The sequence below is a fragment of the Salvelinus sp. IW2-2015 genome, linkage group LG7 (assembly GCF_002910315.2).
Source record: "Salvelinus sp. IW2-2015 linkage group LG7, ASM291031v2, whole genome shotgun sequence".
In the NCBI taxonomy this organism is placed as follows: Eukaryota; Metazoa; Chordata; class Actinopteri; order Salmoniformes; family Salmonidae; genus Salvelinus; species Salvelinus sp. IW2-2015.
Window position 1 is genome coordinate 7,565,983 of NC_036847.1, and position 134,620 is coordinate 7,700,602.

General features: G+C 42.7%; 7 protein-coding genes and 1 long non-coding RNA gene across 13 annotated transcripts; 5 read left to right on the forward strand and 3 right to left on the reverse strand.

Moving 5' to 3' along the window:
• The first annotated feature begins 1,142 nt into the window (after nt 1-1,142).
• On the forward strand, nt 1,143-33,512 carry LOC111966298 (intermediate filament family orphan 2). Of its 4 annotated transcripts, none has more exons than XM_023990814.3 (10): nt 1,143-2,323; nt 15,138-15,198; nt 16,812-16,910; nt 17,037-17,081; nt 28,160-28,345; nt 28,503-28,666; nt 29,221-29,410; nt 30,833-30,931; nt 31,188-31,324; nt 31,491-33,512. In XM_023990814.3, the coding sequence occupies exons 1-10, from the start codon at nt 1,788-1,790 to the stop codon at nt 31,594-31,596; spliced, it is 1,623 nt and encodes a 540-aa protein (XP_023846582.1). In that variant the 5' UTR covers nt 1,143-1,787; the 3' UTR covers nt 31,597-33,512. The 4 variants fall into 4 exon arrangements, with proteins under 4 accessions (XP_023846582.1, XP_023846584.1, XP_023846583.1 ...); XM_023990815.3 differs by having other exon boundaries at nt 1,147-2,323; nt 29,254-29,410; XM_023990816.3 differs by lacking the exon at nt 17,037-17,081 and having other exon boundaries at nt 1,146-2,323.
• On the reverse strand, nt 21,201-22,518 carry LOC139028002 (uncharacterized). The gene is made up of 2 exons (XR_011480135.1): nt 21,504-22,518; nt 21,201-21,387 (listed from the first exon to the last, which is right to left on the reverse strand). It is a non-coding gene; the product is annotated as an uncharacterized lncRNA (long non-coding RNA).
• A 14,217-nt stretch (nt 33,513-47,729) lies between the features above and the next one.
• timm8b (translocase of inner mitochondrial membrane 8 homolog B (yeast)) lies at nt 47,730-49,486 on the forward strand. Its single transcript, XM_023990819.2, has 2 exons — nt 47,730-47,939; nt 48,757-49,486. The coding sequence occupies exons 1-2, from the start codon at nt 47,835-47,837 to the stop codon at nt 48,925-48,927; spliced, it is 276 nt and encodes a 91-aa protein (XP_023846587.1). The 5' UTR covers nt 47,730-47,834; the 3' UTR covers nt 48,928-49,486.
• A 331-nt stretch (nt 49,487-49,817) lies between these two features.
• On the forward strand, nt 49,818-52,161 carry gig2o (grass carp reovirus (GCRV)-induced gene 2o). Its single transcript, XM_023990823.2, has 2 exons — nt 49,818-51,172; nt 51,302-52,161. The coding sequence occupies exon 2, from the start codon at nt 51,311-51,313 to the stop codon at nt 51,947-51,949; it is 639 nt and encodes a 212-aa protein (XP_023846591.1). The 5' UTR covers nt 49,818-51,172; nt 51,302-51,310; the 3' UTR covers nt 51,950-52,161.
• A 97-nt stretch (nt 52,162-52,258) lies between these two features.
• Nucleotides 52,259-88,251, forward strand: snx19a (sorting nexin 19a). 3 transcript variants are annotated; one of them, XM_023990820.3, is made up of 15 exons: nt 52,259-53,056; nt 57,500-57,609; nt 64,871-64,956; nt 65,104-66,513; nt 66,681-66,899; nt 71,336-71,474; nt 71,713-71,813; nt 71,922-72,041; nt 72,244-72,350; nt 72,783-72,879; nt 73,043-73,208; nt 73,623-73,746; nt 86,658-86,842; nt 87,341-87,428; nt 87,603-88,251. In XM_023990820.3, the coding sequence occupies exons 4-15, from the start codon at nt 65,122-65,124 to the stop codon at nt 87,730-87,732; spliced, it is 2,868 nt and encodes a 955-aa protein (XP_023846588.1). In that variant the 5' UTR covers nt 52,259-53,056; nt 57,500-57,609; nt 64,871-64,956; nt 65,104-65,121; the 3' UTR covers nt 87,733-88,251. The 3 variants fall into 3 exon arrangements, with proteins under 3 accessions (XP_023846588.1, XP_023846589.1, XP_023846590.1); XM_023990821.3 differs by having other exon boundaries at nt 64,871-64,952; XM_023990822.2 differs by lacking the exons at nt 87,341-87,428; nt 87,603-88,251 and adding an exon at nt 87,152-87,332.
• A 16,071-nt stretch (nt 88,252-104,322) lies between these two features.
• Nucleotides 104,323-109,297, forward strand: tas1r1 (taste receptor, type 1, member 1). The gene is made up of 6 exons (XM_023991855.2): nt 104,323-104,495; nt 104,672-104,975; nt 105,505-106,260; nt 106,448-106,669; nt 106,847-106,970; nt 107,726-109,297. Exons 1-6 carry the CDS (start codon nt 104,326-104,328, stop codon nt 108,649-108,651), a joined length of 2,502 nt encoding a protein of 833 aa, XP_023847623.1. The 5' UTR covers nt 104,323-104,325; the 3' UTR covers nt 108,652-109,297.
• A 1,238-nt stretch (nt 109,298-110,535) lies between these two features.
• On the reverse strand, nt 110,536-111,833 carry LOC111966302 (transcription factor HES-5-like). Its single transcript, XM_023990824.2, has 2 exons — nt 111,713-111,833; nt 110,536-111,585 (listed from the first exon to the last, which is right to left on the reverse strand). The coding sequence occupies exons 1-2, from the start codon at nt 111,773-111,775 to the stop codon at nt 111,130-111,132; spliced, it is 519 nt and encodes a 172-aa protein (XP_023846592.1). The 5' UTR covers nt 111,776-111,833; the 3' UTR covers nt 110,536-111,129.
• An 11,690-nt stretch (nt 111,834-123,523) lies between these two features.
• Nucleotides 123,524-124,257, reverse strand: LOC111966303 (transcription factor HES-5). Its single transcript, XM_023990826.2, has 2 exons — nt 124,140-124,257; nt 123,524-124,029 (listed from the first exon to the last, which is right to left on the reverse strand). The coding sequence occupies exons 1-2, from the start codon at nt 124,197-124,199 to the stop codon at nt 123,607-123,609; spliced, it is 483 nt and encodes a 160-aa protein (XP_023846594.1). The 5' UTR covers nt 124,200-124,257; the 3' UTR covers nt 123,524-123,606.
• Between the last annotated feature and the right edge of the window lie 10,363 nt (nt 124,258-134,620).

Sequence of the window (134,620 nt, forward strand, 5' to 3'; positions counted from 1 at the left end):
GCATGACACACAGACATGCACACTCCTACTGCAGGTCTAATAGTGCCTATAACTGATTAGCTAATGTTCCTGTCCAAAGGTCTTCACAAGTTCAGGCCGATGTTGCCTTCACACGACCAGATATGGCCCWGACCAGTCACATCTTGTTGGTCTACCTTGCCTCATCRACATGGATTCTGCTTATGTTTGGTTTTTTACATGTCTAATATTTAAACTTATATCGATTCTTCTTTCTACTTCAAAGAGAACAGTATAGGTACTGAAAATCACCAGATGACTGGAAATTCTCTAACAGCGGCAAGTAACTACAGTTGGTGGTTACCTAGCTAATTTTCATAAGCACTTTCATAAGCACCACAGATATTTTACCTACCCAAAATAGCTTGTTAGCAGCTAGAAAACAGGACTTACCTTATTACACGACTCCAGTGACGTCTCTCGCTTACAGAGGTCGGGAAATTATAAAATACACGTGTGCTCATTAGAATAGTGGTTACAATCCGGTACATAGCACTGAACCATACCTGCTTCTGATCGACGGAGATGCCTAAGGTTAACTAGTTAGCTACAAAGGCCAGGGTCATGCAAAAAGTTATAGTAATTTAAAAATGCTAAGATAGGTAACTTGAAAAATGCTAAACGAGAAATACACAATATAAATTATTTAAACGAGAAACTACAAAAACGCTATAATATCTACTAGTTATTCTACTTGCTAGGTTACTTTCTACTTGTCGATGAGAGTTTGCATGGAGAAATGTGGACTTTTTTCCTACCCTGCAACACTGCCTTGAGTTATGATGTCAAAGCTTACAGAGGATGTGTAGTTCTGTATGATAGCCACATTAGCGGCTAATTATCATTTCATTTCAGGGGGTAAATACAGGCAAATATATTGATAAAAGTGAGAGATTTACACTGTTCTCAAAACATCACGCCAGGGTAAGCCTACATGAAAGACAGACCTTATTTGAAGTGGTTTTAAAATCCCCTATGGGAAAAATGAATGGTGGAAAAACAATTGGAAACATTTCCGTGTTTGACTGCTAGCCTAGGTTTTATGTATATTATGACTCATACTGTGGTACTCTACTGAAATACTGTAGAATTCCATTAATTCTTATGGAGGACTGCACTTTTTGGGAAGTGCCAATATGGACGACTGGTGTCTTCAGAGCCTCTCACTTACCAATACATCAGCAATCCAGGATGTATCAGGGGAGATTGTAGAAGAGAGTGTGGGGCGTAGCGGCGGAGAGGGTGTTTTCGTTTGGCTGTAACATGATACCAGTAACGGGAACACAGCTATGGGACAGTAGACATATCCTTGATTTCATGCATTTCGGCGGTAACGCTATCTGGCTCACTGCTAGGACGACTATCAAAAAAGGATGGGTGGCGCAGAATAAATGAATGAAGGCGAATGATTTTGGAAAAACTAGCAGCAATTGACAGAGAAGTTGCGCAGGCTACATAGCCCAGGGCTATCATAATAGCCTCGTAAACCGTTTTGCACGGAGATGCATTCACGTCAACAGCATCATGAAGAAGGTGACATATGGCGTTTATGTTTGTGTTGTGTCTACGTTCCTACATTGTCTTAGATAACACAGTGACACGGCGTTCACAGCAAGATTTGTAGCCGCATAAGATCATTTCAAAGAATCACTTCATCGCGGATCTCAGTTTGGAGGATTGGCCTATTTTTACGGTAGGGCGGGGGTGAAAAATCCAGTAGTACGCTAGTTGAAGTGACCCGTCAGAATACCGGGAACATTTTCAGTTGAATGTATCGCCCATTTAACTCAAACAAAATGATGAATTCGATGGTCTTTGCTGAGGCTTTGTCATCTTCGGGTGCCGCTAGGTTTCCAGTAGGACCGCCAGCCTCTGGTGCTAGGGTGTCTAGTGCCCTACGGAACGATTTGGGTTCCAACATTCATGCCTTGAAAACCCTTAACCTGCGATTTCGATGTTTCCTAGCTAAAGTTCATGAATTGGAGCGTAGAAACAAGTTGTTAGAAAATCAACTACAGGAAGCTTTAGAGCAATCCCGCTACAGAGCCTACTTTAGCCGAGAACAAGCCACCCAAACGGGAAATGTGGACTTTTTTCTGGCTCGGCCACGGGTACCCGGTACGATATGGAGCTTTACCCAAACAAGGAGGTTTGGGGACCGAATCGAGACTTTCCACAGCCCCGGGGTGTCATGGATGCAGCCGGATGGTGTTGGAGTTCAAGTCGACACCGTCACCCCTGAACTGCGAGCCCTTTACAATGTGTTGGCTAAAGTCAAAAGAGATAGAGATGAGTACAGAAGAAAGTAAGTGATGTCACTTTCTTTTAGCACTTTAAATTGTTAAATTGTCAATCAAGCCATTGTCCACGTGTCTGATATTTTGTTTTTACTTAGACTATTTCACAGGTTGTTGAGAAACTTGTTGAACTTGGTTACAAGTTGTTGACAAGGTGTCGCTTACGTTATTACATGTACATAGCAATAGACCTTCGGTTCAGAGGTTTGAGCTTCTTGGTGTAATGCCTTAGTCTTTGGCTGATGGTCCCAGGTTCAACTGTTTTTGAATAGATTTTTTATTGAACCTTTATTTAACTAGGCAAGTCGGTTAAGAACAAATTCTGGTTGGGCTACTCCCTGATATGCTACATTAGTGTCAGAAGTGGGATGGCAATGTTGGTAAGCAATGTAAGCATGCCTCATTGTTATGAGGCGAACGGGTTTTGTAATAGTGATAATAGTCCTCTCAGAAATTAGACTGGTAGTTAAACGTACAACACGTCGAACTTCGTTAAGAGGTTTGAGCCCCGTGGTATACTGGCTGCGGTGTTGGTCTGACAGTTAGAACACAATCCCTAAACCCTGAATTCACTATGTGCACCAAATAATAGCATTCCTATTGTTTACCCCACTACTATGCAATTACAATGCAATTACACAATTACTATGGTACATGTTAACACAATGTCTTAACTAGTGTAATTACAATGTGATTACACAAGTCTGAATGTCAGTTAGTACCTCAAAAGGTTGACTCTGTATCTTCTACCCGTGCCATATTTTGTATATATATATTTTTTTTAACATCAGCAAGTGTACAAAATGTTTGTCATAAGGAAAGACTGAAAAATATTGTAATTAGGTAAGAAAGTGTGTGTGTGTGTGTGTGGGGGGGGTACCCAAATATACACTGTTCTAGAGGAACTATAGTGTGCCTTATCAGTTTTCACAGTTAATCCTAAGGAAATTTAACAGCTAACATTCTCATCTCTGAGGAATTCCGTCCTCATTGTGAGAGGTACCTCCCATTATAATCAGAGGATGTGAGTCATGCTATTTTTACGCTTGAAAAGTTGAGGAATGCTTCTTTAACAGTATGAGGCAGTTTGCCTTGAGGATGTTACCCATTTGTTCTTGTCTGGACTGGGAATGAAAAGGCAGCATGCCATCAGACACTCGTCAGCTCAAAAACTCACCCGACCACCCACCCAAAACACACTCCTCTCTCTCTCTCTCTCTCTCTCTTCTCTCGCTCTCTCTCTCTCTCTCTTCTCTCTCTCTCTCTCTCTCTCTCTCTCTCTCTCTCTCTCTCTCTCTCTCTCTCTCTCTCTCTCTCTCTCTCTCTCTCTCTCTCTCTCTCTCTCTCTCTCTCTCTCTCTCTCTCTTCTCTCTCTCTCTCTCTCTCTCTCTCTCTCTCTCTCTCGTGCTCCCTATCTCGTGCTCCCTCTCTCAAGGGATTTGTGGGTTCGATTACAGGCTCAAAATACCCAGAAACAAAGAACTTTCTTCTGAAATTCGTCAGTCTATTCTTGTTTGGAGAAATTAAGGTTATTCCATGCGAGAAATTGCCAACAAACGGAAGATATCGTACAACGCTGTGTACTTCTCCCTTCACAGAACAGCACAAACTGTCTCTAACCAGAATAGAAAGAGGAGTGGGAGACCCCGGTGCACAACTTAAATAATGCAAAAACACATTGTTGGAGAAGAACGTAAAAGTGCAATATGTGCCATGTAAAGAAGCTAACATTTAAGTTCCTTGCTCAGAACATGAGAACATATGAAAGCTGGTGGTTCCTTTTAACATGAGTCTTCAATATTCCCAGTTAAGAAGTTTTAGGTTGTAGTTATTATCGGAATTATAGGACTATTTCTCTCTATACCATTTGTATTTCATATACCTTTGACTATTGGATGTTCTTATAGGCACTATAGTATTTCCAGCCTAATCTCGGGAGTTGATAGGCTTGAAGTCATAAACAGTGCTGTGCTTCAAGCATTGTGAAGAGCTGCTGGCAAACGCAGGAAAGTGCTGTTTGAATGAATGCTTATGAGCGAGCTGCTGCCTACCACCGCTCAGTCAGACTGCTCTATCAAATATCAAAGCATAGACTTAATTATAATATAATAAACACACAGAAATACGAGCCTTAGGTCATTAATATGGTCAAATCCGGAAACTATCCTTTCGGAAACAAAACTTTTATTCTTTCAGTGAAATACGGAACCGTTCCCTACTTTATCGAACGGGTGGCAACTCTAAGTCTAAATATTGCTGTTACATTGCACAACCTTCAATGTTATGTGATAATTATGTAAAATTCTGGCAAATTAATTACTGTCTTTGTTTGGAAGAAATGGTCTTCACACCGTTCGCAACGAGCCAGGCGGCCCAAACTGCTGCATATGCCCCGGCGCTTCTGTTAAATCATCACCCGTTTGGCGAAGTAGGCTGTGATTCGATGATAAATTAGCAGGCACCGCATTYATTATATGCAACGCAGGACAAGCTAGTTAAACTAGTAATATCATCAACCATGTGTAGTTAACTAGTGATTATGTAAAGATTGATTGTTTTTTATAAGATAAGTTTAATGCTAGCTAGCAACTTACCTTGGCTCCTTGCTGCACTCGCGTAACAGGTGGTCAGCCTGCCACGCAGTCTCCTCGTGGATTGCAATGTAATCGGCCATAATCGGCATCCAAAAATGCAGATTACCGATTGTTATGAAAACTTGAAATCGGCCCCAATTAATCGGCCATGCCGGTCGACCTCTAATGTCGTTCGACCTCTGTCTACGCTGTATTTCTGATKAATTTGATGTTATTTTAAATGGCATTTCTAAGTGACCCCAAACTTTTGAACGGGAGTGTAGGTTCAGATCTGCCGGTGTTTAGTTCATTCTAATGTCGTGATTACAGGTCTTTGTCTTTCACTCTCATACAGGTTTAGTCGCAGGTCATTTCACTCCACACTGACCGATGCTTCCTCTGATAGGTCTGGAATAATACAGTAGGTCAAAGGAGTAGAAGTATCTCATTGCCTCTCTGCTGGGCTCAAGTGCTCCTTGCCCTGTCATTCTCCAGTGGAATGCATTCTCAGTGTTATTTATCCCTGGGTCGGAATTCCAGTGCCAATGTCACTCACATGTTTTTATTCATAATAGAGGCCATTTATTAAAGCATTAAGGACACACACACATAAACACACTGAGGTGTATTAATCAGATATAATGAAAGAGGGGTCTCTTGTTTCCCCTCTCTGTGCCGCTGATGACTCAAAGCTAATTGACCAATGGGTGTTCATGGTCGATTTCTCTCAAAGTGCCCGTCAATAGGAATAACCAGGATACAGGTCCTATTTATAAACCTGGATTGTGGAATACTAGCTGTTATGCAATTCATGGGCATTCATCAATGTAGTTTCTGACGTAACTGTATGGGCTAACAAACCATTGGCATATGACGTGCCAAACTGAACATGGCGGTGTGGCTCAGTTGGTAGAGCATGGTGTTTGCAATGCCAGGTTCACGGTTTCAATTCCCATTGGACTCAACAATACCAAAATGTATGCACACACTACTGTAAGGTGATTTGGATAAAAATATCTGCTAAATGGCCTATATTTGGGCTTCATTTGTGTTTGAAGGTTTGGAGCCATATGTCCTTCAGAGTTGTGGTGTGTTCCACTCATTAACTTTGAGAAGCTTTAACAGGGGCCCATTGTTTCAACAAACAGAGAAGCCTGTGTTTTAAAAATACAGAGTGCTGAGAGAATGAGCTGACTTGGATGACAAAGTGTTATTGTGAGTGCAACCAATTAGYTTTATTTGACAAAGAGGGCATTGGAGTGGCATTGTTGACCTGTGAACAGTGAATTTCAGGTTCAAAGTGCAAACACGATTTTGTTTGGACACTTGATGTTGTACCCTTGAAATGTTTTTTGTTGTTGTTGTTGTTTGAAGCCTGTTGATATTCATTAGGATTAAAATGGGCTCGATACTTTCAAGCAACTGAATTGGAATGTTCAGGTAGTACCGCCCACCACGATAGTGGTGCGAGGGTGAGCTGTTTGTTCACCTGCACCCGCCTGCAATTGCTAATAACCAATCCATAACCACCCAACTATATGGATAAAGTGAAAACCTGAGGCCCGCACCCGACCCTAACCCGCTAATATACAACATGCGCTGTAGGCTATAGTCAGAGACGGCAGAATGATTTTGGACAGGGTGTACAGGATTCTTTTGTTGCCTAATTTAGAATTTTTTCTGTTTATAATTTCTGACATTTTGGTAGGGCATTTGTTAGTCAACATGTCTATAATTAGACACAGTTGAAGTCGGAAATTTACATACACTTAGGTTGGAGTCATTAAAACTCGTTTTCAACCACTCCACACATTTCTTGTTAACAAACTATAGTTTTGGCAAGTCGGTTAGGACATCTACTTTGGGCATGACACAAGTCATTTTTCCAACAATTGTTTTCAGTTTTTGGATGTGTACCTGTGGATGTATTTCAAGGCCTACCTTCAAACTCAGTGCCTCTTTGCTTGACATCATGAGAAAATCAAAAGAAATTAGCCAAGACCCCAGAAAAAAGAATTGTAGACCTCCACAAGTCTGGTTCATCCTTGAGAGCAATTTCCAAAGGCCTGAAGGTACCACGTTCATCTGTACAAACAATAGTACGCAAGTATAAACACCATGGCACCACGCAGCCGTCATACCGCTCAGGAAGGAGAAGCGTTCTTTCTCCTAGAGATGAACGTAGTTTGGTGCGAAAAGTGCAAATCAATCTCAGAACAACAGCAAAGGACCCTGTGAAGATGCTGGAGGAAACAGGTACAAAAGTATCTATATCCACAGTAAAATGAGTCCTATATCGACATAATCTGAAAGGCAGCTCAGCAAGGAAGAAGACACTGCTCCAAAACTGCCATAAAAAAGCCAGACTACGGTTTGCAACTGCAAATGGGGACAAAGATCGTACTTTTTGGAGAAATGTCCTCTGGTCTGATGAAACAAAAACAGAACTGTTTGGCCATAATGACCATCGTTATGTTTGGAAGAAAAAGGGGGAGGCTTGCAAGCCGAAGAACACCATCCCAAACGTGAAGCACGGGGGTGGCAGCATCATGTTGTGTGGGTGCTTTGCTGCAGCAGGGACTGGTGCACTTCACAAAATAGATGGCTTCATGAGGCAGGAAAATTATGTGGATATTTTGAAGCAACATCTCAAGACATCAGTCAGGAAGTTAAAGCTTGGTCGCAAATGGGTCTTCCAAATGGACAATGACCCCAAGCATACTTCCAAAGTGGTGAGTCAAAATGGCTTAAGGACAACAAAGTCAAGGTATTGAAGTGGCCATCACAAAGCCCTGACCTCAATCCTATAGATATTTGTTGGCAGAACTGAAAAAGGGTGTGCGAGCAAGGAGGTCTACAAACCTGACTCAGTTACACCAGCTCTGTCAGGAGTAATGTGCCAAAATTCACCCAARTTATTGTGGGAAGCTTGTGGAAGGCTACCCGAAACATTTGACCCAAGTTAAACAATTTAAAGGCAATGCTACCAAATTCTCATTGAGTGTAAACTGACCCACTGGGAATGTGATGAAAGAAATAAAAGCTGGAATTAATCACTCTACTATTATTCTGACATTTCACATTCTAAAAATAAAGTGGTGATCCTAACTGACCTAAAACAGGGAATTTGTACTAGGATTAAATGTCAAGAATTGTGGGGGATTTTTTTTTTTTGGCTAAGGTGTATGTAAACTTCCGACTTCAACTGTACATGCAGCTTCTCTTCTGTCATTATATGTTGCCCTAGATGACTAAATAAACCCTTACTCACCAGAATAACGTCACAAATCGATAGAATGAATGCTTAAATCTACAGTAGTTGACATCTGTAGTTTTTTTCTGTAATCTCTGCTTCTTTCGAGGATTATAGACGTTTTAGGGACCAGGGATTAAATGTAACAGTACAAAAGCGGGAAAGATTTTCTATGCAAAATTCCCAAATGACATCAGTTTGACCACTTGTAAGGAAATAGAAAGCTATGAAAAAGACCCTTGTTTCTGGTAAGATTTCAGTTCAGTTTGGATGCATGTTTTATGTGGTTAAAATACTATCAGCTTTTATTATGCTGATAAAGAAAGCACCTCTACAGATGGTATCTAATTGCACATTGGCATTCTCTCAAGATGCTGAGATAAATAACTCCTACTTCTCCAATCCTGTTCCTGAGTCAACATTTTGCCTACATTTGGTGTATCATTTTACCTCAAGAAATTCTTAATTATTAAGGAGTACATATTAAGGCTATGCGAGAGGTTATAGACCTGCAGTCAGTGTCCAGATTTAAGTTTCCATTTAACCCAMCCAAACACTAGGTTACAGTCCCGTTGACGTGCCATGGGCTTATTTGAAGTCCCCGTCTRGCAACTGTCAAATTTGTAAAGRGCCTCACAATCATCACACATAACATAACACTGCTATCATCTTCATTTACCACTTCACCAAATCTTTCGCAAACTTTACTTTTCTGGCCCTCCCTTCTCTTTATTTTAAACTCTCCATTTCACAGCTTTACTCTTATTGAATTWAACACCGYCATTGACTTTTTTGTCTCCGTGGGTTGACGTTAACTTTTTRTGCCTGTTCCCAAATGCATTTTGCGATTGGCGTGTAGGCTATTTAGTTAGGTCCTAAAGTTTAGCCTAAAATAATGGGGGTAAAACCTCTATGTAGCCTATAGATATAAATTGCACCAGAATTAGACATTTATCAATTTGTTTTAAGGTATTGTTTTCTCTTTATTCAACGCGCCCTTCATCCACCGCGGATATAATCAAATATGACCTTGTGGACATCGACACCACTCTGATCTGACCATGCCTGGCGTATGCCAGTGTGTTGCTGATGGGCTGCACAAAGAAGCAGCAAGCCACACTGGATAGGGTACAGAAAAGGTTATAGAAAAGAGCAAGCAAGATAATAACAAAAAACTGAGACATCCCATTGACCCTTCCACAGGCACAGCAGTAAGATTGGTCACTGACATGCACCAACCTGACCACCCTCTCTCTACATGATCTCCTACCACAGAGAAGGGGAGACAGCGCTGGCAGAGTCCTCCGCAACCAGAACCAACTGTCCAGCATCAAAGCAAGAACAAATAGACTGAAAAATTCGTCCATAGCCACTGACAGACTTTTTAATAACCAAATGGACTTTTCAACTGTAATTGGTTAGGACCTTTTCAATTGAATGTAGTATCCTGTGTATTTTAAGCATTTAACTAAATGTAACTGCATTCTGCATAATTCAGTCTCGTCGACTGCAAGCATGAATGAAATAAATAAAAATCAGGGTTATGAGTCAACCCGCGCATCACTAGAACACAACCCTGATCAAGGACCACATAACTAAAGTAAAAAATAATAAAAAGTAACACAATACAATAACAATAACGAGGCTATATACAGGGGGTACCGGTACTGAGTCATTGTGCGTGGGTACAGGTTTGTCAAGTTAATTTGTACATGTAGGTAGGGGTGAAGTGACTATGCATAGATAATAAACAGTGAGTGGCAGCAGTGTACAAAACAAATGGAAGGGGGGGTGTCAATGTAAATAGTCCGGTGGCCATTTGATTCATTGTTCAGCAGTCTTATGACTTGGGGGTAGAAGTGGTTTTAAGGAGCCTTTTGGTCCAAGACTTAGCGCTCCGGTACCACTTGCCGTACGGTAGCAGAGAAAACAGTCTATGACTTGGGTGACTGGAGTCTCTGACAATTTTTGGGGATTTCCTTTGACACCGCCTAGTATATAGGTCCTGGATGACAGGAAGCTTGGCCCCAGTGATGTACTGGGCCATACGCACTACCCTCTGTAGCGCCTCACGGTCAGATGCCAAGTAGTTGCCATACCAGGCGGTGATGCAACCGGTCAGGATGCTCTCGATGGTGCAGCTGTAGAACTTTTAGAGGATCTGGGGACCCATGCCAAATCTTTTCAGTCTCCTGAGGGGGAAAATGTGTTGTCGTGCCCTCTTCACGACTGTCTTGGTGTGTCTGGCAGCTGGCGTCTGGGTTTCCCTTTGTAGTCCGTAATAGTTTTCAAGCCCTGCCACATGCAACAAGTGTCAGAGCCGTTGTAGTAGGATTCAATCTTAATCCTGTATTGACACTTTGCTTGTTTGATGGTTTGTCTGAGGGCATAGCGGGATTTCTTTAAAGCGTCCGGATTACTGTCCCGCTCCTTGAAAGCGGCAGCTTTAGCCTTTAGCTCAATGTGGATGTTTCCTTTAATCTATGGCTTCTGGTTGGGATATGTACGTACGGTCACTGTGTGGGGACGATGTCGTCAATGTACTTATTGATGAAGCAGAGGACTGAGGTGGTGCACTCCTCAATGCCATTGGATGAATCCCGGAACATATTCCAGTCTGTGCTAGCAAAACAGTCCTGTAGCGTAGCATCCGCGTCATCTGACCACTTCCGTATTGAGCAAGTCACTGGTACTTCCTGCTATAGTTTTTGATTGTAAGCAGGAATCAGGAGGATATAATTATGGTCAGATTTGCCAAATAGAGGGCGAGGGAGAGCTTTGTATGCGTCTCTGTGTGTGGAGTAAATGTGGTCTAGAGTTTTCTTCCCTCTGGTTGCACATGTGACATGCTGGTAGAAATTAGGTTAAATGGATTTAAGTTTGCCTGCATTAAAATCCCCGGCCACTAGGAGCGCTGCTTCTGGATGAACCTTATAGAGTTGGTTGAGTGCGCTCTTACTGGCAGCATCGGTTTGTGGTGGTAAATAGACGGCAACGAATAATATAGATGAGAACTTTCTTGGTAGATAGTGTGGTCTACAGCTTATCATAAGCTACTCTACCTCAGGTGAGCAATACCTCGAGACTTCTTTAATATTAGACATTGCGTACCAGCTGTTATTGTCAAATAGACACACACCCCCACCCCTCGTCTTACCAGATTCTCTGTCCTGCCGGTGCATGGAAAATCCCGCCAGGTCTATATTATCCGTGTCGTTGTTCAGCCACAACTCAGGGAAACATAAGATATTACAGTGCAAACTATCTGATGACTGCCTCCTCTAAATACATCCCATATTCTTCCAAAAAGGCGTAGCCTATATTTTATTTGTTGAAATTGTCAGAGTGGCTCGAAATATTACAGATTGTTCTTAAGAGTGACCAATATTCTAACCCTCAGCACATGCCCCATCCTCATCCAGTGGATGGTGATATTAGGGATGGATGTGTTGTTTTGTTAATGTTACGGGAGTCTAGCCAGCACTGCGTCCTGGCTCCCGGCACAAGGACCTGCCTCCTAATGGGATTGGTGTCTGACTGTGTAACCACCCCGCTCCCCTCCCCACCCCAGGCCATCCTGCAGAGCGAGATGGAGGCTGCACTTCTTAATTCAACCCTTTGAGTCTTTGTGAGTCATCAAATATAGATGTGTCAGGAATTTACCATCTGTGGAATGCTTGATATCACGTTCCATGTACTTTGAAAATGAATGTTTCTGATTGTCATATACTGTATATCAGCTAAGCTTATGCAGGCCCTTTAAACTTTTTGAACTACAGTTTTGACCTAGCTAGTTTACTGAGTGGGTGGCAGTAGTTAAACAATATGATAACACACATTCAAAAAAAGTCCCCTACACCAAAGGCAACGTTGCAGATAAAAAATAAGACGATTTGCTTAATTTTGTGGTTTCAGTAACATTTTTCTTTGAAGATTATTCACTACCTGATCAACAACAATGAACATCTCATTCCAAAATGATGGACATTAATATGGAGTTGGTTTGCTTTGCTGCTACAACAGCCTCCACTCTTCTGGGAAGTTTTTCCACTAGATGTTGGAACATTGCTGTGGGGACTTGCTTCCATTCAGCCACAAGAGCAATAGTGAGGTCGGGCAATTAGACCTGGTTCACGGTCGGCGTTCCAATTCATTCCAAAGGTGTTTGATGGAGTTGAGGTCAGGGCTCTATGCAAGTCAAGTTATTCCACACCGATCTCGACAAACCATCTCTGTATAGACCTCGCTTTTTGCACGGGAGCATTGTCATGCTGAAACAGGAAAGGGACTTCACCAAACTGTTGCCACAAAGTTGGAAGCACAGAATCGTCTAGAATGTCATTATATGCTATAGCGTTAAGATTTCCCTTCACTGAAACTAAGGGGCCTAGCCCGAACCATGAAACACGGCCCCAGACCATTATTCCTTCTCCACCAAACTTTACAGTTGGCACTATGCGGTCGGGCAGGTAGTGTTCTCCTGGCATCCGCCAAACCCAGATTCGTCCGTCGGACTGCCAGAGGGTGAAGTGTGATTTACCACTCCAGCCGACGCTTAGCATTGCGCATGGTGATTTTAGGCTTGTGTGCGGCTGCTCGACCATGGAAACCCATTTCATAATGCTCCCGACGAACAGTTCTTGTGAAGACGTTGCTTCCAGAGGCAGTTTGGAACTCGGTAGGGAGTGTTCAGCACTCGGTGGTCCTGTTCTGTGAGCTTGTGTGGCCTACCACTTCGCGGCTGAGCCGTTGTTGCTCGTAGATGTTTCCGCTTCACAATAACAGCACTTACAGTTGACCGGGGCAGCTCTGGCAGGGCAGAAATTTGACAAACTGACTTGTTGGAAAGGTGGACAAGTTGAAAGTCACTGAGCTCTTCTATAAAGCCATTCTATTGCCAATGTTTTTGTTTATGGAGATTGCATGGGTGTGTGCTCGATTTTATACACCTGTCAGCAACAGGTGTGACTGAAATATCCAAATCCAATAAGTTGAAGGGGGGTCCACATAATTTTGTATATATAGTGTATATAAAACGGTACCATTGAAGTCAAATGGCCTTTGTTAAATAAACTAGCGTGGTGGCCGTGTAGCTCAGGCGGTAGGGCATGGAGCTTGCAACGCCAGGGTAGGTTTGATTCCTGCTAGGGCCACCCAGACATAAAATGTATGCACGCATGACTGTAAGCTTTGGAAAAAAGTGTGTGCTAAATGGCATATATAAGTAGTATAAGCAAGCAGATCCATGTTGACACYTTAAAAACAGCCTTGGTGTTTTTGGATGAGCTACAGAATATCCTACACATTTTGCCTCAAGGTTTTTTAATTTTGTTCACAAGCATGGGGAACCACAGAGGTGAATCTCAGTCACAGTTTGACTGTTTATTTACAGAGTCAACAGCTCTCTCTCCACGGATCTGCTCTCCAGAAGAACAAGGACTTCTTCAACTGATAAAAGTCTGTGTACAAAGGAGACAAGCCTACTGATCTAGAATTATGGCTTGGCCATAGAGTAGCCTAACGGTGTAAATGGCAGAAAAAGAGAGAGAGAGAGACAATCTGAAATGCATGTTAGGCCCAAACAACGCACTCATGTAACTGAATCAAGTGGCGATTCTTGGCTATCCCTGAGTAGTTAGCATATGTGGCAGTGGCAGCCTATGTTAGTCATATCTCAGCTATCTTTTCACGCATCGCTTACCTACCACACACAGGCACACGAATCAATGTATTCTCTTAAATTACCCCGTCTCCTGATTCTTCAAAGTGATAGGGGGCCATTGAGTGCATAGTGTTGACTGTGAGATCATGCTCTTTTCCTTGTCCACTTTGTAGTGTTCCCCGAAAGAGAGCCGCCGTTTCCTGTTTGTCCGAGTACACAAGGATAATTGTCTCTGTGACAACCCTATGAAGGCGTTACGTTGAAATACTTGACACACTTCAATGACGCGCTAAAGAAGGATGACGGCAAGTGACGTCTATGACAACCATATTGACAATAGGCCTTTTGATGATACAGTGAAATAAAGTGTTTGAGAACATTGAGCGGTTGACGTTGTAACTGAGCAAAATAAAGTACGGCTATCTTGTCTTACGACCCGCCCCTTTGGACTTTTATTCTCCCCGTCGCTGTAAGTAATGTTTGCCCACAGGATGGTAAAAAAGTTACAGCAAAGAGAACAGTCCAATGTTATTTGCTTAGTAACCTTCCAGTGTGATCTCTCTCTCTCTCTCTCAGTCTACATAAGCTGCTGTCATCGCTGTCCGTACAAGGCTTATTGCACTGTTTTTAAAAGCAGATGTACATAGCAGACCAGAGCCGACATCAACATCACAAGCGCAAACGAAACAAGTTACCTCATTGGTACCTTTTGATGTATGCCTGATACAGTGTAATAATTCATAATGACTTGAGCATTTGTCTAAAGTTGGTCACATTGTTTCCGTGACTCGGTGAGAAGAAGGTCAAAGGTACAGTAGGCGTCAACCACGCCTGTGTGAACGAGGAACCTTGCCAGAGACCTGAAACTCCCAGAGCTAATGCCTAGGTTTTAGCTCATCAAGCTAACACGGTCTTGTGTTGCGCTGGAGACCTGAGTTRGAACCCAGTCATTCCACATGGTCGGTTGAGCCTCAGCCAAGGCGACTCCATTGAACAGCAAGACTAGACAGAGGAAAGCACAGTGTTTACTACATAGCAACAAAGCTGTGGACAGTTACAGACTTCGCTGACATTGTATCACTGTCCTCCATGCATTTAGTGGACAACAGAGAACAAAGGAAATGGCTGAATGAGTAGGAAAGACTTTCTGGCTTCCAGGTTGATGATTTCACATGGTTAGTTGATTGCTTGCGCTACTAAGGTGATTGTGAGTAAACAGGCTACAGGGGTGTCTGCTCAAGTGATCTGTGTTAGGATTTATACAGGGCTGACCCTGGGACTGCACTGACCAAACCGTGTGTGTGTGTGATGTGTGTGTGTGTGATGTGTTCCAGATGGGAGGAGGAGCTGTCTAAGCGCCAGCAGCTGGAGGCCGTGGTGGAGACACTACAGGAGGTGAGAGCTCGCCATTTTAAATCATCACACCTGTACCATACTCCCTCTTCTAGCTCACCGCATCCCAATACTCCTCCTGAAGTATCCAGGCATGGGCAAGAGGGAGTTTTCAACATGTTTCTTAGAATGGTCATTTTCCTTTTAAATCCAAAGTTCAAATGTCATTGGCCATTAAAGCTAGAATCCTTAGTTGRTATTWGTATACACAGGGTACAAAACATTAAGAYCACCTTCCTAARATTGAGTTGCACCCCCCTTTGGCCTCAGAACAGCCTCAATTCGTCGGGGCATGGACTCTGCAAAGCGTTCCATACTTTCTTTGTCTTTCCAATTCACCCTCTGAATGYCATACATTATTATAATCTATTTCTCAATTGTCTCAAGGCTTAAAGATCCTTATTTAACCTGTCTCCTCTCCTTCATCTACACTGATTGAATTGGATTTAACAAGTGACATCAATAAGGGATCATAGCTTTCACCTGGATTCACCTGGTCAGTCTATGTCATGGAAAGAGCAGYTGTTCATAATGTTTGGTACACTCAGTGTATCCTCATTGATTCTTGAGGAATATAACTTATAAATGCCTCATGAGCCTAGATCGTACCCCATCAGAACCCCAAATATAAGCTTGTTTTACTCTGTTGTAAACAATAGAAATATAAACAAAGACTGTATAGCCTCAAAACATAACATCTGTCATTTTGATTTCGTGGGTGGTCAGTTCTTACATCCATAGCTCTATGTATGAATGGTCTCTACCTATGAGTGGTTATATTTCTCTAGGCCCATCCCTCAGCTTTTTACCAAAACAGAGGCAGGGTGACCGCTTTGGTATTGTTTTAATAAAGGATTCTAGCTTTAATTAAGGGACAATCCATGAAGGCAAGTGAATAAGTGCACACTTCAGGAGAAAAATACAGATTCTTGGGATGCAGGCTCAGCCTCTGTGTCATGTTTGTGTGTATTTTGCATGATTGCCAGTAAGCTCCCTATTCAGCAGTTGTGATAACATATCTCCGGATGCCTCTGACGTACTGTAATGTGCTCTGTGTCTGTATTCTACAGAACAGAATGGCAAAGTTCATGATAGAAAACAGATATGGGTGGGGACTTCACATGCTTTAGTCCCCCTGTGTATATGTTAGTCAGTGGGAACAGTGGTGTGTTAATGTGTTTTCAAACCCCCCCAAAGACCGAGATCACATTACCCCCCCAAAAAACTGCCAAGAGCACTGACTCTCCCCGACTAGCTATGCCTCAACTGTTTCCTGCTAGCTGCATTCCAGATTACTTTTATTGGAGCTCTTGGCCCTAACCCAAGACTCAATCCACTTTGGAATGTTGTTGTTGTGATGCATCAAATGAGTGGATTGTAGAGTAATTAAAGGACTTTTCGAACATGTTATGCAGACTTTTTCTTCAGAAAGGGATACTCTAATAATAGGAGTTGAACTCACGTTTTTTGTAAGGTGTTTTAGGACACATTTTCAAAACACATCCCTTCCGCATGGTTATTCGTAAATGTGTGTAAATTGTATTGAGCCGTGGTATGTCAGTAGATTAGTTGTAGAGTGTGATGTGGCTGTCTGTTCCACGGTCTGCCCTCTCCAGAGTGCCCAGGAGTCTGAAGTGGTTCAGGMGGAGCTCACTGAGAAGGTGGAGAGACTCAAGACAGAGCTGGTGGTCTTCAAGAGCCTCATGACTGACAATGTAAGTATGACACTCAGGCTTTCTTCAACAGTTCCTTATTCTCCCGGTATTTACACAGAAATGTCATGGTGAAAGGTTAAGTAAATAGTAATCACTTAGTAGTTTTGTGTGCTCCATTTAAACTAGAAACACCCAACCAACTTTCAATTGTGRGGACTGGTTCAACTTACTGTAAGTTGCAAAGCTTTTTGACACTATTTATACTTTGTTTTTAAAATCACACCCATTTATTACCACCCGCCCAACGTAAATCTATTCATCCATCCACCCACCTCTTCTGCAACTGATGCATGCTACCACTCTCTCCTGTCGGTGATATGTACAGCCTGGCAGTCAGAATGCTCACCACACATTTTTGTCATACCACACATGGACACTCTCCCTTGAACCCTGAGGCTAAGACATTCCTTTGGAATTGGTTAGAGCCAAGTTAGCTGCACAGGCAGGCAGACGAACGGATGAGCGGCCGGGCGTGGCAGATAGACAGGCAGAGTAGCAGTGAGATGAGAAACCCCTATGGCTCGCCTCACACAGCCTCCGCCTGTTCTTTGAGGCCCTGTGGTTTTGGCCTGCTTTCTAATGAACTCCAGCTGGGCTCCGGACTCGCCCAGTCTGTGGTCTGGAGTAGCTACGTTCACAGATTAGCCAAAACCCGGCCCGACTACTGTTTCACACGCAACCACACTTTGCCCTTCCCAGCCACTTTTGAACCCTTTCAAGTTAATTTGTTCTTTGTTTAAAAAATGGCACTGTCTGTTAAAGGGGAAGTTTACCTTAAATCCAACATTACCTATGTGATTCCATACATTGAAACTATACTGAACAAAAATATAAACGCAACATGTAAAGTGTTGGTTTCATGAGCTGAAATAAAAGATTTCCTTAGCACAAAAAGCTTATTTATCTCCAATTTTGTGCACAAATTTGTTTACATCTCTGTTAGTGAGCACTTCTCCTTTGCCAAGATAATCCATCCACCTGACAGATGTGGCATATCAAGAAGCTGATTAAACAGCACGATCATTACACAGGTGTACCTTGTGCTGGGGACAATAAAAGGCCACTCTTTTTGCAGTTTTGTCACACAACACAATGCCACAGATGTCTCAAGTTTTGAGGGCGTGTTGAATTGCCAGAGAATTTAATGATAATTTCTCTACCATAAGCCGCCTCCAACGTTGTTTTCGAAAATTTGCAGTACGTCCAKCCGGCCTCACAACCGCAGACCACATGTAACCACGACAAACCAGGACCTCCACATCCGGCTTCATCACCTGCGGGATCGTCTGAGACCAGCCACCCGAACAGCTGATGAAATTGTGGGTTTGCACAACCGYATATTTTCGGCACAAACTGTCAGAAACCYTCTCAGGGAAGCTCATCTGCGTGCTCATCATCCTAAGCAGGGTCTTGACCTGACTGCAGTTCGGCATCGTAACCGAGGTCTGGGTAAATGCTCACCTTCGATGGCCACGGGCAGGCTAGATAATCCAGGTTTCAACTGTACCGGGCAGATGGCAGACAGCATGTGTGGTGTTGTGTGGGCGAGTGGTTTGTTGATGTCAACGTTGTGAACAAAGTGCCCCCTGGTGGTGGAGGGGTTTATGGTATGGGCACGCATAAGCTACGGACAACAAACACAATAGCATTTTATCGATTACAATCTTAATGCACAGAGATACCATGACGAGACCATGAGGCCCGTTGTCGTGCCATTCAATCGCCACCATCACCTCATGTTTCAGCATGATAATGCACAGCCCCGTGTTGCATGGATCTGTACACAATTCCTGGAAGCTGAAAATGTCCCAGTTCTTCCATGGCCTGCATACTCACCAGACATGTCACCCATTGAGCATGTTTGGGATGCTCTGGATCGACGTGGACGACAGCYTGTTCCAGTTCCCACCAATATCCAGCAACTTTGCAAAGCCATTGAAGAGGAGTGGGACAACATTCCACAGCCAAAATCAACAGCCTGATCAACCCTATGCAAAGGAGATATGTCACGCTGCATGAGGCAAATGGTGTCTACACCCAGATACTGACTGGTTTTCTGATCCATGCCCCTACCTTTTTTTTAAGGTATCTGTGACCAACAGATGCATATCTGTATTCCCAGTCATGTGAAATCCATATACTGTATTAGGGCCTAATGAATTAGTTTCAAATTTACTTATATGAACTGTAACTCAGTAAAACCTTTGAAATTGTTGCATGTTGTGTTTATATTTTTGTTCGTGTAGTTAGGTGTAGTTTGCCTTCTCCCCTTCTRTCTCCCTGCAGTCTAGAACTGGAAAGTTGCAAAAACGGGTCAGGTGACTTGTCTTTGTACTGCTAGCTCTGCTCCGTTGTCAGTGGACAAATTCTTTGTTTTATTGAAAGRTTACGTCCTAATGAGACATTTTTTTAATCAAAAGTACTATCGGTCAGGAAATGTGTACATGTGTTCTCCAACTAAAACAATTTGGATGATTATATATAATTATTTTATGTGGCCGACTGCAACAACACCAGAGATGGGTAACAACTGTGCATGTGCGCTCTTGTGAGGAAATACCTTTACATAAAAATTAGATTAGGTATGCGAAAGTAAACAACAACCTACAAACATGTCTGATGACGTAATACTCACGAGTAATCAATAGAACTACTGGGGGGCGTTGATGGTGTCGTCGAAACTGATTTATTTGAGCCTGAGTATTCTGACAAAGAATTGAGGCAAATTGAGCTTCACATGGCCGCTGTCGTTCTTGCCACCGAGGCCGCAGCAGCAGGACCACAGCCCCAGCCTTTCCCAGGACGAACGCAGATTGGTGGTGCAGCTGTGGTAACTGTGCTTCAATGTTGAAGAATGCTTATGCTGCAGAGAATTTGATGATGAGGAGCAGTTAGTTTGCTTTCGCAACCACAGGGATTTTGCTGTCCACTTCAACTCTGGTGCCTGGAAACATTTTTCAGTATCCTAAAAAGAAATTGGAGACGCAACCCCGTTCCGGCTGGGCCAAATGGACAGTTATCCAACAAGTAAGTAGCTGTTCTTTACTTTATTGAACGATCGCTTATCATAAAGATCAATGAGCTGGACCGTTGTGGGTTTATGTTTTTACATTAGCCCAAACACTGTCTTGATACGTTTTCACATTATCACAATGCTATTTGAGTAAGATATAGGAAATATAGGCCTACATATTGAACTTGAAATAACAGCAACAACTACGAACAGAAAATAAGAACCTGTTTTCATATTGTCAAAAAAATGTATGTTGTAAGTACAGTGGGGCAAAAAAGTATTTAGTCAGCCACCAATTGTGCAAGTTCTCCCACTTAAAAAGATGAGAGAGGCCTGTAATTTTTAATGAATTTTTAATGAATTTAATGGTGGAAAATAAGTATTTGGTCACCTACAAACAAGCAAGATTTCTGGCTCTCACAGACCTGTAACTTCTTCTTTAAGAGGCTCATCTGTCCTCCACTCGTTACCTGTATGAATGGCACCTGTTTGAACTTGTTATCAGTATAAAAGACACCTGTCCACAACCTCAAACAGTCACACTCCAAACTCCACTATGGCCAAGACCAAAGAGCTGTCAAAGGACACCAGAAACAAAATTGAACACCATCCCAACAACTTCCTTCACAAAAGCTCTGRYCTGCTCCGCGAGGCACAAGAAGTATGAATGCCCTGACTTCTGCAGAGGCCATGTCACCGTAAATGCTGCACYGCCAATGCAGACGTCGGATTGACCATGTAGAGCATTTTAGCCCTTCGTTGCCCTTCTTTGACTCTGCCAGAAGTTTCTTTGTCAAGCCTATTAGAGGAAATGTCAACATTTTACCTAAACATCAAAAAACGCAAACATGACAGTGAAGGACATCTCTGCTGTTGGTGGAATAGTTATAAACTTACCCTTTGAAACATGCCAGAAATCCAGCTCATGTTGGGTGTTCTTCTTGCATTCTTTTTCTTATTGATGGTGAAAGGTAGTCTGTGACGATTATGGAATTTTGGGTAACGATTAATTGCCATGCAGATGGCCACGGTTATTGTCATAATTGTCATCTTTGTTGAAAAATGTTTTGAGCTTGTAATGCATCTCTGAAAAATAGCTATGACAAACTTAATGAATACAACACAGCTTCTCCTCCCAACGATGCAGTTCTACCCGTAAAATGAGTACCAATTTTACCCACTTCATGTTAAAATTGAAAACCGCTATTGGGTAAACTATATCTACTTGAATATGAAGTTGAATCCCCCTTCTCCTAAAATGAATATGTATTAAGACGATCTTATTTTTAAGTTCACGTTTATTGTCCATAATTGTCTGTTACACGATTATACGATAATTGTGCCTGCCCTGGTGAACCAGAGTAGTTATAAACGATCCAGGTACACCCTCTGTCAGTATGCTGTTCAGTCCTCTCCCCGAAATCCAACTGATTCAATTGAAATTGAGCTGGTGGCTTCAGTGACCTGTTTTGGAAAATACAAAAKATAAGAGGTATACAAAAACAGATTTGAAATAACATGAACATTTGACCATTCACATTGACTATACTGGAAGCAATAACTGCAATGAATGGACCTACCGAAATCACATTAGCTTGAATGGTCTTTCTTGGTCTTGTCATCCATGAAGCTGTATAAATGAAGGAATGATTTTCATGTCAAGTAGAGAACCCATTGTTTCATACGTATGCTATGCAGAACTAAAATGTCCCTTAAAAAAATATTGATTATGATATGAATATGATTTATTATGATCTGGTTATAATTTCAATTACCTATATGTCATAAATTTAGCGGAGTAGCCAGCCAGGGTTGTCATTARTTCCGTCACCACAGATGTGGACAGCCTTCCCTTCATTTCCATCCTGAACCATAGTGGAAATGATCTTTTCCTGCTTCCGTCTCTGTAATCCTGGGTTGTGACGGGTAGGAAGTAAGAGGACTGAAAAGTATGTTGAAAAGTATGTTGTTTGTGAAGGGAACTGTATTTGACATAGTTCAGCCTAGTAATTTATGTCTGTGAAAGTGTTACCAGTGAACAAAACTGAAGACGGTGCACTATATTAGCCTGTTCGGGCAAGATTCCCAACTTCCCATACATCCTTTAATGCGCTCTGCCAGTTGATCTTGATTTGGCTTCCTTTTAATARTTTGCTGGTGTTGATTATGGCAGACCCACACTTTTGGATAAGCTTGATGAGATGCATGATCTTGGACTCCATGCACAATCCACTTTCGTTGGGTCCACTGATCACGGTTTGTTTAAGATGTGGTTGAGTCTAACTCAAGACTCCAGACTTGATTTGGTGGATGTTGGAGGTACAGTATGTACAGTCGTGGCCAAAGGTTTTGAGAATGACACAAATATWAATTTTCACAAAGTCTGCTGCCTCAGTTTGTATGATGGCAATTTGTATATACTCCAGAATGTTATGAAGAGTGATCAGATGAATTGCAATTAATTGCAAAGTCCCTCTTTGCCATGCAAATGAACTGAATCCCCAAAAATCATTTCCACTGCATTTCAGCCCTGCCACAAAAGGACCAGCTGACATCATGTKAGTGATTCTCTCGTTAACACAGTGTTGACGAGGACAAGGCTGGAGACCACTKTGTCATGCTGATTGAGTTCGAATAACAGACTGGAAGCTTCAAAAGGAGGGMGGTGCTTGGAATCATTGTTCTTCCTCTGTCAATCATGGTTACCTGCAAGGAAACATGTGCCATCATCATTGCTTTACACAAAAAGGGTTTCACAGGCAAGGATATTGCTGCCAGTAAGATTGCACCTAAATCAACCATTTATCGGATCATCAAGAACTTCAAGGAGAGCGGTTCAATTGTTGTGAAGAAGGCTTCAGGGCGCCCAAGAAAGTCCAGCAAGCGCCAGGACCGTCTCCTAAAGTTGATTCAGCTGCGGGATCGGGGCAGCACCAGTAGCTTGCTCAGGAATGGCAGCAGGCCAGGTGTGAGTGCATCTGCACGCACAGTGAGGCYAAGACTTTTGGAGGATGGCCTGATGTCAAGAAGGGCAGCAAAGAAGCCACTTCTKTCCAGGAAYAACGTCAYGGACAGACTGATCTTTTGCAAAAGGTACAGGGATTGGACTGCTGAGGACTGGGGTAAAGTCATTTTCTCTGATTGTTTGGGGCGTCCGGAAAAAAGCTTGTCCGGAGAAGACAAGGTGAGCGCTAACATCAGTCCTGTGTCATGCCAACAGTAAAGCATCCTGAGACCATTCATGTGTGGGGTTGCTTCTCAGCCAAGGGAGTGGGCTCACTRACAATTTTGCAGCCATGAATAAAGAATSGTACCAACACATCCTCCGAGAGCAACTTCTCCCAACCATCCAGGAACAGTTTGGTGACGAACAATGGAACAAGGGAACAAAAGATCGATATTTTGGGTCCATGGCCAGGAAACTCCCCAGACCTTAATCCCATTGAGAACTTGTGGTCAATCCTTAAGAGGCGGGTGGAGAAACAAAACCCCACAAATTATAACAAACTCCAAGCATTGATTATACAAGAATGGGCTGCCATCAGTCAGGATGTGGCCCGGAAGTTAATTGACAGCATGCCAGGGCGGATTGCAGAGGTCTTGAAAAAGAAGGGTCAACACTGCAAATATTGACTCTTTGCATCAACTTCATGTAATTTTCAATAAAAGCCTTTGACACTTGCTTGTAATTATAATTCAGTATTCCATAGTAACATCTGACAAAAATATCTAAAGACACTGAAGCAGCAAACTTTGTGGAAATTAATATTTGTGTCATTCTCAAAACTTTTGGCCACGACTGTAGTCAGAGCCCTGGTCCTGGTAATCAGGGGAGCTAAAGCTGGTGTCCAGCTGGGAAGGTGGAGATCAGGACGAGGTGGAGATCAGGACGAGGTGGAGGAGGCTGCTGTAGCTGGATGTATTTCCCTGATCCTCCTTAGAAAGACAATACTCATAAATGGCCTTAGAGTTCAGAAATTATAACAGCGCATACTGAATAAGACTTTGCTATATGGAATCATAGAAAATATGTCAATTGTCCTAGGTTACTTACCGAAGACTCTTGGATCCTTTCTGGTGAATCTGAAGCTCTGGACACAGTTGCAAAGCCCATGGACTTAAGTTGCTGAGAGAAGATTGACCGCATTATGACAAATTTAAAGCCGCTTTACTGTCACCCGTTTGAATCAAACGTGAAAAACATGTTTTCATAATGCAATGCCAAGTGCCAATTACAGAGCTGGTTACCTCCTGCCTGGTCTCCTTAGTGGTAGGGGACACATGGGTAGAAGGTCCAGAGCTTTAAGAGACGGGTAGGGGACCAGGATGCCTGAAGGACATCAGGCCCCGGCTGGGTGGAAGGCCCGGAGCTTTGACTTGTTGATGCAGTCTTTCATAAAACAAATGTAATGCAACATTAGCATTCTGTCAGTGCATACAGTATTTATATACAAAAGGAAATGTGACAGGGATGAACAGTTGATATAGTATGGGTTATATGCCAAATTATTATTGTTATGTGTATTGACAAAGAAAAATGTCCACCCTAACACACAAGTGATAGCATGTTTACTAACCTGTTTACTAACCTTACTAACATATGGCCATAGTGCTGAAAGTAATTATACCCATAGGGAGGTGGGGCTTACAAAAACACAATAGACAGCCTATGGGCAATCATATACCACAGGTGGTTCCTTGGGCCAGGTATTCCACGTAAGGCTATACAGTTGCCTGAAAGTTTGTCACGCAAATAAGCCATAGCTAGCCAACACATCAGACGTTGGGAAAAAGTGTGAACAGTTGCAGTAGACAACATCAACTCACATAGGTACCAGAGGAGCTTGCAGTTCTTTGGGGTCCTTTGAAGACCAATCTATTGAGCCCAGAACCTGCGAGTGAGTTGGGGAAATTGACCTCACAGTTATTTGTGACACAATGGGAGTTCATGATACATACAATTCTAAACGTGAAAGCTATTGACAGTTGATATCATATGGGTTATATGCTAAAGTACTATTGTTATGTGTATTGACAAAGAAAAACTTCCATCCTAACTGTTGGATTCTAATTTCTGGTACAAAAATCCCGACGGACTCCCAAGAAAAACTCCAGCTCGATTTATTCACCACACTGGGTGTTGCAGCTGCAAAACCACCCCTACGGGTCACACAAGCACATATATTTATACCTTCCGATTAGCCCGAGTGACCTTCTTGTATTTCTATGTTAAACAATCCATCTCTGTTGCTGGGCAAGAACTGAGTCTGTTCCTCCCGTTGGTGTTATCGTGTTCCAGCCTAAATCCAGAGCTTTCGTATTCCTCCGTGCCTTTCACGGGTCTTCTTGTCAGTCAGGAGAGGCCTTGAGTTATTGGAAGTACACATTCCTACAGTACACTGCAGACCACTAGATAATTACACTTCTCATACACAAAGAGCTTCAACCTAACGCTAATTTCAATCTCTAAGAATATATAAAAAGGGTATATTCACACCAAGAGCATATAAAGATATAAGAAAGTGTTATAGATGAGTAATTATGATCTGTCAGCGCTAACTCCAGACACATGACTGCTATTCAACCCTCGTGGAATCATTCTTGGCCTCAAGAGACAGGCCCCCTTTCCCTCTGCCCGAATACAATGTGCATAGATCATTCCATCTAACCCATAACACAATAATTACTACCGCTACAAATACAATGAACATAGATCATTCCATCTAAACCATAACATGATAATTACTACTGCTAGGCTAATTATACAATTATAAATAGATTAACACAGGATCAAGTCAGATAGTCTTTCAACAGTAACACACAAGTATAATGTGATACCACATTTATAATCTGTAATACATTTTTTTGTGGCCATGGGGCTAAAAGTAATTAAATTGTTATGATACTCATGGCCACTATCGACAGGGGGTGGTGGGGGTTACAAATACACAATAGACCAGACTACATGCAACCAAATAGGCCTACCCTAGGTGGTTCCTGGGGCCATGTATCTCATGCAAGGCTATACAGTTGTTAAAGCATGAAATGTTCTCATGCAAATAAACCATGGCTAACCAACACATCAGACATTGGAGATTATGATTATGAATAAAAGCGACTAGACCCGATCCTAAGTAATTAAAATGCAACATCACCTTTCATTTTTATTCTGCAATGTAAGATCACACAATTAATGTCTATTACAATGTAAGATGACACAATTACTGTCTATAATCTCCTCAACCCCATTGTCATAAAGACAAGGCACATATGCTAARCGGTAGAGCGCCTAGGCTATGGTTAAATAAAGGTTACATTTWAAAAAATGTCTACATGATATGGTGCAATGGTTACAACACAATAAGATCAACTCGGACTGCATTGATTAGACTACATACCTCCGCACATTTCTTATTATTCTGTATGTAAATCCGAGACACCCCATTTAGTATGATATGTTACGTTTTGTATGGTATGTATTAATTTGTGGATGTCCATCAACCATTTCATATATGTTACAAATTACAAGTCATATGATATGTTAGGAATACAATTCGTACAATAGTTTACGAATTTGCAAAAAAGTACAGTATGTTACGAATTTGCTAAACTTATATGTTACGAATTCCAATTTGTTGTGGCTAACGTTAGCTAGGTGGCTAACGTTAGGGTTAAGGTTAGAGTTAGGGGTAGGGTTACCTAAAAGGGTTAAGGTTAGGGTTAGCTAAAAGTGTTTGGGGAAGGGTTAGCTAACATGCTACGTAGTTGCAAAGTAGTAAGTAGCTGAAAAGTTGCTAATAAACTAAAATGCTAAAGTTGTCCGTGATGAGATTAAAACACATAACCTTTATGTTGCTAGACGTTCACATCATACACCTACACATCCACCCCGACCAACCACCCTCCTTTTATTTTTGCCTTAAGTAACCCCTCTATCTTATATAACCATATCAAACATAACTACGGTATATCATACTAATTTGAGTGTCCCGGATTTACGTTTACTGTTACGTCTAGTCTATGAGACCAGTCTGCTCTGCACGCTCGCTTTGATGCTTTCCCTTCTCAAACGCTCTTCTGTTTTTTGGCATGACACGAGATCCATTCCATGGGTATACAGAATGAACAGCTGTGTCTTTGAGTTTTCTTTGGTGTTTTGTTCCGATTGTATAGCTCTTTTGTAGTCATTGTCAATTAAGTGCTTACTACAGATACGTAAATTAGCAAGATGGGCTGTCGGAGTGTTTACATATTATTTACTTGTTTTTATCGCTACTTCTGCATCTGTCAACGGAAAACAGTGATATTTATTATATGTATTATAACGGAAAACAGTGATATTTATTATATGTATTATATAAAGTGCAGCCAGGGACCGAACACCAGCTTGCTCTTGCTGTCATCTCTTCGGATTTTCACTTTTCAGAACTAACTTTAGGCTATCGTTGATAAGTCTTTCAACTTTTGCTGCAGCTCCTTCTCCCCCATTTGCTGCAATAAGGGCACCGAGTTTGCGCCACAATAGCGCAAGTGCAGATCTTACCCATCTTCACTGTTGTTGCAGTCGGTCAGGTTGTTTACTTCATATGCTTAATCTCTAGGCTGTTAACTTTTCCCGCAAAAAAAAATATTCATCTGTGATTGTGAATAAGGGCCGTAGATTCAGTTTTTAAGCACGAGATAGTTACCCATATCTGCTGTGTTTGCAGTCTTCACATAAAATAATCCCAATCGTTTTATGTTGAAAAGTATACATTTCCTGACCCAAAATCGATAGTACTTTTGATTTTKTTTAAATGTCTCATTCGGCCGTAGGCTTTCAGTAAAACAAAAAAAAATGTCCACAATTCGCGGATTTCTCAATCATTCGTTGACTGACAACAGAGCAGAGCTAGAAGTGCGCAAAAACACGTCACGTGACCCGTTTTTGCAGCTTTCCAGTAGTAGATTGCAGGGAGAAAGAAAAACTCCGCCTAACTAGTTTCAATGTATGGAATCACAAAAAAATATAAATATTCTTAAACTTCCCCTTTAAGTGAGTTTATTACCTTTAAACTGCAAGTCATTGCCTTGAGATACTATCAGATTAACTAAAAGATGGGATGATGCGAGGTTGAAGTCCTGCCTCAGAAAACTGTACACTCTTACTTGCAGTATTGGGCAAATAGTAGACGGTGACACAGCTCATGGGTATAATATTCTCTGATCATCATAACCAATGAAATATTTATTMTAGGAAATGTCAGACTTGGACACTGCGATCCAGAAGAAGGCCATGAAGGTGGACATGGACATCTGCAGACGCATTGACATCACGGCCAAGCTTTGTGACGTGGCGCAGCAACGCAACTCAGAAGACATGAGCAAGATGTTCAACATGAGCCCACACATGAGCCCCTCCAGAGCACCCCCAGAGAGCAAAGTAACTGGATAGCTTTTCATATGTACCCCTTGTGTAAAGGGCTCATTCCATGTAGAAAATAGGACACAAATGTCCATTAAATGTTTTTTACACACACACACACATTTTCACTCTCGTTCACACACAGCTGACTAGTGTGTGGTGTGTGGTTTCACAGGGGGCTGCATCTTGCAGGAGGAAAGAGCGTAAGGCTGTCTACGAGGAGAGGAGTCCTGAGATTGAAACTGAGTCTGGTGGTGGAGAGGAGGATGAAGAGGAGAAGGAGCAGGTCGTAGAGTCACTCAACATCACAGACGAGATGAAACGCATGCTCAATCAGTTGTGAGTGGCCGAACCTTTGACCTGTGTTAAAAAAAGCTAATGAGTGCTAGCTGAACGACTAGGGTCGATATGTTTGTAGTCATTGTCAATGACGCCAGGGTTGTGGGTTCATTCCCCACGGGGGGACCAGGATGAATATGTATGAACTTTCCAATTTGTAAGTCGCTCTGGATAAGAGCGTCTGCTAAATGACTTAAATGTAAATGTAATGTTATCCAACTAACTGTGTTGTTTGAGCCATATGATCTCATTCTGTGAATTAATTCCCCACTGTAGTCTGTCGCGTTAGATAGCGTCTCATAGACAGTTTCGTGTGTGCTTTATGACTTTGTCATGTTTTCATCTGTCAGTCACTGTCTCTGTTGTTTTCTCTCTTCCCTGTCCTCTTCATTTGCGAACCCTTTTAAAATGTGCATGCCTTTCCGTTTGGTTTTGGCTTTCCTCCTTTCTTTTTTGTCTTCTCTCTTTTCTCCCCTCCCTTTCCACCTCCATGCCTCCTCTCTTTTTCTCTGTCCCTCCCTCTCCCCTCTTCTCCCTCCCTTTCTTCTATGCAGAACTTGCTCAGATGATAATTCCTTTGTCACCAGGAGAGAGACGTTTGACTTTGATGACGACTGTGACAGCCTAACTTGGGAGGAGAATGAGGAGACACTGCTCCTCTGGGAGGACTTTGCCAACTACAACACCCCCTGTGCTGCAGCCAGTGCTGCTGCAGCAGAAGGACAGGGGGAGGGCCCTGGGCAGGTTAGTGCTGCCCCCTACTGCTCATCCAAAAGCAGTGTCTGGGAACTTTTCAAATATGTCAGATACAGGTAACTGCCAAAATAAAGGAAACACCAACAAAAATTGTTTTAATAGGGCGTTGGGCCACGACGAGCTGCCAGAACAGATTCAATTCGCCTTGGCATAGATTCTACAACTGTCTTCCACAAGAAATTCCATCATTTTGTGTTTTGTTAGTGGTCTCAGGTGCTGCTCCAGAATCTCCCGTAAGATGTTTAATTGGGTTGAGCTCTGTTGACTGACACACACACACACACACACACACACACACACACACACACACACACACACACACACACAATGTCACACAACACACAAACACCACAGTTTACACCACACACCCAGTCCGATTTAAACCCCTTATGCTCCTTTGAGACCCTCTTTCAAAGTCACAGAGCTCTCTTCTTCTAAGTCATGGTAGCCAAAATAATGGACAACTGGGCATTTGTATACATGACCCTAAGCATGATGAGATTTTAATTGCTTAATTAACTGTGTGAACCACCTGACTCATTTACTCAAGTGTTTGCTTTATTTTGTCAGTTACCTGTATTTCGCTGTCAATGATTTTTTTAGGCCTTCCCTCTGTATTTCCTCATTTTTTAAAAACCTTTATTTAACTAGGCAAGTCAGTTAAGAACAAATTCTTATTTACAGTGACGGCCTAGGAACAGTGGGTTAACTGCCTTGTTCAGGAGCAAAACGAAATATTTTTACATTGTCAGCTAGGGGTTTCGATCTAGCAACCTTTTGGTTACTGGCCRAACGCTCTAACCACTAGGCAACCTGCCTCATGCCCTTGTGCTGTAAGACATTTAATCTGAGTGGCCTCAGAAACTGTTAAGGAATATATGTAAAAATACAAWTGTGTCGTTATTTATTTGAATTGATTGTTTGTCTAATTGTGTGTTGGTGTGTGTATTGCTAAATTGTGTGTTCGACCGATCCCACTGGGCAAAACCGATTGAGTCAACGTTGTTTCCACGTCATTTCAAACAAAAAWCTCAATGTGATGGTGTTGAATCAACGTGGGAAACTGATTGGATTTGAAAAAAAGTCATCAACGTAAAGGGCATTTTGTCTTTTTTTTAACCCAACTTCAACCTAAATCCAATGAGATGGTGAAATGTTTTGCTGATTTCACGTTGAATTAATGTTAGTTGACAACAAATGTAAATCGAAACTAGACGTTAAACTGACGTCTGRGCCCYGTGGGATATTTATCTACCTTATCTATCCTTTTTACGACTGTACGAATGTCAACTGTATGAAAGTGTTTATTGTCGATAACGGTGTCTCCAAGCTGCAAAGTAAAGTCTACTACTGCACTTTGAACGTTGCTACAGTACACATAGTTTAAATGGGTCTGTTGGGGATTATTAGGCCTCTCAGGATGGCAGTTTGGGCAGCCTGATCGACGAGACCGAGATGCTCTTCCAGAACCGAGAGAAGGAGTACCAGGAGACCATGGGTCAAATAGAGGTAAGAGACCAAGAGAAGACAGGTCAAGGTTCATGTGTGCAACTCACTCTCCTGTGTGTTAGTCGTCAATTATTACTGCAGAGCGTCTTTGCCCCTCAATCTCTGCGCCACTTTCTCTTTTCAATCTCCCTCTCTGACTCACCCTCTCACATCTCCTCCCACTCTTTTGCTCTTACTCTCTTACATCGTTCACCTATCTTACTCTCCTTTTGACTCCTCCTCTCTCCCACATCTTGGATTCTCGCTCTCTCCTCAGTATGAGTTGGCTACAGCTAAGAGTGATATGAACCGTCACCTACAAGAGTACATGGAGATGTGTTCTATGAAGAGAGGCCTGGATGTGCAGATGGAGACCTGCAGGAGACTCATCAAGGGCTCAGGGGGCACCGGCAGGTCAGAAACACCTTTTTCTCCACACATGGAAAACAATGGCATTTCAATGCAATGGTGCATTGTTCCATTGAGACGTGTCTTGAGAAAGGCCTTGCTACACAGTAGGCATAATCACACAGATATCAATGACTGACATCTGTCCTTTTTCCCCCTCTCTCTGGTGCAGGAACTCTCCATCGTTCAGCTCGGTAGCGAGCAGCGACTCAGGGAACAGTGATGAGATCCAGGAGGAGCTGGAGAAGGACGGAGAGGCAGTAGGAGGGGTCAGCTGATAACTGACCCTTGACCCTCCGGCCCCTGGCTACCCCACCACCTGACCCAGAGAAGATGATGGAGGAAATGCCTTTGTTCCTCAATGCTGTGGTCCCCCTTTTCTTCAGCAGGTTTCCAGTTGATCTAAGAGGAGCCCTGTGGAATCTATTGGTGCTTCACCGGTTTACCCACATAGGGATGAACTTGTATTCCACAATAAGGTGCAGTGTTGGTTCCTCCTCACTGCTCCTCATTGGCCTACCACTGATCAGAGGGGTCACCCCTACTAAACACAAGTATCTCCACACACACTCAACTTACTGTACACCTATGGTCATTTTACTGTGTATTCACCCCAGTATTCATCCTAACCATGTTAAGATAAAGGAAACCGGACATATTCAGCCATTAGTGATCTAGCAAAGCATTCAGTGGTCCATATGATATATTTAAGCAATAAGGCCCGAGGGGATGTGGAGTATGGCCAATTTATTACGGTTAAGGGCTGTTCTTAAGCACGACACAACGTGGAGTTCCTGGATACAGCCCTTAGCCGTGGTATATTGGCCATATACCACAAACCCCCGAGGTGCCTTATTGCTATTATAAACTGGTTACCAACGTAATTAGAAGAGTCAAAATAAATGTTTTGTCATACCCGTGGTATACGGGCTGATATACCACGACTTTCAGACAATCAGCATTCAGGGCTCGACCCCACCCAGTTTATAATTCAAAATAAGGGCTAGGTTCTATCAGATCCACGCTAGCCGACATCTGCAGAGCAGTTGTTTTGGTGGTGCCTGAGGTGGAACTGCATTAGAACTGTCAAATCCACAAGCGCCTCCGAGCATTATACCTAAAGCAGACATCGCCGTTAGCTGCAGAGAGTCGCATTAACAGAAATCCCATGCAGCGTTGTTTACAAGTTGGAACACTGAACCGTGAGATGTAATCTACACCTGGATTAGGCTGATAGAAATCCTCATTATTCAGTTTAATGATTTTCAATTTGAGCATCATTATTTCTACATACAGTTGAAGTCAGAAGTTTACATACACTTAGGTTGGAGTCATTAAAACTTGTTTTTCAACCACTCCACAAATTTCTATTTAACAAACTATCGTTTTGGCAAGTCGGTTAGACATCTACTTTGTGCATGACACAATTAATTTTTCCAACAATTGTTTACAGACAGATTATTTCACTTATCACAATTCCAGTAGGTCAGAAGTTTACATACACTAAGTTGACTGTGCCTTTAAACAACTTGGAAAATTCCAGAAAATTATGTCATGGCTTTAGAAGCTTCTGATGGGCTAATTGGCATGAGAAAGGAAAATTATGTGAATATATTGAAGCAACATCTCAAGACATCAGTCAGGAAGTTAAAGCTTAGTCGCAAATGGGTCTTCCAAATGGACAATGACCCCAAGCATACTTCCAAAGTTGTGGCAAAATGGCTTAAGGACAGCAAAGTCAAGGTATTGGAGTGGCCATCACAAAGCCCTGACCTCAATCCCATAGAAAATGTGGGGCAGAACTGAATAAGCGTGTGCAAGCAAGGAGGCCTACAAACCTGACTCAGTTACACCAGCTCTGTCAGGAGGAATAGGCCAAAATTCACCCAAGTTATTGTGGGAAGCTTGTGGAAGGCTACCCGAAACCCGAATTGTGAAAAACTGAGTTTAAATGTATTTGGCTAAGGTGTATGTAAACTTCCGACTTCAACTGTAACCTACATTTTTTCATTCAGAACTCTGGCTTAGTGGCAATGATCACAAGAGCAGCTGCTCCCCTATTTGACAGCGTCAACGCAGTTACACCTCCGACACCGGCAAAATATCAGCTACAGTGGGGAGAACAAGTATTTGATACACTGCCGATTTTGCAAGTTTTCCTACTTACAAAGCATGTAGAGGTCTGTCATTTTTATCATAGTACACTTCAACTGTGAGAGACGGAATCTAAAACAAAAATCCAGAAAATCACATTGTATGATTTTTTTAAGTAAAAATAATTTGCATTTTATTGCATGACATAAGTATTTGATACATCAGAAAAGCAGAACTTAATATTTGGTACAGAAACCTTTGTGTGCAATTACAGAGATCATACGTTTCCTGTAGTTCTTGACCAGGTTTGCACACACCTGCAGCAGGGATTTTGGCCCACTCCTCCATACAGACCTTCTCCAGATCCTTCAGGTTTCGGGGCTGTCGCTGGGCAATACGGACTTTCAGCTCCCTCCAAAGATTTTCTATTGGGTTCAGGTCTGGAGACTGGCTAGGCCACTCCAGGACCTTGAGATGCTTCTAACGGAGCCACTCCTTAGTTGCCCTGGCTGTGTGTTTCGGGTCGTTGTCAATGCTGGAAGAACCAGCCACGACCATCTTCATAGCTCTTACTGAGGGAAGGAGGTTGTTGGCCAAGATCTCGCGATACATGACGCCATCCATCCTCCCCTCAATACGGTGCAGTCGTCCTGTCCCCTTTGCAGAAAAGCATCCCCAAAGAATGATGTTTCCACTCCATGCTTCACGGTTGGGATGGTGTTCTTGGGGTTGTACTCATCCTTCTTCTTCCTCCAAACACGGCGAGTGGGAGTTTTAGACCAAAAAGCTCTATTTTTGTCTCATCAGACCACATGACCTTCTCCCATTCCTCCTCCTGGATCATCCAGATGGTCATTGGCAAACTTCAGACGGGCCTGGACATGCGCTGGCTTGAGCAGGGGGATCTTGCGTGCGCTGCGGATTTTAATCCATGACGGCATGGTGTGTTACTAATGGTTTTCTTTGAGACTGTGGTCCCAGCTCTCTTCAGGTTATTGACCAGGTCCTGCCGTGTAGTTCTGGCTGATCCCTCACCTTCCTCATGATCATTGATGCCCCACGAGGTGAGATCTTGCTGGAGCCCCAGACCGAGGGTGATTGACCGTCATCTTGAACTTCTTCTCCATTTTCTAATAATTGCGCAACAGTTGTTGCCGTTCTCACCAAAGCTGCTTGCCTATTGTCCTGTAGCCCATCCCAGCCTTGGTGCAGGTCTACAATTGTATCCCTGATGTCCTTACACAGCTCTCTGGTCTTGGCCATTGTGGAGAGGTTGGAGTCTGTTTGATTGAGTGTGTGGACAGGTGTCTTTTATACAGGTAACGAGTTCAAACAGGTGCAGTTAATACAGTAATGAGTGAAGAACAGGAGGGCTTCTTAAAGAAAAAACTAACAAGGTCTGTGAGAGCCGGAAATTTCTTAACTGGTTGGTAGGTGATCAAATACTTATGTCATGCAATAAATTGCAAATTAATTACTTAAAAATCATACAATGTGATTTTCTGGATTTTTGTTTTAGATTCCGTCTCTTACAGTTGAAGTGTACCTATGATAAAAATTACAGACCTCTACATGCTTTGTAAGTAGGAAAACCTGCAAAATCGGCAGTGTATCAAATACTTGTTCTCCCCACTGTATGTGGGTGTTGGCTATCGCCGTTTAAAGCTTGATCTGATTGAATCTAGGCCTACGCGTTGGCAGGGGAAATTCATTTCACGTACTGGACACAAGGTCAATCTTCACTCACTGAACTCAGATTTAGATTCATTTGGAGATTGCCTTAATGTAGATGCCATTGCTTATGCGCATACAAAGAAGGCCCAGAGTGCCTTTGCAGGTACTGTATGAATTGGTAAACTTGTCCAAGTTCCCCCATATCTGGACATCACAGGAGGGGTAAAACTGAGTTGAAGTACTGTACTATGCAATAAGCAAGCCTTATTTTTCTGGACTAACCTCCATTACTTAGTTTTTTTTGCTGGGAAATGATGATCCGTCTGTTAATCTGACAGCCTAGAAGACTTGGGGCCAGATATACTTATAATTTGCACCAGTGCAAATGTGCACCTATCATTTTCAGAAGGGAATCAAAGAGACCAAAATACAAAGCTAAAAGCTATTTAACCTTTTCCTAACTTTTTTTGTTAGAAATATCTCTAAAAATGAACCGGTTTCAAACATTGCACCAGTGCCAATGCTCAGCACATCTGGCCTCAACGTGGTGTGTCAAATGACTCCACTCTCTCTGAGGAATGGTGTCACTCAGTATTTTCAGAGGGTAAATATGACCAAATATGGTCATCTAAATAATACCCGTGTGCCTACTGATACACTAGCCTGGTCTCAGATCTGTTTGTGCTGTAAAGCCAACTCCTATGGTCGATTTGGCATTAGAACAACCATAGGAGATGGCAAGACAGAGCAAACAGATCTGGGACCAGGCTACTGATATGCTGGACTCAGAATCAATATGAATTGCCTTATTACATTGTTTTATTTTTGTTAAATGCTACTTTAGCACTAACATTTATGAATCATGATACACACAGCCTGTTATTGATGTACTGTATGTCTAGATTTCATTATAGTTTGTATGCTCTCCAAAAACGGAAGAGCAATTTTGAATCATATAAAGGGATAATCATGTGTAAATTGATTTTTGACATTCGTATTTGAATATATCTGTTAGTTTCTTTGGGAACAGTCATGGGTGCCAGGGATTTGCTAGCTGCGAGATTCATATTTGTATTTTATGTGCAGAATGCAGCTGAATGCAGATGCTTGCAAATCTACTGTGTGACTGAACCATATATTTAATAAAAATTCTTTTAATAAAAAGACGGCTCTTTATTTTAACGTTATCTTTTGGGGCAGATAGCCAACTGACAGCCTACTGTGTAAGATTTCAATTTGTGCTTCTCTTGGCTTGATGACAAATATAATTCATCTGAATTACTAGAATATTGCTACACATTTCAGACAGTTACATTCACCACTGTGTGAAATATTAGATAGAAAAGATATACTGGAACAAATATATAAATACAGCATGCAACAATTTCAAATARTTTACTGAGTTACAGTTCATATAAGGAAATCAATCAATTCTAAAAAATGTATTCCCACATGACTGGGGAAAGAGATATGCATCTGTTGGTCACAGATACCTTAAAAGGTAGGGGCGTGGATCAGAAAACCAGTCAGTATCTGGTGTGACCATTTGCCTCATGCAGCGTGTCATCTTCTTTGCATAGGCTGTTGATTGTTGCCTGTAGAATGTTTTCCAACTCCTCTTCAATGGCTGTGTGAAGTTGCTGTATATTGGCGGGAACTGGAACACGCTGTTGTACACGTCGATCCAGAGCATCCCAAACAAGCTCAATGGGTGACATGTCTTGTGAGGATGCAGGCCATGGAAGAACTGGGACATTTTCAGCTTCCAGGAATTGCGTACAGATCCTTGCGACATGGGGCTGTGCACTTTCATGCTGAAACATGAGATGGCGGCGGATGAATGGCACGACAATGGGCCTCAGGATCTTGTCACTTTATCTCTGTGCATTCAAATTGACATTGATAAAATAGTTTGTTGTCCGTAGCTTATGCCTGCTCATACCATAACCCCACCGCCACCATGGGGCACTCTGTTCACAACGCTGACATCAGCAAACCGCTCACCCCCACGACGCCTTACACACTGTCTGCCATCTGCCCTGTACAGTTGAAACCGGGATTCATCTGTGAATAGCACACTTCTCCAGATTGCCAGTGGCCATCGAAAGTGAGCATTTGCCCGCTGAAGTCGGTTATGACGCCGAAATGCAGTCAGGTAAAGACCCTGGAGAGGACAAAGAGCACGCAGACGAGCTTCCCTGAGACGGTTTCTGACAGTTGTGCAAACCCAGAGTTTCATCAGCTATCCGGGTGGCTGGTCTCAGACGATCCTGCAGGTGAAAAAGCCAGATGTGGAGGTCCTGGACTGGTGTGGTTAGATGTGGATTGCGATTGTGAGGCCGGTTGGACATACTGCCAAATTCTCTAAAATGACATTGTGTTGTGTGACAAAACTGCAAATTTTAGAGTGGCCTTTTATTGTCCCCAGCACAATTTGCACCTGTATAACGATCATGCTGTTTAATCAACTTCTTGATATGCCACACCTGTCAGATGGATAGATTAACTTGGCAAAGGAGAAATGCTCACTAACAGGGATGTAAACAAATTTGTGCACAGAATTTGACAGAAATAAGCTTTTTGTGCGTATAGAACCTTTCTGGGATCTTTTATTTCAGCTCATGAAACATGGAACCAACACTTTACATGTTGCGTTTTATATTTTTGTTCAGTATAGAGAGAAAAGACCAAAGCTATAATTAGATAAATGCAATGATATTTAACGAGTTCATAATTAGACTTCCTCCACACGTGTCAAACTCATTCCACGGAGGGCCGAGTGTCTGCGGGTTTTGGCTCCTTTTTTGCTCAATGACAACTTAGACAAAATATTGTTATTGTTACAAAAAAATTATATAATAATAACATTTTAACCAGCACATCTGTATATCTCTTGTCTACCTTAGAGTTGATCTTGAACATCTTTGACAGGAAGCTGAACTTCCCTCTGCCTTTCTGGACAGCCTCAGCCTGAGGAAGACTGGCATCTCTCCGTTTCTCAACAGCAGACTCAGTGGGGAGGACAGACGTTACCTATGTCATTGATGTTGCCTCCATCTTGAGAGGTTCCTTGCTTTCTTATGGGCTCTATCTCCATTGAGGGATAAGAAAACTGGGAGAAGTTGTCCATCAAGTAGCCTTTGTGAACAGATTCACAGCATTGGCGTAGTGCTATGAGGAGTTGTTAGAGACCAAAAGAGCCTCCACAAGAAGTGCTGCTTGAGCTTTTCTGGCCAGAGACACCAGTTGGAGCCTGTGAGGCTTCCTGATCTACCCCCCAGTAGGTATGAGAACAGGGAGAAACAACCTCTTCACTACCTCCTCAGTAAAGTTATAAATAGGTTCAGAGGAGAAAAGCTTCCCTCATTGTTTTTGCCTCATTAAAAATGTCGATAGGACAGTGTCTGAAACACTTTTCCCAGCTGCCAACGATTCCAAAATAAATAGTTGTTAGTGCTCCATAATTAGGTTCTTAAGTTCATCGACCAGTTGATCATATGACATAGAGCAAACCTACCCCTGGGCAATTACTTCCTCCAGTCTCTTGAAAGCAGAATCAATATGAACCTTCCGGCTGGATTGACAGTATCCAGGATGATACTCACAACGTCAGACATGGTGACAAAGTACGGAAACTTTTGCCCTCACTACTGTAAGATGCTCTGGATAAGAGTGTCTGCTAAATGACTAAAATGACAATGTAAATGTTAATAGTTGCACTCTTAACAATTGGACAACTATTGATTGGTACCTCAGTTGGAATAGGGGTCCCTGGGAGTGAAGTTTTAGTCCTAAAGACCTTGATAAGGAGGAAGTGGTCCTGGGTGGCTTGTACTCCAGATCTCCATTGCGTTCACAGTCAACCATTCTGACGGTTTCCACCATAGTAGCCACAATATTCTTAAGTCTGGCAAGCTCCCCTGCAGCCTTCATGTCGTCGAACATGGACATGTCCTCCTGCGTGGTCAGTAAGATTCGACTGATACTTTTTGGGGCATTAGCCACGGTAACACTGCTTTTGACAGCTCTCACTAAGCATTTACCGACTGCGACATCTTTTTTATGTCTTTTTTTGAGACCGGACGTCTTATGTTTTAAGACCGGTCGTCTGATGTATTTCAAATACTCTGAAATTTGGTCCAGACCGGACCAAATCTGAACCAATCATAGATATCTGTTTCACAAGTTTGGACAGGAAAGCACAGTACAGTAGAGTAGAGCACAGTAGAGTACAGTACATTACAGTACACAGTACAGTACAGAAAAGTAGCGTATAGTACAGAAGAGTACAGTAAATAAAAGTAAAGTATAGTATACTGCAATGTATAGTGTACTGCGACGGAGCTCATTAGCACAAGTGTTTGTTTTCACGTTTACATTTTGGTCATTCAGCAGACGCTCTTATTCAGAGCGACTTAGTCAGTGCATTCAACTAAGTTAGATAAACAACAACATATCACAGTCATAGCAAGAAAACAGAATCTGTTACCGTTACTGAGAATGTTATTGTAGTTTGAAGTGGTCTGTCTGTTGGTTTATTCTGTAGGTTGGACTACTTTGAACATCATTGCTGCCAGTTTAAAAGCTAACTTAAGTGCATGTGACAGATGGGAGCAATGATAAATATTGTGCTTACTCAGCTGGCTTCTTAAGCTTAGAGACAAAACCCCACAGCATTATCTGTACTCTTGTAAACAGTCTGAGTTACAGACCAAATCTTAATCTCAGACACAACAACACTAGTTTGTGAGTTTGTGCAACACTACTTTAATGGCTCTCGTCGGTAGAAGGAGAGGACGACCAAAGCGCAGCGTGGTGCGTATCCATAATTTATTAGAATACTTCTCAATATGAACAAAAACAATTAACAGACGAAACACCAACGAAGCTACAGTCCTGAACTAGTGAACACAGAAAAACCAGGAACACACGAACAGGAACAATCACCCACAAACCAACAGTGAAAACAGGCTACCTTAATATGGTTCCCAATCAGAGACAATGCAAAACACCTGCCTCTGATTGAGAACCATATCAGGCCAAATGACAAACCTCAACATAGAAACATAGACTGCCCACCCCAACTCACGCCATGACCATACTAACTAAAGACAAAAACAAAGGAAAATAAAGGTCAGAACGTGACAACTACACTGAGTCTTTTTTAATTTATTTTTTATTTTTTTTAATTAAATTTTATCCCATTTTCTCCCCAATTTTCGTGGTATCCAATCGCAAGTAATTACTATCTTGTCTCATCGCTACAACTCCCGTACGGGCTCGGGAGAGACGAAGGTCGAAAGCCATGCGTCCTCCGAAGCACAACCCAACCAAGCAGCACTGCTTCTTAACACAGCGCGCCTCCAACCCGGAAGCCAGCCGCACCAATGTGTCGGAGGAAACACCGTGRACCRGSCCCCCTRGGTTAGRGCGCACTGCGCCCGGCCCGCCACAGGAGTCGCTGGAGCYCGATGAGACAAGGATATCCCTACCGGCCAAACCCTCCCTAACCCGGACGACGCTATGCCAATTGTGCGTCGCCCCACAGACCTCCCGGTCGCGGCCGGCTGCGACAGAGCCTGGGCGCGAACCCAGAGACTCTGGTGGCGCAGCTAGCACTGCGATGCAGTGCCCTAGACCACTGCGCCACCCGGGAGGCCCCACACTGAGTCTTTTGAACCCTGGAGAAGCACATAGTCCGTAGGCCTTAGAGTACCAGAGGACAAATTTTATTTGTCACATGCGCCGAGTACAAAAGGTGTAGACCTTACCGTGAAATGCTTACTTACAAGCCCTTAACCAACAATGCGGTTCAAGTTAATAAAATATTTACTAAATAAACTAAAGTAAAACATTTTTTGAATCAATCAAAAAGTAACACAAGAAATGTACATAACAATAAAGAGGCTATATACAGGGGTACTAGTACCGAGTCAGTGTGCGGGGGTACAGGTTAGTCGAGGTACATTTATTAAGTGACTATGCATAGATAATAAACAGTGAGTAGCAGCAGTGTAAAAACAAAGGAGGGGGGGGGGGGTCAAAGTAAACAGTCCTGGTGGCCATTTGATTAGTTGTTCAGCAGTCTTATGGCTTGGGGGTAGAAGCTGTTAAGGAGCCTTTTTGTCCTAGACTTGGCGCTCCGGTACCGCTTGCCATACGGTAGCAGAGAGAACAGTCTATGACTTTGGAAGGACCGACGCTGGAGTAGAGAAGCAAGTACGGGGAGTCAAACATTTAATCAGAACAAGACATGGAACAAGCCAGGATCAGCGTCAGCACACGGGTATACAAGGACATCCGACAATCAATGCTGAAGCGGGGAACTTAGCAGGGTAACAGACAGATATAGGGGAGATAATGACAGAGGTGATTGAGTCCAGGTGACTCTAATAATCGCTGATGCACGTGATGGGAGAAGGCAGGTGTGCGTAATGATGGTGGCAGGAGTGAGTAATGCTGGGAAGCCTGGCACCCTCTAGCACCAGGAGGGAAGCGCGGGAGCAGGTGTGACAGTAATCTCCCTCTAGGGGCGCCACCCGGCGTCCCACCTGGGCGAGGCATGGGCGCTGGACAAGCCGGTTGGGTGTGAAATCCCGACGAACCGGCAGAGACGTCAGAGCCTGGCGAGAATGGCTGAGGCATAGGAGCCTGACGATCCGGCTGAGGTGTGGGAGCCCAATGATCCGGTGGAGGTGTAGCAGCTTGACGAGCCGGCTGGGCGTAAAAACTTGACTATCCGGCTGAGGCCTGACGTGGGATGGGCGCCTGGCGGCCCCCGGACTCGACGTCACCACCAACTGGAACGCCAGCACTCCCTGATGCTTTGTTTGGTGGTTTCAGCATTCTGTAAGAACCAATGCTGAGGTAGAGAAGCAAGTACGGGGACTCAAACATTTAATCGGAACAAGACATGGAACAAGACAGGAACAGTGTCAGCACATGGACATACGACAATCAATGCTGAAGCAGGGAACAGAGCGGGGTAACAGACAGATATAGGGGAGGTAATGACAGAGGTGATTGAGTCCAGGTGAGTCCAATAATCGCTGATCCGCGTGACGGGGGAAGGCAGGAGTGCGTAATACTGGGGAGCCTGGCACCCTCGAGCGCCAGTGGGGAAGTGCGGGAGCAGGCGTGACAGACTTGGGTGTCTGGAGTCTTTGACAATTTTTTGTGCCTTCCTCTGACACCGCCTAGTATATAGGTCCTGGATGTCAGGAAGTTTGGCCCCAGTGATGTACTGGGCCATACGCACTACCCTCTGTAGCCCCTCACGGTCAGATGCCAAGCAGTTGCCATACCAGGCGGTGATGCAACCAGTCAGGATGCTCTCAATAGTGCAGATGTAGAACTTTTTGAGGATCTGGGGACCCATGCCAAATCTTTTCAGTCTCCTGAGGGTGAAAAGGTGTTGTTGTGCCCTCTTCACAACTGTCTTGGTGTTGTTACGTTGGTATAAAGGGATCATGAGACATGTGCAGGAATGCGTATTAGGGATTTTTATTTACCCAAATTACAGCGTGCCATGTAAAGGCACGGGGACGAAGACCAAACAAACACGGATACAAAACACAGGGTTGAGACCCAGACAAAAGAGGGAGGAGTACCTTGAATAAATACACAAGCGCACAATGATACCACATGGGACGAGACCCGTAATCATCTGCGCAATACAAGTGGCACGAAAGCCAAAAGAACAAGGCACAGGTACTCACAAGCACAACGGACATTGGAACAATAATCGACAGCCCAATGGTGGACCAAAGGGCACATTCATACAATTACAATCAGTGGGAATGGGGACCAGGTATGCATAATGACAGTTCCAGAGGGATCCGTGACAGGTGAGTTTGGACCATGATAGTTTGTTGGTGATGTGGACACCAAGGAACTTGAAACTCTCGACCCGCTCCACTTCAGTCCCGTCAATGTTAATGTGGTTCTGTTCGGTCCTCCTTTTCCTATAGTCCACGATCAGCTCTTTTGGCTTGCTCACATTGAGAGAGAGTTTGTTGTCCTGGCACCACACGGCCAGGTCTCTGACCTCCTCCCTATAGGCTGTCTCATCGTTGTCGGTGATCAGGTCTACCACTTTTGTGTCATCAACAAAATTAATGATGGTGTTGGAATCGTGCTTGGCCATGTAGTCATGAGTGAACAGGGAGTACAGGAGGGGACTAAGCACGCACCCCTAAGGGGCCCCCGTGTTGAGGATCAGTGTGGCAGATGTGTTGTTGCCTACCCTTWCCACCTAGGGGCGGCCTGTCAGGAAGTCCAGGATCCAGTTGCAGAGGGAGGTGTTCAGTCCCAGGGTCCTTAGCTTTGTGATGAGATTTGTGGGAACAATGGTGTTGAACGCTGAGCTGTAGTCAATGAACAGCATTCTCACATAGGTATTCCTTTTGTCTGTGGCTCCCGATAGCGGCTAATATTTAACATGATAATTGTAAAATAAAAAGGAGAAATGCCCGGGCATAGGCTATAATTAAACGTTCTAAAGCGCATACATCAACTCTGGAGGTTCAACCCTACTGAAGCCAATATTGAAGTCCATATTTCTCCTTATTTCTCCTTATGAGGGCACACAATTACAATTCTGAATAACGGCACAGGTATTTATAGCCCCTATTTCACAGTGGAAAAGGGGCCGCAATAGATGTCATGTTGAAATTATTTTCAGTAAGCTTCCATATGGCTGGTTTCACGTTCGTTTTCAGAGATTAGAAGGTAAAATCCTCTAAAACACCTAACGGATTTCTCAAATACCTAGCTCTTATCAATAGCTTTAATCCATTTATAAATTACAGTGCATGGAAAATGCTGTCATTTTTATCGGGAAAAATAATGTAGATGCTTTACCATTTGGYACCGGTACTTGGACCTCGACAATGACGCGTAAAGGTGGTGTAATTATGAGGGAATTAAGTCAAGATAAGAAATAGGGCTTATCTGTTGACACCTCTGCCACACCTTCCTTTATTTCTTAGATTTCCACCCCGAACGAATAGCGCGTGAATTCAAGGTCAGAATACGCAAAGAGAGAAAAATGCATAAAAAGGAATCACTTTCCAATTTACGCGCGCTTAAAGGCTGGTTTACAGTCCATCTATCAACATYTCTGTAAACAATTGTTGTAGTGACATCATAAACATTATATTGTCGTTTAAAAAAAGTATAAACACAAAATGACAGCCTCTGCATTACATCAGCAGCCCGGTGCTACAAAGAGCATACCTTCTCTATTTTAACACCAATAAACCAACCCATCCATTTAAAAATGAATTCAGTAAAMGTCAACCTAGCAAGCCACGCAACTAAAAGCAAGATTTCTAAACAATGTTTTGGTCCGTTGCTCCAAGCTGGCTAGCAAGTTCAAATAATGACCAGAGTATAGCTGACAACATCTTGACTTCAGCTACTTTTGATTCATTATTAATGGGAAATAAACCCACAACAACATCATTTAAATGGAGAGCTTACATAAAATAYCMTACTGCCACAGTGTGGCGAAATAAAAGTAATTCATTCTATACAAGAATTGTATAACTCATGTATGTAACAAGAGGATTTGGTCGGCTGCTGTGGAAGTCTGGTAACCACTACAATGGACATTCCCAGAGACTTWAAGTCTCAAACTTTTTTCATGTCTGACAGTTGAGTGACGGTCTACAGACATTCCACCYGAGTATAAATTAKATMTTGTTTTGACCAGCGATACTTGTCTACTTGTCTACAGAGACCTTTATGAAGATCTCTGCTGCCACCTACTGTGCTGTACACTTCTTTTTCAACATTTGAGAAACTAAGACTATGAAAGGCACATTATGATATTCTAAAACGTAATATCTATTGAATGCATCATGGTAAAAATGTGTAAATAAAAAAAATGGAAGCAAAGTTACAAGTGATGTCAGAGGTGGGGCTGAGGAGAGTCTTGGGACGACYGGAAGCTGGCGCCTCTATGGGGTACTCTTTTCTCTGTATATATTAATGATGTCGCTCTTGCTGCYGGTGATTCTTTGATCCACCTCTACGCAGATGACACCATTCTGTATACATCTGGCCCTTCTTTGGACACTGTGTTATGTGGACAACTATAAATACCTAGGTGTCTGCTTAGACTGTAAACTCTCCTTCCAGACTCACATTAAGCATCTCCAATCCAAAGTTAAATCTAGAATCGTCTTCCTATTTCGCAACAAAGCCTCCTTCACTCATGCTGCAAAACATACCCTCGTAAAACTGACTATCCTGCRGATCCGGCGATGTCATTTACAAAATCGCCTCCAACACTCTACTCAGCAAATTGGATGCAGTCTATCACAGTGCCATCCGTTTTGTCACCAAAGCCCCACCACTGCTACCCACCACTGCGACCTGTATGTTCTCGTTGGCTGGTCCTCGCTACCTATTCGTCGTCAAACCCACTGGCTCCAGGTCATCTATAAGTCTTTGCTGGGTAAAGCTCCACCTTATCTCAGCTCACTGGTCACCATAGTAACACCCACRCGTAGCACGRGCGCCAGCAGGTATACTTCKCTGGTCATCCCCAAAGCCAACACCTCTTTGGCCGCCTTTCCTTCCAGTTCTCTGCTGCCAATGACTGGAACAAATTGCGAAAATCACTGAAGTTGGAGACTTATATCTCCCTCACTAACTTCAAGCATCGGCTATCAGAGCAGCTTAGATCGCTGCAGCTGTACAAGGCCCATCTGTAAATAAGTACCTACCTCACCCCATATTTGTTTTTTGTTTTTTTCTGCTCTTTTGCACACCAGTATTTATACCAGTATTTATACTTGCACATCCTCATCTGCACATCTATCACTCCAGTGTGAATTGCTAAATTGTAATTACTTCGCCACTATGGCCTATTTATTGCCTTACCTCCTTACTTCATTTGCACACACTGTAATCAAATMTTCTATTGTGTTATTGACTGTACTTTGTTTATCCCATGTGTAACTCTATGTTATTGTTTTTGTCGCACTGCTTTGCTTTATCTTGTCCAGGTCGCAGTTGTAAATGAGAACTTGTTCTCAACTGGCCTACCTGMTTAAATAAAGGTGAAATAAAAAGGAATAAATAAAAAATGCTTTGTGTTAATTATTTGCATGTGGAAAGCAATGCCGAGACAAATGGAGGAGGAATGGAGGGAAAAAGAGAGGGAGAAGTGGTCTAAGCGAGTGAGGGATGAAGAGGATGAGCTTGAGTCAGATAAAAATGGTGGMAAAAAGGGAGATGGTTTGTTAAAGAAGAATGGTAGAAAGTGTAAGCAGAGGGAGCTGAAGACAGGAGGAGAAATGGAAGTGAATGAGGGTGAAGTATCGGAGGTGGTAGRTGCGGTAAAGTAATCGGAGACCGAGGTATGCACCAATGATCAGGATGAAGAGTCTGTGACAGTAGGAGTGAAGTTTATYGAGAAAGTGGACTCTTGCCTTTTGGCTGATCCATTTGTGGTTTCACGGTGGGTGAAAAAAGAGTTGGGTCATGTGGAATCGGTGAGGGTAACTAGAAGTGGTCTAGTGATAATTGTTTATGTTTCAGTTGGGCAGAGGAAGAATGCTCTTGAAGAAAAACAAATGAGGGTAAGCAAAGTGTTTCGTTTTCAAGAAAAAGGCACCAATGAAAGGAGTGATAACTGGAGTAGCAGTAGATATAAACGTTGACCAGTTGAGGTCAAAGATTTCCGGTGTATGTGATGCTTGTCGTTTGATGCGACGCAGACAGGGTGGCGAGAGTGGGGAAACAGAAGAGTCATTGTCTGTTCTTTTGAGTTTTGAAGTTGAGTCTTTGCCTGACAAAGTGAAGTTAGGATATATAAGTTATCCTGTACGAGTGTATGTGCCGAATACGTTAAGATGTTACAGGTGTCAAGCTTATGAGCATGTGGCAGCAGTGTGTAGGAGGGAGGGTTCAAGGTGTGAGAAATGTGCAGAAGGGCATTAGACAAAGGAATGTGTAGTATTGGGGAAAGTAGTGGAATGTGTTAATTGTAGGTGTGCCCATGGAGCTGGGGATCAGAAATGTCCCATGTGAGAGAGGCAGGTTGAGGTTTCCAGMGTTAGAGTAGAGCAGAAGTTGTCATATGCTGAGGCAGTGAAGAAAATAGATGAAGATGGGTTAAGGGGGAGGGGTGGTGAGAGTAGTAGAGATATACCAGTACAGKGGGATAGGCCAAAAAGTAAAATACATTTCAGTAAGATTGGGTTTTTAGCATTTATAGCAATGGTTATTAAATGTACTGCAGGGATGGATCGGAAGTCTCAGAAAATTGAGGTTGTGGTTGCAGCTGCAGAGAGGTATTTGGGTGCGCAACACTTTACAGSAGAAGAGTTACAGGATGTGTTAAGTGGTGATGTCCCATCCATTCAGGGTGATGGCATGAGGCAGGAATACATACATTTAATTAGTGGAGTAGGGGGGTGTTCATTTTATTTTATATAATTTTGAAATTAGTGCGTATAGTGTTAGATGGTAGGGTATTTATTTAGTACATTTTTCTATTTCAAGTAAAGTAAAAGGGAGTTGTACTCCAGTCTAATAGGTGGCGATAATGCAACAAATTGGATGCCAACCGCCGTTAAACCTCATAGAASAAGAACAAGAAGAATAGAAAGGTGATGTCACATCGACTTTCACGCTATACTTCCGGTATTGATTGAACATTTGCCGTTGTCGCAGAGTAGTGCTTTCTGTTGGACTCTTGCACGTTACATTTTTTCATAATATCTTGATTGATAATATGGCTTTTGACCTGTCCTCTGCCAGTGCGTCTGAAAATGCTGAGGCCTCAGAACTTCAGAGGATGATAGCAGTCGAGCAACAGAAAGCTCAGTTTGAAGCACAGGTAGCTAATGTAACTACTAAGCAAGCTAGCTATCTTAAAGTGATAGCAAAGACACTACAGTATGAAGATAGGCTAAAACTGCTTTTCCAATAAATCCCCGATCACAGTTGTAGGCGACGTTGGCTAGCTAAACTGATGCGTAGGAATGCGAAATTGTGGCGAAAAAGGGGTAAAAAATATATATTAAATAATAATACGTACGTAATTGGGTGTAACTGTCGTCTCGCGTCGAACTGCGCATGTGCAGGCCGTGAAATCAAAGACATTCCTTCGATATAAAGTCGTTTTAAACGAAAATGAAAACATGTCAGGTTGCAGTAGTAACATGTTKAACTACTAAAGACATTTGCTCGAATCTAGGTTGCATCTTTAGATTTCGAGAAAAATAAAAACTYTGGAAGATTATTTATTTTTTACTTTTCTCATTGATTTCTCAAACCCTGATCTGGTCAGTTTTGTCTGTATCGCAAGAGTTCCCGGAAGTCTCGCGATGTTGCGCCTCTGGGTTTAAAAACTGGGGATAGTTAGCTAGTTCACTCCCAAATACATTTCCCTATTGTTTTCTGGACTTAAAAGTGGTTGAAAGTCAGATCATTCAGTTATGTCTCAATATCAAATGAAGGAAAAGACAAATCTTCTATCCAGTCTATTCCCATTTGTGAAACTTAAATGTTTAAATGTAGTTCTCAAGGTTATATGGTATTCCTTTACCTTTAGACAGTATAATCAAAGATAGCTATTTGCAGGTGAACTATTGCGTAATCCCTTTAAATACATTAGACTTATTTTGTGTTGTGTTTATGACGGTTTCTTGTAGGTGCACACCTTCACCGARGTGTGCTGGGACAAATGCATGGATAAGCCGAGCAGCAAGCTGGACTCCCGGACGGAGACYTGCCTGGCTAGCTGTGTGGAGCGCTTCATTGACACCACCCTCACCATCACAAACCGCTTTACTCATATGGCGCAGAAAGGGGGCATGCATTGACTCAACAGGGAGAAAATGAAGAAAAGGGGTATGCATTGATTCATTCAGTCACCGAGACAGACTTTCATCGGAGTAGGCTTGTCAGATTCAACTCGACACTTCAGGGACAAGATCAAAGGACCTGTGCAACGATTATCTTCTTGTCCAATGACTATGCTGATCTATTTTTATTTTATTACGTTTATTTGGCAGGGACAATGCACAACAAAAACATAAGTCTCATAGCACTGAGAAATGATGTCGCACCAGATTTAGCTAATAGCTACTTTCCATCTGTAGTCCCCYGGCAGGTGAACATGGAAACATTATACACAAAACAGACATAAATACATCAGACATGTAAAAAAAKAAAAAACAGATGAGGACATAGATACATTTTTAACATGTATTTAACACATTGCACATAAACATGTTGCTGTTGGATAAAAATTGTTATCTGTAATGATGCAGGCCTTTTGACTGTGCATCATGTTACGGAGTTTCGAATGTGGGATCTTTAATGGTATTCATTGCTCTGCTTTGAACATGTCAATAAAAGGAATAGCCTGATGAGCAAATAGCCAGATGGGAAAATTCTTTATTTTAAGGCACTCCTCTCTGTGAATTTATAGGGTGAGCTCGTTTTGCATTGCCCAGTCCCCTGGCTGTTGCCTGGGTGAGTGGAGTAAGCACTTGACTTCCGAAGCAGAGCCCTTCTGTCTCTCTCTGTATGTGTAGGCCATCTATCTGATGCTGTCTGTTCAAAAATAGTATGACATTGTGGCCGCCTGTAGCGTTGAAGGCTAGAAAAGCCAGCGAGCGTTTGGCCTCCCTTGATTCAAAAAAATTATAATAATAAAATAATAGCCAATCAGTGTTGAGCAAAACTGAGTGAACTCAACTGTGAATGGTCCTGGTGCACCAATTTTTTTTTTTAAAGGGAAGCCAGATTGGATTGGCTTCACTCCAAACACATCACATCGACATCAAATATGTCATTGACTAAAACAACTTGAATTGTTGCATATCGTTGTGTTGTTTTCCGGTGGCTCACTAGCTAAAATTAGCCCTTTCCTAAATTAGACATGATTGGCGATAGGGATTCGTGGTTTTACTTAATTCTCCGTACTGGCCAGTGACTATAACGGCGATTRTGATCCCACCATAAATTCATACATTGTACCCCCGGCCTGAGTGGATGGAAGTTCAATATTTAGCCAAATGTAGAAGGCTAATGTTAACTAGCTAACGTTGCCCATGAAAGGAAGTTAGGCTATCGAGCAAACATTTTAGCCAGGTAGTGTAGGACAACAAAAACAGTGTGTACTGTATGACAGAATCATAGACTGTTTTGTCAACATGAACGAAAGGATAGTGGTATTGACGTTTCTCTACAAGTAGGGTGAGTCAACATGTTTTTTCTACTTGCATGAATGCACACACACAGACACACATCAGAACCATGGAAAGCCACATATTTAGCTTAAGTTGATTGGCCTAAATTGTTTTCGTTATCTTTTAGTTGTCACTGTATTAGACTAAGCAGAGGTGATTTGATGATGATGAAATGGTGCTGGAATAGTGGAAGCAGCTCCTGTTTTCTTTGCTACTTGCAGTAACTCTCTATGGTTCTAAATCAATAGTTGTTTAGTTGTCCGAAAATGTCGGAAACATTAACTTGCTTGACCATGCTGTAGGTCATGTAACGCCTACGCAGTTTGGAGTCCACGGGGGTGCAAAACGAGTGCGCCCATGAGATGAGAAAGAAAACTAGGGAATGGTCAACATGTACTTCTTCACCCTACAATCTAAAGGGTGATGACAGGTTTGAATGAAATAAAAACTGAGGAAGAACATGGTTGAGTAGGCCCTTTATTCATGGGGATTTAAAAGGACAGAAGGCGGCAGTTGTGGCTGTGCATGTATTCTGGAATACATTTGACTAGCTTATGATCATTGCCGAAACAATTGCATTTTTCTATTCAAGAAATGTTAGGCCTACATGAAAAACGATACTTTCAGCGGTGGTATCATCTTTTTTTTCCTTTTAAGTTTTTGTTGTTGGAACGATTTCTTGAAGAATAAATAGGCTTATAGGCTGGCTAAATGCATGACAAGCCGAGGGGTGTGTGTCACTTTAAGAACTTGAATGGAAAAGTAAAGAAGGGTTTGTATAACAGGGCATACTAGAGAATCAAAAGTGAAAGTATAGTGATCCTATGCGGTGCAATAGCCTCAACTTTATATTTGGCTGTACTTCCAACAGGTTCGTATAGCGTTTAGAATGTATTTGGCATTGTCAATTGGGTATTTTATTAGGATATGATTACGTGATATATTTGGCCCCCCATAACGCTATCTTTTGCCTTGGATTAAATAAATATAACTTCCACAGATACCGACTATGGAACTAGAAGAGATCACTTTTTCTGGCTGGACTGCGATTGAGGAGAAGAAGCTCCATGCAGGCGAGAAGCCCAAAGACGAGAAAGTTTACACCATGTACCATGGCACGTATCTCAAGTATGTCCAGCGTATTATCACCAGTGGGTTCCAACGCTCCAGCGATGGGATGTTGGGGCCAGGGGTCTACGTGAGCCGTAATATCGACAAAGCAAAGTGTTACCCGCTGAATGCTGACAAAAACGAAGCGATAGTGTTGAAGTTAAAGGTGCGGGTTGGCAAGGTGAAGAAGATCGACATTGATAACCATCCGCTTCAGAAGTCATGGCACCAGCACGGTTACGACAGTTGCTGGGTGCCACCAAACTGTGGCGTTACTGCTATTAAATCTGGCCGTGAAGAGGATTGCGTCTGGGATCCCGCCCGGATTGTGGTGGTGGATGTGGCCTGCTGTCTGGACGATAAAAGGCGCTGGGACCTCCGAAAGCAAATACGCGGCATGAATAACCATGGCGCAAAGGATGGGTGCAGCCAGTGCCACCAGAATACCTCAAACACTGGGTCTCACCCTGTCCAAAGCTGCTGGGAATGCACGAAACAGATTTGCCCCTTTCAGAAGAAGCATGTGTGCAACAAGTAACAAGGCTACTTGCACAAACAACTAGTCCTACTTTGCGTGGCCTGTCTCGCTTTTGACCCATCACCCAATGTGACCTTGCATACCATATCAAATTAAGCTGGTTGTCGATGTCATGTTTTAATGTATTTTGTGTAATCATTGCAACCTAATTGTATTGGAATCGAATTTGTTAACTGACTTGCCTGGTTAAATAAAGGTTCAATTGTATTTGAGATCCAATTGATTAGACAAATTAATTAATATATAGGGCCGACATGGGAAAACAACTTTACATTATGTCAAATTAAGAATTTACATTGGACGTTTTTGTCGTAGCGTATTCTTTTGCATGTAATATACGGTATAGCCTATGCTTTCATTTTTTTTGGACCAAACAGAAGCCAGCCTAGGCTACTTGGTTTCCTAATAATATAATATCAAACGAGGAAAATTTGAAATATTTGACGGATACAGCTGTTTCTCGTGCCGCGTTCACGTGCTAGTCAGAACTAGGAAACACATTTCCGACTCGTTGAACGGGGCACTTGTATAACTAACCAGTTAGCGAGTCTGACATTTCAGAGTTTCCTGGTTCCGATAAGCACGTGAACGCGGTATCAGTCAAAAGGACAAGCGTGTGTTCAGACAGTCTTGTCAAGCTTCTCCGCTACTTCTCCGCCTGATGACCAATGGACAGGACATCCACTTCATGGGTCATCACGACGAAGTGCCGGGAGATATGCGCGTTAGCCTGCTAGTCGGAACTAGGAAACTCAGAAATGTCCGATTAGTTAGCTAACTGATTGAACGCGGCACGTTTATGACTACAACCAGTTAGTAAGTTGGACATTTCAAATTTCCCCAGTTATGACTGGCACGTGAACGCGGCATTAGCCAGGTGCAGAGTCATACAGTGTGTGTGTGTGTATATATCTCTGGTTAGGTGCACCTTCACCTCAGTAGATGGCGGTACTTACTTGTAAACGTCATGGACACCTGTTTCAGAGATTAGAGCAAGATGGCTCCATGGGAACCAGGAAGTAAATAAATGTCATTGAAGAGATTGAAGCAGAGACTCAACAGAGCCTCGAGAAGAAGATAAATTATGACAATTTAAAAACGTTTGCGGTAAGTTCATATGTCCCATTTTGTTTTACAGTGGAACTATATGTAAAAATGCAAAGCGTCATGAAAAAAACGCTATAGTTTGTCTCTGATATAAACTATAAACAACCCAAATACTGTTGATTAGCTTAATTTGTGTTTGTTTGATTTTAAAATATGATATTTGCTTGAGGTTAGCATTGCAGCTGTGATTTAAACCTAGTTTGCCCTCGGTAGATCTGTCCTTCAGCGACACGAAATTTGCCCTGACCACCATAGACAAGGGTAATCCCTTGCCGATCAGCGGAGCTGTCCTTTCAGCACAACACACACTATCCGGCCAGTTCGCATTACTCGGGGGGGATTTCGTTTTTGAGATATCTGTAAATGGGGAATAACAGAGCAAATCCATGTTTTTCCTTATCGAATGTCTCCCATTTTATGAAATGGATGGTTGTGTACAACTATTTTACAGCAAAAGTTGTTAATAGGCAGAAATATCAACTTTGAATATATTTGATGTATGTGAGCTATACTGTTTGGTAGCTGATTAATTGACCACTCTCCAAGTCAAATTGGTTCTCATTCAGTGCTGTCCTGCCTGACAGACATATTTATCGAGGCAAGTCAGTTAACAAATTCTTATTTACAATGACGGCCTACCGGGGAACAGTGGGTTAACTGCCTTGTTCAGGGGCAGAAGGACAGATTTTTATCTTGTCAGCTCAGGGATTCGAGCCAGCAACCTTTCGGTTACTGGCCCAACGCTCTAACCACTATGCTACCTGCCGCCCCCGGTAGTTACATAGTCACACATGGATGCCAGTGGAAGCCAGGCTTCCCCAAATATGTGACCAATAAATACATCAAAATTATACAATTTCTCTTTCATGTCTCTCTGTGTTTGAATAATTGTCCGTCAATTCGCAAGTGGCTGAATCTCACCGGAGAAATCATCCGACCGAAGTAAACAGCGCCCCTATGTCTCAGTATGTGTGGCCCATGTTTCTGAGGCTGTCTGGACCAAAAGAGTATAACATGTTGCCCATAGCGTTTGATTGATTGATGCCAGCAAGTTTATGGCCTCAGTGTTGAGCTGAGCTCAACTGTGGGTTGCCTAGGTGCAGCAAAACACCCCACAAGGGAAGTTTGGATTTGACTTCAGACCTTTGCAAAACGTAATTTTTTGAAAAACGTGTCTGTTTCTGGTCTGCTTGTGTTGATGTCCTGCAGTAGCTAGTTTGCTAAATCGGCCCTTTCTTAAGCCATGGATGGAGATGGGGATTTTGACTTAATTCTATGTACATGCCAATGATTGACTTCGATTCTGATCTAACCATGAATTGATATGTTGTGCCACTGGCCTGAGACAATTGAAGTTCAATAGGTAGCCTCGACACAGAACTCTTTGGCCTAGATGTAGGCTCACATTAACTAGCAAATTTTGCTAGGGAGTCAGGCTAGCAAGCATTTTAGCTAGGTAGCCTATTACACAAAGGTAAAATTGGTTTTATATTCACACATTAGGACGTTCAATAGACATTCAACAGACATTCGCCAAACGCCATTTAAAATTGTAAAAATCCACAACTAATTAATTGATTGTCACAGAAACATAAAAATAGATATGGTTTATTCTATCAATGTCTAGCATACTTTTACAACCTTTGTTTTTAGTAGAAATTACAGTTTTGACTTGATATAAATACATAAAATATATAAGATGTCATTTAAAGCGGTGTAAATCAAGAACTAATTCACCCTTTGTCACAGAATCATCAAACTAGATATGATTTATTCTATAAATGTCTAGCATACTTTTACAACCTTTGTTTTGAGTAAAAATTCCAGTTTTGACTTGATAGAAATACATAACATCTCAAATATTGCATTTAAAGATGACGAAATCAATAACAAATTCTGTAATTGGCTCAGATTTTTTTGGAAATATGCATTTATTTACAATAACTTTAAAGACATTTTAATTTCAAGTCTTATATGTTCTATATGAAGTTAGACAATGTTTACAATCTTAAATTGTATGCCAAATCAATGTTTTCATTTTTAGTGCAAAAGTTCCACATCTTAAAGTAGTTACAAGGCACAACACTCATTTATTTATACGTCTCTAATTTAACAGCAAAGAGGCCCCTTCCAATCATTTTCTATTTTCTTTGTCATCCCCAGACAAGCTGAATGGTACCATCTCTGGCACACAGAGCATTCTATCTGCAGTATTAAAAACATATAACAGGGTTATGTTTATTTACATGTAAATTACAGTTCTGGAATACCCAAATTATGTTACAGGCTTTTGCAATTAGGAAAATGTTCAAATTGAATTGGATTTTTGTTCAATTGCTGAATTGACTTTAAATGACGTGCATTTGACCACAACCCTGACAGAAGCACACATAACTGTGGTGTTAATGATCGTTGAGTATTCAGGCAATATAAATCATGTTGTAATAAAAGAATACATTTGCAAAAAACGTATGTGTTGATAAAAAAGGTTTCACACATCAATGTTGTAATATCAAACATTACATTAATAGCAGTCTTTGAAATCCAAATCGGTTTGATCGTCACTTGTGCCAGATACATGTGTACCTATTACAGTGAATTCCTGTCATAGTATGTATCTAGTATCTCTCATAGTAGAATAATAACACGGAGTCATGATCAATAATACAAGGATAACCCTGATTTTTTTTTTACGTTTCAAGACAAAGTTTCATACTTCTAAATGTCTTGAAGGATGAAACTACATGAGTTTTCATAGCCTACTGTTATATTACACAAAGACAAACCCAGTTGGTCAGATGATCATCATTTTTCTCTGGATGATGCAAAGCACACATTGAGCAGTCTTGCTTCGCATTAAAGACTGGAACCCATAGTTCTAACAGATTCGTTAGAACTTTGACCACACACCCTCTAGACGGACTACGTGCCCTCTATCAAATCAAAACTGGATTTTTCCCTCTAAACAAAGGTTATAAAAGTATGCTAGACATTTATAGAATAAACCATATCTAGTTTTATGTTTCTGTGACAATGAATTAGTTATTGATTTTGACAATTTTAAATGGCTTTTGGCGAATGTCTGTCGAATGTCCCGAATGTGTGAATATAAAACCAACTTTACCTCGGTGCCTATTACAACAAAAACTGAAAGTGTACTGCATGACAGTCATAGAACGTTTTGCCAACATGAAAGGATGGCATTGGCGTTCAACTAGTCTACAAATGGGTTGAGTCATCATTTTTTGTTTTGCTTTAGCGCGCACACAGAAATCAGTACCATGGACAGCCACAGGATATTTAGCAACATTGATTGGACTAAATCGTTTTTGTTATCTTTACGTTTGTTTTCAGTATATTAAACTAAGCATATATAGCCTTGTTGATTTGATGATGTTTAAGTTGAAATGGTGCTGGAATAGCGGAGGCAGTGCTCCTGTTGTCTTTGTGCTGACTTGCGGTAACTCCGTGGTTCTAAATCAGTAGTTTAGTAAACTGTCCAAAACAAACTTGCTCGACCATGCTGCAGGTGATACAACTGTTTGTATGCAATATATGCTTTGTGGACTTCACTGGACAGATGTTGCTCTCCGATTCTGTGATGAAACAAACGTATGTGTAGTTGAATTTATACCGCCACTGTGACTGTCTTTTTGTTGTAAAGGCTTTATTGTATATCACGGTGGCATATGAACGAATGGGTTTTTTAAACTGGGTGGATATAGCCCTGAATGCTGATTGGCTGACAGCCGTGGTATATCAGACCTTATACCACGGGTATGACAAAACATTTATTTTTACTGCTCTAATTACTTTGGTAAACAGTTTAAAATAGCAATAAGGTACGCATACTCAAGAACACCTCTTAGCCATAGTATATTGGCCATATATCACACCACCTCGGGCCTTATTGCTTAAATAGACCATAGCGGTGCGTGGATAAAACCACTGAGGAAGCCAAACCAAATTACAACCTATGTTGTGATAATTGCATTGTTTGCTCTGTAACCCGATCGTTCATATGCCACCGTGATATACTATAAGTAATTGACAACAAAAAGACAAGTCACACACTGGCGGAGTACATTGAACTACAAGCTCATACAGTAACTCATGCTTTTGTGGTGTTTCAGTTACTGTATGTTTTTATAGCCTAATTGTTACTGAGTTAGATAGCTAGCTAGCTCAGTCTGGATGCAGACAGTTATATTGAAATGAAAGGGTTGTCTCAATTGTTCATCCAAGTTTAGGCTATCCATTTTGACTCCACATGAACTGTGTTAATGTTATGTCTTTGTCTCCCACTGATACTAGAGTGGCCCTCCCACCACCAGTGTACTGAATGCAAGTAGCTACATATTGAAATGAAAGTAGTGTCTCAAATGTTGATTCCCGTTMATCCATTTTGTCTGTCCCCTAAAACCTTATGTCTTTGTCTCCCAGATACTAAAGACAACATGATCCTGAGAGTGTTTTTCCCACCACCAGTGTAACGAGTTGGAAAGAAGACTTCCCGCCCGAGCATTGATGAAGCCCGAAAGTCATAATGAAGCGTAAGTATACATGTGGAATATGGAATACTATTTCATATGGAATACTGTAAACCAGGTGCGGGGAGTAACTAATTACAAATACTCGCATTACTGTAATTGAGTAGCTTTTCAAAGTACTTTTATAAAAAGTTTCAAAGTCAGTCATTTTACTTCTACTTGATTAAAATGTCATTGAAGTAACAATACTTAGGCGTAGGCTATTTCACTACTCTTCCTACTTCTGCTGTAAACCATGCACAAAATGGCTGGACTCAATGCAGATTGATGTCCTGCACACAGCAATAGASTGTATAAGGGTATAGCATSTTCTGAGCKAAAGGAAAGGCCACAATTTGTGTGTGCGTGCGTGCGTGGCGGGCTTGTGCAAGAGTGTGATGAGTGTCTTCCTTACTGTTCAACATCTTCTAGTCATATTCTTTAATCCCCTGGCTGGAACCAATATGGCTAAATACCTCCGCCAGGTGAAAACAAGAGACCCTTCACCTTCGTTCTGACTCTCGGGACAATCATCTCTACTCCCTGGCATTCACCATAATTAATGGGCAGGGTCTGGAGCAGAATACATGTTTCTATTTGGTTTGACATCAATTCCTATTGGAAATTGATACCTGGTAGGGGTTGGGGGGAGTAGAGAGGGTAAAGTGTTTACTTTTCTTCAGCCCCTTTCCTCAGCTTTAATTGGTAGGGCTGCTGTGATTTTAAAATATGGATTGTGCTTCTAAAGTTGTTTTTGTGTTTTCCTTATGTGTTGTTTATCTTATGTGTGACTTCATTTTGTAGCTGAAATTAATATCTGAAAATAAACATTTTGTATTTGACCTACAATCGGTCATGATTGGCCGAAATTTAAGAATTTCGTAGACTGTGTAGTAACGTTGTAACATTGATTGTTGTTGTTAGAAGTATTTGTACRTTTAGAAAATTCACAGATTACGTAATAGAGAAAAGYTCAAAAATGCATGAATAACTATAAACCAGAAAAAGAGCAAAAAGCAATACACTGCTGGGTCAAAATAACCACAATTTTGGGGAAATAATTCACGGAACCCATCAATACTGAGTCAAAATAACCCAGTGTTGGGTATGTACTATAGTGARCCAGCYCTGGTTTACAGAAATGACCCAAATGGGTAATTATTGACCCAGCATTTTTTTGTTACGTTGCAAGAGTAGGGGCTGAATATACACTGCTCAAAAAAATAAAGGGAACACTTAAACAACACAATGTAACTCCAAGTCAATCACACTTCTGTGAAATCAAACTGTCCACTTAGGAAGCAACACTGATTGACAATAAATGTCACATGCTGTTGTGCAAATGGAATAGACAACAGGTGGAAATTATAGGCAATTAGCAAGACACCCCCAATAAAGGAGTGGTTCTGCAGGTGGTGACCACAGACCACTTCTCAGTTCCTATGCTTCCTGGCTGATGTTTTGGTCACTTTTGAATGCTGGCGGTGCTTTCACTCTAGTGGTAGCATGAGACGGAGTCTACAACTCACACAAGTGGCTCAGGTAGTGCAGCTCATCCAGGATGGCACATCAATGCGAGCTGTGGCAAGAAGGTTTGCTGTGTCTGTCAGCGTAGTGTCCAGAGCATGGAGGCGCTACCAGGAGACAGGGCAGTACATCAGGAGACGTGGAGGAGGCCGTAGGAGGGCAACAACCCAGCAGCAGGACCGCTACCTCCGCCTTTGTGCAAGGAGGAGCACTGCCAGAGCCCTGCAAAATGACCTCCAGCAGGCCACAATGTGCATGTTTCTGCTCAAACGGTCAGAAACAGACTCCATGAGGGTGGTATGAGGGCCCGACGTCCACAAGTGGGGGTTGTGCTTACAGCCCAACACCGTGCAGACGTTTGGCATTTGCCAGAGAACACCAAGATTGGCAAATTCGCCACTGGCGCCCTGTGCTCTTCACAGATGAAAGCAGGTTCACACTGAGCACATGAGCACATGTGACAGACGTGACAGAGTCTGGAGACGCCGTGGAGAACGTTCTGCTGCCTGCAACATCCTCCAGCATGACCGGTTTGGCGGTGGGTCAGTCATGGTGTGGGGTGGCATTTCTTTTGGGGCCGCACAGCCCTCCATGTGCTCGCCAGAGGTAGCCTGACTGCCATTAGGTACCGAGATGAGATCTCAGACCTTGTGAGACCATATGCTGGTGCGGTTGGCCCTGGGTTCCTCCTAATGCAAGACAATGCTAGACCTCATTTGGCTGGAGTATGTCAGCAGTTCCTGCAAGAGGAAGGCATTGATGCTATGGACTGGCCCGRCCGTTCCCCAGACCTGAATCCAATTGAGCACATCTGGGACATCATGTCTCGCTCCATCCACCAACGCCACGTTGCACCACAGACTGTCCAGGAGTTGGCGGATGCTTTAATCCAGGTCTGGGAGGAGATCCCTCAGGAGACCATCCGCCACCTCATCAGGAGCATGCCCAGGCGTTGTAGGGAGGTCATACAGGCACGTGGAGGCCACACACACTACTGAGCCTCATTTTGACTTGTTTTAAGGACATTACATCAAAGTTGGATCAGCCTGTAGTGTGGTTTTCCACTTTAATTTTGAGTGTGACTCCAAATCCAGACCTCCATGGGTTGATAAATTTGATTTCCATTGATAATTTTTGTGTGATTTTGTTGTCAGCACATTCAACTATGTAAAGAAAAAAGTATTTAATAAGAATATTTCATTCATTCAGATCTAGGATGTGTTATTTTAGTGATCCCTTTATTTTTTTGAGCAGTGTATAATATCCACAGAGGAACCTTTGACTGGGAAAAATGACTATTTAGTTCATGAGCCTACTTGTTTTCATTAGAGCCGATTACAATACAAATCCCAAATCAAATAAGACGTCCAAATGCAATATGGCTGCCACAATATTATTAAAGGTCCAATGCAGTCATTTTATCTCAATATCAAACAATTTCTGTGTAACAATTAAGTACCTTACTGTGATTGRTTTCCATAAAAATWGTAAATAAATAAAATTGCAAAGAGCAATTTCTCAAGCAGAGTTTTGCTAGGACTGTCTGGGGGTGGTATGAGTGGGGAGGGGAAAACTGAAAACTAGCTGTTATTGGCAGAGCGGTTTGGAACTTTCTTTCTTATTGGTCTATTAACTAATTTACCGCCTGGTGATATCACCTGGCAGGCCAAAACTCCATCCCACTAAAACAGGCTTAAATTTCAGGCAGTCTTTTCAAACAGCTTTTACACTAAAAGGCCATTATCATAATTTTCACAATTTCACAGTATTATTCCAACGTCATAGTGGAAATATATTTAGAACACAGGAAAATCACATTTTTGGTAAAGTTCATGATGCCGTTGACCTTAACAAGGGCCACTGGATCAGTGGAAGCAAAATAGCCCCATAACATCAAACATCCACCGCCATATTTTACACAAGGATTCAGACCCTTTGCTATAAGACTCAATTTACCTCCGGTGCATCCTGRTTCCATTGATCATCCTTGATGTTTCTACAACTTGATTGGAGCKCACCTGTAGTAAATTAAATTGATTGGACATGATTTGGAAAGGCACACACCTGTCTATATAAGGTCCCACAGTTGACAGTGCATGTCAGAGCAAAAACCAAGACAGGTCGAAGGAATTGTCCATAGAGCTCCGAGACAGGATTTTATCAGATCTGGGGAAGTGTACCAACAAATTTCTGCAGCATTGAAGGTCCCCAAGAACACAGTGGCCTTCATCATTCTTAAATGGAAGAAMTTTGGAACCACCAAGACTCTTCCGAGAGTTGGCCGCCTGGCCAAACTGAGCAATCGGGGGAGAAGGGCAATCAGACCTTTATGGTAGAGTGGCCAGACGGAAGCCACTCCTCAGTAAAAGGCACATGACTTGGAGTTGCCAAAAGGCACCTAACGGACTCTCAGACCATGAGAAACAAGATTCTCTGGTCTGATGAAACCAAGATTGAACTATTTGGCCTGAATGCCAAGCATCAGATCTGGAGGAAAACAGGCAACTCTCGTCAGCTGGCCAATACCATCCCTACAGTGAAGCATGGTGGTGGCAGCATCAGGGACTGGGAGACTAGTCAGGATCGAGGGAAAGATGAACGGAGCTAAGTATAGAGAGATCCTTGATGAAAACCTGCTCCAGATCGCTCAGGACCTCACTGGGGCGAAGGTGAACCTTCCAACAGGACAACGACCCTATGCACACAGCCAAGATAATGCAGGAGTGGCTTCAGGACAAGTCTCTGAATGTCCTCGAGTGGCCTAGCCAAAGCCCGGACTTGAACCCGATCGAACTTCTTTGGAGAGACCTGATAATATCTTTGCAGCGAGAGGATCAACCGAAAAMAATGAAAAAACAATTTCATCCATTTTAGAATAAGGCTGTAACAAAATATGTGAAAAGTGAAGGGATGGGAATACTTTCCTAGTGTGTGAGTGGATCTGTGCAGCGTCCCTCAGAACCAACGCTTCTTAGAGCGTAGGACATAGTTTACTTAGAGGTTAGTTAGTTGTAGTCTAAGGTTGTCCACACAGGTTCTCTCACTCTGCTCATCTCCTGCTGGGTCTGCCCCAGACTAATCACAGCCACCACCCACATTGCTATTTGCCAAATTATCATCCTACCCGACTTGACCTGCAGGACTTTTTTCCACATTTAACATTCAAAAAAACATACTCACACCTTTGCTGTGGTTTTGATGGCAGCAGCCTTAAAAAATGGAATCCAGCCAGAGTGGGGAGATCTAACAATTAACATTTTTAGTCACCCACAAGCTATATTCAGAATGACTGCCAGGGTTAGAATGGTTAATGAATTAGACTAGCTAAATCATCTTAACTGGAACAACCATTTCAGCAACGGGTGCAGTAAGTCAACTGATTGGATTAGTTTTAAAAAATGTATCTTATTCCTCTTTGTGTAGCATAAGATACATTAATGTACATACAAAAGCCCAGATATTGAAGCAAACAATTTTGAAAAATCTAACTACAATAGAGCATGTTGGGAAATATGATAATGATGGGRGTGGTTTTGCAGACCAGCATGGAACAGCTTGGTCACCAGCATTCCAGCATCACCAGCATAAATGGATCACCAGCATCACTAGCTTGACCAGATCGTCAGCCTGCCTAACCAGCTAGACCATGCTGGTCAGACCAGCTTGACCAGCAATCAGACCAGCACTGACCAACTTTGACCAGCATGCAATTTAGGCTGATCTGTACTAGTTTTTTCAGCAGGGAACTACAACCACTACTTTATCTCCTCACCCTGTTAGGGCACACTCATGTCTTGGTCACTTCAAATACTTTATATCAACCTTGCACGCTTCGTTTCAGTGGGGAAAATGTTAGAGCTTTACATGTACGCTACTAGAGTACCTGACTGTTGTATTACAGGTTGCTTTCATGTAACTTGGTTAACTTGTGTGCTTGTGTCATTAAAGGCAGTGCCCATTGTTAATATGCCATAAGTGTGTGAATAAGACTAAAACATAAACACAGATTGAAAATATATACTAAACTAAAATATAAACGCAACATGTAAAGTGTTGGTGAGCTGAAATAAAAGTTCCCAGAAATGTTCCACATGCACAAATAGCTTATTTCTCAAAAATGTTGTYCACAAATTTGTTTACATCCCTGTTAGTGAGCATTTATACTTTGCCACGATAATCCATCCACCTGACAGGTGTGGCATATCAAGAAGCTGATTAAACAACATGCTCATTACACACGTCCACCTTGTGCTGGGGACAATAAAAGGRCACTCTAAAATGTGCAGTTTTGTCACACAAAACATATCCACAGATGTCTCAAGTTTGGAGGTAGCGTGCAATTGCCATGCTGACTTCAGGAATGCCCACCAGAGCTGTTGCCAGAGAATTGCGTGTTCATTTTTCTGACTATAAGCCGCCTCAAATGTCATTTTAGAGAATTTGGCAGTACGTCCAACCGGCCTCACAACTGCAGACCATGTGTAACCATGCCAGCCCAGGACCTCCACATCTGGGATCGTCTGACCAACTTTGTCGCAAGGATCTGTACACAATTCTTGGAAGCTGAAAATGGCACAGTTCTTCCCTGGCCTGCATACTCACCAGACATGTCACCCATTGAGCATGCTCTGGATTGACATGTACGACAGAGTGTTCCAGTTACCGCCAATATCCAGCAACTTCGCGCATCCATTGAAGAGGAGTGGGACAACAGGCCACAATCAACAGCCTGATCAACTCAATGCGAAGGAGATGTGTCGAGGTACATGAGGCAAATGGTGGTCATTCCAGATACTGGCTGGTTTTGTGATCTACGCCCCTTCCTTTTTTTAAGGTATCTGCGACCAAGASATGCATACCCTATCTGTATTCCCAGTCMTGAAATCCATAGATTAGGGCCTAATGATTTTCTTTKAATTGACTGATTTCCTTATATGAACTGTAAGTCAGAACAAGCTTAGAAATTGTCACATGTTGCGTTTAGTCATGTTGGCCATATTGGATTCATAATAAAATGTATTTACACCAAAACAGTCTATGGGCATGAGTGTTGTATATAAATCTGCGAAAATGTATATAATTTACAAAAATCATATTTCCAGGTTATTTAACCTCCATCCAATGGTATTATGGCAGTCTTTTGGGATTTTGGATGCCATATTGGATTTGAGGCAAAATCCAGGGTGACCCCAACAATAATCTATTGTGTCTTCCTCACTTAATTGCAAGAATAGGGGCTTTGGAGCCCAAAACATTTAATTTCGATGTCTGAGCCCAATTGTTTTCTTTAGAGACGATTTACTGTAGCCACAACATTAAAAAAAAAAGTAATTACATCTATTTTTGTCAGGCAGGGCCACGCAGCACAGAATGAGAGCGAAATAGATTTAGAAAGTTCTGTTATTCAGCTACCAAAAAGTCAAGCTTACATTCATCATAAATATCCATTATATTTCCGCCTATTGTATCTCTGTGTCTACAGGTCTGTATTTCCAAAGAAGCATGCTGCAGACAACCCTTGTATTCCAAATTTGAGCAATATCAGAGCTTGCAATATTGTATTACATACTGTAAGCTTATGTGGCACATCCCCCCTCCTACCAGGCATTATTCTGCACTTTTGAGTTTAGGGGGTGTCACACAATATCTATCAATTTAACCACCTTTGCAGTAAAATATATTTACACAACCATCCATTTAATAGATGAGAGACATTTATAGATTTGAAAAAACATGCTTGTGTTTTGTTATATCTCAGGTAGAGGTATCTAAAAACAACTGGAGCCTTGCAACCACCTATTGCTTGAAGTGTGCATTTTGAATGATTGTTTTCAACCCAGGTCTGTGAGTATCAGTTTCTCTCCCTGCAAATCAAGTCTATGAATTTTAAAATGATATTATCTGAAAGAAATCACCAATGTCCTCAAATTAAGGTATACAGATATTTGATTGAGGTGTGTATTGATTGCTATTACTTGCTTTTTAACTCAGGTCTCAGCACTGAGGGGAATGCTTCCACCAGAGGGTTCTGGTCCTAACCCTAACCACTGGGCCCTCTCAGAGTTATTGGGCCAGCGGAGGCTTGTGGTGTTGGGGGTGCTAGTAGCATGGATGGTCCTCTTCCACCTCCTGGTYAACGTGTGGCTCCTCTGTCTCTTCACCAGCCTGCTGGTGGTCCTGGGTGGCTGGCTYGGGTCCCGCGCTGCCCTGGATGCCAACAGCTTGCTACACCTGGAGCACTTCGTCCCCCTGGGTAGATCACAGCCGGCCCTCCACWCGCCTGAGAGCGAATGGAGGCTGGACCACGAGATCCACAGCGCTGTGCATAAAGCCATCCGAGACTTTGTGTCGTCCTGGTACCACACCATGCTGACCGAGGAGGAGGGGCTGGGGGAGTTTGAGCACATTATGCGSGACGCCATGTTGGATTCAGTGATGGAGCTGAAGGAGAGGGCTCGGTGCGTGGACAGGAGAGCGCTGGTCCAGAGGACCTTGGAGCTGTGTGGCTGCCACCTGCAGAGCTATATGACAGCCAGGGAGATGATGACGCAGGCAGAGGCACGGCTGGGGATGCAGGACAGAGACCGCTCCAGCACCCCCAGCCTGTGGGAGTTGTATAGCCAGGCAGATGCCCCCCACCCAGCCTTGGCTAGTCCAGCCACGGAGCTCAGCTATTCCCGGGCCGTAGTGGACCTCCTAATGCAAGTCCTGGTCCCGTTCCCTCACCTGGAGACCAGGACAGGGAGATACATGGTGGGGGAGTTGATCACCTGTAACGTCCTCCTCCCACTGGTCAGTAGGGTGTCCGATCCTGACTGGCTCAATCTCACCATTGTGGACTTGTTCACCAAAGCCAAAGAATCACCGGATGAGTCCCTCGATGAGCTCCCTGATACTCTAGTCCAGCTGCACAGGAGTCAGACCCAGCAGGAGCTCTGGACTCGGAGCCGTTCTACCTCCTGGCTCCAGACTCCGAGAGACCAGAACGAGTCCAGCAACAGCCCCACTCCTCCCAAGCCAGCCACTCCAGACTCCCTGGAATCCATGGAGTCCTACCATACGGCAGTGCCAGATCTGAAGGAGGAAACACGGCAGTACTGTGGGGCGATCCTGCCAATGCCATGCATTGGTTCATCGATCAAAATAAACAGTTGTCATGTGTCTATGGATCTGCTGAGGTCCTGCAGCGGTGGCAGCCGCCTGTATCAGGGTGTGGACTCGGACCTGGAGTCCCCATCGACAGAATCCAATCAGCTCTCTGTGGAGTCCCTAGACCAGATGGACTCAGAGGAGGACCAGACAGACAGCTTCTGTGACTGTACCTCCCCTACCAACTTCTGCAGTGTGTTTGAAGACGAGCCGCCTGGATGCTTCGGCAACTTGAAGGTCCTGGGACCCAAGGTTTGTTTGTTTGCTTGTTAGTTAGTTTATTGGTCTTTCAGCATTCCTACATTTTCTTAAACAGTTATTTAAATTGTATATAAGTATAAAACAATACAAAGTATTGATGTAGAATAAATAAGGTTACAAATTGCTATGAATGGCTTTGCTAAAATCTTGAGATGCAGGTGTCCGATCAGCCCCATTGGCCAGCGGGCATGGCGGAGGAGCTGCACCCACGCTGCCCTGTCCCTCCGGGGAGGCTGTGTCTGACCCCCTTCAGCTTCGAACCCCTCAGCAGCCCAGATGGACCCGTCCTTATCCAGAACCTGAGAATCACTGGTGCTGTGACAGCCAAGGAGCATCGCAGCACCGGCTCACACCCCTATACTCTGTACACCGTAAAGGTAAGACATTATGTCTAACACAGTGTAAAACCAGGTTAGATATAAATCCCCCTAAAGAGGGGACTAGCGTGGTTCTGGTACCGGCTCTGACCGACATTTCTGCATATAAATCGATCTGTGGAAACAGTAAATCGAAATGGCTTGCATTCAGCGATAGCCCTAGCTGTCACGGGAGAGGCTAGTTCAGTCAGTTGTCGTAATGAGCCCTCCCCAGCTAGCTAGTTAACGTTAATTATTGTGGCTAGAAACTTCGGTGAGGATTTGAAACTTTCCTGTCTAAGTTGGGATTTGGGAGTTTAGAATCATTCGTTTTTCAGCGGAGTAAAACAAAGAAAATGTAGACGTTAATAATACCGTAGTTGTACTAGAATACATTTAGCTGTCACCCTGTCCTACTATATTGGCTACACTATCTAGCTACTGTACTTCCCTCTCCTACTGTGCCCTGTGTTGTGTTTCCGGCTTGCAGCACTAACTTTCCCCGTTGAGCTGTATCACGATGACATTCAGACGGTTACTTACTACCAATATTACAAGTTAGTTTTAGTGTAGGCTACTCYAAATACTGTATTCGGATGGAACCAATTGGCTACTGCCAGCGACGTGATACAGCTGCCCAGTGGGAAGGAGCTCGATACAACACCGTTACACACCGGTTATTCACACCGGCTTGCCGTTACGTTAGCTAATTGGCATGTAACGGTGAAATCCAAATGGTGATCAATCAATACTACAAGTTTTTTCTCCCTCGCCCATCGGAATAAAAATCACTTTCATTTACAAGTTCCAATAGTCTTGAATGAGTTCCCACATATGCTGAGTACTTGTTAGTGCTCACACCTACTCATTCAAACCCTTGAATGAGTAGGTGTGTCCAAACTTTTGACTGGTACTGTATACATAGAAAACACAGAAAAATCACGTTTTTGAGTGCACTGGATCTTTAACAAAAGAAAACAAACAAGTTTGCTTTACAGAACATTTCTTGCAATTCTACARGTTTTATCATGGGGTGGGGAGACATTGTTGCAGTTTTAAAGCTAATTTCCTGCAATTCTACACTTTTTGTCATGACTTATGATATCTGAATGAGAGTGACTAACAAAATCAATGGGGCCCCCTGGAGGTCAGGGCCCCTGGGCACGTGCACAGTGTGCCCAGTCAGTAAATTACCATCATTACTACAAGTTTAGATAGGTGGCTAGATTAATTTAGCGATCTTAAATGTTTTTACTGACATGGGCTAATTGAGTGACTGTCAGTAGATGACATATTGCCCCTGGTGTATTCTATTATTCTAACWCTCAACAGTAAATTGAGCTAACTGAGTTCCTAATTTTTCAAAGAATAATAATAATTKATGTKTTTTTATTCTGAGTAATTACAGTGGTCCGGACCTCGGTGTCCTCATATGTAGTTACGACCCTATGTAGTTACGTTACCCCATATGAAGTTGGCATTTAAAATGGTTACGGTTAGGGTTGGGGTTGGGGTTGGGGTTAGGTCATGGTTATGGTTAAGGTTAGGGTTGGGATTTAGGGTTGGAACGTCCCAAGGATTCCGGATAGCATTGACTACAAAATCAATGCTAGCCTCTTAAAGGGGCAGTAGCCTACATTAGATGTTAAAGTTTCAATGGCGAAGGTGCATAAAAATGGAGGACGGCCCCCATGTACTTACCAGAAACACCTCATTTGCTAAGTTCGCCATATTGTACAGTGCTCTCTGTTACTCTTTTTTGGATTGGCATTAGCACAGTATACATTATCCCAATTCTAGCTCCAAGACGGCGGCAATTTGAAAAAACGAAAAAGTAGATTGTGCTGATATATAGTCACATTGAACTATGTCGCGTGTGGATAGTGCTCAAACTAATACTTCATACAGTGCATTTGGAAAGTATTCAGACCCCTCGACTTTTACCACATTTTGTTACGTTACAGCATTATTCTAAAATGCCACTCAAGGACATTCAGAGACTTGTCCCGAAGCCACTCCTGCGGTGTCTTGGCTGTGTGCTTAGGGTTGTTGTCCTGTTGAGAACCTGCTCCAGAACGCTCAGGACTTCATCAAGGATCTCTCTGTACTTTGCTCCGTTCTTCTTTCCCTCGATCCTGACTAGTCTCCRAGTCCCTGCCTCTGAAAAAATCCCCACAACATGATGCTGCTACCACCATGCTTCACCGTAGGGATGGTTCCAGGTTTCCTCCAAACGTGACGCTTGGAATTCAGGCCATAGAGTTCAATCTTGGTTTCATCAGACCAGAGWATCTTGTTTCTTTAGGTGTCTTTTAGTACTTTAGGTGCCTTTTTGGCAAACTCCAAGCGGGCTGTCATGTGCCTTTTACTGAGGAGTTGCTTCCGTCTGGCCACTCTACCGTAAAGGCCTGATTGGTGGAGTGCTGCAGAGATGGTTGTCCTTCTGGAAGGTTCTTCCATCTCATCAGAGGAACTCTGGAGCTCTGTCAGAGTGACCATTGGGTTCTTTGTCACCTCCCTGACCAAGGCCCCTCTCCCCTGATTGTTCAGTTTTGCCAGGTGGCCTGCTCTAGGAAGAGTCTTGGTGGTTCCAAACTTCTTCCATTTAAGAATAATGGAGGCCACTGTGTTCTTGGGGACCTTCAATGCTGCAGAAATATTTTGGTATCCTTCCCGAGATCTGTGCCTCAACACAAACCTGTCTCGTAGCTCTACAGACAATTTCTTTGACCTCGTGGCTTGGTTTTTGCTATGACATGCACTGTCAACTGTGGGACCTTATATAGACAGGTGTGTGCCTTTCCAAAGCATGTCAATCGAATTTACCACAGGTGGACTCCAATCAAGTTGTGGAAACATCTCAAAGATGATCAATGGAAACAGGATGCACAAGAGCTCAATTTTGAGTCTCATAGCAAAGGGTTTGAATACTTATGTAAGTAAGGTATTTCTGTTCCAAAAAAAGTGTGCGCTTTGTCATTATGGGTTATTGTGTGTAGATTGATGAAGAATATTTAAAAAAAAATACATTTTAGAATAAGGTTGTAATGTATCAAAATGACGAAAAAGTCAAGGGGTCTGAATACTTTCCAAATCCACTGTATCTGAATTCCTCCCTTTTTATGCACCTTTTAGATCACAGCATTATTTAATCTGCAGTATTCTTCTGCAATTTATTCTGTTACCAATAATATTTACATATTAATATTATCTTATGATTATAATTAGTATGTCTCATCTTTTAACTAAATTCTGTCTATTAGCTTCCAAAATGTAATTATCTAGCTGTCTGATAACACGATCTAATGGAATGGCTTGTCCTGCACTTTGTAKAAATCCAGAGTGCATTGAGTGAATACTGGAAAAAGATCTTGGTTCCTTTCTGAACATAGCAATGTGAATGCAAAGAGGACTCACACCACAAAATAGGTGACATGAACTGGCAAAAGAGTTCAAAGTCAAGGGAAGTGTGAATACTGCCCTGACGTATTTAGCTTTTTATTACCCCAGAGTTCACTTTAAAGAGGACTGAGATCGGTTCTTTTAAAGAGGACTATATGTGGAAACACCCGTAGATCCCAGAGGAGCAGGAGAGAGTGGTTTTATCGCTCTAGCTAGCACATTCACAGATCGATTTTTTATTGCCAACCTTTTCAATGTAATCTTAAAATAATTAATAGATTTTAAACAAAAAACATTTTGGGTTTGTCATAGACAGACAAGATTAATATGAGATGAAAGGTAAGTTCCTAATGAGTTCAGTAAGCCAAGCTAAAGCCCTGTCTGATGTTTAGAAGGGTGAGGGCAGAAGTTTTCATCAAGAGAAGCCTTTAGAAAATGCAAATGTTCTCGAACACTAAACATACAAATATGTATTTTGCAGTTATAAGGAAGGTGAAATCTTAGTAGTTTTATAATTTGATTATACTATATTTAGAAAGCATATAAGTCATTTCAAAGCTTATTCATACAGTGTTGAATAAGAAATACATCAAATATTTCATATTTTCACATTTTTATCATAGTTGTACTGTGTACTTGAGTGTGTGTCTCAAAATTGACTACACTTCAGCAATTATTTTTTTTTATACCAGAAAGTTGGGATTTTAATCATTCTGGCAATATAAGCATTACTAGGTTTTGTTTATGGCCCTCTCATGATAAATACATCTATTTAGTCGGAAATATACATTTTGACATGACATTTAACAGGTCAGTGCTTGAATGCTTACGCAGTCATGGTCTCTAGAGGCAGGGATAAAAACAATGTAACACATAGACCTGTGACTCTTTTTATCATAAGATACAATGCTAGACAAATCACTTGTGACAGTACCGGACATTAGTGTACACTTCCTTACCTTTTTAATACCTTTTCATATCGATCTTGAAATGTGAACATTGGACTAGTCTTATTAAACTTTCCCAGTCAATCTGTAACCGTTGTTGTTCCCCAGTATGAGACAGTGGTTGACTCAGAGAGCCTAGGTACTCTACAACCTGTAGCCTATCACACTGTGAACCGGCGCTACAGCGAGTTCCTCCACCTGCAGACACGCCTGGAGGAGAAGCCTGACCTCAAGAAGATGATTAAGAGTAAGAAGTCCAATTCTATATATTTTTTAAGTCTTTTGTATGTTTTCTGGCTGGAGAGAGATTTTGGTGAACGGTACGAGAGAGTGCTGAAAGAGCAGTAGACCAGATTCAAACCCAAGCTGGCAGCTGTACATTATATTCAGTCAAAACAAATCATTTATAGCGTAGATGAAGTCTTACATGTGCTGTATGGATATTTTATTCTCACCAAAGGGTGTTTGTATCTTTTCCATTTCAGATGTCAAGGGACCCAAGAAGATTTTCCCTGATCTTCCATTTGGAAACGCAGATATTGACAAGGTGGAAGTTCGAAAAGGACAGCTGGATACCTTTCTTAAAGTAGGATTTGTATTGTTTATCTAACAAGGTGAATCATTTCCTGATTTGTATGTTTTTGAAATGTGACTGTTGCATTGTGTCTGATCACTCCGCTTTGTTTTCCTCCAGCAACTGTGTACCATCCCTGAGACGGCCAACAGCGACGAGATGCAGGAGTTCCTGGCTCTTCACACAGACGCCAGCACAGCCTTCGAGAAGAAACCATTTGTTATGTCCAGGATTGATAAGGTGACTTAGCGTTTTCAGTGTCACAACTGTCGCGGTTATGAAATAAAAACAGTGCATGATCACTTGACCTAAAAACATGAAAAGGGAGAGGTGAGAGATGATAGAATATGTGGTTTCTGGTGACCTGTTTTTTCGGGAAGCTAACCTTGGTGCTGTTTGTGTGCTGTGTCCTCCTGGGCCTGGTTATTGGCGTTTACTGTAGATGATGGCAAATGCTGTAGACACTCTGAAGACAGCATTCCCTCGTGCTGAGGATGACCTGGATGTAGAGCCTGCTGATGCGAGGAATGCCCCAGAAGGAAGGAAGAGGTGGGAGTCTTTTTTTTCTCCATCTCTCACTCACTCACTCTGTACTCCCTCTCTCTCTTCCCCCTCTCTGAGTCTTTTCACTCACTCACTCACTCACTCACTCACTCACTCACTCACTCACTCACTCACTCACTCACTCACTCACTCACTCAGTTCTCACTCAGTTCTCACTCTCTCTCTCTTCCCCCTCTCTGTGTCTTCTTTCTCTAAATGTCACATATGTACGGCCTGGCCAAAGCTTTTCACTATCATGTCTCTCTTGAAATACTCATTAAAACACCTGTAAACCACTCGCTGTAGTTTTCAATTCACATATGAAATTGAAAGCTGCTTTAGGAAAAAAATGTGTTCTTCGTAACTGCTTATATGACATTAAAGTCAAACTATCTAGTTTTGTGTAATGTGGTTGTTAATTGTTGCTTGTTGTGTCAGGTCTGTCCGGCTGAGGTTCTCCAGTAAAGTCGCCCCTACTCTCAATATACCTGAAATCCAGCCCAAAGTCATATACTGCTTCAATGAAGGGAGCACTGTAAGTTAACCATGGAAGTTTCATATCAATGATTATCAATGAATAATCATTTAATATTAATGTCATCTAACTGTCTGTTTGAGTGCACTCACTCACTCAACCCGCCCATCCATCCATCCATTAATTCACTCATTCATTCCTGTGCCCTGGTCTGTTTCTGCAGGTGTTCCATGGCCTGTCCCTGTCTGGTCTGGAGGGCTTTATAAAGGACCAGGAGGCTCTGCTCTATGCTCCCCAGGAGAAGGAGGCTGACGAGAGGAGGTTCAGCGTGCTACCTGGCAAAGACAGGAAGGGAGGTGGGGGTCGGGAGAGAAAACCTCGGGGGACAGGTACACTTTTTCTAACGTCTACACGGGCTTGCGTTATCAACCTATTATTCTCTGACATGAAGGACCGTCATACAGTTGACTGAATATCTAAGGACCGTCTCAGTGCAAAAACAGACATTATTATTATAATTATAAACTTTCCAAATGAGATCATCTATGAGCATGCTCCACTCAGTAATGGCCAGCGGGTGGTAGTAACCTTGCACAGCCTCTGTAGGCCAGAACCACACCACTGTTTTGAGGAAACGGTGTTGACTATCTGTCTGAGGCTATCTGGCTCTGTTTGCCTTTCTGTTATTCGTGTTCCAGAATCATCTCCCAGTATTTGTATCTTCGTCAAGTTCAGGTTTTGTATTCTGTTGCGTGCGTGCGTGCTTATATGTGTGAATCTGACTGTGATGTGTGTTCGTGCAGACACGGCCGTGGCAGACGTAGCTCTGAGCATCCTGTGTCTGCTGATGAAGGACCAGTGGAGCTGGCTGTGCACTGAGAACATACAGAAGACCATCAGACTGCTGTTTGGCACCTTCATTGAGAGGTATCACACCATATCATACCGTCATCTTCATAGACTAGAACAGGGAAGCAGACCATACCACTCCCTCGTCATAGACTAGAACAGGGAAGCAGACCATACCACTCCCTCATCATAGACTAGAACAGGGAAGCAGACCATACCACTCCCTCATCATAGACTAGAACAGGGAAGCAGACCATACCACTTCCTCATCATAGAGTAGAAACAGGAAGCAGACCATACCACTACTCATCATAGCACTAGAACAGGGAAGCAGACCATACCACCTTCTCATCATAGACTAAGAACAGGAAAGCAGACCATACCACTTCCTCATCATAGACTAGAACAGGGAAGCAGACCATACCATTCCTCATCAGAACTAGAACGGAAAGCAGACCATACCACTTCCCATCATAGACTAGAACAGGGAAGCAGACCATACACTTCCTCACATAGACTAGAACAGGGAAGCAGACCATACCACTCCTCATCATAGACTAGAACAGGGAAGCAGACCATAACCATTTCCTCATCATAGACTAGAACAGGAAGCAGACCATACCACTTCCTCATCATAGACTAAACAGGGAAGCAGACCATACCACTTCTCATCATAGACTAGAACAGGGAAGCAAGACATACCACTCCTCATCATAGACTAGATACAGGGAAGCAGACCATACACTTCCTCATCATAGACTAGAACAGGGAAGCAGACCATACCACTTCCTCATCATAGACTAGAACAGGGAAGCAGACCATACCACTCCCTCATCATAGACTAGAACATAGACTTCAACAGTAAAGAACAGTTGGTCCTTCATACTCATCTTTTATATTGCGCGTGGCCCTTTGCTCCACTAGCAGCTAGAAGAAACAAATCACTCATCTTGTACATATGGGGTTGTCAGTCAGTTTGCTTAGTAATTCAGGGCACTTCAACCCATTGCATCTTCTGTCACAGAATCAACTTTACACTGTCAGGAGCAAGACTTCCCTAGTCAGATGTGGTACCTCATACTTCATATGACCCCTGTAATAAGTACACATTTTGGTTAGATTGTGGCAAGAACACTATTTGATCCATACAGTCATTTAGGTTAGCTAGTTAGCTAGGACAGTGGTTTTCAACTTACTCTTGAAAGTATGAATAGTAGAAGGCATAAAGTGCCATTTCTAAATTGGGAAGTGTATCGTCAGTTTTCCTCTTGTCATGTCAGTCATTGCATACCTTAGAGGAGTGGTTCCCAAACTGGGGGGTGCAGGGGGAGGGGCGCGGGTCAGTTTTTTAGCTAGGTTTGTTAGCCCATAGATTTTGGTGTAATTGTTTGAGTCACTCAATTATCACATGAATACACATTAGAAATGGCTAAATGTATAGAACTGCAACAACAAAAAATGCTTTAAACCTGCAAAATGTTCTCTCCACAAACAAGAGGGGTGTGAACAGCTTAATAGACATAGAAATAGATGTGGCGCGCGTAGGCGCGGGATGTTCCCCAATGCTGGAAGGGGGACCTGAGTGAACGGGAACCCCTGGGCTAGGAGATGGGTGTAGTGTGGGGAGGGTTCCTACCGCTCTGTGGATCTTGACAGGTCTTCAGCAGAACATCCAGACATTTTGTTCTCTTTGTATTTCCAGGAATGGTTTGCTGAGGTATTAAGTAAGAGGGTTTTTCATCAGTCGAATAATGATTGATATAAGTGTCCTAGTTTCGCTCCAAAAACACATTTTTTGTAATATGGATTTGATTAATAATTTCAAAAGGCTGTTCATTCAGAAAGGGATTATTTTTCTCTATAACTTGGCTATGTTAAATGCTGTTATGAAATACCATTTCCTTTCATGTCTGGAGGGGAAAAAACCTGTATTGACTGTTGAGATTAGTTTAGTAGACCGTCAGTCTTAGTATTCAGGCCTGTTCACTGTTCATAGAACTGTTCATTGTTTAGTAGAATTTTTTATTTTTTTTACCTTTATTTAACTAGGCAAGTCAGTTAAGAACAAATTCTTATTTTCAATGACGGCCTAGGAACAGTGGGTTAACTGCCTGTTCAGGGGCAGAACGACAGATTTGTACCTTGTCAGCTCGGGGATTTGAACTTGCAACCTTTCGATTACTAGTCCAACGCTCTAACCACTAGTCTACCCTGCCTAGTTTAGTAGAATAATTATACAAAAATGATGTTGTGCTTTAACCTGTCTGGGGTACGTAGGAGAACAGAAAATCTGTTGCTATGGCCAGTAATTGGTAGTAGTATAGTTGATGACGGAGCTTAAAAGGCCCAGTGCAGTGAAAATGTCGATTTTTCTGGGTTTTATATATATTTTCTCAATATGTGGTTAGAATAAATCTCTGAAATTGTCAAAATTATGATGGTTGCCCTTTTAGTGTAAGAGGCTGAAATTTCAGCCTGCTTTGATGGGATGGAGCTTTGGCCTAAAATGTGTTAACAGACCAATAAGAAAGACAGTTCAAAAGTTCTCTGCCATTAACAGCTTGTTTTCAGTTTTCCCCTCCCCACTCAGACCACTTCCAGACAGTTCTAGCAAAAGTCTTGCTTGAGAAATTGCACTTTGCTAAGAAGCTATTTGTTTATTATTATTACCATTTTAATTGAAAAGAGTAAGGTACTTAATTGTTACCCAGAAAGGATTTGATATTGAGATACAAATGGCTGCATTGGACCTTAAAAAAGCCTTGAGTGTAGCTAACTTCTGTCTATAAAATGATGTCTGGGCAGTGATCTGGATTGGTGCTCTACTTTACCCAGCTCTGCCCAGTGGTTGGTTGGGATTGGACCAGACCTGGGTTTAAATACTATTTGAAATCATTCAAATACTGTACATWAAAAAAAAGAATGTTGCCTAGTGGCAGGTGGGCAGGGTTTGGACTTTTAGGACTATTCTATTGGTTCCATTGTGCCAGATAAGCTCAATCAAGGACAGAGAAAGTATTTTAAATTATTTAAAATATTATTTGAACTCCGGTCTGGTTGGATGAGATGGGACTGGCTCATGAAGTGTGTCTACTTCCAGCTCTGCTCTGCACTCCTTTAAATGAATGACCACATTGTGTCAGTCATTTCTGTAATGCACTTTGGCAGGAGGGAAGAACAATATCAGCACCATGGATGTGAGACAAGAGTTATTGACAGATAGATCTGATCATGTACACAGCTACAAGTGCAACATTGAGTCACATTCCTAGGATAATCTGTCATTAGATGCGTTTTGTAGCCATTCAAGTAAGCACAGACAGACAGGCTCTGCCTTTATCAGACAAAGGCTCTGCATGTACCCAAATATGGACTTGTCTTCATGACCTTTCTTTAAATGAAGTATTACTTGTCGTATTGTTTTTGTCCAATCCTTGTTCACTTTTGAGTTTATATCTAGATTCATCTGAACTAAGAGCACTTGTATTGCAGCGTTCTGTGTTTGCAATAGATTCAACTCTTATAACAAGCAAGACAGTTGATCAATGGTTCCACGACAAAACGGTGAAAAAATGAAACGCTCTAATCTAGACACCCGTATGCCATGTAGTTATTGTATAGCCATTTTGCAAGAATCGCAGTAATCCTTGGCCATATCTTTCCTGTGAATTTACTATCTCAGCATCCAGCGATTGACGTCGAAGTCTGGGGAACTGGATGTTGTCAGTGATATGGAAAGAGTATGCACCCAGCCCCCTCCAATAGTCTTTTTAACAAGCCAATACTTTATTTGGCCAGACACACGGAAACAACAGCATGACACGTTAAAAGATTTAGACATGCAGAGGAAGTTGACATGTGAAAACATTTACATAAATATTTGACCTAAAATGACTTGGGAAGACCTTATATTGGAGAGGGATAACATGGCAGTTGATTAGGTCTGTCCACGAAGGTAGTCAGTCAGACTCGATCAGAATGTGGTGGTGCTTTGCTAATTTGAAGATGATAATGATAGGATGAAAGATCTTTCAGGATGAAAGATGCCTAAAACCTTTTCAGTATGACCTCTAACTTGAAATATTTGATTCTGAAACTAATGTAACCCTGAGATGTGAAATGCAGCTCATAGTTCATGTTCATTATTTTATGTAATCCCAGGACCCAGAACCAAATCTCGTGGGCACCCACATTATTGCAGGCAACAAAATGCTTACAGTATGTTTCTAGCTCCAACAGTGCAATTATATCTAGCAATACAATAAAAATACACACATAATCCCCCAAAAAATACATTTCAGGACAAGCAATATCAGAAAGAGCAATAGCAGAGTCCGTAATATAAATATATATAAATGGTGTGTGTATGGACAGTATATGAATAGAAAAGGTCTGTACAGCAGTAGTTATACAGGATGAGCTATGACGAGAATACAGTATGTACATATAAAGTGGGTAAAACAGTATGTAAACATTGTTAAAGTGACCAATGTCTCTCTATACATAGGGCAGCAGTCTCTGAGGTGCTGGGCAGAGTATCGGGCGGTGGCCGGCTCGTGATAGCTGTTCAACACACACACACACACACAAACTAGACAAGTAGACAGGTTGCTACCATTTTAGGTTACAGAACCTCTTCACCATGCCCTCTGTCTGAACTGGGCTGTCAAGCCAGTCAGGTATGGTGGTCAAGGCACAATACCACCATTTGGCCAAATGGTGATGTAGAGAGAGACCGAGAGACAGAGAGAATCAAGAATGCTGACGACACAACAATGGTAGGCCTGATCACCAACAACAACGAGACAGCGTACAGGGAGGAGGTTAGAGCTCTGGAGGAGTGGTGACGGGAAAATAACCTCTCCCTCAACTTAAAAGAAATTAAGGAGCTGATCATGAACTACACTAGACAGCAGAGAGAGCATGCCCCTATCCACATCGGTGGGGTCGCAGTGGAGAGGGTCAAAAGCTTCAAATTCTTTGATGTGCACATCACCAAGGACATGAAATGGTCCCACCACACTGACACCGTGTTGAACAAGGCACAACAGCACCTCTTCAACCTCAGGAGGCAGAAGAAATTTGGCATAGCCCTTAAGACCCTCACGAACTTCTACAGATGCACCATCGGGAGCATTCTGTTAGGCTGCATCACCGCCTGGTATGGTAACCAAAACCGCATGGCTCTCCAGAGGGAGGTGCAGTCAGCCCAACGCATCACCGAGGGCACAATGCCTGCAGTATGGTCCTGTCTTGTTGACTACTTTTGGGCAGTTGTCCTTTGTTAGCAGCAACGAGCCCGTTTCTCAGTAAGTGAGTGATTCCTGAATGGCGTCCACATTTTAATCAGCTCGTGGAAGGTTCCTGTGTCCCAGGCAGCCCAGGCTTGGAGAATCAGTATGCTGACGGAAGAGCTGAGGCCTGTTAGCTCGGCCAGAAGCTACACTATGACTGGGTCTGAAATTGCACCTTATTCCCCAAAGGGCCCTTGTCAAAAATAGTGAACTATGTAGGTCGTAGTGAATAGGGTGCCATTTCGGATATAGCCTATTTCTACCTTGGCTGGAAGCAGGAAGCCAGTGATTGTTCATAGCAGCTGTACCTAAAACTGTCTGGTCAGCTTGCTGATGAACAAAATGGCTTTTGGAAAGCCAGGGCGTGTATAGACCATATCTATACTGTCTCCACAGTGATCCTGGCTAGAATTCAAGAGAGAGAGACAACTTTTGCCTGTTTTATTGGTTTTCAGAAGGCTTTTAATTGGGTGAATAGAGACCTTCTTGCTTTTAGACTCATTAAAATGGGAATTAACGGAAGATTCTATGATACCATCAAAGCTCTTTATCGGCCTTCAGTTGCCTGTGTTTAGGTCAATGACCTCAGGACTGGCGGGTCTCCAACCCCTTACGGTGTAAAACAGGGAGACGTACTCTCGCCCACTTATTTCCCACTACATGTTAATGATTTAGCCCTACAAATCAAACATGCTAAACTTGGTGTTAAAGTTGCGGATATATTCCTGGGATCTTGTTGTATATGCTGATGAAGTAGTTCTCCTTACCGGGACCGAAGATGACCCCCAGAATATGTTGAATATTGTTAGTTTATGGTGTGCTAACTGGAGACTAGCGATAAATCAGGAGAGGACCCAGATTGTTAATTTCAGAAAGAAGGGCGTGCAGCGAAGTGCACATAACRTTTGTTTTGGTACAACCCCATTATTCTACACTGGGCTCTATAAATACCTTGGTTTCACTCTGGATGAGCACATGACCTTTGAAGATGGCATCAGATCACAGGCAGATTCTGCAGGCAGAGACTTAGGGTCCGTGCTTATTCTCGGCCGTATACATTTTGTGTGTGTCCAGTGATGGACTATGCTACTGGGGTGTGGGGTTCCAAAGTGGGTACTAATTGTAACAATGTTCAAAACAGAGCAATCCYCTGCTTTCTTGGTGTGCACAAACTGACTCRAAACCTGGCCATCTGTGATAGGGGTTGAGAACCATGTGTGGTTAGGCAAAAAGGTGACATGTTACATCTATGAAACAGACACATAATCCCAAAACAAGGTGGGACCTTACTCATAACTATCTGTGGGCTAGATAATTGTTATCTATTTTTTGTGAAACTGATTTGCAGTATATATCCAGGAACAAATGGCCATGTGGTGTTAACCAAATCAAGGACAAGCCTTTTCTGATCCACAAGGAAAAATGGGCAGTTGATGTTTGGTTTAAACCTAAACTTAGAACGTACACTCTTATCAAAAATAACTACAGCCCTGAACCATATGCTTACCTGATTCTAACAAAAAGTCAGTTTGTGGACAACTCTGATCCAGCACCCTCCCTCTGGCTATTTATACGGGTAGATTTAACAGAGTGTCTGAAGAGGAGAGAATTTGCCTACTATGTGATCTCGGGGAAATCGAAAACTAAATCCATTTAGAGGTTTTATTGRCCTCTGTATGACTGTCTGAAGAAAAAACTATTTGTGATAACCCTGAAGTATTCCGGTTACAGGATGAACAGAGGCTAGAATTTTTTTTCCAGACAGGGCGTGTTTGAGATGGCTGAGTTTTTTCATAATGCCTGGAGGAGAAGGAGAAATGTACTGTTTGTGTAGTGTGGCTRGATGGTCGCTGTACTGGCCATGATTATTGTATGCATTTCATTTGTCAAATGTTATTTTGTTCTGTGGTGMCCCATGTGGGCCTTGCACCAGTAGGTGTATGACACTTAAATAAATTATATCATTCATCAATCAATCAGGTACAGACTACAGTCTGCAGTACCTGCACTGGGATCCATAAAGTTCCTGTCGCAATGTCACTTTCTACCTCTAGGAGGCAGCACACATCTGTAGAAGTATGGCCACAGAACATTGAGGAAGGTTTGGAGTTTCAGAATGAAATGACTTGATATTTAATATTGAATGGCATATAAAGCATTACCCTTGCAATTTCCATTGCTTTTATGTCAGAATCTTATATTCCATGCCTTAGACCTAGTCCTAGCCATATGCTGGCCCTAGCGGTTAAGCGTGTTGGGCCAGTAACCAAAAGGTGTTGGTTCGAGTCCCCGAGCCGACTAGGTGAAAAATCTGTCGGTGCCCTTGAGCAAGTCACTAAACCCTAATTGCTCTGGAAAAGAGTGTCTCCTAAATGACTCAAATGTAAAAATATGACAAAATATTAATATATTTGTTGCACCACTTCACTGGGGTCTGTCACAGGATATGACATCAGAGACCAGGCCATTGCATTTGGGTGTGAGATGAGCAGGTGGTTTAGGTCAGCCATGGGGTTGGGTTGGGTTCATAATGCTGAATGCAGAGCAGAGCAGGGCTCCATTCGATTCACTCTTACATCAGGCCCCTGCGTTATCACTGGTGCAACCCTTAGGTGTCAAAGGGCACTGCACACAAGGGGCTGGCCCACAGGTGGCTTGGAATTTTCAAGGTACTTTCAACAGACGGGATGCCTGGGCTGTGTCTCTCTATCTGCCCAACCCATTCTCGAGTGAGAGGAGTCCGTCCAGTTCATACAAGCCAGAAGCCCGACAATGGGGCTAGATTTCACCTCCAGGCCAGACCAGACACAGTGCTGCTGGGAAAGTCCCGACTGTCCTGGGGATGATGAGCTGCCGAGGTGTGTCTTTTCACACAACCAGTGGGGGGAGAGAGGCAGGGGAGAGATGAGACGGCACAGAGACATTTCCTAGTAGTAGTCATCCTGCAGACTGTCTCAACCACAGAGTCTGTATAGTATTATCAGACAGATGCAATGACAGTAAACACCTTTACCTGTGCAAATAGATGCGCGGAAGGACATTATCATGAAAAGTACCTTTTTGTTTACAAATTGTGTAATTATGAAGACATCACCGAGACATTAACATCTGGTATCTACTTGTAGTCATCCTGGCTGTAGACAGCCTTCCACCCAAAGTAATCTTGGTTAACCCAGAACTAAAGTCTCATGTAATTGGTCAGCTGCTCGATTAAGTTCTGTGTCCATACATGTAAAGAGAAGATATCAAGAAATGCTAGAACAAAGAGTGGAACCGGAATGAGGAGCTCCCCCCTTTCTCTTTGTAAGTTACGGCCCAATGTTCCGTCCCCTTCCGAAATTCGAAAGATGCTAACACCTGCAAAATGATTTGTTCAAATAACCAGAGATGAAAAACGCAAACACCAGAACTACTGCTGCTCTTTTTCTGTGCATCGGTTTACACGCAGAATTTTTCCATGAGAGATTAGAACCACAGCAATTTGAACCACATAGCCGTATTATCAGAGATACAAACTGACTGTAATGTGAACACCTTCACCTGTATGGCCAAATGGATGTGCCCTGTTAAAAGTTGGTGGCAGCTCAGTTGCCACTAGTTTGAATGTTGCTCACTTCATTTTAACAGTTTGTGGAAACACTATGTTGTCATGAAAAGTATTTCTGTGTACAAATTGTGCAATATGTGGTATAAAAAACAGCATCTTAAAGAGAATGGTATTTGTTGCTAGGCAGCATATCCTAACATTATGAAGCATTTCACCATCATCGGAATATTTTAAGGAATCTTTTCTTATCTGAATTATGCTGTTGAAATGAATAGACTACAGCACAAGGGATTCTTGGGGTTCTTATGTTCTATTCAGTTGGCTGATATACAATATATTGGCAGATTTCTTGTAAAATGCGTTATGGGGATATTTATTCTCAGATCGCTATTTGTAAAGAAAGACATCTTAAAAACATGCTTACATGACTGCATCTTCTTAAAGATAAATTAGGTTTTATGTGTCTGGGGACCAGACAGATTCTTTTAATAAATATGATTGGCAACAAGTGACTTATGATAGATCAAAACGCATTAAAACTTGGGGCCTCCAGTTGTGTAGTCCTGTGTTGTTGGCTTGGACATACTGTAGAGCACAGTCATGCAAAGCACTCCTAGCAATCTCATCTGATTCTGGGCAGAAAGCGTGCATGCTCAGACAGATGACAAGAGCAGCACTCATGATTCAGCCCAGCCATCAGATCAATACTGCAGACGAGGGCAAAGGGTCACTGACACGTTATCAATCAGGACAGGATCCTATTCATCGATAAACTGTATAAAAAAGATTCAGAAACTGTAAAAATAGTCCTCCATAAACTTAGTATGGATGGTATAGCCCTCTGTGCTCAGAACATTCTCCTAAAGTGTGCCAGAATTAAGATAATCCAAAGTGTGCCTTTTACCATGCATCACATATTTACACAGGTTTATACAGCCATGGACCAGCAGGCTGTATTGAGTGTGTCATTATGCCCCATTGCAAGCCATGTGCCTATAGACAATCCTTCCATACTACACAGACCACCTGCCATAGAGATACACAGTCATTTAGACACACACGTATGGATTGCCGTAGAGATACACAGTCATTCAAACACACAACATTACATAGTGTACGTACGATGGCCCATATTAGAATGCCATGGGCATTATGTCACTGAGCCTGCTAGCTTTATGTCCCCCTCCCCGTTCAGTGAGAGCGGAGAGAGCGAGAGAGAGTGAGCGGAGATAGGGAGAGAGAGTGAGCGGAGATAGAGAGAGAGAGTGAGCGGAGAAAGCGAGAAAGAGCGAGAGAGAGTGAGCGGAGAGAACGAGAGAGAGTGAGCGGAGAGAACGAGAGAGAGTGAGCGGAGAGCGCGAGAGAGAGTGATCGGAGAGAGAGAGAAGTGATTCGGAGAGAGCGAGAGAAGAGAGTGAGCGGAGAGCAGAGAGATGAGCGGAGATGAGCGAGAGAAAAGATGTGAGAGAGAGTGAGCGGAGAGCGCGAGAGAGAGTGATCGGAAAGAGCGAGAGAGAGAGTGAGCGGAGAGCGTGAGAGAGAGTGATCGGAGAGAGCGAGAGAGAGAGTGAGCGAGAGAGAGTGAGCGGAGAGAGAGCGAGAGCTGTGAAKGATCTGAGAGACAAGGCAAGAAGGGCATTCTATGCCATCAAAAGGAACATAAAATTTGACATACCGATTAGGATCTGGCTAAAAATACTTGAATCAGTTACAGAACCCATTGCCCTTTATAGTTGTGAGGTCTGGGGTCCGCTCACCATCCAAGAATTCACAAAATGGGACAAACACCAAATTGAGATTCTGCATGCAGATTTCTGCAAGAATATCCTCAGTGTACAACGTAAAATACCAAATAATGCATGCAGAGCAGAATTAGGCCGATACCCGCTAAATATCAAAATCCAGAAAAGAGACGTTAAATTCTACAAGCACTTAAAAGGAAGCGATTTCCAAACCTTCCATAACAAAGCCATCACCTACAGAGAGATGAACCTAGAGAAGAGTCCCATAAGCAAGCTAGTCCTGGGGCTCTGATCACAAATACAAACACACTCCACAGAGCCCCAGGACAGCAACACAATTAGACCCCACCAAATCATGAGAAAACAAAAAGATAATTACTTGACACATTGGAAAGAATTATCAAAAAAACTGAGCAAACTAGAATGCTATTTGGGCCTAAACAGAGAGTACACAGAGGGAGGGAGGGAGGGAGAGTTGTCGTCGTCCTCTTCCAGTAGAGCTCAAAGAGCAGCAGGAGGCTGTAGTACTGTGGATAAGAGGCTTGTTTTACAGCCCGAGAGCAGGAAGTCTAAACAGTTTAAACACGTAATTAGATCAACCTAGAACAATACAGACTGGGTTGACGCTAGAGGTCAGATTATATATATATATTTTTAAATAACGTTCCCAAGGTAAACGGACTATTTCTCAGGTCCAGATCGTAGAATATGCATATAATTTACAGATTAGGATAGAAAACACTCCAAAGTTTCCAAAACGGTCAAAATATTGTCTGTGAGTATAACAAAACTGATTCTGCAGGCGAAAACCTGAGGAAATCTAAACCGGAAGTGATTTTTTATTTTTTTAAATCTGTGTTTCCTTGCCCGTCTTTCTTCCATTTAAAGGGATATCAACCAGATTCCTTTTCCAATGGCTTCCTCAGGCTGTGACCAGGCATTAGACATAGTTTCAGGCTTTTATTTTGAAAAATGAGCGAGATATTTCAAAACTAGTCAGGTGTCCTTTGAATAGTTCCTGCGCGCGAGAGGGTTCTCTCTTTTATTGAATAGGTTACGGTCCGGTTTAAATATTATCGATTATGTTTGTTAAAAACAACCTGAGGATTGATTATGAAAAACATTTGACATGTTTCTACGAACATTACGGATACTTTTTGGAATTTTCGTCGAACGGAACAAGGCTTTGGTTTTCTGAACATAACGCGCAACCCAAATGGCGTTTTTTTGTTATAAAAGTAATATTTATCGAACAAAAATAACATTTATTGTGTAACTGGGAGTCTCGTGAGTGCAAACATCTGAAGATTATCAAAGGTAAGCGATTCATTTTATTGCTTTTCTGACCTTCGTGACCATGCTAATTTGGGGCTAGCTGTTGTAGCATTGATTGATACACTCACAAAAGCTTGGATTGCTTTCGCTGCAAAGCATATTTTCAAAATCTGACACGATAGGTGGATTAACAACAAGCTAAGCTGTGTTTTGGTATATTTCACTTGTGATTGCATGATTATACATATTTTTAGTAATATTTTGCGCCCTGCAATTCAGCGGTTGTTTAGGAAAATGATCCCGCTAAAGGGATCCGTAGCGCAGATAAGTTTTAAGATAGGCTTGCTGCAAAGTCCAAATTGTCTATACTGTAAATTCATGAACAAAATTATGAGATTTTTGGTCTTAATTTAATATTAGGATGAAAGGCGTCGCATACAGCATTTATGGTGATACGGCCTCTGCAGGAGTCAAGGCCTTCATACTTCTTGCGCTTCGCAGAGCTGTTGTGAAGGAAGTTGTCAAGGAAGTGAGTTTGTGTTTATACAGGACCTCCCGGCCCCATCTACCGTCAACCAATCATGTCAATACGGAGCAACACGGAGACCTCTGCATTGTTACAAAGTTTGGGAGAGCACGGCGATGTGGTGTGGAGCACGATTTGGCTTCCACAAGCTTCCCGAGGCTCCGCGATTGCGTCACACCCTCCATACGGAGCCTCCGGACAGCATTGCCGGATCAAGCATGAATCAGCTGTTAGGAATTCAGGTTAGCAGTGTGTTAGGGTTAAGGTTAGGTATAAAATCAGATTTGATGACATGACTTTGCCAGCTAGTGACCACTCTGCAGAGCTGCCTCCAGAAGATTGATCATGAAAACCGCTAACCTGAGAATGTACTGTACAATCCGCTCACTGTGTGTACGTATGCATGCACTTCTGCATATCCTTTCTGTCCTCAATTGTTTTGTGTCTTTTTCTTATGTGTGTGTGTGCGCATGCGTGTGTCTCAGTGTATGTCACGTCTCTTGTCTTTTTGACTCACCCTATTGTGTATGTACGTGCATGTATACATATGTCTACCGACCTCCATGTTGCTTTTGTCTATCCTCACCCCCATCCCTGCCCTCCAGGTGGCTGGACGTGGGCATGGCCCACCTGACCAGTGCTCCCTGCTGGGTGATCTACCTCCAGGTGATGCAGGAGGCAGTGTGGCCCGGGGGTGTCCTCCCTGATGGGCCCCGTCCTGACCGCAGCCTCATCCAGAGAGAAGAGACCAGGCAGCAGTGTCTGCACTGCCTCACACAGCTACTACCAGGTCAGTGTCTGCACTGCCTCACACAGCTACTACCGGGTCAGTGTCTGCACTGCCTCACACAGCTACTACCGGGTCAGTGTCTGCACTGCCTCACACAGCTACTACCGGGTCAGTGTCTGCACTGCCTACACAACTACTACCTGCCGCCCCGCTAGGCTACCTGCCGCCCCGCTAGGCTACCTGCCGCCCCGCTAGGGCTACCTGCCGCCCCGCTAGGCTACTGTATGGGAACCACAGGTGTATTAGGTCATTGTACTGTACCCTTATTGCCATTTTAATGTGTGTGTGTGTGTGTGTGTGTGTGTGTAGACCTGATTGCTGACATGCTGGGTTCTGAGAAGTTACAGGGTGAGGCTACCTGCCGCCCCGCTAGGCTACCTGCCGCCCCGCTAGGCTACCTGCCGCCCCGCTAGGCTACCTGTATGGGAACCACGGGTGTATTAGGTCATTGTACTGCCCCTTATTGCCATTTTAATGTGTGTGTGTGTGTGTGTGTAGACCTGATTGCTGACATGCTGGGTTCTGAGAAGTACAGGGTGAGCTGGGATATGGCACTGGCGTCTCTGCAGGACCCTAACATCAACCGGTGAGCCCCCTATCATCACTGGCTTTAGCATGTTGGTGTGCATGTACAGTAGGTTTGTTCAACCTAAAATGTCAATGTCACATACAGACCAAACATTGAGCGTTTGATCCATGTCAACTTCAGTCTGACCTGTGGTAACCTCTCCCCTCTCTCTGTGTCTGGGTGACTCTACAGGCACCTGATCTACTGTATATGTGACCTGCTGTTGGAGTTCCTGATTCCAGAGTCTTCAGAGGAAGGCTTTCAGAGATCTCTACTACACAGTCTCTTTGGGGACGAAGAGAGGCTTTCTGCTTCAGCTTGACGACACACCAACACACAACCCCTCTCTCTGCTCCCCTGTCACTATCTACTACCCTCTACCCCCTCCCATCCTGGCTGGCTCATCACTATGGTAACCACGGTCCTGCTGGGTTCATCAGAATGGGACCAGAGCTTTACTGGAGCTTCTCATGACGTCAGAGAAGAGAGGCGAGGAACGCTGGGAGGAGGAAAAGGGCTGGGGAGATAGGAGGGGTGGGAAATGGGCTCATGAACTCCTTACACTTTATAGGCAACGCTCTAAAATGACTGATGACACTTGATTGAATGTATTCTGAAGGCACTGTGTTGGTGATTGTGCTAATATTGTGTTTTAATTAGATGCTTGTGTAGAGAAACACATTTATGTAAATATGTATGTACAGTATATGCAGTAATTATTTTATGTGTTTATTTATATGTAAAATGCAGTATTTGTGATATCAATAGATATACAGTGGGGTCTGAAATTATTGATACCCTTGATAAAGATGAGCAAAAATGACTATATAAAATAAATAAAATACTGAGCTACTGTATATTTTATGCAAGTAAATAATTGGGAAATTATATTATTTTATACTAATTCAATTGCTCAGAGAAAGAGATTTTGTTTCATAAGTAATATATACATTTTAAGGTGGGGGTCGAAATCATTGACACCCCTGTTTTCAATACCATTCAATACCTCACCTTGCGAGGATCACAGCAGATCCTTGATATATTTTGTCTGCGCTTATGGACTGCCCTCTTCAATTCAAACCACAGGTTTTCAATGGGTTTCATGTCGGGAGACTGATATGGCCATTGCACAATGTTGATCTTTCTGGCCAATTAACCGTTTCTTTGTGTATTTTGATGTGTGCTTGGGGATGGTTATTGTCTTGCTGGAAGATCCACTTACGGCCAAGTTTCAGCCTCCTGGCAGAGGCAACCAGGTTTTTGGCAAAAATATCCTAGTACTGGGTAAGGTTCATGATGTCGTTGGCAGGACCAATGGAAGTCAAATAGCCCCATAACATCAAAGATCCACCACCACATTTTACAGTAGGTATGATGTTATTTTCTGCTTTTGCATTCTCATTTCACAAGGTTCCGTCCAAGGTCAACGCTATCTTAGATGCCCCAGCTCCTAGGAACGTGAGTCAACTACGTTCGTTCCTGGGGTTACTGAATCACTACGGACGCTTTATCGCGAGCTTAGCAARGAAGCTGAAGCTGCTGCATCAGTTGCTTTGTCAGGACAAAACACGGAAATGGACAAAACAATGCGAGGAAGCATTCAAGAAAACCAAGGAACACTCCTGACACACTTCGACCCATCCAACTAGCTTGTGGTGCTAGACCCTATGGTGTGGGAGCAGTTGTCCCATATCATGCCTTCCAGTGAAGAGAAGCAGATCGCTTACGGACCGAGGACATTGAACAAAGCAGAAAGTAACTATGCACAGATGGAATGTGAAGCCCTAAGTAATGTTTTTGGAGTGCGTAAGTTGCGAAGGAGCATCTTTGGATGCAAGTATTTATTTGATTTATTAGGATCCTCATTAGCCGAAGACAGCTAGTCTTACTGGGGACCGACACAACGAAAAATACATTACAGACAAAATCATTTTACCTACATTTAAAAACATTAACATGTCGTGTGTGTGCATCTATCAGTTACACATACATGTCAGTACACATGTTACACCCCTGAAAAAGGGTAGAAAGAATCACGAGAGCGTGATACGGAATGTTTACTCATGGAACGTTTAGTGCAATCATTTTACATAAATAACACATTTTACAGAACAACAGATCTACAGGAACGATAGGTTTGTAGGGTACAAGGCTTATTCAAATCATAACAGTATACACTGTACATCACTGAAACAAATACTATTTTCAATATAACTGTCAAGCACAAAGCTTTAACTCAGTAAACCATAACTCAATTTATCAACAGGCAATAAAGTGTTTGAAAAACCTTTACACAAATAACGCCGCAAAATATCTTATTAACGCACATTCACAATCGACATAAAATGGCAGCTACGTAGCAGTACACCAGCAGTACGAAGCTAGCTGCAACCGAGCACGGCTCATATTACTCTCTGCAAACTTAACTAACTTCCTCAATATGTTACTAAAACAAACCTTAAACACTCTTGACATGTTAGCAAGTTATTACATTTAAATTACTCTTTTTAATCATCAATAACGTACCTGAAAAAGGGTAGAAAGAATCACGAGAGCGTGATACGGAATGTTTACTCATGGAACTTTAGTGCAATGAGAAAAAGACCGCGAATTCTCCGTGAACTTGAGTGGAGACCAGAGCAATCGATCTCAGGCTCATAGATTAAGAGCATTTAGTAGATCACAGATTAACACTTTTACCAAGACAACATAAAGTAATCAACATAACGTTTACACATTCCTCACCAATTCGTACCCTTTGTATGCTTGACGGATTTTAACAGAATTATATAAATGTTATCAATCTATCAACTAATACTGAATGCATGATCTTCTTAACCTTAGATGTTTTAAGATCCTCACATACTATGAATTTACTAATACTTTTTAATGTATAACAGGCTATTAGTATTTCCTTTAACCTGTCACACTCTCCCCGACAAAATAAATGTTGTCCCAACATTACCAACATTGTCTCTTCAACAGTCTGTATGCACTGGACCTAGAAAATCCTCTTCTGTAAGGTAGTACTTGAGCAGAGGTCAAGGGTCACAGTTCAAATATAACTAACAAGTTATTCACAGTCCATATCTGTTGACCAGCTGTATAACATAAACAGTCCTTTCTCATACTATTGATCAACAGTCCATCAATTTTAATGATCTAAATGCATAGTCTGCAAATTGTCTCTTGTGACAGTCTGTGAAATCAGTCAGTAGTCCATGGTCAAACATGTCAACTCTGTAGCCTCATGTTTGCTGAAGCCATACATGTAAGGTAGCTGAAAGTAACATTGCTGTAGTGATGGCAGCCGTGGAACCAGTCCTGGTGCAGAGTAGAGAGTAGGGAACAACTGTGGCTGGATACTGTAGCAGGAAGGGATACCAAGCTGATCATAGGTGATACGTCTTGGAGGCTGTCTCTCTCTTTGTGGCAGCTGGTGGGCTGTTCTCAGGTTCAGCAGCATCAGTTAATGAAGGAAAGGCATTGGTGGACGATCATCACGCAAATGTTCAGCAGGCAAGTTCATCTCCTCAGCAGGCAGGTCTTGAACTGTTGTTGTCTCTCCAGCCGCTTTTCAACAAGAGGCTGTGCTGGTAGCGTATCAGGGACTGGCACCGCAACTGTTGTTTCACTGGTGGGGCCTGTGTTCCCACCCTCTCGCTGGTTCAGCATTCCTCTCCTCAGGTACTGTAGGAGATGTGGGAACCTGTAGCGGCTCATGATGAAGGTCATATTCACCCGCTGTCTTCATCAGAATCTAGAGGATGTGATGCAGGCTGATGTCTCCTTTTTTTCTGACTTTTGTCATTCTTGGTCATTTCTGGTTGTGTCTCAAAAGGTAAGTGGTCACAGGACATGAGCAGGTTTCTGTGCAGGACCCTGGAGCGTCCCTACCCTTTTCTGTCTCAATTCATAAATCGGCAGATCTGAACCCATTTGTCTCACTACTGTTGAATTGTATCTTCCCAATAGTTACGGAGTTTGCCTGGTCCTCCTCTTGGTGTCAGGTTTTTAATCAGAACTCGCTCGCCAGGCTGTAGCACTGAACTCCTAACTTTAGCGTCATAGTACTTCTTACTTCTTTCAGCGGCTTTCTGAGCATTTTCATTTGCAATGGCGTATGCTTCTTCCATCCCTCGTTTCCAGTTCTCCACGTAGTCTCGATGGTTACTGGAACCTGCCTCTGTGCACAATCCAAAGAGCATATCAACTGGAAGCCTGGGTGATCTCCCAAACAGAAGATAAATGGTGAATAGCCAGTCACTTCGCAACGGGTGCAGTTATAGGCATAAACCAGTTTGTTCAGAGACTCCTTCCAATTTGACTTTTGTGTCTCAGTTAGTGTCTTTAACATTTGCAACAATGTTCTGTTCATGCGTTCCACTTGACCGTTCCCCATCGGGTGGTAGGGTGTTGTTCTGGACCCCGCCATGCCACTGAGTTTCTTTAACTGATGGAACAACTGATTTTCAAATTCTCCCCCTTGGTCATGGTGGATGCGGGACGGGAACCAAACTTCAGGGCAAAGTCATTGAAGATGAGATTTGCAGCAGTTTTACCTGACTTTGATGTGGTGGCGTAGGCTTGAGTGAAACGTGTAAAATGATCAACAATCACGAGGATGTACTCATATCCCCCTTTGCATCTGTCGAGATGAAGGAAGTCTATACATACCAGTTCAAATGGCTGTGTTGTCACAATGTTTGTCAGAGGAGCTCTTGCTTGATGTGCGGCTTTTTCTGCTTGACACAGCTACAAGTTTTAGTCACATAGTGCTCGATGTCAGATTGCATATATGGCCAGAAGAAGCGGTCACGTACTAGTGATACAGTGCGGTCAGTACCTTGGTGTCCATGTTATTGTGCAACTCTTTCATCACTTTACCTTTGTACTGCTCTGGTAGAACTAACTGCTTGCGGCTGTAGTGATTCTGTACAGAATGCCATCACTGTCTATTGTCATTTGTCCCATTCTCTGAATAGGCATTTTGTCTTTGGACTGAATTCCTTTTGCTCTTTAACTGGCGGTTTGAAACCCGACAGTTTGAAATGAGCACAGGACGGATGACCGGATCAGATTCTTGTGCTTCTCTTATCCCATCTTTTGGGATCGAGCTGGTTGTTGCAGTGGTTGTCTCACCTTCAGCTGACACTGACATAGCTGCAGCTGAAAGTGACCAAGGTACAACAGCCTCTTTCTGTACCTCAACTGCTTGTATCGTGGCGGCAATGGTGTCTGGTGGAAGCTCCTCAGAACATTCTCTCATCAGTGACTCTACATCCAGTGGCATCCTTGACAACGCATCTGCATCACCGTTCTCTCTGCCTGGCCTGTACTTTATTGTGAAGTGGAAATCAGCAATTCTGAAACCCACCTGGAAGTGGTTGCGTTCAGTTTCGCAGTAGACAGAATGTAGCTGAGCGGGTTGTTATCGCTGTATACAGTGAAGGACGGAGCATAGTACAAATAATCATGGAACTTATCAGTGATTGCCATTTTAGAGCTAGAAATTCTAGCTTGCCGAGTGGTAGTGATAGTTCTCTCAGCTGCTGTTAAGGTTCGAGAGCCATAAGCAATGACCTAAGCTTCCATCTTGCTTTTGGTAAAGAACTGCTCCAAGCCTTGGTGTGACGCATCAGTGTGTACAACAAATGGCTGAGTGAAATCAGGGAAACCTAAGACTGGTGGGTGAAGCAAGCACTCAATCAGCTGTTCAAGAGCCTGTTGATGCTGGTCAGTCCACAGGATTGGCTTGTTTGAGGGCACCACATGACTTAGTTTCTTTGTTTTTGTTTTCCGTGGGTGGTCAGGTAATTTCTTTGAATTGCTTTCAGGAGGTCATGCAGGCAGCTGGCCCTCTAGAAAAGTCTTTGATGTACTGTCTGTAGTAAGTGAGTAAACCAAGCATTTGTCTGAGCGGCCCACAGTCTGGCTGATTTCTTTCAATGCTCTTACTGCTTCAAAATCAGCTGGGTCAACTCGGCTGCCCTCTGCAGACACTACTCTGCCAAATAACGGACCTGGGTTTAAAGAGATCACACTTACTTGGTTTGAGTTTAATGCATACTCTCTGAGACGCTGCAAAACTTTTCGCACATCATTCACATGGCTGTCGAAAGTTTTACTGAAAACAAGCGTGTCATCCAGATAAGGAATGCAGATGTCATCCCGGAGCCCTTCCAAACACTCCTCCATACACCGCTGAAAAGCTGCAGGAGCGTTCATGAGGCCGAATGGCATCCGTATCACTCATAGAGTCCACAGGGGTCACAAATTCTGTCAGTGGTCTGCTTTCTTCAGAGATGAACCCTGGTGATAAGCTTTCCCTGATCTAAGAGGAGAACAGGAATTACCACCTAAACTGTCCATGATGTCTTGGACCCGAGGGATGGGCTGGCGGTCGGGATGTGTCTTTCTGTCAGGTCTCTGTAATCTATACACAATCGGAGGGTCCCATCCTTCTTACGAACACACACGACAGGTGAAGAATATGAAGAGTTTGACTTCCTAACCAGCCCTGGGCTATGAGGTCATAAAGGTAACCTTCATCTCCTGATACAGTGGCCTGGGCACTGACATGTATGTGCGCTTGACTGGTTCAGAGTCCTTTAGAGAAATAGTCATTTTCAATCGTTCAATGCAGCCAGTGTCATTGTCTGATCTGGAGAAGGAGTGACACTCTTCTCTAAGCATTTGCCTAACAACCTCTCTCTGCTCTTCGGTTAGGTGAGTTAAACCTACTGGTGGATCCCACTGTTCAGTAGCAAGAACATGGGGTTCGAAGGCTGGTGTGATTCACTGTGGCTGGGGTGACAGTTTTTTCAAAGACTTGGCAGGTAACACAGTCATAATGGTTTGTACTGTACCGATTATTGTGCGTCCTAGCAGGGCAATGTCGTGGTCAGTGGGGTTAGAGACATCAAGCCTGATAACTGGAAAAGCACCTTTCCTGACTCTGACTAGTGTGTCAAAGAACTCAAGGTCGTCTGGCCACTGCGGGTTCAGGTCTGGCTGGAAAAGCATTGTCATGTCCTCTTTGAAAGGCTGGGAAGCTACACGGCACTCAATCTGAATGCTACTGTGTTTTGGTACAGCAACCTTCTCTTTCTTTGGTTTTCACTGCGTATTCATCTGTCTGTTCTGCGCTAACAGCCTGTATAAAATCACTCACCTTGTTTCTTTGAGGCTTGGAAAGCTGTTTTTATTATGTACTGTATCGTTTAGTCTTTCGGTCATTGTCAGGATGTGCTCGATAACATTGAAACCTATGATGGGATGAGATAGGTGACAGCCTTTCATTACCAGCACTGGGATGATCAGTTCCTTTGTTTCGTCAGTTTCAGAGGCTAGCCGAAAAAGTTGTTTCAATCCATCCCAGGTACGGCATTTCAGTCCCATTTGCTGCAGTCAACCTTAGATCAGCAGGTGAGTCCAGGATTTCTGAAACATCTCTCAGCCTTGCGTTTGGGAGAGATTCCTCTTTCCATCGTTCATCAATGACCGATACCTGAGAGCCTGTGTCCCATAGAGCTTGGAGTGGTGGCGATTCAGGTGGACACTCAATAAGGCACTGTCTGCCGACTAGCGAGGTGACCTTACAGAGGGTAGCGACCTTGAGCTAGGGATGGTAAGGAGTGTGCATTTTCCTCTGTGCAGGAAAACCTTTCACTGGTAGAGTAATTTTCAGGTGAGTGCATTTTTCCTTATGTTTAATCCAATGTTGGTTTTGACATAACTTTGGAACAGTACAGTGTCTCTTTACATGATGAAACATGTTTCAGATTCTCAAATGCATCTTCTCTGGCACAATTTGCACATTTCTGGGACTTTTTTGGTAGCTACGGTTAACACTCGTCCCTCAGCGGTAACCTTTCCCCGTTAAAATGGCCTCCCTTGATGGTCTGACTCCCCGGATTTTACATCCAGCTTGAAAATGTTCTCCACTCCCACATCGGAAGCGAGTGGGTGCAGCGTGCATCTGTTCTGGCCTGCTGGCAGACAAAACACCTCCTTGGAGCTTGAGCAGAGCAGTTGGCATAACCGGTTAGGTGCATATTGTGCTGCACAGGGTCAGGTGCTTGGGACTGACTGTAGTTGCTGTAATACTGCTGCTGGGAAACAGGTGGCTGGGGGCCCCAATCTGGCCTCCTAACTGGAGGTGGGGCATAGGCAACAAGGCGGTGACCGAAACATAGGCTGCTGTAATGTCTCCTTAATCTGAGCAATCTCTGCACTGAGACCTTTTAGAGAAGCTTACACCTTGTCTTAAGTTCAGCTAACTCCTGTTAACAGTTCTGCGGGTATCTTAGCTTTGGCTTCCTTCACAGGACACTTTGTGGATGGCGTATCTTCCAAACTGGACTACACTTACAGTTGTAGCAGGCTGTGGGGCATGAAACCGCTTTTTTTTCGTCTTTCTATCTCATTAGCACAAGCAATGTTAAGCTTCTCTAGCAAAAACCTCATCTGATGTTTCGCTAATCTAGCAGGAGAGGCTGCATGTCTATCCTGATACTGTCACTGCTGGAGACCTTGTAAGGACTGTGTGTAAACACATGCGCTGGACTAGAGCAGGGTCATACTTAAGCCCTGATTCTGACTCCTGGGATGCAAACAGTACTTTTTGCCTCAAATCTAAGACGCGCATCAGGAAGCTTTGAGGGGTCTCCTTGCTATGCTGTGCTTCTGAAGCTAGCTGTTGTAAAGCTCTGTTGCACTCTTCTCTTGGAAGTGGGAACGGCAGGATACATCTAAGTGTGGTAAGAGTTAGCTGGGGTTTACCTTCCAAGTAACTGCATAGCTGTAGCCTGGAGAAATAGCCCTGACTACTGCATCTACTATTTCTACCTCAGGATAGCCTCTGTTAAGTCCGCTCTCGATCTGATGGGCAAGGCTGGAAAAAATCAGTTTATCTTTCTGGCCCGGTTCACCTATCTGACCAGAAATTTTAAACTCTTTGCGCCAGTATGAGCTGGGCTGTGCATTGGTGAGAGCGGCACGCTCCCCTGAAGATGGCATGGGGTTGGCTGACGCAGGGAATCACTGGCTTTGGCTGCAGTAATCTGCTCAGTTCCCACCCTTTGTTGTGGGGTTACAGTTCTCAGTCTTCTATTCTGTGATGTATTCCGGCTGTTTCAATATCATGGTCAGTTTGCCATGTTTTGTTACTATGCCACTGATCATATCTGTCATTTTGTCTTTAAGTAGCAACAATTCTGACATGCCGCCATTTCTAACTCTGCAATTTCCTCTCTTTCAAGGAACATCATAATGTGAGTCATCAGTGATATGCGGGATTTGTCTTGAACATCTCTTCTCTGTTCGCCTGATATGTCAAGGAAATCACATATCTCTAGTAACTTGTCTTTGTCAGGGTGCGCAATTCTCCTACTACCTCTTCCTGTAGTTCTTCCAAGGCGGTTGTCATCTTGACAGAACAGGAGGAACTTTACTGTGGCAGGAGTTGACTCTGAATTAGATGGTCCTTACTGTCCTGATGGTCGATCAATGGCCTCAGGTGACACGTACTTAACCACAACTTCCAGCTCTCCTCGAACAGCAACACTTTCCTCACTGCAGCCTGCCTGAGTTATTATGTGGGATTTAGCTGGCTCGGAATTCAGCGACCAGGATGTGGAAACTGGACATCTGAGCAGCTATCTCAGCGGAGCCTCCAAAAATGTTACACCCCTGAAAAAGGGTAGAAAGAATCACGAGAGCGTGATACGGAATGTTTACTCATGGAACGTTTAGTGCAATCATTTTACATAAATAACACATTTTACAGAACAACAGATCTACAGAACGATAGGTTTGTAGGGTACAAGGCTTATTCAAATCATAACAGTATACACTGTACATCACTGAAACAAATACTATTTTCAATATAACTGTCAAGCACAAAGCTTTAACTCAGTAAACCATAACTCAATTTATCAACAGGCAATAAAGTGTTTGAAAAACCATTACACAAATAACGCCGCAAAATATCTTATTAACGCACATCACAATCGACATAAAATGGCAGCTACGTAGCAGTACCTAGCAGTACGAAGCTAGCTGCAACCGAGCACGGCTCATATTACTCTCTGCAAACTTAACTAACTTCCTCAATATGTTACTAAAACAAACCTTAAACACTCTTGACATGTTAGCAAGTTATTACATTAAATTACTCTTTTTAATCATCAATAACGTACCTGAAAAAGGGTAGAAAGAATCACGAGAGCGTGATACGGAATGTTTACTCATGGAACATTTAGTGCAATGAGAAAAAGACCGCGAATTCTCCGTGAACTTGAGTGGAGACCAGAGCAATCGATCTCAGGCTCATAGATTAAGAGCATTTAGTAGATCACAGATTAACACTTTTATCCACGACAACATAAAGTAATCAACATAAACGTTTACACATTCCTCTCAACAATTCGTACCCTTTGGTATGCTTGACGGATTTTAACAGAATTATATAAATGTTATCAATCTATCAACTAATACTGAATGCATGATCTTCTTAACCTTAGATGTTTGAAGATCCTCACATACTATGAATTTACTAATACTTTTTAATGTATAACAGGCTATTAGTATTTCCTTTAACCTGTCACACACACACAACAAGTAGGTCACATGGGGGAGAGGCGTTGTGCCGTGAGGTGTTGCTTTATTTGTTTTTTGAAACCAGGTTTGCTGTTCACTTGTGCTATATGAGATGGAAGGGAGTTTCATGCACTCATACTCTACGTTTCCTTGAATTTGTTCTGGACCTGGGGACTGACTGTGAAAAGCCCCCTGATGGCATGTCTGGTGGGGTAAGTGTGTGTGTCAGTGCTGTGTAAATTGACTATGCAAACAATTTGGAATTTCCAACACATTAATGTTTCTTATAAAAACAAGTGACGCAGTCAGTCTTTCCTCAACTCTTAGCCAAGAGAGACTGGCATGCATAGAATTAATATTAGCCCTCTGATTACAATGAAGAGCAAGACGGTCGCGTGTGGCTCAGTTGGTAGAGCATGGCGCTTGCAACGCCAGGGTTGTGGGTTCATTCCCCACGGGGGGACCAGGATGAATATGGATGAATATGTATGAACTTTCCAATTTGTAAGTCACTCTGGATAAGAGCGTCTGCTAAATGACTTAAATGTAAATGTAAGACGTGCCGCTCTGTTCTGGGCCAGCTGCAGCTTAACTACGTCTTTCTTTGCAGCACTGGACAATAATCAAGATAAGATAAAACTAGAGCCTGCAGGACTTCTCTTTATTATGGACAGTCTTCTCCCCATCTTTACAAACATTGAATCTATATGTTTTGACCATGACAGTTTACAATTGAAGGTAACACCAAGCAATTTAGTCTCCTCAACTTGTTTAATTAACAGTTAACAACATTCATTACGAGATTCAACTGAGGTCTAGAACTTAGGGAATGATTTGTAGCAGAATGCAAAGGTGGGCTTTGTTGTTGTCCGCACACACCTACGACATCAAGTACTTCAAGTCAGAACTGCATTGCAACGCAGATGGACATTCCAGGTAAACACGACCTGTCAAAACCAGAGTCACACCAAGTGGACATCTTCTACATCAGACAAATGGAAAACGCACCAGTCACTTCAACACAAGTGCGGAGAAACACCAGAAACGACCAGGTGTTATCTGAAGTAATGGACATCACGCATACACGTCGACGTCGCAGGTCCTTTCAAAGACAGACTGTTTGTTGTGGTTGTGGATGCTCATAGCAAGTGGCCAGAGGTTGCCATCATGAGGTGTACTACTGCAGAGAAGACCATCGAGAAACTTGGGAAAGTGTTTGTCGTTTCGGATCGCCGSTCCAACTTGTTAGTGACAACGGCGGCAGCTAGTGTCCCAAGAAATGGTCACGTTCCTACAGGTGAATGGCGTACAATACATCAGGTCCTCACCATATCACCCATCTACCTATTGGCTGGTGGAGAGGTTCATACAGACCATGAACCATCAAGTCAAATCAAAATAATTTAATAAATAAGCCCTTCTGAAATTAGTGCACCAATAAGTGGAGGGTTAATATCGTTATATTTAGTTTAGAATTAGGGGGATAGTTACTGTCCATCATTAATTCATGAAATTTAACATTTMACATTTTATATAGGCCAAGTTAAATATCTCCTTTGGTTGAGCAACTGGCTCTTCCATCCCTTTCTCTTCCTTTACCTCAATCCCTTTCTCTCTTTCATATCCTGAATAACAGAGAAATGTATTACTTTAGAATATATCATTTTTCATAATTGAAATAAAAGTAATTATCTGAGCCTATTTGCTTTGGTTTGTAAAAGTTTTTTTAAACATTACATTTGACAGAAAACTACTAGAAATAGGCCTGAACCTCGAAAGGATTTAAGGGCCTAATGTCAAGGTATTTGAGAAAATCATTCTTGATCTAGCTACTTGCCAAAATATGTTTGCTAAACACACTTAACTACACTAYGCTTCAAAGTGCTTGAGCTGTGCAACTATGGACAAGTGCTGACGTTGAAATCGAGGGGTGTCATAAAGATGATGTCACAATTGATAGGCCACCTGCATCTTATATGGTACTGTACAAGCAACCAGAGTACGCATGAAAAATAGTATTTTGTAAACTGTACCATTTTTTGGAAAATGACTTCATAAACAAAGCATGTAATATAGCCTACTCTATATAGCCTACATGTCAGATGATCTACTTTGAACCTCAGGTGCTTTAGAGGCGCTGGCTATAGTCACGAATAAAGGGGCAATATGGGATTGATACATCAGGTTTGTAAACAATGTGATTGTAAACATGGTTAAAACTATGATTGGGATCACATGGATGGTGCTTGCATACATAAGGGCGTCTATGAATTTGAGAGTGGTTACATTTTTCCAGCCCCATATCCCTAAGCTTTTTACCAAAAACAATGGCGGGGAAACCTTTGTTGTTGTTTGAATTCCTGATTGCCCAATTAACATTATGCTATGCCTGATTCCGCTACAGTATTATAGGCCCTTATAATACAAAATAGTATAAGATGTCATTTTTTTGAGAAATTTTTCAAATGAATTGGGAACTAGCCTCCAAGACACAGAATCTAAATTGACAAAGAATAACCATAGATGCATTCGTTGCCTATCTTCGTTCTTGATTCAGCCAAACATGTATCTTATGTGTCCACTTGCAGATGGTGTGTTTGAATTTWAAAAATGCTTCGTTATAAAAAATTGAAGTATTCCAGCAAAGTGTACTCTGCCATCTTGTCTGTTTCAAATCTTCTCTCATTCATTTAGACAGGTGGGTCCACCCCAAAGTGCCGCACGCCATGGTGACAATCACCTGTCTCGATCAATGAGAGAAGATTTGAATTAGACCAAACGGAGCATTTTCTAAATTCAAACTAACCACCTGCAACTGGATACGAACATTTTAGAAGATTCATGTTTTGCCGAATCGAGAACGAAGACCGTATCGCAAATTCCAGGTTAGTTGGAAAATCTACGGCTGTTTTGTATATGCAAACCTGTAACACCCGGTAATGGATACCAAAAATCTTTGGTTATATCACATTATCTGGTGTACAATCTGTAACTAGGAAGTATGTCATTTCCATTATTTTGCTAAATCACTTCTGACCACAGTAGACTACAAAGACATGACAGAAATACAGACCATAAATGCAGATCCTGGAGGTGTCAAAAAGATGATTTCGTAATTAATAGGACCCCTGCACCTGATCTTACAAGCAACCAGAGTAGGTCTATTGTAACGGTAGTCTAAGTCTTCCTCCTCATCGGACGAGGAGAGGCGAGAAGGATCGGAGGACCAATTTGCAGAGTGGTAAGTTTCCATGGTAATTTAATAGACACAAAAACAATACACGATACAAAACAACAAACGAACATACCGTAACAGTCCTGTGTGGCAAAACACTGACACAGGAACAAACACCCAACAAACCACATGTGAAACCCCGGCTGCCTAAGTATGATTCTCAATCAGGGACAACGATTGACAGCTGCCTCTGATTGAGAATCATACCAGGCCGAACACAAAAAACCCAACATAGAAAACATACATAGACAACCCACCCCAACTCACGCCCTGACCATACTAAATAAATACAAAATAAAGGAAAATAAGGTCAGGAACGTGACATCTATGCCTATTATTAATGACAATAAGCTTAAAAAAAAGAATAATAATATGCTATTATTAGTATTATTATGCCATAGCTTCATACAATTTTATATTGTATGATTTTTCAAATGTGTGTGAACTTGTGTTCATGACACAGCATAACATGGCCAGAAACCTACAAATTGGCAAATGTTCTCAGTGAAAGTAACATGACACACATGGAAATCTTATTTTGCTAAGCTTGTACAGTGCTCTTACTTTACATGGTATTTGCGTCTGTAATGATGACGTTGACAAAATGTCCAATATTGCTGTCGAAACAAAGGGAAACTGTGGTCTCCTGTTGAGTTTACAGATCCTGCAGTGTGTGATTATGAGGCAAATAGGCTATTAGTGGTTAAAGGTGTGTTTACACATGGGGCACAATCTTGGCCTCAAATGTCACCGTGGTTTTGCTGAGGGACAGAGAATGGAAACTCAACCCGACCAGGAGCAATAACAACTTGAGGTAGGTCTCTAAATTGGCTGTATCTTGCCCACCACTCGTGAAAAATGGATCAGATAGTATGTTAAAAAGATTTGAGTACCCCGAAGAGGTGCTTTCCCCCCAACATATTTAGGGATTCCCAGACGGAAGCCACTCCTCAGTAAAGGGCACATGACAGCCCGCTCTCAGATCATGAGAAACAAGATTCTCTGTTTGGATGAAACCAAGATTGAACTTTTTGGCCTGAATGCCAAGCGTCACGTCTGGAGGAAACCTGGCACCATCCCATCGGTGAAGCATGGTGGTGGCTGCATCATGCTGTGGGTATGTTTTTCAGCGGCWGGGACTGGGAGACTTGTCAGGATCGAGAGAATGATGAACGGAGCAAAGTACAGAGATCCTTGATGAAAACCTGCTCCAGAGCACTCAGGACCTCAAACTGGGGCGAAGGTTGACCTTCCAAAAGGACAACCACCCTAGTCGCACAGCCAAGACGACGCAGGAGTGGCTTCGGGACAAGTCTCTGAATGTCCTTGAGTGGCCCAGCCAGAGCCTGGACTTGAACCCAATCGAACATCTCTAGAGAGACCTGAAAATAGCTCCCCGTCCAACATGATAGAGCTTGAGACGATCTGCAGAGAAGAATGGGAGAAACTCCCCAAATACAGGTGTGCCACGCTTGTAGCGTCATACCCAAGAAGACTCAAGGCTGTAATTGCTGCCAAAGGTGCTTCAACAAAGTACTGAGTAAAGGGTCTGAATACTTATGTAAATGTGATATTTCCATTTTTTTGTATTTAATACATTTCTAAAAACCAGTTTTTGCTTTGTCATTATGGGGTATTGTGTGTAGATTGATGATGGAAAAAATTATTTAATACATTTTAAGATAAGGCTGTAACTTAAGAAAATGTAGAAAAAGTCAAGGGGTCTGAATTTTTTCCGAATGCACTGTATATATTGTATGTGGGAGTCAGTCCGTGGCAGAGCGCGAACATAGTGCAAAGAGCAATGTGTGCAGCTCTATTTAGCACAATTAGCACAAATGTTTATTTTTTATACACTGAGTATACAGAACGTTCAAGAAAATGGTCCACCACCCAAATGACATCCAGCCAACTTCCACTGCAGTGGTGTAAAGTACTTAAGTAAAAATACTTTGAAGTATTAAAGCTACTTAAGTAGTTTTGTAGGGTATCTGTATTTCACTATTTGTATTTTTGACAACTTTTACTTTTACTCTACTATATTCCTAAAGGAAATAATATACTTTTTACTCCATACATTTTCCCTGAAACCCAAAAGTACTCATTACATTCGAATGCTTAGCAGGACAGGTAAAATGGTRCAATTCACACGCTTATCAAGAGAACATCCATGGTCATCCCTATTGCCTCTGATTTGGCGGACTCACTAAACAAGGCATGGGTGTGTACCTTCTCGACCTCTGAATGACCCTGCTGGTCATCTATGAACGTTTGAACATCTTGAAGAAGAATCTGGCCTTAATGGCCATGTACTATCTCCACCCGTCACAACCAGAAGAGGACTGGCCACCCCTCAGAGCCTGGTTCCTCTCCAGGTTTCTTCCTATGTCCCTGCCTTTCTGGGGAGTTTTTCCTAGCCACCGTGCTTCTACATCTGCATTGCTTGCTGTTTGGGGTTTTAGGAAGGGTTTCTGTACAGCACTATGTGACGTCTGCTGATGTAAAAAGAGCTTCATGAATATATATTTTTATTTTATTTGATAGAAGATAAGGCAGAGGGAACATAGACATGGTCCCTCATAACAAAACAGACAAGACAGAAAAACTAAACCAGCTCTGATTTACATTGCTTTGACTGAAAGGTTAGCCACAATATGACATTTGCATTGCTTCTAAGTGTGCATTGGCTCTCTTCTTCTCTCCTGCACCTTAGTGGCCCAGTCTGCACCTTGAGTCCAACATACCACCGATACTGCAATGAAACTACAGTCGAACACCATTTAATTGCACTGTCACTTGACTGTGATTGATATTGTCACACCGGACTCCTCTTTCATGGGCTATTACAATTATGCAGTTCATTTCAATGGAAAGCTAACTCTACTGTATGAAAAACAAATGTTAAAATGCAAATGTGCACACCCTCACTMCATCACCGGAAAAGATGCAAAACCATCGACATCCAGATCCCCCTCCCTCCATTCCACCTTCTTTCCACTCCACCCATCCACCCTAACATAAGAAGAGGTAGATTGCCCGTAGTTCCAGTTCAGAGCTGAGGGTTGTTGAGGTTGAGGTATGGGTGTATGTATCGTCCTGGGCTGGTTGGTACTGGTCCTGACTGGCCACCAGCTGACTGAGGGAACCAGTCTGCAGCTTTCAGGGGACTACTCCATCTCGTGTTTCTTTCCGCTCCACAATTTAGCCACCTCCAGCTCCAACCTACCAGACCTGGGAGCCTGCAAAAAGTAAGTTCAATAGCAAAGATCTCACAAGAGGATGTTGTTAATCTATTTCACTGGCATTTTAGTTCATTTTAGACATCAGTGAGTTTTTGTGACTTGACTCGATCACTTTCTTTCGATAATGGATTTATCTTTTAATGTCTTTTTATTCTGCTTGCAATCAATTCACTCCTATTCAGAGGCAAATCTAATAAACATGGGTATCATTTGATACAAGCCATGAGATTCGCTGTGGAYGAGATCAACAATGGCACAAAAAACCAACATCTTCTCCCAGGGGTGACGCTGGGTTACCAGGCGTATGACATCTGCAATACACCAGCCAGTGTCCTGGCCACTCTGGACCTGCTGGCCCAACAGTTACAAGGAACTTCAGGAAACAAGACAGGTGGTGACCAGAGAGCAGTGGCAGTGATTGGGCCTGATAGTAGCAGTTACACCTTCACCCCGGCTGCAATGCTGGGCTCCTATCTGGTGCCACAGGTACATTGTATTTCCCAAGTTCAGTTATTGGTAATTGGTGAAACTAACGCTAGTCTGTTTGCCCTCTAGACTAAGAATGGAACACATTTGTGACCATTTGTTTTTGTCTTCTATTGCTCTTCTATCTATATGTTTAAATGTCTTCTCCTTGCCTCCTATGATTTAACATTTTTTCCATTTATTTTTTCTTCCTCCTCTCCTCGGGTCCCTTCTGGTCCTCCTCCTCGTGGCGTCCCCTCCTGTCCTCCTCCTCCTCCGGTCCCCCTCTGGCCCCCTCCCTGGTCCCCCCTCCTGGTCTCCTCCTCCTCCTGGTCCCCCTCCCTGGTCCTCCTTCCTCCTGGTCCCCCTCCTGGTCCTCCTCCTCCTGGTCCCCCCTTCCTCTGGTCCTCCTCCTCCTGGTCCCCCTCCTGGTCCTCCTCCTCCTGGTCCCCCCTCCTGGTTCCTCCTCTCTTGGTCCCCCTCCTGGTCCTCCTCCTCCTGGTCCCCCCTCCTGGTCCTCCTCCTCCTATTTGTGATTTTTTTCTTCTAGATATCCTATGAAGCCACAAACGAATTGCTGAGCAACAAGCACCTCTACCCATCCTTCTTCCGCACCATCCCCAGTGACAAGAACCAGGTGGACGTCATGATCCAGCTGCTGGTGCGTTTTAACTGGACCTGGATCGTTCTACTGGGCAGTGATAACTCCTACGGCCTCCAGGGCATGCAGAGGCTCTCCCAACAGGCGGCCTACTACGACATCTGCATCGCCTACCAAGGAGTCATCCCCGACCTCACCATGGCCACCAACCAGACCATGAGGAGCATGGTCAAGGACATCTTGAAGACCAAGGTCAACACTATTGTTGTGTTCTCCAGCAAAAGCAAAGTTAGTGGGTTCTTCCCATTTGTCATAGAGCAGGGTGTAACTGGTAAGGTGTGGATAGGGACAGAGGACTGGTCAGTGGCCACTCTAGTGTCGGGGATACCAGGGATTCACACCATCGGGACTGTTCTAGGTGTCTCCATCAAATACGCAGCCATAGCTGGGTTTGAGACGTTTGAAAGCCATGTTGTTGCAAAGTTACTTAGGGACAACTCCAATGGCGTGGTTGACCTGAGGGTTGAATGTTTGCAAAATACGGATCTCTATAGCATGGCAGTAAAAAACGTATCTTTGGATGGCTATGACATGACATCCTCTTATAATGTTTACAAGGCTGTATATGCTGTGGCCCATGCACTGCACCAAGCACTTGGTTGTGACTCAGGTGAATGCCAAAAGATTCAAGTACAACCTTGGCAGGTGAGTGTTTTCAAAATGATGGTACTGAAGTCAAAAAGCCCACTCTGAAGAAAGTGAGCACAAGTTCACGACACACTTGATATCTATGTACTATTGAAAATCTACAGTGAACAATGTTCACTACCACAGGTATGTTACAGTCATGTTTAAATTGGTGCATGCTTTTCTTCCTCTGTCTCTCCCTCAGCTTCTGCCACTGTTAAAGCAGGTGAGATTCTCTGTTGAGAACTCCTCTGTGTACTTTGATAAGAACGGAGACCCGCCCACAGGATATGACATCGTGACCTGGATTTGGAGGGGAACAGAGTGGTCTCTCCGAGTGGTGGGCTCTTACACTCCAGACCCCACTGACCTCACAGTGGACCCTGCTCAAATTGAATGGGCTAGTGACATTGACAACCTGGGAAAAGTATAGCCACAATATTACAGTATTTACACAGTAGTATTACAATCCATTGTCAGATGAAATTGAAGAATGATTTTGGGTACTAGAATTGTAGAAACTAGTCATAGAGAGTGGAAACCATGGTTACATGTGGACTTGGAAAACCTGTGTGTGTGTTGTTTTTATTGTGGTTGTGTCCAGGAGGTGCCTGCATCAATATGCTCTCCAGAATGCCCTACAGGTCACAGGAAGCTGCAGACAGGACAACACAAGTGCTGCTTTGACTGCCTGGCCTGTCCTGCTCACACCTTCCTCAACAGTACCGGTGAGATTACAGTCACACACCCACTGTGCCCATCCATAGTTCATCCTCTATCTGTAGTGATTTGAATTGTGCTGTTTAAAAGTGTCCAGCAGGTGGCGGATGTTGCCCCTCTCATAAACTGTCGCTATAGCAGGGTTGTCAAACACACCGCCTGGGGTCCAATCTGGCCCACGGGTGAGTTGAGTAAAAACGTTTTTAAATTTAATTGTACATTTTTTCTGTGGGGGGGGGTAAAAGAATTGGGGAGGTAAACAACATTTTTTTGGGGGGCAACAAACTCAATATACTTTAAAATGACTAAAACCAAATCTAAACTGTGTAGAAACGATAATGGACCTATATTAACAGTTTATTCACTGTCCAGCTCACTAATAATCACAGTGCACAGTCAGAGAGCATCAAAATTTCCCAAAAAGGATGGATGGAGGACTATTTTTAGCTAATTTTGACGGCAAGGAAACAACTCCAGACCTCGTTGAAGACTGAATGCAGCCCCCCGAGGGGAAAAGTCAGTTCGACACCCCTGAGCTATAGCAAGCAGCTGGTAGTAGCACAACTAGAATAACAGTGATAATGCAACTGTCTCTGATAGTGTGAATATCAGTGATATCTGTTTTAAAATCAATACTGAGGATATATGTAAACTCAATTCATGAATGTAAACACCATCTTCTGAACTGGTTGAACTCAAATAAATCCTGTAAATGTTGAACTGACCCCAGCCTTGATGTTATGATATATATGTCACTCTATAGGATCTACCTGGTGCCAGGTGTGTGAGCTCCACCAGTGGTCCACAGAAGCGAGCAAGGTGTGTCTGGATCGGACGGTCCTGCTGCTGGCTTGGGACGCCCCCCTGTCTCTTGCCCTGCTGCTCCTCCTGGCTCTGACCCTGTTCATGACCCTTGGGTCAGGGGTCGTCTTCCTCCTCAACCTGGGCACCCCTGTGGCCAAGTCGGCTGGCGGGCGCACCTGCCTGGTGATGCTTCTGGCCCTAACCGCGGCGGCCGCCAGCACCCTGTGCCACTTTGGCCTSCCGTCTCGGCCCGCCTGCCTCCTCAAGCAGCCCCTCTTCGTCTTCAGCTTCACCGTGTGTCTGGCGTGCGTCACCGTACGCTCCTTCCAAGTGGTCTGCATCTTTAAGCTGTCTTCCAAGCTGCCCCGTGCCTATGATACCTGGGCTAAGAACCACGGGCCTGAAGTCACCGTCCTTGTCGTGTCCATGACAGTGTTGTTGATCTCTGTGCTCCGGGTTGCTCTAACCCCCCCGTACCCCTCCCAGGACGTGGCCTTCTACTCCAACTGCATTGTCACAGAGTGTAGTAACACCCTCTCTTTCGGTGCCATGATAGAACTAGCCTACGTCTCTGTGCTCAGCATGCTCTGTTTCTCCTTCAGTTACATGGGCAAAGACCTGCCAGCCAACTATAATGAGGCCAAGTGTATCACCTTTAGTCTCATGGTCTACATGATCTCCTGGATCAGCTTCTTCACCATCTATTTTGTCACAAGGGCAGAGTTTGCCATGGCCATGCATGTGCTGGCCATAGTGTCCAGTGTGCTCGGTATACTCGGTGGTTATTTCATGCCTAAGGTCTACATCATGGTGCTGAGGCCCCAAATGAACACAACGGCCCATTTCCAAAACTGTATTCAGATGTATACCATGAACAAACAGTGAAATATATGTGTCTTTCATAGATTGCCTTTTGTATTTCCTGATACTTATTCCAAATCCATTGCATAGGTATATGGCTTTAATAATGCCATAGTACATGTTGGTCTGCTCTTAGCTAAGGAGGAAGTAAATGTTGACCGTGCACATTTAAATGTATGTATAATGTTCTCGAACATGGTTGTAATGTAGTTATGAGGTTAGCTTTCTAAAGCACTCCTTTTCGACTTAGCGAAGTGTGTGTTTTTACTGGGGAGAATTCAGAATACCAAAGCTAAACCTCTTTGGCTGCATCTGGTGTTGTGCTCTTTCTTCAGTGTCTGTGTGGCATATGTTTGACCTCTCTTTACAAGAATAGAAAGTGGTATTGTGGGCAGGCCATAGAGAGGTGCCTTGCCTTCTGTTGGTGTGAGTGCCTGTCTGTATGTGTGCCCTCTTACTGGGCATCTGTGGTGGCAGGCTTCAGGAGCTCAATTGGACAGCCTGTAAGCCTCTGATTTATACCCAGCTATCCCAAAGACCCATACACATGTCCCATAGTTCTCGGTTTTCAATCTAAGTGTGTGAGTCAGTAGCCTATTTGAAGAATCTGCATATGATTATTTATGCTTAAATCAATGAATAACCTTTTCTTTGTATAGCGCTATTTGAAATAAATAAACCAACAAATAAAATGACCTAGTTTTCCTTCTTTGTATTTCATTAAAGGGAAATTCCACCACTTTTCAACTTCATAGTCATTATCTCCAGCACCATACCAGTGTCTACTGTCTACATATGTGAAAACTGCACATTTCTACATTCTGTGGTTAAAAAGAATCCACTATGTGGTTCCATAGTGTAGTGGTTATCACGTCTGCTTTACATGCAGCAAGTCCTGGTTTCAAGCCCCAGTAGAACCATGCTTTATTTGACCGAGAGACTGAAAAACAGCTTTTATCTCAAGGCCATCAGACTGTTAAACAGCCATCACTAACATTGAGTGGCTGCTGCCAACATACTGATTCATCTCTAGCCGCTTTAATAATTAAAAATTGAATGTAATAAATGTGTCACTAGCCACTTTAAACAATGCCACTTTATATAATGTTTACATACCCTACATTACTCATATGTATATACTGTACTCTAWKCCATCTACTGCATCTTGCCTATGCCGTTTGGCCATCACTCATCCATATATTTTTATTATTCATTCCTTTACACTTGTGTGTATAAGGTAGTTGTTGTGAAATTGTTAGATTACTTGTTAGATATTACCGCAAGGTCGGAACTAGAAGCACAAGCATTTCGCTACACTCGCATTAACATCTGCTAACCATGTGTATGTGACAAATACAATTTGATTGGATTTGATTTGAAGATCAGAAGAAAGGTCCTAAAAAAAGTCTTACTCGATGACATCAACAAGAATTAAAAGTAAAAAATTGATTTTCAAAACATGCAATGAGTTTTTCTAGCCAGGGGGACGCCATTTTCCTACTCCCCACGTCACCGCAAATCTTATAGTGTTCGAAAATCACTTTTTAAAATGTTTTTACTTTCGATGGAATTATCAAATTGCACTTTATAACTACGAAACTTATAAATATATGTAGACACTATAGACACTGTTACCACATGCAGACACTGATATGGTGAAGGAGATAATAAATTAGGTTTTAAAAGTGGTAGTATTGCACTTTAATGTGTAAAACTGTCTTTTTGATAATGCAAAACGTTCATACTTAAACCAAGCTTCTTAGGGGGAAACTATTGGAAAGTTAAATGTGGATTTTCTTAAATTTGTTAGTCAAATTTGACAAGACATTTAATGGTCAAATGAACTAGTTAGAACAGAATCTATGGAATGCAAGATCCACTACAATTTGGTCAAAAATCACAATCCCGGACAAAAGGTTATTATTTATTTAAAATTGATTGTAGTTTTATTGTCATACAAATGTCATACATAGTTTAAAGAGCTTCTTTAAATGCAATATAAAACATCTGAAAAATAACAGTACTATTACAAAGCATACCAACATACTATTGCCTTTATAAAAGATACGTCCATAAGATAACAAAACAATGAATAACAATAGAGAAATATCCTCAAAGAATTGCTGTCAAAAATACAGTAGCCTATTGTAGATGCTGTTACATCTATCATATAACACGTGGACTCCACTGGAGTAAGAAAAAAATGCAAATTTCACAATACTAGATCATAACTCAATCGGCAGCTATATTCTTCACTGCAAATGGAAATCTAATTTGATAAAACAAGAGAAAAAACATCCTTCACAAAAAAGTGTCTACCCTCACTTCAAATATGCCACAAATGTGCCACACATATCTGTCCATCAATGTGATGAGAAAATAAGAGCTCAGCAAACCCACAACGGTTGAGCAGGTTGGAAATGCATGTTTCCTACATAGTGAGGGACATACAGTCCATTGTTTCCCTCAGGTTTTAGAGTGACTTCAGTCCACTGTCTTTCTCTACCAGGGCCTCCAGACTGGGCCTTTAGCTCCTGTGTCCTGGAGCGTGGTGTTGGCGTTAGTGGTGGGTCGGAGGGTGGAGGAGACTGGGGAGGTGGAATGGCCCATTGGGTGCTGCTGGATGGATCTCTGGGCCTGGGTGGAGAGCTGTTGCTGGAGCCCCTGAAGAGGTCCAGCCGAGGTGATGATGGAAGTGGTGTCTCTCTTGGGGCTTCCGGACAGGAACTGCAGAGACTCCCTCCAACACTGTGAATAACCCTCGCCGTAGTCCCTCTGAGATGGATCCGGCTGCAGCTGCTGCCTCAGGAAGCTCACGGTCATCTCCAGGATATCGGCTTTCTCCAGCTTGGTGTTGGGGTCCTGTTTGTGGAACTCCTTCTCCAGGATGAGCTTGAGCTGCTCGATGCAGCCGTTGATGCGATCCCGACGCATCTTCTCCACGATGGGTTTCCTTATCTGACGCAGAGAAGAACATTTGATTAGTCTACAGCTCTAATATATGACATCAATAAACTGAAAAAGCCACAGTAAACATACACACTTTATACTGTATATACACATTGATTGAACATCATTTGCATACCTTAATGTCTTTTTCTGCAAACCTCAGGTGCTGGAAAGAGAAGTTGGTTGAACAGGGAGCCATGTCTGTAGGTGTGAGAGAGTGACAGGTCTGTCTGCTAGTTCTCCTGGGCTGCAGTGTGGTCTGGGCCCTCTAAGGGATGTCTCCCCCTTTTATATAGCAAGAGATTACCATGACAAAGCCATGTGGCCCAGACCTGGCTGGGGTTCCCACACTACTGAGACCACAGGGCCGCCCATCGCAACAATAGGAGAAACATCAATAACTTGATGGATTATGGGGTAGTAGAGGCAACACAGAGATGTTTCCCAAGATAAGCTATTAACTACTGATTAATAGATTAATAGGTGAAAACATTATACATGCAATTAACATTACATCTGGGTTATCATACCTATCAAATGAGAAAACTATGACGTAAAAACAAAAAGCCAACACACTTCTGAAGGGAAGAGCCCTCTTAAAAGAGGGTAATTTAGACCGTAAAGAAAAGATCTGAGTAATTTCAGAACCCTTTCATTTCTAACACAATCTTGCCAGTATAATTACAAAATAAAATTACTCTGGAGAGTTATCTTTCTCTCCAGACAATTTTGTTCTTGTAATTAACCCAACATTAGTTGAATTGTCGCATCGTTTCAATAAAATACATACAATTTGGATACAATTCATTGTATATATGCAGTCAGTACTGCAACAGTGTGGTTACAACACTTTTGAAAGTTCGTGGTATCGTAACCATTGTGCTTGTATTGTTATAAAAATGATGCTAATGCTAAATTATGCTCATGTCTGATGAAGAAGACATTCACATAGACACAGATGGCTGCCGCTGTGTTGGAATGTGGGAGGTACACGCACTTACGTATATATCAAACTTTTTGTCACACACCCCACACACTTCGTCCAGACAAGTAGCCTCCACTTTGACAGACAGTTGACATTTAACCATTGTGTTACCTATTGTCTGTATCTCTGTTCTCATTGGCTGTCGAGTGTGGGAAAGCTCAAGACAACTCATGCCCACATGTGGATATATTGCCCCCAGGAAAGATTCGTTCTAGAATGTTTAGTCCCACAACAAGTGTTTAGTTTATTTTTCCAATTCAAAGTATGACTGAAGAGGTATTTTATCTCATAGACGGTAAATATCGTGGCATTAAATACAAAGAAGAGGAACTACAGTATAACATTGTAACTAATAAGAGAAATTGTTACTTTCCCAAGAAAAATACCAGAACTCTCATCTGTGATCAATGCTGGACTATGTGCTGCTGGACCAGAGTGGGGAGACTGGGGACAATGCCACAGTCACTGGCAGAGTGCAATGGTTGTCTTTCAGGCAGTGCAAAGGTCACACATGTCTGGCCTGGCCTGTGGGTGCTGTGAGGAGAGTACTCTCCCTAGTTTCCCACCAGTCCCTAGCACTGGGGTAGATGAGCTACAAAAGCCAGGCCGCTCCCTCAATGCCCCATTGGGAATGTTAATTGATCCTTTGTTGCAGAACAAACAGAAACCCTATGTCACAGACCATCTGGGAAAAAAATCAAGTTAATGGGGCCTTGCACATCGACAAAGAGCTACAAGAGCGCCCTGTCTTCTTCTTCCACTTTGGCCTGATGAATGTTGAACATTTCAATGGAGTTAAAACTACTCATAAAGGGGAATTTGTCAACTACATCTATACAATAATATTTTTTAACTGTTAGCTAGACATTCCCTTTTGGCTAGCTGTGCATTGATCACATTGACAGTGTGGGGAAGGGAAGGATTTGGCTAGCTGTGCATTGACCACATTGACAGTGTGGGGAAGGGAAGGATTTGGCTAGCTGTGCATTGACCACATTGACAGTGTGGGGAAGGAAGGTTTTGGCTAGCCTTTGTCTGGGGTCTTTTAGTGTGTGTGAACAGTGACCCACCCAAAGATAGACAACAGTCAGTCTGAATTCCTGCCATACACTCTGGACTGCCAGGCCTGTGGTGGAGTAAGGCTGGTTCCCATCAGCCCTGTGCCTTTGGGAGTGTGCTAGCTCCTGTTTCCCACACTCTCTGTCCATTCACCGGCCTCAATAAGGGGACAATAGAAGTGTGTCTTGTTACACATCACATTAGCCACGGTGTTTGATCTCTGGTTGGAGGGAGGGAGGGCTCCGTAGTCACCGCCAGACCATCTGCAGGACTAACCCTGAGAAACTTGTTTCAAACTTTTTGCCACAATAAAAAGGATACGTATTTCTTGGCCCAAGCAAGTCTCTTCTTCTTATTGGTGTCCTTTAGTAGTGGTTTCTTTGCAGCAACTTGACCGGATTCACACAGTCTCCTCTGAACAGTTGATGTTGAGACGTGTCTGTTACTTGAAAAGCATTTATTTGGGCTGCAATTTCTGAGGCTAATGAACTTATCCTCTGCAGCAGAGGTAACTCTGGGTCTTCCTTTCCTGTGGCGGTCCTCATGAGAGCTAGTTTCATCATAGCACTTGATGGTTATTCCAACAGCACTTGAAGAAACTTTCAAAGTTTTGGACATTTTCCGGAATGACTGACCTTCATATCTTAAAGTAATGATGGACTGTCGTTTCTCTTTGCTTATTTGAGCTGTTCTTGCCATAATATGGACTTGGTCTTTTACCAAATAGGGCTATCTTCTGTATACCACCCCTACCTTGTCACTGAAGGGGTTAARAAATTGTTTTATGATGAGTGTTGTGCCCTTCAGACACTATTAGAAGGCAGGAAACCGCCTACGCTCATACTCCTCCTGTCTGGGCCCCACCGTGGCTGTTTGAGGTTCTGAGAATACGACTGTTTTTCTGAGAACACAAGGCTGCCGCAAGCCTGATGAAAACAGCCACCTGTCAGAAGATGCTTAGACTTGTTCACTTTGTTATGACCCTGTACTTGTGTTTGTGTGTCTTTGTGTTCCTTGACGTAATTTCCGGTCACAACTTGTAGACTTGCTTACGTGCTGCTGTGCGGTTTGTTGCTAACCTTACTTTGCTACCTGCCAACTTTACGGTTTTTACTTTTTAATTACCGTTTTCTATATACATTTTTTCCCTCGCCCAACTTTTTTCATTCAACTTATTCACCCCGGACGCTTTATCTGAACGTGGWTCGTCAGGACCTTCACCAGCCGAAGATAAGTAGTAACATTAACATTATGCCTTCTAATTGCAGTCGCTGTACTCATAATATACAGTACCTGCAGTATTAGACTTAAAACGAATCATCCAGCGATCATACACTGTTTACCAGGGGGCAGGGCTACCGACGTTAAGGCTAATCTGAAGATGGTGCTGGCTAAAGCTAAAACTGGTGAGTGTAGAGAGTATAGGGATATTGTTATCCAAGTCGGCACCAACGATGTTAGGATGAAACAGTCAGAGATCACCAAGCGCAACATAGCTTCAGCATGTAAATCAGCTAGAAAGATGTGTCGGCATTGAGTAATTGTCTCTGGCCCCCTCCCAGTTAGCAGGAGTGATGAGCTCTACAGCAGAGTCTCACAACTCAATCGCTGGTTGAAAACAGTTTTTGTAGATAATTGGCCKTCTTTCTGGGACTCACCCACAAACAGGACCAAGCCTGGCCTGCTGAGGAGTGACGGACTCCATCCTAGCTGAAGGGGTGCTCTCATCTTATCTACGAACATAGACAGGGCTCTAATTCCACAATGAGAGCTGTTAGCCAGCCTGCCAGCTTAGTGGAGTCTGCCACTAGCACAGTCAGTGTAGTCAGCTCAGCTATCCCTATTGAGACCGTGTCTGTGCTTCGATCTAGGTTGGGCAAAACTAAACATGGCAGTGTTCGCTTTAGCAATCTCACTGGAATAAAGACCTCTCCATTCCTGTCATTATTGAAAGAGATTCTGATATCTCACATCTCAAAATAGGGCTACTTAATGTTGATCCCTCACTTCCAAAGCAGTTATAGTCAATGAACTAATCATGGATCATAATCTTGATGTGATTGGCCTGTCTGAAACATGCCTTAAGCCTGATGAATTTACTGTACTAAATGAGGCCTCACCTCCTGGTTACACTAGTGACCATCTACTCAAGCACTTTTTATAGCTACTGTTTACAGGCCTCCTGGCCTATATACAGCGTTCCTCACTGAGATCCCTGAACTCCTATCAGACCTTGTAGTCATGGCAGATAATATTCAAATTTTTGGTGACTTTAATATTCACATGGAAAAGTCCACGGACCCACTCCAAAAGGCTTTCYGAGCCATCATCGACTCAGTGGGTTTTGTCCCACATGTCTCCGGACCTACTCACTGCCACATTCATACTCTGGACCTAGTTTTGTCCCGTGGAATAAATGTTGTGGARCTTAATGTTTTTCCTCATAATCCTGGACTATCGGACCACCATTTTATTACGTTTGCAATCACAACAAATAATCTGCTCACACCCCAACCAAGGATCATCAAAAGCCATGCTATAAATTCTCGGACAACCAAAAGATTCCTTTGGAGCCTTTCCAGACTCCCTCCACCTACCCAAGGATGTCAGAATACAAAAATTAGTTAACCACCTAACTGAGGAACTCATATTTAACTTGCGTAATACCCTAGATGCAGTCACACCCCTAAAAAACAAAAAACATTTGTCATAAGAAACTAGCTCCCTGGTATACAGACATTATAGACATTATCCTGACCAACCTGCCCTCCAAATACACCTCTGCTGTCTTCAATCAAGATCTCAGTGATCACTGCCTCATTGCCTGTATCCGCCACGGTCCGCGGTCAAACGACCCCCCTCATCACTGTCAAACGCTCCTAAAAACACTTCTGCGAGCAGGCCTTTCTAATCGACCTGGCCCGGGTTCCCTGGAAATATTACTCATCCCGTCAGTTGAGGATCTCTGGTCATTCTTTAAATGTTACTTCCTCACCATATTAGACAAGCATGCTCCGTTCAAAAAATGCAGAACCAAGAACAGATATAGCCCTTGTTCACTCCAGACCTGACTGCCCTCGACCAGCACAAAAACATCCTTGCGGCTGCAATAGCATCGAAGACCCCCGCGATATGCAACTGTCAGGGAAGTCAGGAACCAATACACGCAGTCAGTCAGGAAAGCAAAGGCCAGCTTTTTCAAGTAGAAATTTGCATCCTGTAGCTCTAACTCCAAAAAGTTCTGGGATAGTAAATCCATGGAGAACAAGAGCACTCCTCCCAGCTGCCCACTGCACTGAGGCTAGGTAACACGGTCACCACCGATAAATCCTGTATAATCGAAGACTTCAACAAGCATTTCTCAATGGCCCCATGCCTCCTCCTGCGACTCCAACCTTGGCAAACACCCCCGCCCGCTGCTACTCGCCCAAGCCTCCCCAGCTTCTCCTTTACCAAATCCAGATAGAGATGTTCTGAAAGAGCTGTAAAACCTGGACCCATACAAATCAGCTGGGCTTGACAATCTGGACCCCTATTTCTGAAACTGTCCGCCGCCATGTCGCACCCCCTATCACCAGCCTGTTAACCTCTCCTTCGTATATCTGAGATCCCCAAGGATTGAAAGCTGCCGCGGTCATCCCCCTCTTCAAAGGGGAGACACCCTGACCCAAACTGTTTACAGCCTATATCCATCCTGCCCTGCCTATCTAAGGTCTTCGAAAGCCAAGGGAACAAACAGATCACTTGACCATCTCGAATCCCACCGTACCTTCTCCGCTTGCAATCCGGTTTCTCGAGCCGGTCATGGTGCACCTCAGCCACGCTCAAGGTACTAAACGATATCATAACCGCCATCGATAAAGACATTACTGTGCAGCCGTCTTCAGACCTGGCCAAGGCTTTCGACTCTGTCAATCACCATATTCTTATCGGCAGACTCAGTAGCCTCGGTTTTCTAATGACTGCCTTGCCTGGTTCACCACTACTTTGCAGACAGAGTTCAGTGGTCAAATCGGAGCTGTTGTCCGGTCCTCTGGCAGTCTCTATGGGTACCACAGGTTCAATTCTCGGGCCGACTCTTTTCTCTGTATACATCAATGATTGCTCTTGCTGCGGGCGATTCCCTGATCCACCTCTACGCAGACGACACCATTCTATATACTTCGGCCCTTCCGACACGTACTATCTAACCTCCAAACGAGCTTCAATGCCATACAACACTCCTTCCGTGGCCTCCAACTGCTCTTAAACGCTAGTAAAACCAAATGCATGTTTTCAAACGTTCCCTGCCTGCACCCGCACCCCACTATGCATCACCACCTCTGGACGGTTCCGACCTAAATATGTGAATCTAATTAAGTACCTAGGGTCTGTCGGCTAGACTGCAAACCTCTCCTTCCAGACTCCTATCAAACATCTCCAATCCAAAATCAAAAGCAAGAATCGGCTTTCTATTCCGCAAAAAGCCTCCTGTCACTCACGCCGCCAAACTTACCCTAGTAAAACTGACTATCCTAGCCGATCCTGCCTGCTTCGGGATGTCCATCTACAAAAGCTTCCAATACTACTACTCAGCAAAACTGGAATGCATTTATCCACAGGGCCATTCGTTTTGTTACTAAACACCTATAACGACCCCACCACTGCCTGACCTGGTAGCCCTTCGCTCACTCAGCTACATGTTCGTCGCAGACCCACTCTCGCAGGTCATCTACACGCTATCTAGGTAAATGCCCCTCTATTCAGTCACTATCACCTGATGGGCTACACCACCTGCAACACACCCCCAGCAGTGTATATCTCACTATTCCCTAACCAAACCTCATTTGACCCATCCTCCAGTTCCTTGTGCTGCGACGAACTAATTGCAAAATCTCTGAACGTGAGCTTTTATCTCCCTTAACAACCTTAGAAAATCTGCTATCCGAGCACACCGGGCAGCTTAATATCCATCTTAAACTACCCCACGCAATTTACTACCCACCCCACTACTGCTTTTATTTATTACCTTTCGCTCTTTTGCACACAGATTCTCTTTTCTTCGCCATTATATCATCTGATGATTTATCATCCAGCGTAATTGCTAAATTGAATAGTCTTATTTTGCCACCGTCATGCCTTTGCACACACTTTTAATAATCCTTTTTTCTACCATTTATTGACTTGTTATGGGTTTACTCACATGTTGTAACTCGTGTGGTCTTCACACTTTGCTATGTTTTGTTCTTTACTCTGCCACTTCGCATGAAGTCCAAATGAGCTCTTCATTCACTAGTCCTACACTGCTTAATATATATAGCTGTTAAATAATATCAAAAAAAAATTAAAAAATATAAACATTTAAAATACAGTTAAAATACCAGAGCCTGTAATCACTTCCAGAAAATTGGAACGGAATGCGCACATCCAATACTGGATAGTCTTCTCTCGTACTCTCGTTTGTAAATATCTATAGTACCATATTAAGACCTCATCCGTTGCTCATTCTATCTATTTTTCAACTTATGATTACTGATGGTAAATAATAACAATCTATATATATTGTTATTTATACTGTCAAGTCTTTAAGTCTAAGTACAGCTCGCATTCCCAAGTACTGACTCTTGCTTATTCACTTCCTGTTACGTCATTAATACATCGAACTTCTTTGCCTTGAATAACTCTATGATTCAATGAGAGCATCTAATTAAGATCTCGTATTTAAATTGCGCATCCTCCAAAGCTCCTAGTGTCTCTTGAGTCTGCTACAACTTCTAGTATTTCCATCAGATCACAAGGGAGGACCACTCCAGTCTTTTAATTACTATATATGTTACACTTGATGAAAATCTTAATCATGCCTCTGAACCTTCAAGCTGAGTCATTACATGATCTAGTGCCAACCTAATACACATCTGGGAAATGATGCTGCTTCCTGTGCTTGGCCCTCCTATGTTGAACATAATAAACAGCTCTCTATCCACTGGATATGTACCAAACTCACTAAAAGTGGCAGTAATAAAGCCTCTCTTGAAAAAGCCAAATCTTGACCCAGAAAATATAAAAACTATTGGCCTATATTCAAATCTCCCATTCCTCTCAAACATTTTTGAAAAAGCTGTTGCACAGCAWCTCACTGCCTTCCTGAAGACAAACAATGCATACAKAACMCTTCAGTCTGGTTTTAGACCCCATCATAGCACTGAGACTGCACTTGTGAAGGTGGTAAATTACCTTTTAATGGCGTCAGACCGAGGCTCTGCATCTGTTCTCGTGCTCCTAGACCTGAGTGCTGCTTTTGATACCATCGTTCACCACATTCTTTTGGAGAGATTGGAAACCCAAATTGGTCTACACGGACAAGTTCTGGCCTGGTTTAGATCTTATCTGTCGGAAAGATATCAGTTTGTCTCTGTGGATGGCTTGTCCTCTGACAAATCAACTGTTTCGGTGTTCCTCAAGGCTCCGTTTAAGGACCACTATTGTTTTCACTATGTATTTTACCTCTTGGTGATGTAATTTGGAAACATAATGTTAACTTTCACAGCTATGTGGACGACACACAGCTGTACATTTTGATGAAACATGGTGAAGCCCCAAAATTGCCCTCCCTGGAAGCCTGTGTTTCAGACATAAGGAAGTAGATGGCGGKAAATGTTCTACTTTTAAACTCGGACAAAACAGAGATGCTAGTTCTAGGTCCCAAGAAACAAAGAGATCTTCTGTTGAATCTGACAATTAATCTTGATGGTTGTACAGTTGTCTAAAAGGACCTRGGCGTTACTCTGGACCCTCATCTCTCTTTTGACAAACATATCAAGACTGTTTCAAGGACAGCTTTTTTCCGTCTATGTAACATTGCAAAAATCAGAAACTTTGTCCAAAAATTATGCWGAAAAATTAATCCATGCTTTTGTCACATCTAGGTTAGACTACTGCAATGCTCTACTTTCCGGCTACCRGGATAAAGCACTAAATAAACACGGCTGCTAGAATCTTGACTAGAACCAAGAAATTTGATCATATTACTRCAGTGRTAGCCTCTCTACACTGGCTTCCTGTTAAGGCAAGGGCTGATTTCAAAGTTTTACTGCTAACCTACAAAGCATTACATGGGCTTGCCCCTACCTATCTTTCCGATTTGGTCCTGCAGTACATACCTACATGTACGCTACGGTCACAAGACGCAGACCTCCTTACTGTCCCTAGAATTTCTAAGCAAACAGCTGGAGGCAGGGCTGTCTCCTATAGAGCTCAAATTTTATGGAATGGTCTGCCTATCCATGTGAGAGACGCAGACACGGTCTCGACCTTTAAGTCTTATTGAAGACTCATCTCTTCAGTAGGTCCTATGATTGAGTGTAGTCTGGCCCAGGAGTCTGAAGGTGAATGGAAAGGCACTGGAGCAACGAACCACCCTTGTTGTCTCTGCCTGGCCAGTTCCCCTCTTCCACTGGGATTCTCTGCCTCAAACCCTATTTCAGGGGCTGAGTTACTGGCCTACTGGTGCTCTTCCATGCCATCCCTAGGAGGGGTGCGTCACTTGAGTGGGTTGAGTCACTGACGTGATCTTCCTGTCCGGGTTTGCGCCCCCCTTGGGTTTGTGCTGTGGGGGAGATCTTCGTGGGCTATACTCTGCCTTGTCTTAGGATGGTAAGTTGGTGGTTGAAGATATATCCCTCTAGTGGTATCCTGCCTGTTTGGCCCTGTCCAGGGGTATCGTCGGACGGGGCCACAGTGTCTCCTGACCCCTCCTGTCTCAGCCTCCAGTATTTATGCTGCAATAGTTTGTGTCGGGGGGCTAGGGTCAGTCTGTTATATCTGGAGTATTTCTCCTGTCTTATCCGATGTCCTGTGTGAATTTAAGTATGGTCTCTCTAATTCTCTCTCTTTTTCTCTTTCTTTCTTTCTTTCTTTCTCTTTCTTTCTTTCTTTCTTTCTTTCTCTGTCTCTCTCGGAGGACCTGAGCCCTAAGACCATGCCTCAGGACTACCTGGCCTGATGACTCCTTCCTGTCCCCAGTCCACCTGGTCGTGCTGCTGCTCCAGTTTCAACTGTTCTGCCTGCGGCTATGGAACCCTGACCTGTTCACCGGACGTGCTACCTGTCCCAGACCTGCTGTTTTCAACTCTCTAGAGACAGCAGGAGCGGTAGAGATACTCTGAATGATCGGCTATGAAAAGCCAACTGACATTTACTCCTGAGGTGCTGACCTGTTGCACCCTCTACAACCACTGTGATTATTATTATTTGACCCTGCTGGTCATCTATGAACATTTGAACATCTTGGCCATGTTCTGTTATAATTTCCACCCGGCACAGCCAGAAGAGGACTGGCCACCCCTCATAGCCTGGTTCCTCTCTAGGTTTCTTCCTAGGTTCTGGCCTTTCWWGGGAGTTTTTCCTAGCCACCGTGCAATTGTTTTACTAAAGGAGAATTMTAATACTTAAACAAAGTGTCTGTGTTTCCTTTCTACTATCAATATATTTAAGTTTGATAATTATATAGACCTGATCATCTGTTGAAGAAATTGACCATCAACACAACACAACTGATTGGCTCAAACACATTAAGAAGGAAAGAAATTCCACAAATTAACTTTTAACAAAGTACAACTGTTAATTGAAATGCAMTCCAGGTAACTACCTCATGATGCTGGTTGAGAGAATGCCAAGAGTGTGAAAAGCTGTCATCAAGGCAAATGGTGMCTACGACATTGAAGAATCTCAAATKTKAAATATATTTTGAGTTGTTTAACACTTTTTTGGTTACTACATGATTCCATATGTGTTATTTAATAGTTTTGATGTCTTCACTATTATTCTACAATGTAGAAAATAGTATCAATAAAGAAAAACCCTTGAATGAGTAGGTGTGTCCAAACTTTTGACTGGGTACTGTACATAGGTTTTGTCCAACCACAAATCAACAATAGGTTTCAAGGTTTTGGTTTATCAATCAGGAACCAATATTGAACTGATATCTCTATACCTTCAGGATAGGTGCTCCTCACAATCTAAATGTAGGTTTGTGAATATAGTCAATCAACCAATATGTTTTATATACTAACTAGAGTGGTCTTCTTTTTAACTGTGTGGATGAAAAAGTTAGCCATACTACTGTTGTAATCAGAATGGATGTGGGTGGAGAACTTTGTGTAGATATATGACTCCGCACGACAGAAAAGATAAAACCAAAAATGCAATTTTGAGAAACTTAAGTTTTTCATTTATTTTCAAACACTTGATGGCATGTCACTCCAAATGGCGTGTCATTTAAACCAATAAAGGCAAACAAACTTTTCATGGAAAAGCTTTTTTCTTTACAAAACCTTTTGTGGAATACACAAAAGTTCTTTATGAAAGGTGTATCTTCGAAGTTACAATGAACTTTTTAACATATTCTTTGAACATTGAATACTGTCTTATCAATGACATTGATTTGACATAATCCTAACATGATTTACATTTAGTGTAGATCCATTGGATCCATTTGTGTGATAATATAGCTACATCATCAAATTGATACATTTTATCATTCAGTGACAATCCATTGTAAAGAGTTTGACAAATTCTAACAAACAGGTGGTTACAGATACAAACAGTAACAACTCAACATGGGTTAGAAATACAATACAAGTATGTTATTACAATAATTTAACTCTGTACTGTCAAACGATAAAATAAAATAAGAGAAACACTGTTATTAAATCAGTGTACATTTTCAAATACATAGTATGTATCCATTCCAGACCAATCTGAATCATTTCATAGAATCCTTCCTTTCAAAGGAATACTGGCGAAACATGCCCTTTCTTCATCTGGATGAAGACTTATGACATAGCATCTCTTGCCAAATGCAGAAGAAGTAGACCTCCTTCACTCCGAACACCACTGTCCATGCCTGTCAAAACATAGACTGGCCTGTCTAATTCCGTTTGTCTGACATGAAAAGGTCTGAAGTGTTGCCTGAAGTAGATTATTCTGAAGTGGAGGCCCTGGTTGCTCTACCAGGGCCTCCAGAGTGGATGGGAGATGGGTCTCAGCACACCCTTGGTGGTGGCCTGGTGGACTGGGGAGCCCAGCGGGGAGAGGGACCTGGGAGCCTGGCTATGTTGGCTGGATGTCTGCAGGCTGTGGAAGTGGCTCAGCAGCCTGCTGTGGGACTGTGTCTTCACCTCACACTGCAACAGGAAGCTGACAGCCTCCTGCACACAGTGAGAGTAGCCCCCATTGGCTGCCACGGTGGAGGAACTTCCTGCCTGCTGCTGTCGGCTCAGGAAATAGACGGTCATCTCCAAGATGTCAGCCTTCTCCTGCTTGGAGTCAGGCTTCTGCAGGAGGAACTCGGGACCCAGGAGGGACTTGAGCTGCTCGATGCTAGTGTTGATGCGATCCCTGCGCATCTTCTCCACAGCTGGCTTCTTTACCTGCACAAAGAGAAAACAAGGAACAGTTTAGTCAACTTGCCATGTATAATTAACAGCAATAGAATAAGATTGAAATGTACTGTATGTATGTATTCAAAGCATTTGTTTACCTTAGTAAGTGAGAGGAGCTGCTCAGAGTAGGTAATCTGTCTAGTCATTGTTGGTGCCATGGCTGTGGCAGTAGTAGTTCTGTTGAGCTGAAGTCTCAGTAAAGAGCCAATTGGATATGTGCCGTCTTCCCTCTGGTTCTCCCTCCTATTTATACTCCTAAATCTCCATATGAATGTGTGGGTCTTGGGCTTGTTGGAGTTTCTCACAGCCTGGAGCCAATGGGAGGGCTGGGAGGGGCATTGCGAGATCCCGGGCTGCCACATGCTCAATGAAGTGTTTATTGTTGGGAGGACAAAGAGTGTGCCTCTAGGGAGCAGGTTGATAGAGCACACAAAAAACTATACATACCTTGGCCTAAACATCAGCTCCACAGGTAACTTCCACAAAGCTGTGAACGATCTGAGAGACAAGGCAAGAAGGGCATTCTATGCCATCAAAACGAACATACAATTTGACATGCCAATTAGGATCTCGCTAAAAAAGCTTGAATCAGTTATAGAACCCATTGCCCTTTATGATTGTGAGGTCACCAACCAAGAATTCACAAAATGGGACAAACACCAAATTGAGACTCTGCATGCAGAATTCTGCAAAAATATCCTCCGTGTACAACGTAAATAATGGATGCAGAGCAGAATTAGGCCGACACCCACTAAATATCAAAATCTAGAAAAGAGACGATAAATTCTACAAGCACCTAAAAGGAAGCGATTTCCAAACCTTCCATAACAAAGCCATCACCAACAGAGAGATGAACCTAGAGAAGAGTCCCCTAAGCAAGCTGGTCCTGGGGCTCTGTTCACAAACACAAACAGACCCCACAGAGCCCAGAACAGCAACACTGTTAGACCCCAAAAAATKATGAGAAAACAAAATGATAATTACTTGACACATTGGAATGAATGAACAAAAAAACAGAGCAAACTATAATGCTATTTGGTCCTAAACAAAGTTTACACGGTGGCAGAATACCTGACCACTGTGAGCATAGCCTTGCTATTGAGAAAGGCCTCCTTTGGCAAACCTGGCTCTCAAGAGAAGACAGGCTATGTGCACACTGCCTATAAAATGAGGTGGAAACTGAGCTGCACTTCCTAACCTCCTGCCAAATGTATGACCATTTAAGAGAGAGATATTTCCCTCAGATTACACAGATCCACAAAGAATTCGAAAACAAACCCGATTTTGATAAACTCCCATATCTACTGAAGGTGAAATACCACAGTGTGCCAATCACAGCAGCAAGATATGTGACCTGTTGCCACAAGAAAAGGGCAACCAGTGAAGAACAAACACCATTGTAAATACCACCCCTATTTATGTTTATTTATTTTCCCTTTTGTACTTTAACCATTTGCACATTGTTACAACCCTGTATGACATTTGTAATGTCTTTATTCTTTTGGAACTTCTGTGAGTGTAATGTTTACTGTTCATTTTTATTGTTTATTTCACTTTTGTATATTATCTACTTCACTTGCTTTGGCAATGTTAACATATGTTTCCCATGCCAATAAAGCCCCTTGAATTGAATTGAATAGATGGGGAGGGAGAGGAAGGCTGGGAGGGACAGGCACGGAAATGGAGGGGAGTGTTACGGCTCTCGTCGAAAGGATTGGACCAAAGCGCAGCGTGGAAAGTGTTCATGATTTATTTGATCAAAAACACTCAAACAAAATAACAAAGCAAAAACGCACAGTTCTGTCAGGTACAGACACGAAACAGAAAACAAGATCCCACAAAACCCAAAAGGAAAATGACAACTTATATATGATCCCCAATCAGAGACAACGATAGACAGCTGCCTCTGATTGGGAACCATACTCAGCCAAAAACACAAAGAAATAGAAAACATAGATTTCCCCACCCGAGTCACACCCTGACCATAGAGAATAATAAGGATCTCTAAGGTCAGGGCGTGACAGGGAGGGAGGGGGGCTGACATGGTGTCGTTATGGATCTGGGAAAGTGGGGACCCCAGAGGAAGGAGTTTGCTCATCTTCTGCCATGATCACAGAATAAAGTGAGCACAAAGTGTTTCGGCACAGGGCACACATACAGTAGGTGTGAGACTGAGAGATCTGGGGCAGGGGTGTAAGTCTAACAGCACATGGAGCTACTGTGTTATCCACTAGCTTCACGGAACAGGTTGTTTCCAATAGCCTAACTTGTTCATATTAATGAGGATATGTTCATATCCATGAGCTATTCAAAATCCTTGGGTCTTTGGTGTAATGTCATGTAAAGATGTAATGATGGGGCAACATTTATCTATCGCTCCAGTGTTAATTTGCTAAATTGTAATTACTTCGCTACTATGGACTATTTACTGCCTTACCTCCTCATGCCATTTGCACACACTGTATATAGACTTTTTTTCTATTGTGTTATTGGCTGTACGTTTGTTTATTCCATGTGTAACTGTGTTGTTGTTTGTGTCGCTCTGCTTTGCTTTATCTTGGCCAGGTCGCAGTTGTAAATGAGAACTTGTTCTCAACTGGCTTACCTGGTTAAATAAAAATGAAATAAAGGTGAAAAAATTCAAATTGACTTTGGTGTGGTCTGTATATTTGTCAGGTAGTAGATTTCTGTGAGTTATAAACATTGCACAGTTGTTGCAGTTACTGCCATGAAAAGTCTTCACTTCAACCCGTTAACATGTAACATATAACATGGCTGCATGGGCAGTATTGAGTAGCTTGGATGAAAGGTGCACAGAGGTGCCCATAGTAAACTGCCTGCTCCTCAGTCCCAGTTGCTAATATATGCATATTATTATTCATATTGGATAGAAAACACTCTGAAGTTTCTAAAACTGTTTGAATGATGTCTGTGAGTAAAACAGAACTCATATGGCAGGCAAAACCTGAGAAAAAATCCAAACAGGAAGTGGGAACTCTTGAGGCTGGTCGATTTTTAACCAAGATCCTATTGAATTTACAGCGAGATATGGATGAGTTTGCACTTCCTACGGCTTKCACTAGATGTCAACAGTCTGTAGAACCTTGTCCGATGCCTCTACTGTGAAGGGGTGCCGAATGAGAGGGGAATTAGTCAGGTCTGCCATGACCTGACCATGCTCTAACCATGCGCGTTCACATGAGAGGGATTTCTGTTCCATCGCTCATCTGAAATCAATGTAATTCTCCGGTTGGAACGTTATTCCAGATTTATGTTAAAAACATTCTAAAGATTGATTCAATACATTGTTTGACATGTTTCTACTGACTGTTACGGAAGTTTTGGACATTTCGTCAGCTTTAGTGAACGCGCTTCCTGACGTTGGATTTGTTTTCCAAACACGCTAACAAAAATAGCTATTTGGACATAAATTATGGACATTACCGAACAAAACGAACATTTCTTGTGGAAGTGGGAGTCCTGGGAGTGCATTCCGACGAAGATCAGCAAAGGTAAGTGAAGATTTATACTGCTTTTTATGAGTTTTGTTGACTGCACAATTTGGCGGGTAACTGTATGGCTTGCTTTCGTGGCTGAACGCTGTTTTCAGATTATTGAATATTGTGTTTTGCCGTAAAGCTTTTTGAAATTTGACACAGCGGTTGCATTAAGAACAAGTGTATATTTAATTCTATGTAAAACATGTATCTTTCATCTGTAACGGCTTTCGTTGGTGGAAGGAGAGGAGGACCAAAATGCAGCGTGTTACGTATCTATAATATCGTTTAATCGAGAATTAATACAAAATACAAAAAGAACAAGAGAATAAATGAAAACCGACACAGTCCCGTATGTTGCAAACACTGAAACGGGAAACAACTACCCACAACCCATAGTGGGAAAACAGGCTACCTAAGTATGATTCTCAATCAGAGACAACGATTGACACCTGCCTCTGATTGAGAACCATACCAGGCCAAACACATAGAAATATAACATACAGAACAAAACATAGAAAAACAACATAGAATGCCCACCCCAACTCACGCCCTGACCAAACTAAAATAAAGACATAAAAAAGGAACTAAGGCCAGAACGTGACATCATCAAAGTTTATGATGAGTATTTATGTTATTTGACGTGGCTCTCTGCAATTTCTCCGGATATTTTGGAGGCATTTCTGAACATGGCGCCAATGTAAACTGAGGTTTTTGGATATAAATATTAACTTCATCGAACAAAAAATATATGTATTGTGTAACATGAAGTCCTATGAGTGTCATCTGATGATGATCATCAAAGGTTAGTGATTCATTTTATCTCTATTTCTGCTTTTTGTGACTCCTGTCTTTGGCTGGAAAAATTACTGTGTTTGTCTGTGATTTTGCGGTGACCTAACATAATCGGCTGTGGTGCTTTCGCTGAAAAGCCTATTTGAAATCGGACACTTTGGTGGGATTAACAACAAGATTACCTTTAAAATGGTATAAGATACATGTATGTGTAACTCTGTGTTGTTGTCTGTTCACACTGCTGTGCTTTATCTTGGTCAGGTCGCAGTTGTAAATGAGAACTTGTTCTCAACTAGCCTACCTGGTTAAATAAAGGTGAAAAAAAAATGAAAAAAAAAATGTTTGAGGAATTTTAATTATGAGATTTCTGTCGTTTGAATTTGGCGCCCTGCACTTTCACTGGCTGTTGTCATATCGATCCCGTTAACGAGATTGCAGCCATAAGAAGTTTTAATATATCCAAAATTGAGTTTTGGAAAGCTCCACATGTAGATATGGACTGTTACTCTTTTAGCACACTTTCACATCTACTGATAGAAATGCAGGCACCACAACCTTTAGACACACACACACACACAGCTGCCCGTCCTGCTTGCCGCTGGCTGCGTCCCAGTCACCAGCTCCCTTCCTGCCCAAGTGGAACGTGAGAGCTGCCATGGTCCTGAGTTTCCCACACTTCAGTGTTAATGACACTGGGGCGGACACACAAAGGAAGTGTGCCTCGTCACACAAAGCTCAAGTGACCAAGGCCCTTCTACTCCCTCCTCCCTCCTGCCCAGCCACAGTGCAGTCAACAAGGCTCTCACAAGGCTTTCACAGGCACACCATCTGGACAGATGGGACACTATAATCACCCAATTGGCCACGTGAGACCTGCTCAGGGAGATGAAATAGAAAGCGTGAGAATGTAGGAAAAGGGCATTTAAATAGTCAAACTTCAAAGTCTTTTAAATATTATAATGACTTTTTGACTAAATATATGAAAATACAAGATAAAAAAACATTTTGTATTATACTATTACCACCTAATCAAATAGTCAATACAAATTACTAATACCAATACCACCATTATTACAATTGTAATAGCACTACAATGTCAATTTGTATTCAATTATTTAGTTTATATGATGCAATGAAATGGATCTTATTTAAGCACTCTAGCAATGCTCACAGTAAAGGAATTTGTAGTGAAAATGTCTTTCTCTGCCATGGACACTTGATGCTTAACATCTCCACTGAACATGTGAAATGTCCACAGACAGAGGATGTACTCCATGTTCTCACCACGCTCCCACCACGTATCAGTTGTAGTCAATGCTCATTGGTTAGTTCCCATCCATAACACATCACGCTACGAATGGGAGGGGGGAGGCGGGCATTTTTAAGTGCACCTCCCACCTGTTCATTTGGATCAGGGCCATTGTATTTAATTAATTCAAGCAATTCGTGCACTTTCTATTGTCACGAGGGCCTCGTGATTGCCAGAAATACTATGAGAAGCTGCATCACATTAAAGCGTAGTGAGAGCTGATATAAGGGGAAAGGAAAATGAGGTTAAAATCAGAGACATTGCACACTGAAAGCACACGGAGTCATTCTCATTTCAAAGCAGGCAATATACAAAGACCTTAAAGCACATCCAACATGAGGGACCACATCAAATGGACCATATTGAACTGATGAGGATGTCTTTCAATTAAGCTTATGGGAGCTATATATTGTAGGGCTATTTAACTCATGTTTCCTTTCTCTGCTCCCATAGGGGTATAGTTATGATCCTTGAGAGAAAATATACTGATAGGGTGGAGAAGCTTCGCACAGCACTTGAGAGCCAACTCCACAACAGGGTCTCCAACACAGACTCCTTCTTCTCAGTCAGGAGGCCCCTGCTCTTCCACAACAACTACTCAAAGTACTCCAGAGATACTCTATGACTGTCTCCATTYCCTGCTGAAGATATTGCCCCACTGTTGATCCAGTATGGATCTCCATGGAAACACCAAGACCAGCAGTGGGACTGAGCATGGTAACACTGAGCAGTTTCTGTACCCTATGCAAAGTTACTCTCACATCAAATCTATCGTCATCTCCACACACCTGGAAGAGCTAAAGATTATTATTTAATTTTTTTTTATGTAAAATTTATTTAACTATTATTTGGATTATTTCAATTGATATGTACTATTTTGCAACTGAAATGATTGGGATATTTTTTTAACAATATGTGTATATATTTCCAGATATATATATTTTTTAAACAATAGATTCAAAGTTAATGGTCTTTTGTAAAGACAGATTTTAATCTATGCTGTATGTATATGCCGTTCATTGTATGCCATTTTGTTTTAATATTTTTTGCTGAGATGGTCACTTGAAGACTACTCTCTGAGGAAAGAGTTATTACTGAAAGCCATATTCCTGCATGTATACAAAGGAACAATATGTTGAAATAAGTATAGGTTATGGTAGAGCTATGGTGGGCTCCCGAGTGCCGCAGCGGTCTAAGGCACTGCATCTTAGTGCTAGAGGCGTCCCTACAGACCCTGGTTTGATTCTAGGTTGTGTCACAATCGGCCATGATTGGGAGTCCCATAGGGCGTCGCACAATTGGCCCAGCATTGTCTGGGTTAGGGTTCGGCCGGGGTACAGTAGGCCGTCATTGTAACGATCTTCTTCATCTGAGGAACAGGAAAGATCGGACCAAAACGCAGCGTGGTAAGTGTCCATGTTCATTTATTATAACTGAACACGAAAATACAAAATAACAAAGTGAATGTAAGAAACGAAAATCGAATCAGTCCTGAAAGGTGCAACCACTAAACAGGAAACAACTTCCCACAAAGGTGGGAAAAGGCTACCTAAGTATGGTTCTCAATCAGAGACAACGATAGACAGCTGCCTCTGATTGGGAACCATACCAGGCCAAACACATAGAAAAGAAAACATAGGGAAAAAAACATAGAATGCCCACCCCAACTCACGCCCTGACCAAACCAAAATAGAGACATAAAAAAGGAACTAAGGTCAGGGCGTGACAGTCATTGTAAATAAGACTTTGTTCTTAACTGACTTGCCTAGTTAAATAAAGCTTAAATAAAAGAGCCTCGTGGTAGGCTACATCACAAGGGAAATCATATTTTTGATATGCAAAAATMTTGTTGTAAAAAAACTGATGATGTCTACTTTTTTGATAATTTTTTGGGGTCAATTTCTGCACTATTGCCTACTAAATAACTTGACAACTTAAAATATTTTAAATCCACCAAAAATGACCTCAACATCTATGGATCATGATTTCTTCAATAAGTGTTTCCCTAATAACCGGTAGTACATAATAGCTCTCAATTTTCAGCTCTACCAGCCCACCAGTCTTTGCATATGTCCATGTGTAGCGGGTTTCTTATGTACAACAGGAAAACCAAGAAATGAAGAGCGACACCACGGCTGTCTTTTAGGCTTTTATGTTGATCTGCAATAGTATTGTGAAAAGACAGGACAGGAACACATGTCTCCAATGCACCATCTGACAAGTTGTTCTACACAGGAGCATGAAGAAAGGTAAAACACATATCCTGTCTCACATCCCCAATACATTGCTAGGTGCTTTCAGTGTTGACAGTACCAAAATACAACAACTCATGTACAAAAACATTGCAACATAAACAAGTTACAACGTGAAATCGCCTCTATTCCATTCAAACCGTAGAGGACCAAACTACATCTCCCATAATGCAACGCTAGCACCAGTCGGCAGCTCAGCTAACCGTCTGCATCACAGAAAGGCATGCTAGCTAGCAACAGCAGCACTTTTAGCACTCTGTAAACTATATTAATAACAATAAAACTCTGAAACTCTGAAACATGTTTCAATAGTCTCACACTCCCTTATAACAATATATACAGCATTAACCTTGGGATGTTTTATTTATTTCACGTTATGGACTTCTACAAAGGAGTAATCTGCAACACATATCTTTCTCTCTCAGTGTTTTCTCGGACTGAGGAGAACGGGAGCTARGGGTAGTACCAGGGTGTTAGTAGGTGACACAAGCACCCAGATGAAATAAAATACATTTAATGAAACAAAACCGAAGATGTTAACATCATCCAGCTACTGTAGCTGCCTACCTAACATCAACAGGCAGCACCAGTAGCGCAACAATTAAAAWTAGACACCAAAAGTAAAGTTCCTGGCGATCATAGCGATCTGACTCCCCCCTTCTGTCTGAACTTGGAATATTTCCTGTGCGCGGGCTTTGGCTACTGACCCTCAACCTGGTTGTTCTGTTGTGCGTTGTGTACTATTCTAATAATTTGAAGTTTGATGGAATAACCATTTTAACTCTACTACACATGTAACCTATTCATCCAAGCAGGCACAAATTCAACCCAACACACACACACACACAAACACACACTGTTTGCATATTGCTAGTAGCCAAAACAAGCAAATGAGAGATGTAATGTTTTTCTGTCTATTATTTTATGTGAATGATACTCAGTCTTATCTGGGTAATAAATGCAATGTTTGCTTTGTACAGTACATTTTGAATAATGAAACAATTTGGTTTCCACAGGCTGTTGAGTAACAAAACTTGTTCCCATTCACAAAATTTAAGCAGAAGTCTAATTTGTCTGTTGGACTGACCACTACTATTTATTGAATTTGTTTCCTGTGAACAGTATGGTAAGTTCATGACATATGAGATATCTCAGTCTGTGCTATGTCCTCTGCTAGACAGCCTAAGCATTACTAAAAACAAATTCCCCTCCATCTAAAAAAAGTGATGCCTGGTCAATTTTTTTTGTGTAGACCTCAAGTAGAGAGAGGTTTGATTATATGGCTTTATAGCCCCATCTACAGTCAAGAAACCTGGCAGTGTGGTGCCAGGATGACAACCTCTCCCTCAACGTGATCAAGACAAAGGAGATGATCATGGACTACAAGAAAAGGAGGGCAGAGCACGCCCCCATTCTCATCGAAGGGGCTGTAGCGGAGCAGGTTGAGAGCTTCAAGTTCCTTGGTGTCCACATCACCAACTAACTACCATGGTCCAAACACACCAAGACAGCCGTGAAGAAGTTACGGCAATGCCTATTCCCTCTCAAGAGACTGAAAAGATTTGGCATTGGTCCTCAGATCCTCAAAAAGTTATACAGCTACACGATCGAGAGCATCCTGACTGCTTGCATCACCGCCTGGTATGGCAACTGCTCGGCCTCCGATCGCGAGGCACTACAGAGGGTAGTGCGTATGGCCCAGTACATCACTTGGGGCCAAGCTTCCTGCCACCCAGGACCTCTATACAAGGCGGCGTGAGAGGAAGGCCCTAAAAATTGCCAAAGACTCCAGCCACCCTAGTCATAGACTGATCTCTCTGCTACCGCACGGCAAGTGGTACCGGAGCGCCAAGTCTAGGTCCAAAAGGCTTCTTAAACCTCTTAAGGATTTTCGCCTAAAATGACCAAATCTAACTGCCTGTAGCTCAGGACCTGAAGCAAGGATATGCATATTCTTGAAAGGAAAGGAAACACCATGAAGTTTGTGGAAATGTGAAATTAATGTAGGAGAATATAACACATTAGATCTGGTAAAAGATAATACCAAGAAAAAAACATGTGTATTTGTTTTTTTGTACCATCATCTTTGAAATGCAAGAGAAAGGCCATAATTATTCCAGCCAAGGTGCCATTTAGATTTTGGCCACTAGATGGCAGCAGTGTATGTGCAAAGTTCTAGACTGATCCAATGAACCATTGCARATCTGTTCAAAATGTTGTATCTAAACTGCCCAAATGTGACTAATTGTTTTATTAATGCATTTTAAAGTTCATAATTGTGAACTCTCCTCAAACAATAGCATGGTATTCTTTCACTGTAATAGCTACTGTAAATTGGAGAGTGCAGTTAGATTAACAAGAATTTAAGCTTTCTGCCCATATCAGATATGTCTTTGTCCTGGGACCCAATCCCGTGGAGGTTAACAGCTTCTACCCCCAAGCCATAAGACTCCTGAATAGCTAATAAAATGGCTACACGGACTATTTTRGTTGCTGCTACTCTCTGTTAATTATCTATGCATAGTCACTTTACCTCTACCTACATGTACAGTACCAATCAAAAGTTTGGACACACCTACTTATTTAAGGATTTTTCTTTATTTTACTATTTTCTACATTGTAGTGTGCAAAACTGTCATCAAGGCAAAGGGTGGCTACTTTGAAAAATCGAAAATATATTTTGATTTGTTTAACACTTTTTTGGTTACTACATGATTCCATGTGGG

What these genes read in the sequence shown, in the direction of transcription:
- gig2o (XM_023990823.2), top strand. Translation starts at nt 51,311, where the DNA reads ATGGAACTAGAAGAGATCACTTTTTCTGGCTGGACTGCGATTGAGGAG.
- LOC111966302 (XM_023990824.2), bottom strand. Translation starts at nt 111,775, where the DNA reads ATGGCTCCCTGTTCAACCAACTTCTCTTTCCAGCACCTGAGGTTTGCA. An exon ending in TTGCAGAAAAAGACATTAAG is followed by an intron (nt 111,586 to 111,712) that starts GTATGCAAATGA and finishes TCTCTGCGTCAG; the next exon opens with ATAAGGAAACCCATCGTGGA.
- LOC111966303 (XM_023990826.2), bottom strand. Translation starts at nt 124,199, where the DNA reads ATGGCACCAACAATGACTAGACAGATTACCTACTCTGAGCAGCTCCTC. An exon ending in AGCTCCTCTCACTTACTAAG is followed by an intron (nt 124,030 to 124,139) that starts GTAAACAAATGC and finishes CTCTTTGTGCAG; the next exon opens with GTAAAGAAGCCAGCTGTGGA.